Source organism: Trichomycterus rosablanca, chromosome 1, assembly GCF_030014385.1.
Source record: "Trichomycterus rosablanca isolate fTriRos1 chromosome 1, fTriRos1.hap1, whole genome shotgun sequence".
In the NCBI taxonomy this organism is placed as follows: domain Eukaryota; kingdom Metazoa; phylum Chordata; class Actinopteri; order Siluriformes; family Trichomycteridae; genus Trichomycterus; species Trichomycterus rosablanca.
Genome location: NC_085988.1, coordinates 49,482,510 through 49,584,039, shown reverse-complemented (window position 1 = coordinate 49,584,039; position 101,530 = coordinate 49,482,510). Strand labels below are relative to the sequence as shown.

The 101,530-nt window shown below is 39.9% G+C and overlaps 2 protein-coding genes across 6 annotated transcripts; one reads left to right on the top strand and one right to left on the bottom strand.

Moving 5' to 3' along the window:
• Positions 1–40,216: 40,216 nt before the first annotated feature.
• trim35-14 (tripartite motif containing 35-14) lies at positions 40,217–48,203 on the top strand. Its single transcript, XM_063003952.1, has 6 exons — positions 40,217–40,689; positions 42,603–42,698; positions 42,804–43,034; positions 43,973–43,995; positions 46,702–46,817; positions 46,905–48,203. Exons 1-6 carry the CDS (start codon positions 40,291–40,293, stop codon positions 47,411–47,413), a joined length of 1,374 nt encoding a protein of 457 aa, XP_062860022.1. The 5' UTR covers positions 40,217–40,290; the 3' UTR covers positions 47,414–48,203.
• A 6,327-nt stretch (positions 48,204–54,530) lies between these two features.
• tulp3 (TUB like protein 3) lies at positions 54,531–100,486 on the bottom strand. Of its 5 annotated transcripts, none has more exons than XM_063003918.1 (13): positions 100,405–100,457; positions 86,207–86,272; positions 83,324–83,365; positions 78,948–78,999; positions 63,757–63,919; positions 61,964–62,152; positions 60,301–60,446; positions 60,014–60,205; positions 58,788–58,900; positions 58,589–58,706; positions 58,293–58,391; positions 55,795–55,966; positions 54,531–55,700 (listed from the first exon to the last, which is right to left on the bottom strand). In XM_063003918.1, exons 1-13 carry the CDS (start codon positions 100,419–100,421, stop codon positions 55,567–55,569), a joined length of 1,503 nt encoding a protein of 500 aa, XP_062859988.1. In that variant the 5' UTR covers positions 100,422–100,457; the 3' UTR covers positions 54,531–55,566. The 5 variants fall into 5 exon arrangements, with proteins under 5 accessions (XP_062859988.1, XP_062859992.1, XP_062859998.1 ...); XM_063003922.1 differs by having other exon boundaries at positions 61,964–62,149; XM_063003928.1 differs by having other exon boundaries at positions 86,091–86,272; positions 100,405–100,436.
• Positions 100,487–101,530: the final 1,044 nt, after the last annotated feature.

Here is a 101,530-nt window from a genome sequence, read left to right as displayed (position 1 = left end):
TTTCCATACTGTCCCAACTTTTTCTGATTTGGGGTTGTAGAATTTACCCAAAAAATATATTTTTAAATTCAAACTTTGTCATGCAGGCATCTCTTTAATAGCTGACTGGCTTACTGCATTATGGGAGCTGTAGTTTCAAGTCTTTACCAAGAAATAAAAATCTGATTTTTTTTTGGTCTTTTTATAGATCACTGTAAATCATGATAGATTGTTATTTGAAAACCTAAATATTTGTACTGTAGTAAACATCGATGGTTCATTTAATAGGGCAGTGTTAGCTCGGTGGTTAAGGTATTGGACTAGTAATTAGAAGGTTGACAGTTCAAGTCTCATCACCACCAGGTTGCTACTGTTGAGCCCCTGAGCAAGGCTCTTAGCCCTCAACTACTCAAACTGTATTCAGTCATAACTGTAAATGGCTTTGTATAAAAACATCTGCTAAATGCTGCAAATGTTATCATTTTGCTTGTAATATTTACATTTTTCATTCTATCTTGAATTTATTATTAAGATTCAAAGTAATGATAGACAGACCCAGGCATAACATTATGACCACTGACAGGTGAAGTGAATAACACTAATTATCTCGTCATCATGGCACCTGTTAGTGGGTGGGATATATTAGGTGGCAAGTGAACATTTTATCCTCAAAGTTGATGTGTTAGAAGCAGGAAAAATGGGCAAGCGTAAGGATTTGAGCGAGTTTGACAAGGGACAAATTGTGATGGCTAGACGACTGGGTCAGAGCATCTCCAAAACTGCAGCTCTTGTGGGGTGTTCCCGGTCTGCAGTGGTTAGTATCTATCAAAAGTGTTTCAAAGAAGGAACAGTGGTAAACTGGCGACAGGGTCATGGGTGGCCAAGGCTCATTGATGCACGTGGGGAGCAAAGGCTGGTATGTGTGGTCCGATTCAACAGACGAGCTACTGTAGCTCGATTTGCTGAAGAAGTTAATGCTGGTTCTGATAGAAAGGTGTCAGAATACACAGTGCATCACAGTTGCAGGGCTTTTTTGGCTGCAAAAGGGGGACCAATGCAATATTAGGAAGGTGGTCATAATGTTATGCCTGATCGCTGTATCTGCTGTCTGAATTTAGCTTGCTCCTAAGTTAATGTGAATTACCGGAATCTGATTGCATGCAGAACAAACTATCTATACACAAACATGATATTTTCTCTGTAATCTACTTTATTATCATTTAACACACACTGTACCACTTTTAGTTTCTTAGGCTCAGCATCACTCACAAATCTAGACATAAATAGCAAAAAGAGATTGCAATGACTTATAGGGGACTGGGGGCATTAGGCCCCACAATGGATTGGCGTCCTGTCCAGGATGTGTTATTGCAAAATGCCTAGTGATTCCATGGAAACCAGACCTACTGTGATCCAGACCATAATAACTGACCAGTGGTAAAAAACTTAGATCTTAATCAGTGTATAATCCGCTTGAAAAGAGCAGCTGTGACAAGAATGATGCTGTAATAATCATAACCTTTTTAATTACAGTTTAGTCTTATCATAAAAAGTAGAGAAAATATTAAATTACAGCTTCGCTGGGTAGTTTGGGCCACATCTCTGAACTTAATCAATGATCTAAAAGGGCACTCATTAAGCAAATGTAGCACCAACTGTCACCCTTACTTTAGCTAGGTTTACTGTGAGCAATTTTATTGCTCTTTTCACTATTGTTAAACAATATAAGTTTATTAAAAAATATCTTGTCTGATTTTATATGGCAACTTGCAATATCATTTTTACTCAGTGTCAGACTTTACTGTAAGACTTGCAGATACATTATCACGTCAGCAGCAGATCCTTTAACTCCTGTAAGTTGTGAGGTGGGGCCTCCATGGATCGGACTTGTTTGTCCAGCACATCCCACAGATGCACGATTGGATTGAGATCTGGGGAATTTGGAGGCCAAGTCAACACCTTAAACTCGTTGTTTCAAACTCGTTGTTTCAAACCTCAAACCATTCCTGAACCATTTTTGCTTTGTGGCAGGGCGCATTATCCTGCTGAAAGAGGCCACAGCCATCAGGGAATACCGTTTCCATGAAAGGGTGTACATGGTCTGCAACAATGCTTAGGTAGGTGGTACGTGTCAAAGTAACATCCACATGGATGGCAGAACCCAAGGTTTCCCTGCAGAACACTGCCCAAAGCATCACACTGCCTCCGCTGGCTTGCCTTCTTTCCATAGTGGATCCTGGTGCCATGTGTTTCCCAGGTAATGACGCAAACGCACCCGGCCATCCACGTGATGTAAAAGAAAACATGATTCATCAGACCAGGTCACCTTCTTCCATTGCTCCGTGGTCCAGTTCCGATGCTCACATGCCCATTGTAACACTTTCGGCGGTGGACAGGGGTCAGCTTGGGCACCCTGACTGGTCTGTGGCTATGCAGCCCCATACGCAACAAGCTGTGATGCACAGTGTATGACACCTTTCTATCAGAACCAGCATTAAGTTCTTAAGCAATTTGAGCTACAGTAGCTCGTCTGTTGGATCGGACCATAAGGGCCAGCATTCGCTCCCCACGTGCGTCAATGAGCCTTGCCCGCCAATGACCCTGTTGCTGGTTTACCACTGTTCCTTCCTTGGACTACTATCATTTGCTGTTCTACTGTTGGTAAATTTTAGATATTAGCAGTCACACTGTGAGATTTTGTTCATCCGCTTTTTGTCTCGGATGCATTAAATCATCTACCACTGAGCCTACCACATTGTGCATTCTAAGACCACCAATCCTTGTTGATTTTGTCAACGACAGCATAATCGGGCTGAATATTATACATTGTAATGCCGGCTTTAGTTGCAGAAGTGTCTGCCTAAAGGAAATGTTCATGCATTAAACACATCCAAGGTGTTACACTAAAAGATCATTTATGAATAAATTGCTGGGAACCTACTGCAGTGAAACTTGAATTCTGAGCAGCAGGTGTGGCAGAGACACATAATCCAGCTGCTGTTGCATCATTTGGATTTTTAGCAAATCATTGCATGGTGCTCTGTACAGTGAAACATTTAATAAGAACAATGTTTCCTTCTGTCAGAAAGCTCAAGATAGGTGGTAAGTTATTGTTGTAGCACAGAACACTCAGCCAACCAGGCAGGATTTTATAAAGAGAAAATTTTCCTCCACGAAAATGATCCAAATATGGCTCACACCATGTACTAAACATTAATTAAACATTGAACAATAATTGTTCACCTGGGTGCTGGCAACTGAGACTCATCCTATACCTGTTTATCTGTTTAAAAATAGCTCCACATTCCATAAACTCCTTGCACAGCATTTATTTTTCCCATGTGTTCTCTTTTTGTGCATCCTTGCTGCATGTTTCCTAGTATTTTGTATGAAGAACCATTTCTAACCAAGTGTTAGCTTTAGTTTGGTTTATTTTTTGTCTTGCTCTTTGATGTCATGAACTTTGTTTATACACTGATCAGCCATAACATTAAAACCACCTCCTTGTTTCTACACTCACTGTCCATGTTATCAGCTTCACTTACCATATAGGAGCACTTTGTAGTTCTACAATTACTGACTGTAGTCCATCTGTGTCTCTGCATGCTTTGTTAGCCCCCTTTCATGCTGTTCTTCAATGGTCAGGACCATTGTGGGGGACAGGACCACCACAAAGTAGGTATTATTTGTATGGTGGATCATTGTCAGCACTGCAGTGACACTGATATGGTGGTGGTGTGTTAGTGTGTGTTGTGCTGGTATGAGTGGATCAGACACAGCAGCGCTGATGGAGTTTTTAAACACCTCACTGTTACTGCTGGAATGAGAATAGTCCACCAACCAAAGATATCCAGCCGACAGCGCCCCGTGGGCAGCGTCCTGTGACCACTGATGAAGGTCTAGATGATGACCAACTCAAACAGCAGCAATAGATGAGCGATCGTCTCTGACTTTACATCTACAAGGTGAACCAACTAGGTAGGAGTGTCTAGTAGAGTGGACAGTGAGTGGACACAATATTTAAAAACTCCAGCAGCGCTGCAGTGTCTGATCCACTCATACCAGCACAACACACACTAACACACCACCACCATGTCATTGTCACTGCAGTCCTGAGAATAACCCACCACCTAAATACTACAGTCTGTAATTGTAGAACTACAAAGTGCTTCTATATGGTAAGTGGAGCTGATAAATTGGACAGTGAGTGTAGAAACAAGGAGGTGGTTTTAATGTTATGGCTGATCGGTGTATATTAACATTCGCATCTGGCTGTTACTTTGTATTAGTGTTGGCTCAACACAATGTTTAGATAAATACCTGCACAAGTGTTCAATAACCAGTTTCCTTTTGTCTATCATTACATAATGCTAAGACAAAATGCCTCACAGGCCGAAATAGTCAGTTTGGAGACAATATTAACCAAACAGAACAACACATTGTTTCACAGAATGCACAAAAAATGCTGATGCTCACAAATGTTACTCACCAGCTAACCAACCCACAAGAGGATTCACTGGTAACCTCAGGTAAGGTGAGGTCAAGTTCCTGTTTTCCTACAAATGTTCAGGCTTTCTAAGTTAAAGAAGAAAGACAAAATAACATATCCTGTAGGGGGTTTCTGCTTCAAGTTTCAAGGCAGAAAGGTGATGGAACAATTACCAGGATATCAACTATGTAACCTATTACTAGGATATCAACTATGTAAAAGCTGAAAAATGTTAAATGTGCTCACATGGAGGAACAGAGAGTGTGGACAGTGTGGAGTGTTGTCATATTACATCTCACTGGAAGAGCATATGATTGAGCTTCTGTGAAAACCAGGGAGAGTAGACTTAGTCCTACAAGCAGTTTAAATTTGCTGTAAATACCATGTTTGACCATACATTAGAAGGAAGGGAGAAAGAAATCCTAAGGCAGAAACCAGGCAAAAACACCATGGTAGACTATACCCTCGCCTTCTGCATTCCTGCTGCACAAACCAGTTGCAATGAACAGATATTAATCATTGCTTATTGATGGAGACTCAGACCAAACAGAATTACCGTGCAGGAGCAACTCCCTATCCTTGGCTCGTTTAATCACTCTATCGATCAGATGTACTAAATCATCCTTTTGTAACGGGGTGGGTCGTGTCTCGCTTCTGATGCAAAAGAGGAGGCAAGAATGATATAGAATCCAAGTGGAAATGTTTAATCAAAGTAGAAAAATACTTTACCTAAAAGCCTCTAACAAAAAGGGAGGCACTTGCAAATCAAAGAGGTGACCAAATTAACAAAAACAAAGTAACAAATGAACACAAAAACATTCACAGCCCACAACAGAGAAAGTGGATAGAAGCAGTAAAGTGAATACAGGAATAGCGCAGTACCAAGAACTGGTTGAAACAGGCTGCTCTGGCCATCTGTGACAAGTTTTTGAAAGAAAGAAAAGATAGGGAAGCTTTAGAACCTGCAGGTCTTGGCAGTGCACAAGCATCACCCCAACCCCAACAACTGGCACTCACCGCACATAATATTGATTTATGAGGGAGTGTCCTCTACGGAAATTGGATATTATGCCAAATCTGGGCCAATCCTATCTCCAAAGGTGGTGCCAAGGTACAAAATGCCACAACACTGGGGTGAGTTCTTAGAAAGATACAGAATGCTTGCTGGCATTGCACGCCAGCAGAAAACAGAAAACTGGACCGAACCAAGCAACGCTGCAACAAGATTTCAGAGAAAATCAGGTTTGCCAGACAAGGGGGGAGATAGTATATAGAAGAACTTCAGCAGATGAGTCATGTTACACACTTTGTCTGTATTTATTGAATCCCAGCACTTTTATAGTCCCCTAGATACTTTGCTGACTGAGTCTTCCCTGGTTTAGAAAACACAACACCAACAAAAGCCAGTCAAGGAGCAACATTGTAAGAAGGCAAAAAAATGCTTGTACACCTGTCTCCAGTTCCAATGCGGGCCCTATAACTACTACAAATTCCAACAACAAACACTACAACTATTTCCAAGGCATCTTACTATATTTCTGAGGACCATGGGACTGTGCTTTGACCTCCTTTCTGAAGTGACTCTTCCTAGATCATAAGTCCATATCCCTTCAGTTAAAAAAAAACCTTGGCCATTAAATAACACATTCAGGAGGCCCTCATATCAGCTGGGATTTTCTTAATGGAAAAGAAGGATGGTGGACTTTGGCCATGTATAGACTAGAGGAAGTTCTACTACCTCAACCTAAGGAGAGCATACAACCTTATATGTATTTGAGAAGGAGATAAATGATTGTCTATTGGGTAATGCCCAATATTCTGACTAATGCCCCATAAATTTTTCAGTTATTTCTTAATAAAGCCCTCTGTGACCTGATTTGTGGTGATCTACATTGATGACGTTCTGGTGTACTCGTACAACATGAAGTAGAATGTGGGTCATGTGGAGAAGGTGCTGTCTGTGAGCTCCAGTGCTTCCTGACATTCCAAAGGTTCATTCAAAATGTTATAACTGTTGCCACACCTTCCACCTCAAAGGTGCTCCACACTGACTCTCCTGGTAATCTGCTGCTGAAAAGGCTTCTACCTCACTCAAATAATGCTTCACGACAGCACCCATTCTTCATCAACCTGACCCTTTACCTCTCACACCTTCCCATCATCCACCCATCTGCTTGGTTGCTCCAATTTTCTGTGACATCAAAAACAAGAGAGTAGCAGAAGCAGTATTTTGTTAGTACTGCCATATTCAACCCCTACATGATATTTCTTAAAATGGGTTAGAACATGATTAAACCATTGGGAACTCAGTAAGTGAGTTGGTTCAGCTGTGATCTATATAAACACCACCAAGACATTAAAATGTTTAAGGTTTATTGCAACCATGGTAAAAATAAAGAGCTGTCTCACAGTTGAAAGAAGAGATCATTTCTCTGCACTAAAAGAGCAATAGGTATGAGAAGATTTTTAAGACCTTGCACATTCTGAGAGACACCATTGGGAGTTTTGTCCAGAAGATTATATCTTATGGTGGAGCAGCAAGCCTGCTTGGAAGTGGGAGAAATCCATACTGTATGCATCAATAAATGCTTTTTCTCTGTTTACTGACTTTGATTAGTCCTGTAGTCCATCTGTTTCTCTGCATGCTTTGTTAGCCCCCTTTCATGCTGTTCTTCAATGGTAATGACCCCCACAGGACCACCACAGAGTAGGTATTATTTGGGTGGTGGATCATTCTCAGCACTGCAGTGACACTGACATGGTGGTGGTGTGTTAGTGTGTGTTGTGCTGGTATGAGTGGATCAGACACAGCAGTGCTGATGGAGTTTTTAAACACCTCACTGTCACTGCTGGACTGAGAATAGTCCACCAACCAACAGGGCCCATGGACAGCATCCTGTGACCACTGAAGAAGGTCTAGAAGATGACCAACTCAAACAGCAGCAATAGATGAGCGATCGTCTTAGACTTTACATCTACAAGGTGGACCCACTAGGTAGGAGTGTCTAATAGAGTGGACAGTGAGTGGACACGATATTTAAAAAATTCAGCAGCGCTGCTGTGTCTGATCCACTCATACCAGCACAACACACACTAACACACCACCACCATGTCAGTGTCACTGCAGTGCTGATGTAGCAGGATGGGGTTTTGGATTGATTTCACCTAAATTGCTCTCCAGCTGAGGATGAGGTGTAGTTACTTTAAATTGCTGGGTGGTCCTTTCCCATGGTATAAGTATGGATATTGGTTGGCTACCTGCTGGTGCACTTCCTGTTTCCTCTTCCGGGGCATCCGGCTCCAGTGCCGGCGGCGTTCAGCATGGCCGAATTTGGCTTTGGGTCTCCCGGTGAATCGCTTTTTAACGATTAAAAGCCATGTGGGCTTGTGTTTGTAGTACCGGTGCTATGTTGCGGGTTCTCTCTGCGTTTCTGTTAGCGTGTTTCGCTTTCATTGCAGTGATAATAGCGGCCACAATGCACTACTGCGACTGCGGTAGCTGCTGTGCCTGCTGGTCTGTACTCTGACTTTCACTGCGGGGGAAACTGCATTGCTGTATCCTGGTCTTTTAGCCCGCATCGTGCTGGCTCGGTTCCAGTTCCCTGAGTACTGCTGTTTTGCCTAAACTAGTGTTTTGCCTAAATTAGTGTTTTGCCTAAACTGCTGTTTTGCCTAAGCTGCTGTTTTGTCTAAACTACTGTTTTGCCTGCATTAGTGTTTTGTCTAAACTACTGTTTTGCTTGCATTAGTGTTTTGCCTGCATTAGTGTTTTGCCTAAACTACCTTTTTGCCTGCGGCTACTGTTTGGTCGAACTTTGCCATTTCTGTAGTGTTTTGTCTGAGTCATATTTGGAGTTATTGTTTTGTATAAATACATTTTGTTTATATTATTGATTGTTTCTATTTATTTTGATTTGTAGTTTATTTTATTGGAGTACTGTTGTATGTGTATTTTCTATTTTTGTCTTTTGTTTGTGTGGTGAAATAGGGCTCCAAGAGACTAGGGACCCTGTGCTTACCTCATTGAGTGAGAAACAAGAGCGATAAGTGTCCTTTGCCTCTTGAGTTATTAATTACTATTGGTTCCCCCCGCTCCACCACCTGTTGTGTTTATAATATTTGTTTCTCTTTTTCCTCTGGCTGGACAGGAGCTGTGGGCCGAAGCGGGAGGCAGACGGACTTTGGTGGTGGAACCCCATTCACTTGCCCTGCAGTCTAGAGCACGTTGGGTGTTATCGAGGTGTGTGGTGTGATCACGTGTGGTGTGTAGTGTAGGAGATTCCTTTACTTCCATATTTTCCGCTGCCGTGGTAAGCCCTCAGCCCTGTTCCTTCCTGCCTTGGTCTTGTTTTTAAATTGTAAATGGACCCATAGAGTATTAAATGTGATGTGGCTAATCATTTTATACTGATTGTGTCTGTCTCAGAACGTGGCTTGTCTCGTGTGGAAACTTTTGTAAACAATTGCTAATAAAATTGACTAAGTGTTGGAAGTACGTCTCTGGTCTCAAAGTGTGTTTGAACCTGGGTGTCTTTCTTTTGGGGCCTTAAGTGCCTGTTATATTTCCTAGGGGTGAAAATCCCCTAGGTGGCGTTGTCGAGCAACTTAAACAACAAAGGTCCACTCCGTTACACTGAGAATGATCCACCACCTACAGTATATAATAATTGCTATATTGAAGAACAGGGTGAAAGCAGGCTAAAAAAGTATGTAGAGAAACAGATGGACTACAGTCAGTAATTGTAGAACTACAAAGTGCTTCTATATGGTAAGTGGAGCTGATAAAATGGACTGTAGAAACAAGGAGGTGGTTTTAATGTTATGGCTGATAGATAGATAGATAGATAGATAGATAGATAGATAGATAGATAGATAGATAGATAGATAGATAGATAGATAGATAGATAGATAGATAGATAGATAGATAGATAGATAGATAGATAGATAGATAGATAGATAGATATTTTCATTCAATACTATACATATAATACCTTTAAAGGAGAGGAAGGTTGAATATTTTTATTTACTACTGTACTGTATATTGCCAGCATCTGTTATTTTCCACAGGAAAGTTTAAATTAAATTATTTTTTCTAAATTATTTTGTCTATGTTGTAAAACAGTTTACAAATACATATAACACTCCTTTCCATTTAGTCAGGTTTATACTGTCACAATTAACATTTCATTCTCTTTGTATGTGGTCGTGTCTAGGTTTGGGCCCTCAAAGGTTTAGAGCTCATTAAAGTCTGTGCAAGCCGTTAACCTCTCTCAGAGTTTAACAGCTTGTGTCACTGCAGAGACCTCATTTGTAGACATTTTAATGGGCTTTTTAAAAAAAAACGAGAGCCCACTGGCCTTAGCAAATGTTCTGGTGGAAGTGATTTAGGCTTTACAGCTCAAACACTCAAACAGAAAAGTGTCAGACTTTTGAGAGTTGTAAAGTCATTCTCATTTCTAAACTTCTGAGAAAAGCCTTCTTTGGTTTTTCTTAAGTAATCCCAATGCTGTTGCTGAACCAGAGTGAGAAATGATATTCTACCAGATTTGTTTGGGGTTTTTTCTTTTATAGTTCATGATTGAATGTTATGGCTGTAATTAGATAAGACATTTGCCAATAGACACAGAACTTGTACTACCTCTATTCTTAATGCAGTTTTTTTTCTAAGGTTCATTTAATATCCTGAAATGTTACAGGAAATATTAGAATTGGGGAAGTAATCTTTAATTTTACTGAACTACTTTCCACATTATCCTATTTAATCTGCAGAAATCACATACAATAAGGTTAAATCTAGATGAAGGTGAGTTTATACTTGATCAAACCGAACAGGGTTTATTGTAGATGACATGCAGTATTAATCAGAATATATTAGCCTATCTAAAACAGAATATATGGCAACACAGACTGAATTAATTTCCATGGAAACACTGACTGACATTAGATGAGATCAGTTCTTTTCTGCCAAATGTTGTCATAAGCCATAGGCAAATCATTTTAATCCTTTAGTTCATTAAAATGAACTGAGATTACTTTTCTAATTTTCCTAAATGTCCTACTTTGAACCAGTTCATCACAGTTAGTTGTAAAGTCATAGATTTCCACTGAATGCCTGCATGTGGAAAAAGAAAGAGAATTGTTAAAATGTAACAACATACATTTAAAAAGACCAAACTAAAGTATTATTAAACACATTTTAATTCAGCCGGAATATTAATGCAATAATCTTAAGTTCCTTTGTTTCTTTAGTTGGCTGCACTTATTACATTACTAGAAGACGATGGGCAAAATGTACCCTGAATAGAGTGGAAATTCATCCTAATGGACAATCAGATCAACAGCATGGGCACTTTATAGTAACTAATTTACCTTATTTATGTTACTTAAAGGAAATACTGGAAAAGCTGAATACAACCCCAAATCAGAAAAAGTTGGGACAGGATGGAAAATGCAAATAAATTTAAAAAAAAAACACAGAGTTTCTTACATTTACTTTGACTTTTATTTGATTGCAGACAGGTTGAACCCAAGATATTTCATGTTTTATCTGCTCAACTTCATTTCATTTATTAATAAACATCCATTCCTGCATTTCAGGCCTGCAACACATTCCAAAAAAACTTGGGACAGTAAAGCATTTACCACTTTGTTATGTTGCCATTCCTTTTCACCAGACATTTTGGCACTGAGGATACCAAGTGATTTAGTGTTTCAGCTTTTATTTTGTCCCATTCTTCCTGCACACACGTCTTAAGTACGGGGTCGTCGTTGTCGCATTTTTGGTGTCAAAATTCTCCACACATTCTCTATTGGAGACAGGTCAGGATTGCAGGCAGACCAGTCCAGTACCCTCACCCTCTTCTTCCGCAGCTATGCCTTTGTAATGTGTGCAGTATGTGGTTTTGCATTGTCTTGTTGAAAAATGCATGGACATCCCTGGAAAAGATGACATCTTGAAGGCAGCAAATGTTGCTCCAAGATCCCAATGTACTTTTCTGCATTAATGCTGCCATCATAAAGTGTAAATGACCTTTGCCAAGGGCACTGACACAGCCCTATACCATGACAGACTCTGGCTTTTGGACTTGTTGCTGATAACAGTCTGGATGGTCCTTTTCGTCTTTGGTCCGAAGCACACAATGTCCAATTTTGCCAAAAAGCCGAGCCGAGAGAAGTCGATACCGCTGGACATGGTTAACATAAGGCTTCTTTTTTGCACAGTAAAGTTTTAAGTGGTATTTGTGCATGTAACTGTATTGTAGTGCTTGACAAAGGTTTGCCAAAGTGACTTTTATTTATGTTGTTGATACATGGCTTCTGATTTGCGTAGCAGTGTCATAATTTGCATTTGTATATGCATTGGCTTTACAAGATTATAAATCACTGCTTTCAGTACTGATTTACATTTTACCTATAGTATCAGCATATTTGGAATTGGTTTTGTGTAATGTCATTTAACTCTGTGGCAAGTTCTCTGTGCCATATTTGTAAGTATAAGTAATAAAATATAGGTATGTTATTACTACATTTGTGTTTTACACATACACACTGTATTTTATGTCTGAAATCTAAACTTTATCAATTTTACTAAATTATACATACAGAAAACTCAAAAATAGATCATGAAACAGCTAAGTATAAGCATGTTATGCATGTTATTTGTGCAGACTACATTTAAGATGAGCTAAGTAGCACTGCAATAAAGGCAGAGAATTCCAGAACTCTGGTCATGGAGATGGTAATTTTGTGCAGTTGTGGTAGTAAAGGCCAAGCTGTGGGGAACGCGGATTCATGCTCAGAGATACAAAAGCATTATTACAAAACCAGCAGGACTAATACTATGGCGTTATTAAGTAAACAGTGGGACTAGTATTGAAGGGAGTGGGTAAAGAAAGGTCCTGAATGGGGCTGTTTTTGAAAGAGAACCAACTGCACTGCTTTTTGCTATGGCCAAGGCAGCACCATTCAGTCTTTTTTACTGGCTTACTGCCTTTACTCTTCTTTTACTGATGAATAGTGGAAGTCGTTGCTCAGGAAACTGGATGGTTGCTGTCCCCTTCAGCGGATGTAGAGGTAAAGAGGGAGACAGGCTGCCATGAGTCCTGACTGGAATGTCTCAGCTGCCAATTAGAGCTCACAGCATGAAGCCAGACATTACTGACACTATACGGGGACATGGATTTTAAAGACTTGCTTGAGTGAAAGAGCCATATTGTATATATTAAGGTTCTAGTTTAACCTTTTGCATCCTATAATCTTAATTATACAGTATGTAATCAAATGTATGTAATTAAGTGAGTGTTGTCATTCTAAGATACACAGTCTGAACATAATTTGACTCCACTGAACACCTTTGGGATAAGTTAAAATACAAGCCAGGCCTTCTCGTTCAAATGTATTTTATTATCTGATTAGGATCCCAAGAGTGCCATTATATACAAACCCCATTTTCAGAAAATGTTGGGACATTTTGGAAAACACAATAAAAATTTGTTAATTCTCTTGAATCTTTATTTAATTGATAAAAGTTGTAAGAAAAGATTTTCAATGTTTTCACAAAGCAAATTTTTTGTATTTCGTAAATAGAAACATTAGAATTCGATGCCTGCGCCACTCAGGTGGTGCAGCGGTAAAACACATGCTAGCACACCAGAGCTGACAGTTTGGTTCGAAACTCAGCTCTGCCATTCGGCTGGGCTGGGCGGCTACATGAACAACAGTTGGCTTGTTGTTCATAGGGTAGGATAAGCTGGATAGGGACTCCTCATAACTGAGCGAATTACGACTTCTGCTGGCTGGCTGATGGCGTCTGCACAGAGTCGAGAAACTAGACACTAGATGTTGCAGTTGTGCAGATTACTTTTTTGTTCATTCTTTCTTTATCCAAGACTTCAGCTGCTCAACAGTCGTCATCATCTTATTTCACATATTCAATAAGAGACAGATCTGGACAAACATTCTGTTTCTACAAAGCCACACTGTTGTTGCACATACAGATTGATGCCTGGCATCGTCTAGCTGAAATAATCATGGACTTTCCAGGAAAAGACGTGACCTTGATGGCAGCATGTATCTCACTATAATCCCAATATACGCTTCCACATCAATGCCACCTTCACACATATATACTGTAAGTCACCCGTGACATGAGCACTAATACACCCCCATACCATAACAGATGTTGACTTTTATACCTTTCACTAAAAACAGTATGGATGGTCCTTGTTATCTTTGGCATGGTGCTATTCCCCAAAACAAGCTGAATTGTGGACGCTTCTGAACACAGCACACGTTTCCACTGTCTTTTGGACCATCTAAGATGAACTTAGGCCCAGAAAACTCTGGGGAGTTTCTGCACAAAATTAATGCTTTCTCTTTGAGCAATAGATTTACAGCACTGTCGCCTCACATCAAGAAGGTCCTGGGTTCAATCCCCAGGTGGTCTGGGTCCTTTCTGTGTGGAGTTTGCATGTTCTCCCCGTGTCTGCGTGGGTTTCCTCCCACAGTCCAAAGACATGCAAGTGAGGTGAATTGGAGACACTAAATGGTCCATGACTGTGTTTGATATAACCTTGTGAACTGATGAACCTTGTGTAATGAGTAACTACCATTCCTGTCATGAATGTAACCAAAAGTGTAAAACATGACGTTAAAATCCTAATAAACAAACAAACAAACAAACAGATTTACTGGTAGCATTTCTCGATGCAATAGCAGACTGTGTTAAGTGACAATGGTTTTTGTAAATACTCCAGACCCCATGTGGCTATATTCATAACAGTTGCATGATGTTTCATGCAGTGCTGTCGCACACATTCATCAGTGGTTTCTGGATTTGCCTTACATGGACTGAGATATCCCCAGAGTACATAGTGGAAGACTAATTATTTGCAATGTTGCATGTGTACATCTTGTGTGAATGGTTCATGAATTAATTTTCCCTGGGGTAAATGGATTTGAAAGGAAATTGAGTTCTAATGTCAAATGTAAAGCTGTTCATTTATTCTTTCATGTACAGAAAGTGTTGGGGTATAATAGAAATTGAAGAGAGTCATTAGCAACATCCTAGATTCATTTCATCTGGTTTTGCTTAGTGGTCTAGGAAGTATGGTTCAAAAGTGTAGCAATCTTCAATTTATGGGGCCTTTTATACACATAGATTTGAGCCAAAAGTCATGTGATGCACCAGGCAGACATACTCACTGGCTGACAGCACTGTGTGACTAAGGAAATATTAAGTTGCCATTCTAATTAAATTAGATCGAGATCATTCAACCCAAAACACTCCTGGGTGACCTGGGTGTGACCCTAGGCTTTGAACTGGTCTGTAAAGATTCTGACATGACTCTTTTTGTGTACATATTACTGGGTAATCCAGTTTTTTTGTACTTATCAAAACATGCAGAACGTGGACTGTTAGTGTTAGATACGTTGATACTTTGAAGATAATTAGGACAATTAGAATGTTAAAACTCCAAAAATTGAAAGCCGTTTGTTGCAACTTAATAATTTATATAAGTGTGCTGTTGGTGAACGAGACCAAAAGTAAGGCTCAAGTCTCACTTGATGTCCACTTTGCTGGCACTACTTTCTTAAAAAGGGCAATTCACATTTAAAAGGGCAACCACACAATGGCTATATGCATGTGACATACTAATATTAAAAGCTGCCACAAGGTAATTGGGTCCAACCCATCATATCAGGAACTAAGAGTCGAGTCGGTAGTCATTAGGAATGAGTTGCAGTCTGAAGTTTATTTGTATGTGACTTAAGTCCTACTAGAACTTGAGTACTCAAGTACCCATCTCTGCACAATAGGGGCTGATCCATGCCATGTCACTTTTCTTTTCCACCATTGATAACTGTGGTTCAGTGAAGGTAATTAACACATATGATTGTGTTGCTGGTGTTGGTATTTGATATGGTGCTCAGTGTGTGCCGAGGTTCCTTGACAGGATTGGGTTGTAATAGATAACAGTACTATTAAAAAGTTCGAATTAAAGCACTTAATATATTTTTCTAAACATTGCATAATAAGAAGCATTATTATTATTCAATTGGACTGGCACACACACACTCATGAACACAAGCATCACATTAGTCTTTTTCAGACTGATGTGATGGTTTGTTTTCTTTAGTTGTGAAGGGTTCTTTCCTCAGGACTCACATTTGTCCTTTATTATTAAGTCAAATTGTAGACTAGAGAGCAATTTATCTCTCTAAACCCCTTTAATTTATTTCAAGCAAATACAGCTGTAATAGGCGTTGCACTAAACATACACTAAACATGCACTAAAACATAAAACAAAACTAAGTGCAATTATGTCATTTTAACAAAAGATGTAAAAAAGACCTTTTTAATCCTGACTAGAGACACCACTTATATGATGAAATTACTATTCTAATTAACAGTCATTAAAATGCATTGAAAGCAATATATAGAGTTCTGGTCAACATTATTGGCATCCTTGATTGTTTAGTATAATAGTTACTATCTTCAGAAATAAGTGGATATGTACCAACTTTGTATCATTAGAATATTGAATAGCATGTCTAAGTACATTCAAAAAAAGCTGTCAACAGCCATGCAGTCGTTTTACAAATCAGAAAAAGTTGGGACAGCATGAAAAATGCAAATAAAATAAAAACCCAGTGTTCCTTACATTTACTTTGATTTTTATTTGATTGCAGACAGTTTGAACCCAAGATATTTTATGTTGTATCTGCTCAACTTCATTCCATTTGTTAATTTACCTCCATTCCTACATTTCAGGCCTGCAACACATTCCAAAAAAGTTGGAACTGGGGCAACTTAGGGCTAGTAATGAGGTGAAAACTAAAAAATGATGTAATTCCAAACAGGTGATGTTAACAGGTGATTGTAATCATGGTTTGGTACAAAAGCAGCATCCAGAAAAGGCTGAGTCTTTGATGAGCAAAGATGGCCAGAGGATCTCCAGTTTGTCAACAAATGTGTGAGAAAATTATTAAAATGTTTAAAAACAATGAACCTCAAAGAAAGACTGGAAGGGATTTGCATATTTCTCCCTCTACAGTGCATAATATTATTAAACCATTCAAGAAATCAGGAGGAATTTCAGTGCGTAAAGGCCAAGGGCGCAAGCTTAAGCTGAAGGCCCGTGATCTTCTATCCCTCATACGGCACTGCATCAAGAACCGCCACTCAACAACAGCTGATATAACCACATGGGTGAGGGATTATTTTGGCAAACCTTTGTCAAGCACTACAATACAGAGTTACATGCACAAATGCCACTTAAAACTTAACTGTGCAAAAAAGAACCCTTATGTTAACCATGTCCAGACCTGGCGTCCACTCCTCTGGGATCGGATTCATAAAAGTCAAAGTAAATGTAAAAAACTTTTTCTAGTATATGACATGGACGTGTTTGCAGGGCTCCTTCTCCCAATAGCAAAATTCAGCTTTTCAGATTCCAAAAATTAAGATTTTTAATTGGATCGAGATCAGGACTGATGGGTGGCAATTTTTACCTCTCTTAGAGATTCTTGTGTACTTTTGGGTCATTATCCTCCTGCAGGACCTACTTTGTTTGACTCAAAGCTTTTTTACACAACACATTTCACCCTAAACTTATATGATAATACTTTGATTTCATTGTTCATCTAACCAGTCCCAGAGGCAGCAAATGAAAGCAGCCCCACAACAGTATGTATCCTTCACCATGTTTCACCCTCCTTTATATAGTCTATAAATATAACACTGGTTTGCCAAATGGTTCTAGTGTGTGTGTTTTGTTCTTTTCTTTATCAAACATATAAAGTTTATATAAATCCAAGCAGTTTTACAAAACACTTTATTTCAGGAGTTCAAGATGGAAAGCGAGCAGCTTATTTTGGTTAAACGCTGCTGGATTCATGTACTGGCCAGCACTTTTGGCAACGGGGCTGAACGCATCTCACTTCTGAAGCGCAAGGCAAATCCACACACACCTGCAAGAATGGAAATAGAACCCAGGTGTAAATGTTTCAACCAAGGGAAAGTAAGTTTGTGGCTGAAAAGACATTAAGAAAAAGGGGATACTCTCTGATAAAAGTGATGCCATGCCATGCATGAGTGAAATTCCTACCACACTAAATGGTGTTCTCTGAGCATAACATGGATTTATGAGTTTGTCTGCTTCGGGAAAAGGGATGTCGCGTCACCTTTGGGACAATTCATTCACCCAGGGCAGTTTCATCATGAGGCTCAAAATGCTGCAACACTAGGTGAGTTCTTAAAAAGCTAAAGAATGCTGACATTGCACACCAGCCCAGTATCAGCGCAATAGAAAAGCAAGTGTGCCAACAAAGGAGCTGTCAAGTGTGAAAGAGATAAACTGTGATACATAGAAAAACTTCCACCTGAAGTGAATTAAAGCTTAGAGGTGAAGCTAATTATCAATCAAGAGAGACTGACACATCAATCATCTGCGCCTCTGTGCCCTGTCTGTGCCCTGTAGAATGCTGATTTATCTGACCACAATACACGTTTCCACTCTGTGATGGTCCATCCTAGAGGCCTCAGAGCCCAGAGAGGTCGATGCCGCTTCTGGACATAGTAACTCCGTATTGTAGTGCTTGACAAAGGTTTGCCAAAGTAATCCCTTGCCTATGTGGTTATATCAGCTATTGTTGAGTGGCGGTTCTTGATGCAGTGCCGTCTGAGGGATCGAAGCTTGCGCCCTTGGCCTTTACGCACTGAAATTCCTCCCGATTCCTTGAATGGTTTAATGATATTATGCACTGTAGAGGGAGAAATATGAAAATCCCTTCCAATCTTTCTTTGAGGTTCATTGTTTTTAAACATTTCAATCATTTTCTCATGCATTTGTTGACAAACTGGAGATCCTCTGATCATCTTTGCTCATCAAAGATTCAGCCTTTCCTGGATGCTGCTTTTGTACCAAACCATGATTACAATCACCTGTTGACATCACCTGTTTGGAATCACATCATTATTTAGTTTTTCCACCTCATTAGTAGCTTTAAACTGCCCCTGTCCCAACTTTTTGGAATGTGTTGCAGGTCTGAAATGCAGGAATGGAGGTACATTAACAAATGAAATGAAGTTGAGCAGATAAAACATGAAATATCTTGGTTTCAAACTGTCTGCAAGAAAATAAAAGTCAAAGTAAATGTAAGGAACACTGCATTTTTATTTTATTTGCATTTTTCACACTGTCCCAACTTTTTCTGATTTGGGGTTGTAGTTGTATCCAATAACCCGACTGCATTACGCTTCCTCTTTATTGATGTTGACCTCCACTCTGATTGAGGAGAGCCGTGACTAACACACGCCCCCTCCAACATGCATGCAGTAGCCAGCTGTATCTTTTCACCTGCACAAGGCGACTTCATATGCGGATCAGCTTTGTGTATAGAGAGCCACACCCTGATCCTCATTATTCCTCGCCTTTGTGCAGATGCCATCAATCAGCCAGCAAAGGTTGTAATTGCATCAGTTATGAGGAATCCCTTTCCAGCACCCCCCTTTGTTTGTGTTTGCACTTAGTATGCTGGTTGTTGGTCATGTTTTAACAGAAAATAAACCCAGTGTCAAAAAGGTGCTTTTCCAGCCTAAAGTCTTTTGAAGTAGCCCTAAAAGTTGGCCACAAGATGACTAACCAGTATAAACGGTCAAATATTTAATACCAGATTCACATCCGTCACCTCTGACCAGTCAGTTCATTCTATTTACTGCATATGGTCAGCGAAGTGCAGGGAGAATAAATACAGATATAAATCGAATTGCTGTGGCAATGGTCTGTTACCCTGGCACAACTAGCAGACCACCCAAATATCCGCTCTCCCAAAATAACCGGTGCAGTTGAGTCATGTCACATTCAGTGCCCACTCACTCATTTGAAGCGTCTGCTCTTCTGTAAGAGCTTCCTGTGGACTAAAGCGGCAGTTTGTCTCTAATGGAGCTCGAGCTCACAGATCTTTTAAAGAGCACAGTCATCTTTATAACCTTACAAACAAACACACCTGCCGAGAGCATTCTGCCACAGTGGTGCAATACATGAGAGCCCGAACCCATTGAAAAATCACTTACTTAATATATTCTCAAAGTTCTGTGGATGATACAGACAGAAAGAAAATAGACAGAGGTTGCTGCTGGGCACAACACTAAAAAACAGAAATGCAGGAAAATGAATAGACAACTTGCACTCTCTCTGTAGGCACTGCTCACAAAATAAGTGGGTACTGTGAGGGTGTGAAAGGAATGACACCTAAAAAGAAAGATAAAAAAAAAAGAAAAATATGGCCATGACACTACAAAAGCAAGGCAAACTACAAAAGCAGGGGAAACTGAGTACAGATTGATATTCAACAAACAACCTAATGATTATTTTCTTTCTTTGCCTTTTTTACTGTTTTTTACACCATTTAAAGAGGGATGTGACTGCGGTAGTGAGTGGATGGGCTGAAGTGCTCTGCAGTCCCCATCAGTTTTAGCTTATTGAATTGATGTCACTCCTTTATATACCATTAGAAGTGTTGCAGAGAAAAGAAGTGGGCTGCGGTAATGGAGAGACTCTGGGAAAGAGAACCAAATAACACTGTGAGCAAGACTGAGCAGAAAAGGGTGGAGCTGGGTAACTCATCTACTTGGCACCTGTTTAGCAGCTTATGAGTGGTTTTAAAAAAAGATTTAACCCCTTACATCTAGTCAACTGTCTGTGAGTTTTACATTTGTCCCTCTGTCTCTATGGTTGCATCCAGGTACTCTGCTATACTCACATCACTCAAATATGCTTAGAAAATATATTTGTCCCTACATGTGAGTAAGTAGAAAAATTGTGTAGTACTCTACAATGGATTGCTGCCTTATCCAGGGTTTATTCCTCTTTGTGCTTAGTGTTTCCATGTGGTGCCCGGACCTGCTGCAACCCTAATCACAATGTTTGTTTGTTTGTTTATTAGGATTTTAATGTCATGTTTTACACTTTGGTTACATTCATGACAGTAACGGTAGTTACTCATTACACAAGATTCATCAGTTCACATGTTTCAACATCAAACACAGTCATGAACAATTTTGTATCTCTAATTCACTTCACTTGCATGTTTCTGGACTGTGGGAGGAAACCGGAGCTCCCAAAGGAAACCCATGTAGGCACAGGGAGTACATGCAAACTCCATACAGAAAGGACACGGACCGCCCACCTGGGGATCAAACCCAGGACCTTCTTGCTGTGAGGCGACAGTGCTACCCACTGAGCCACCGTGCCGCCCCCTAATCACAATGAAGTGGTTGATAAATGTGTAGCTTTATCAACAAAAAAATTATTGTGATTTAAAAAATTGATAGTCCATGGACTAGCTTTAATAAATCACTTAAATTAGTAGGTGCTGGAAGAGGGTTTGCCAGGACTGCAGTCCCTCCAAAACTTAAATGAGTAAGGAACAAAAAAATAAAAATGAAAAAAAATGAAGTGGATAAGAAGAATCACATAGGGTGGCACAGTGGTGCAGTGAGTAGCTGTCACCTCAAAGCAAGCTTGATTACACTGTTCGGGGATTGGACATACCCCAAAATTATGGTAAAATTAGCAATTCTCTGAAGTCATTTCAGTACCTCAGACACATGGCCTATGTGTTTCTCCAGGTTGTGAGAAAGCACAGAATATCGTTTATGGTAAACAAGACAAATGTGAAGCAGGTCATGGCCAACTTTATTAATTAAGGACTGAAACATGGTCAGGGCATTGGCGATACCATAGGACATGACCAGATTATTCATAATGTCCAGTGGTTTTGAGTTTGGTGAAAACTCTACTGGTACACAGTTGTTCCAGTTTAGCTTGTACAAAGGCAGGTGGTTCAGGGCTCTGCTGCCTATGCAGGAGCAGAGACTATCTTGCTCTTTGACCAGATGGTGTTTGAGTTTTGTCATAGAGGGACAAGGGAATGGTTTGGTACTTCACCTCTACTGACCCCAATGACCTTCCATTAAAAGTTTGAGTTTGGTGGGAAGATAGGGTGTTACTGGGATGTTGTATTGTCACTAACAAACCCAAAAAGTACAAAGAAAAGATTTTCACTGACCAATGTAACCACTGTATTACATCTCCTTTTCTATTAATTACACATTTTAAGTATTTGGGAGCTTAGAATAATAAAGCCCATTTTCCACTGCAAGGTACCCTATGGTAAAGTAAGGTTTTAGATCCGAGATCCCACATTTAGTGTTTGTTTCCATTTCCAAATGACCTGTATTGTACCTAAGTATCTGTGTTAAATTACCCTTCTTGACCATGAATCAAGCTTACTGAAGCAGGTCATATGGGTAGGGCAAGAAACCACTGCAGACCACTGATTGGTCAAAAAAATCGCCACTAGAGTGAGACAATACAAGAACCATATTTAAAACCAAACTGTATGAGATTTAATTAAAGCGGTGTCGTAAAACAGGTCCAGGGAAAATTAAACACCATGACAGCCCCAGTGAAGCAAACAGAAAATCATCCTGTTGTTCACAGTTACTCTGGGGTATTCTTCTACTTTCACCAGTACCCTTGGAAATGGAAACAGACAATAACTCATAAGGTACGGTACAAATGGTAGTGGATTTGTATGTGTGTATACCGTATTGTACTGTGAGACAGCGTGCTATGAAAAAGAGGCTTAATTGTTGCAGTGTACAAGTGGAATTCCTGCTTATTCTTGTTTGACAAGACTTCAGCTGCTTATCAGTCTGTGGTCATTGTTGTCTGATTCTTCTCTTCATGATACACCATACATTTTCAATAGGAGACACACACTGTGTCAACAAAGCAGCGCTGTTATACCATGTCTAGATAAAGACCTGGCATTGTCTTGCTGAAATAACCATGGACTTCTAGGAAAAGTCACAGCCATAATAGCAGCATATGTCTCTCAACATCAGTGGGCACTGATGGTCCCCTAGAGTATAACAAATGTAACAGCGAGTTCTTAAGATGTCCTCCCGTGTGAGCAGGGACTGACCAATTATTTTTGGCAATGTGTATGACCCTCTCGAGGGCTTTTCTGTCTTCTACTGTGCAGTTGGCATAACATGCATTAACACAGTATGTCAGTATGCTCTTTCTCAGAGCAGTGGTAGAACAACAATGGATGAGCCAATCATTGTCCATGTAGGCGCCCAGCCTGCTGGTAGCAGAGCTGAGATTCGAATTTACGAGTTCGAGATGTCAGCTCTGGTGTGCTAGTGTGTTTTACCACTGCTCTGCCTGAGCGCCCAAGCTAGAGGCAATTTTTAATAGCCAGTTCTTCATCTGGTATGTTTATTGTAAGGAAACAAGAGTACAAAGAAGAAACCCACTTGAACAAGTGAAACACTCTCCTGTGATTCTACATTAAGTAGAGTTTTATACCAGAGTGTATTTTTGGGCAACTTTAATTATTTTCTCATGTATTAAATATAGCAAATAAACAGTATTCGAACACAAACTAGGCAACATTTGGTTTATGTAGAGCAGCGGTTCCAACCTTTTTTGCAGCACAGACCGGTTTCATATAAGATATCATTTCACGGACCAGAGGGGCGAGAGGATTTAAAATAGAAGAACTATAGAATGGAAAATCAGTGTGAATCCTAAGCTTTTCTCAATGCAACGAGATGCTGCTCCCATCTAGTGGTGATTGGAACACTTTTGGTGTTATTGTCTCCAAAGTGTTTTGGAAATTTAATTGCTCTTGTAGCAACCTTTATTTATTTATTCTTTCTGTGCAGCCTGGTAATAAATGACCCACAGACCTGTACCGGATGGTTGGGGACCACTGATGTAGAGGATGTTTTAATGAAGTTGATTTATCAACTAATGCAGCTATTAAATTCAATTATTATTGACTTTCATTATTGACACACAAACACATACTTTACCTCTCGTCGCCAGTGCCTAGAGGCAGGGTTTAGTGGGGTTTTGTGTAGCTCACATCACCAGCTAGGTTCCTGTGCTGCCTTCAAATTCATATGTTATTTACATTTTTGAATTACAGATTAAATACATATATTTATTTATCATTTATCTTCAGAAACCCTTATATACCTCACCAGGTTATAATGGAGCCAAGGGCTGTCATGGAAACACTGGGTGCAAGTTGTAACAGGTCCAGCTGGGCCCAGTTGGATGATTTTGCTTCATCTACCATATCAGTTATGGTAGGTGGAGTGGGCAAAGAGGTGCAGATGATTGATGTGTCTCTTAACTGACAATTCACCTGTGCCTTGTAAGCATTAATTCACTCTTGTTGGGAGTGTTCCTATAAATCACAGTTTCTCTCTTACAGACTTAACAGCTCCTCCGGGCTTGCTCCGGTCCGGTTTTCCATTGCCATGGGATGCCAGCATGCATTTTTCTCTGAAATTCAGCTGGTGTTGTGGCACTTTTTTTTTTTCATCATGATGGACGCCCTGCCATGATGGTCCTTTTCTATAGCGGATCCTACAAGCAAATCGACATTGCTCAGTGGGATTAAGGTGCCGCTTGTCCCTGGCTTGTTTTTATGGTTTTTATATAGTTATATAGTAGATAGTTTTCCATCTACTTTCTCTGCTATGCGCTGTGAATGTTTTTGTGTCTTTCACTTATTACTTTAATTCTGTTATTTAAGCCACTGTTGTTTTGTCTTGTCCCCTTTTTGGTTGTGGCCTTTTAGACACAGTATTGTTCTACCTTGGTCAAACATCCTGCACCTGGGGTCATTTTCAGTTCTAGCGGGTGTGAGTCTGATCCACTCCATTACACAAGTAGGGAACATTATATGGAAATGCGGGTGGCACGGTGGCTAAGTGGGTAGCACTGTTGCCTCACAGCAAGAAGGTCCTGGGTTCGATCCCCAGGTGGGGCGGTCCGGGTCCTTTCTGTGTGGAGTTTGCATGTTCTCCCCGTGTCTGTGTGGGTTTACTTAGTGCTCCAGTTTCCTCCCACAGTCCAAAGACATGCAAGGGAGGTGAATTGGAGACACTAAATTGTCCATTACTGTGTCCGATATAACCTTGTTAACTGATAAACCTTGTGTGTAATGATTACCTACCGTTCCTGTCATGTAAAACATGATGTTAAGATCCTAATAAACAAACAAACAAACAATATGGAAATGCACTTTATAAAATGTTTTTGAAAGGAAACTTCATTCAAGTGAAAGTGTTAAGTTTGTGGGTTTCCATATACCAAAAACATGCCAATATGTGAGGTTAAACCTTACCTACAGTAAAAAGGAGTAACCAATTTATACCCACCTCTCATAAACATGTAAAATTACTCCCAGCAACCCTCAGGAGGCACAGTGGTTCAATGCACTAGCACACCACCGCTGACTTTAAATCTCAACTGTGCTATCAACTGGCTGGGCACCTACACAGATACTGTTGGCTGTGTTTGTAGGGGAAGAAATAGTCAAGCAGAGGTTCCTCATTACTGATGCAATTATATCCTCTGATGGCTGGTTGAGGCACATGCACAAGAGGTGGTTGATTGTGGATGCCAGTGCATGGCTCTCCAAGTTTTGGCTCTCCTTAATCAGGGGTGGGGGTCTGCAATTTGCAATTGGGAAAAATTGGATACAATTAAAGTAGAGAGAAAGAGGGGAAATTAGGAAATTAAACATGTGTAAGTGAATGGGTGAGTGTGTAGTAACTGGTATATTATCATTCTGTTCAGGGTGTATTCCAGGGTATGCACACTGTTGTTGTGTAGGCTTAGAAGGCACCACAATCCTTATTAGGATAAAGCAATTATTAACACTAATTGAGTGATGGCAGAAGGTAAATAATCTACTTTTAAGTTACAGTTTGATGTATAGCACCTGATGTATTGCTGAAAATGGGACTAAATAATAATGAAAAATTTCTCAATATTGGATTGAGAGAGGTTACATTTATTCATCTCAAGATTGCTATTACACGTACCCCTTCAACTACAAGTTATTCATGTTGAGAACTCACAGTCATACACTGTTTTTAGAATAAGTTCATACTTTGTCATTAGATGAGTTTTGTATTTTCTCTCTACGTGTTGTTTTCCTCTGGGTTTTTTGGTTTCCTCACCAAAAGCTTGATTGGCTCACTAGAGGTCAGTAAGTAAATCTATATGTGATGCCCTGCAATAGATTTTTGTGTCTTGTCCATGGTTTATTCTATACTTATTCTTTGGGTGGCACTGGACAGGGACCATTAACTGTGAAAATAAAGGCAAGAACATTTTAAATGGCCAAATGTGTTAGGGTACAAAACTTGATCACATACCACCTTCAGACGCCTGAAAAAAGCGTTTGTCATGGATACACACTGACATCTAGTGGAGGTACAAGGATTAGCTTCTGCATAAGTAATATTGCAAGACAAATATAACACACTATAACACAGAAATATAACACAGAGCAAGGGAACAACTATATATTTGGACACCAGTATCCTCGGAACACTACAAACCTTCCTCGCCACAACTCCAACCAGCACATCAACAAGAATGGAAAAGCCCTACTACAGCTCTGTCAAAGCCTGGGTCTGTACATCGTAAATGGTAGGTTACGGGGGGACACGTTGGGTAGGCACACTTTTTGTTCACCTCTTGGCAACAGCACCGTAGACTATACAATTACAGACCTAGATCCATACCTGTCAAGTCTCCCGTTTTGGCCGGGAAACTACCGTATTTTACCCCTCTTTCCCGCCGTCCTCCCGTATTAGTATTTTCCTGTAAATTTCCAGTATTATACTATAATTTCAAAAAACATTCCTGTGCCTCTCCAAACTGAAACGTCATTGTGATGTTCTGTTATTTACATTGGGCAAAGGGAGACCCTGGCGTTCATTTGTGCCTTTGCTGTTCCAGTGGGTAGTTTGGACTGTATGAGGTAACTAATCAGTTGCGGTTTTCTTACTCGGCATTATATGGCCAGGAAAACATTTGCCTGTGAGTATTTTTATGTTTAGTTACTGTATAACTTTATTTTTAGACTATCTCTGATGTAAACCTTGGTTAATGTATGAAAATAAGTTCTAAATCTCTTTGAGTAATTTGTAAATGCTAACCGCTAGCATCTATATGGTTTTTTCTATAGAAGTTAGCTTTAAGCTAATGATTCGGTTCTATTTATTTTAATGTACAGCACATTTTGTATGTCTGTTTTACAGTTTACAGTTTTTTTTCTTGGGAAACTGTTATCTATCTGTCGAACTTGTAGCCACACACACGAGCAGGGGCAGAATAGTCACTAGTTAGTGCGGACAGCGGGAACAAACCTGGAACAGGGAGAGATGGATGGATGCAAGGAGAGAGAGGGCATTCCTGCCAAAAAAGTAAAGACTGCATGTAAATATCTAGAGAAATGGGACATCGAATTTACCTTTCTAAAGAGGAGCAGGATGGGGCAGAGTTATGCAAAGGTAGGCCTATCAGATTCTGATCATCTAATTGTAGTTTGTAAGTGGTTCACAGGTGGTTATTTTAGATTTCTTGTAAACCTGTCTTAAAATGTAAGGGATACTGAACCTCGGTTGGGCTGGTGGGACGACTCAAAGCGCGCGGCGGAAAATGTCCCTTATTTTTAAATCCAAAACTTGACAGGTATGCCTAGATCCTTCATATATCGATGCATTTACGGTAAAACCACTCACACCTATATCCGACCACAGTCAAATTACGGTATTTATCAAAAAGTCAAAAACTAATTTTACTATACAAGCACAGCCCAGTAGGTTGTACAGCGTTAAAGCGTACAGATGGGCCCAAAACAGCACGGAAAATTTCCAAAAGGCAATCAGCAGCACTAAAATACAAACATTACTAAATACTTTTCTTGACTCCACATACCCTTACAGTAATGATGGCATTAACCTTGCAGTAAAACATCTTAATCAAATTTTCATTGAAACCGCCCAAATTTGCCAGCTTAAACAAAAAAGAAATAAACCAAAACAATTAAAAGATGAAAAGTGGTTTGACATAGAATGCCAAAATATTAGAAAAAAACTAAGGACCCTTTCCAATCAAAAGCACAGGGACCCAAAAAATGTCGATTTACTCCTCCAATATTGTAATATATTAAAATCATATAAAAGCATACTCAAAACCAAAAAAGCTCTATATACACAGGATCAGCTAACTCGAATAGAAGAATCCATAAACACAAATAGCTTCTGGGAGCACTGGAACACTTTAAAGAAAAACAATGCAAAAGAATTAGCCATTCAAGATAGTGACACGTGGATCAATCATTTTAACTCACTTTACAAAAATATTCAACCCGATAAAAGACTAGAACAAAACAATATAGTCGAGAAACTTACCAACCTTGAATTTGCAATAAAAGACTCACAGAACCCACTCGACTTTCCAATTACTGAGCAGGAACTAAATGACAAAATAAAGTCCCTTAAACCAAACAAAGCTAGCGGACCTGATGGCATCCTAAACGAAATGATAAAACACTCTAGCAAAAAATTCCAATTAGCTATTCTTAAATTATTCAACATGATCCTGACTGTCGGATACTTCCCTGACGTATGGACTCAAGGCCTAATAACACCTATTTTTTAAAAATGGTGATAAATTAGATCCTAACAACTATAGAGGAATCTGTGTGAACAGTAACCTGGGGAAGGTTTTCTGCAGTATCATTAACTCAAGAATGATCGACTTCCTTATGAAACACAGTATCCTGAGCAAAAGTCAGATTGGATTCCTACCAAATTATCGTACCTCAGACCATATCTACACTCTACACACTCTAATAGACTTACACGTTAACCAAAACAAAAATAAAAATTTACGCATGTTTCAAAGATTTTCAAAAAGCATTTGACTCGATTTGGCACAAAGGTCTATTTTACAAAATCCTGGAAAGTGGTGTAGGGGGTAAAACATATGACATTATTAAATCCATGTATGCTAACAACAAATGCTCTGTAAAAATTGGCAACAAAAGGACCGAATTCTTTTATCAGGAGCGTGGAGTGAGACAGGGATGCAGCTTAAGCCCAACACTATTCAACATATATATTAACGAATTAGCTAATATTCTAGAAAGCTCCACAGCACCCGGTCTCACCCTCAATGACACAGAGGTCAAATTCCTGCTATATGCAGATGACCTGGTCCTACTATCGCCCACTGCACAGGGTTTACAACATAACCTGGACCTGTTGCAGCAGTACTGTCAGACCTGGGCCCTGACAGTCAACATTAAAAAGACAAAATTGCTTATATTTCAAAAAAGAGCCAGACATCAGAGACACACACCAATATTCACATTAGGAACACACAAAATAGAAACATGTGCAGAATACAACTACCTAGGGCTAAAAATTGTCTCAACCGGAAACTTCACCCCTCCAGTCAATGAACTAACAGAAAAAGCACGTCGGGCCTTCTACGCAATCAAGCGACAAATTCCCGTTAAAATCCCCATCCGAATTTGGCTTAAAATATTCGACTCAGTCATAGAACCCATTATCCTATATGGCAGTGAGGTATGGGGCCCACTCACCAACCAAAACTTTAATCAATGGGACAAACACCCAGCCAAAATTATACACACTGAATTCTGTAAAAGTATTCTTCAAGTGCACAGAAACACGACGCACAACGGCTGCAGAGCAGAACTGGGCCGATACCCGCTAATAATCAAAATCCAAAAAAGAGCCGTTAAATACTGGTTCCATTTAAAGAGCAGCGACCCCCAAACGTACCACAGCAAAGCCCTACAATGTCAAGAGGTGAACACAGAGAAGAGTCTTCTCATCAAACTGGTCCTGAACCTCACTACACACACACACTCTACACACACACACACACTACACAAATACACACTACACAAACACACACATACTCTACACAAACACACACAGACACTGCACAAACACACATTACACAAACACACACAGACTCTACACAAACACACACAGACCCTACACACACAGACACTGCACAAACACACAGTACACAAACACACACAGACACTGCACACACACACATAGACTCTACACAAACACACATTACACAAACTCTACACAAACACACACAGACACTACACAAACACATACACAAACACACACCGATACCACACAAACACACACAGACTCTACACACACACACTACACACACAGACCCCACACACACACACATTACACACACAGACGCTACACACACACACACTACACACACAGATGCCACACAAACACACACAGACCCTACACAAGCACACACAGACTCTACACAAACACACACTACACAAACACACACAGATACCACACAAACACACACAGACTCTACACACACACACACACAGACTCTACACAAACACACACAGACTCTACACAAACACACACAGACTATACACAAACATACGCAGACTATACACACAGACTCTACACAAACACACACAGACTCTACACAAACACACACAGATACCACACAAACACACACCACACAAACACACACCACACAAACACACACAGACTCTACACACACACTACCCACACAGACCCCACACACACACACATTACACACACAGACGCTACACACACACACTACACACACAGATGCCACGCAAACACACACAGACCCTACACAAGCACACACAGACTCTACACAAACACACACTACACAAACACACACAGATACCACACAAACACACACAGACTCTTCACACACACAGACTCTACACAAACACACACAGACTCTACACAAACACACACAGACTATACACAAACATACGCAGACTATACACACAGACTCTACACAAACACACACAGATACCACACAAACACACACCACACAAACACACACCACACAAACACACACAGACTCTACACAAACACACACAGACACTAGACAAACACACAGACTACACAAACACACACAGACTCTACACAAACACACAGAGACTCTACACAAACACACACAGACTCTACACAAACACACACAGATACCACACAAACACACACAGACTCTACACACACAGACACTACACAAACACACACAGACTCTACACAAACACACAAAGACTCTACACAAACACACATCACACAGACACACACAGACTCTACACGAACACACACAGACTCTACAAAAACACACACAGACTCTACACAAACACACACAGATACCACACAAACACACACCACACAAACACACACAGACTACACAAACACACACAGAAACTAGACAAACACACACAGACTCTACACAAACACACACAGACTCTACACAAACACACAGAGACTCTACACAAACACACACAGACTCTACACAAACACACACAGATACCACACAAACACACACAGACTCTACACACACAGACACTACACAAACACACACAGACTCTACACAAACACACAAAGACTCTACACAAACACACATCACACAGACACACACAGACTCTACACGAACACACACAGACTCTACAAAAACACACACAAACTCTACACAGACACACACAGACTCTACAAAAACACACATCACACAGACACACACAGACTCTAAACAAACACACACAGTCACCGCACCGCATCAGGACCAGCCTCCCCTGAAATCAATCAACATTAGTAAAATTGTAGCATTTCAAAAAGAAAAGTACCTGAGTTATTGGAGAAGCCAAACACAAGCACAGAGTAAAATGCGATGCTATTCGACCCTAAATCGACAGTACACTGTAGCTGATTACCTGAGTACAGTGACTGACACCAAACTCAGAACCACACTGACAAAGTACAGACTCAGTGCTCACAAGCTGGCCATCGAGACCGGACGCTACAAGAACTCCTGGCTCCCCACAGAACAAAGAGTGTGTACACAGTGCAACACCAACACCACAGAGACTGAGCTGCACTTCCTAACTGAGTGTCCAAAATACACTCACATACGGGAGGTGTACTACCAAAAATTCCAAAAACTTCACCCTGAATTCTGCTCCCTCACCAACACCCAGAAACTCTTCATCATGTTGGGAGAGGAGAAGAAGAGCAGCACAGTAGCAGCTCAGTATGTATCTGCCTGCCACAATCTGAGAGACACGGACTGATACAACCAAACACAGGAACAACCCTGATGGACCCACACAGAGACAATGTTTAATCTTTATTCTTCTACATCTGCCTTTATTCTAATTTCCTTTTTATGTGTCTGTTTTATTATTATCTAAAATTTAATATTTTTCCTAAAGTTATTTAGTTTTGTATAATTATATAAACATCTTTCCAATGCTTTAGCAATACTGTAACCTCTTCAACAGTCATGCTAATAAAGCTCTTTGAATTGAATTGAATATAACCAAAGGTTAGTCGAGCTGCTGTTGTGGTCAGTATTAATATTAAATAATGGAAGTACATGCCAACCAGCAAATTTTCCAAATGACAGATGTATTTTCACTTCTTGTGGATTTTACAACCCCAAATCAGAAAAAGTTGGGACAGTATGGAAAATGCAAATAAAATAAAAATGCAGTGTTCCTTACATTTACTTTGACTTTTATTTGATTGCAAACAGTTTGCACCTGAGATATTTCATGTTTTATCTGCTCAACTTTGTTTCATTTGTTAATATACCTCCATTCCTGCATTTCAGGCCTGCAACACATTCCAAAAAAAGTTGGGACGGGGGCAATTTAGGGCTAGTAATGAGGTGAAAAAACTAAATAATGATGCAACAGGTGATGCCAACAAGTGATTGTAATCATGGTTTGGTACAAAAGCAGCATCCAGGAAAGGCTGAGTCTTCGATGAGCAAAGATGATTAGAGGATCTCCAGTTTGTCCACAAATGTGTGAGAAAATGATTGAAATGTTTAAAAACAATGTACCTCAAAGAAACATTGGAAGCGATTTGCATATTTCTCCCTCTACAGTGCATAATATTATTATCATTAAACGAAAGGAATCGGGAGGAATTTCAGTGTGGAAAGGCCAAGGGCGCAAGCTTAAGCTGAACGCCCGTGATCTTCCATCCCTCAGAAGATACTGCATCAAGAACCGCCAAGCAACAATAGCTGATATAACCACATGGGTGAGGGATTACTTTGGCAAACTACAATATGGAGTTACATGCACAAATGCCATTTAAAACTTTACTGTGCAAAAAAGAAGCCTTATGTTAACCATGTCCAGAAGCAATGTATACTTCTCTGGGCTTGGAGGCATCTAAGACAGACCATCACACAGTGGAATCAGCATTCCAGGTCTTTTTTGGAAAAAATGAATGCCATGTGCTCTGGACCCAAGACGAAACGGACCATCCAGACTGTTATCAGCACCAAAAGCCAGGGTCTGTTATGGTATGGGGCTGTGTCAGTGCCCTTGGCAAAGGTCATTTACACTTCTGTGATGGCAGCATTAATGCAGAAAAGTACATTGAGATCTTAGAGCAACATATGCTGCCTTCAAGACATCATCTTTTCCATGAATGTCCATGCATTTTTCAACAAGACAATGCAAAACCACATTTCAAAAACACATTACAAAGGCATGGCTGCGGAAGAAGAGGGTATGGGTACTGGACTGGCCTGCCTGCAGTCCTGATCTGTCCCCAATAGAGAATGTGTGGAGAATTTTGAAAGGAAAATGCGACAACGACGGCCCCGTACTGTTGTACATCTTAACATGTATTTGCAGGAAGAATGGAACAAAATAAAAGCTGAAACACTAAATCACTTGGTCTCCTCGGTGCCAAAACGTCTTTTAAGTGTTGTGAAAAGGAATGGCAACATAACAAAGTGGTAAATGCTTTACTGTCCCAACTTTTTTTGAAATGTGTTGCAGGCCTGAAATGCAGGAATGGATGTTTATTAATAAATGAAATGAAGTTGAGCAGATAAAACATGAAATATCTCAGGTTCATCCTGTCTGCAATCAAATAAAGGCAAAGTAAATGTAAATGTAAGAAAAGTGTTTGTTTGTTTTTGTTTTTTTTGCATTTTCCATACTGTCCCAACTTTTTCTGATTTGGGGTTGTACCTGTCCGATCAGCTATGATGTCTGTACAGATCTTTAGCCCTGAGTACACTCACAGTATGCATTGATCATTGCTTGAAGAAATACTGAAGCACTCCGGAAACACAGCAATATCTTGTCTGTAGTAAACACTGCTGCTCAACTGATGAACCAACTAAGAGTCTGGGTTTCACAAGCCTCTGTGAGAACTTTAATGTTCATACAATCATTGCAAAGGCATACAAGGCCACCCCCTACCACACGCAGTGGACTGCAACCTTATCACACTCTTCACAGCTAAAGAGTTTTCAGTCCTGAGCAGTAGAGGTGGGCGGATCGATCCAAATATCGATAATATCGATACCAACGCTGGTATTGATATTGAGCAATACTCGTGTAAAAAGATCGATACTCAAGCTTTTTTTCTCTCCCGCACACACTGACTGCTGCGCACGCGGATTCATCAAAGTCTCTCTGTCTGTAAGAGTAGCGCTGCGCTGTGTCACACAGCACGGAGCAGCGCACCCCCCCCCTCCCTCCCCCCCCTAGAAAAGATGTCTAGTGAGGGGAGAATTTTTATTTAATTTTTGTATTGTGGTTTCTCCTTTTCTACCTCAAAAAAGATTTATTTTCCTAATGTTAAGGCAAACTTTGTTTTGTTACTGTTCCATTGTTTCTAAACAAAAATGTTGATTGTGATAATAAAGTATTTTGTTGTCACGTACAATGTTTGGCGAAATTGTATCCTGGGTCTTTTGGATCCTTTGGATCTATGAAGCTTAAATATTAAAAAGTATCGGTATCGGTATCGATATCGGCGATACTGGCCCTGCATTTACTTGGTATCGGATCGATACCAAAATTCCCGGTATCGCCCACCTCTACTGAGCAGAGTAAATGCACTTAAAGCTGCCTGGGTCTGGGTCTTGGACTTCTTCACAAACATTCTCCAGTCTGTCAAGTCAAGTCAAATTTATTTATATAGCGCTTTTTACAATGGACATCGTCTCAAAGCAACTTTACAGAATCCAAGACCGACAGACCAAAAACCCCTGTTGAGCAAGCCGAGGGCGACAGTGGCAAGAATAAACTTCCTTAAAAATTACAGGAAGAAACCTTGAGAGGAACCAGACTTAGCAGGGACCCATCCTTCTTGGGTGGCCTGGAGAATAATTTAAATGATTAGGATATACACAAATCATACATACACAAAATTAAATTTAACTAAAAGTTATAACTAGCAATAAATATTAACTGGACATTTTTGGCTCAAACACGCCAGGTTCCCGTCAGATTTAGCAGGAGCAGCATTGTTGACACAGCAGTCTTGTCTCGCAAGCTTCAAACTCAGGTGGGTAAACAGGTTTCCGTCAGAACCACCTCAGGGTAAAAACAGAAAATGTAGTTAAAATGTGAAATCAGTAAGGGTAAAATATCATGTTTTACAGAGAGACCCCGGCACCCCTAATTATTACAGCATAACTAAAAGGGAGAGCTAGCAGGTAACACAGTCATGAAGGCTTATGCAGGATGTCAGCGCCCACCTCCCCCACCGTCATCAAACCTGAGTGATTGGACGAGAGGCAGAACGACAGCAATTCAACATTTCTGATCATCACAAGTTTCTATGACCTAGAACCCCTAAGCTCTGTAGAAGCAGAAGTAAGGTCCACACCTCTTCTCCCTGTTCACCCACGATTGTGCGCCGCTGCATACAATACCACAGACGATACCACAGTGGTCTGCAACATCAGTGCAACGATAAATCAGCCTAAAAAGGTAGAGATCCAGCACTCGGTGGCAAAGTGTTCCTCTAAAACAGAGAAGACCAAAGAACGCACTCTTGACGTCTGGGAAATCAAGAACTGGACACACTCTCCTGTCCATATCAATGGTGCCAAGGTAGAATGTGCTTTCACTTTCAAGTTTTTGGGTATCCATCTTTGAGGATCTTTCCTGAAACCTCCTCCTGCCTGGTTAAGACGGCGCAGCAGCTTCTTGACTTTTTGAGGAGAGTGAGGAAGCACCAGCTATCTCATTCAAATCATCACAAACTTTTACCACTGCACCATCAAAAGTGTACTGACCAACTGTGTGACTTTGCTAAACTAAGATATAAGATAAGGTAAAAGTGTGGATTTTCTCTTCAAACTTGGCAAGAGATCCTTAATCCTTGTACTTTTATTAGATGCAGTCAAAATAGCCTTTTTATATGTGCACGCAGAAGTCATCAACCATTGTCAATCAAAATCACTAACAAAGACTTTGCAGGCCACACCACTGTACTGTACAGGCCACAATATTCTGTATGATTTTGCTCCATCACGTTTTCAAAAGAACTCACAATAAAATTGTTGAGGGTTTTTTTTTAACAACAAAGTATGTTTACCAGCCTTCTTTTACACCAGCATTGCTTTAAAACTCTGGATTTTAATTAAGATAAGCAATAATAGAGTATAAACGAAAAAGATTATTGTGGACTTCAGAAGAACAGGAAATCAGGCACACACCCCTATCTGTATCAACGGTGCTGTAGTAGAACGGGTGCCCAGCTTCAAATTCCTTGGCGTCCACATCTCCGACAATCTCTCTTGGTCCCTCAACACATCAGTCCTGGTCAGAAAGGCACAACAGACTCAAGAAAGCCCACTTGTGCTCCAGAATACTCATGGACTTTTACCGCTGTACCATTGAGAGCATTCTTACAAGCTGCATCTCTGTGTGGTGCGGCAATTGCTCCGCAGCTGACCGGAAAGCTCTCCAGTGGGTGGTTAAAACTGCCCAACACATCACTGGCACCCAGTTACCCACCATACAGGACATTTATTACAAATGGTGCGTGGGCAAAGCAAGGAACATTATCAAGGACGTTTCTCATCCCAACCTTGGACTTTTCACCTTACTTCCATCTGGCAGGCGTTACAGGAGCCTCCGCTCTCATACCAGCAGACTCAGGAAGAGCTTTTTCCCAGAGGCTTTAACCCTACTAAACTCTACCACACCACTTTTGTGTACATATCATCAGTATTTGCAAATTTGCACATGGCACTACTGCACTAATCACACCAGCACAACAATAATGTATATATTGTATATTATCTGCTATACTTATATACTCTATTTATTCTCATTCATTTAGCCACTGTAGTTAATTCATTTAGCCACTGTAGTCACCTTTCATAACTTTGTTATTATATACTAGTCTATACACTGGACAATCCTTATCTGTTTACTGTTCTTAATATACACTATATTGCCAAAAGTATTCACTCACCCATCCAAGTGATTGAATTCAGGTGTTCCAATCACTTCCATGGCCACAGGTGTATAAAACCAAGCACCTAGGCATGCAGACTGCTTCTACAAACATTAGTGAAAGAATGGGTCGCTCTCAGGAGCTCAGTGAATTCCAGTGTGGTACCATGATAGGATGCCACTTGTGCAACAAATCCAGTCGTGAAATTTCCTCACTGCTAAATATTCCACAGTCGACTGTCAGTGGTATTATAACAAAGTGGAAGCGATTGGGAACGACAGCAACTCAGCCACCCAGTGGTAAAATGACAGAGCGGGGTCAGCAGATGCTGATGTGCATAGTGCGCAGAGGTCGCCAACTTTCTGCAGAGTCAATCGCTACAGACCTCCAAACTTCATGTGGCCTTCAGATGAGCTCAAGAACAGTGAGTAAAGAGCTTCATGGAATGGTTTCCATGGCCAAGCAGCTGCATCCAAGCCTTACATCACCAAGCGCAATGCAAAGCGTCGGATGCAGTGGTGTAAAGCACGCCGCCACTGGACCCTAGAGCAGTGGAGACGTGTTCTCTGGAGTGACGAATCACGCTTCTCCATCTGGCAATCCGGTGGACGGGATTATGGTGTGGGGTTGTGTTTCAGGAGTTGGGCTTGGCCCCTTAGTTCCAGTGAAAGGAACTCTTAATGCTTCAGCATACCAAGAGATTTTGGACAATTTCATGCTCCCAACTTTGTGGGAACAGTTTGGGGATGGCCCCTTCCTCTTCCAACATGACTGCACACCAGTGCACAAAGCAAGGTCCATAAAGACATGGATGAGCCAGTTTGGTGTGGAAGAACTCGACTGGCCTGCACAGAGTTCTGACCTCAACCCGACAGAACACCTTTGGGATGAATTGTGAGCCAGGCCTTCTCGTCCAACATCAGTGTCTGACCTTACAAATGCGCTTCTGGAGGAATGGTAAAAAATTCCCATAAACACACTCCTAAACCTTGTGGAAAGCCTTCCCAGAAGAGTTGAAGCTGTTATAGCTGCAAAGGGTGGGCCAACATCATATTAAACCCTATGGATTAAGAATGGAATGTCACTCAAGTTCATATGCGTGTGAAGACAGACGAGCGAATACTTTTGGCAATATACTGTATGTCTCTTCATTTTTACTTATCTGGTCACTACTGCACTTTAACTGTATTATATGTAAATAATATCTATCTTGCACTTCTGGTTAGATGCTACTGCATTTCGTTGACTCTGTACTTGTACTCTGCACAATGACTAAAGTTGAATCTAATCTAATAAAAGATGTAATATCATCTGAGATATCATTAGGTTACACAATTAAAGAGTACTTAATGCACACTTTATTAGGTATACATTCATTGATTATTTTATGACTTACACCTATATACAGATGAACGTTGTTGGTATGCAATTAATAACTGTAGCCCATTTGTTGCTCCTGTACCTCTTGTAAGGGATCTCCATAGGGCCCACACTGACAAGATGTTATTTGGGACCATCCTCAGCCTTTCACTGACTCACATGATAATGGCATGGTAGTGTGTGTTGTATAAATGTAAAAGGTGCAGCAATGCTGTTGGGTTACTTAAACATTGAAAACAAATTTGGTATGAGTTGGTAAGTTGGTATGAAAACAAAGTGAGTTTTAACCTGGACAAGAGACTTGGCTGAAAGTCAGCTTGTGGTTGAAACATCATAAGTCACAGAGCTACTGTGTACATACAACAATATGTAGCAGTGTGGGTGTCACAGGGTAATGAGCACCCTGTAATAAAGGTGCCAGTTGTAACCCAGCACCTTATATAGAGTTTTCACCCTTTTTCTTTTATCCTATTGTTTCCTATTTTTCTCTATGGTTATGTGTTTCACTGGGAGAATGTTGCAGATGTCCCTGTGTGTGAAGTGTGATAGCCCCCACTCCACTAATGCACTCATCTATCTGTTCTATTACCTCTCCTCTTTAGGCTGCAAATTTAATTTTGTCGTTTTGTTTCCTTTATTTATTTCAGTTATTTGATTCACCATTTTTTTACTTTTTGTCTGTGGCCACAGTGTTATTTTGCCTTGGTTAAACACCCTGTTTCGAGAAAAGGAACATTTTGTAAAATTTGTGTTGCAGGCATCAAATTCTAAACATTACAAAATTATTTTAAAAAAGCTTAAAAATAAAGGTTAACAATATCATCACTTTTTTTGAAAATGGTGATAGCTGATTAATGACTTAGGCATGGTAATTTAAGGTTGGTAATAACATTCTACATATTTATGTAGTTATTTAATTATTGAGACTATTTAGAAAAAACTGTTCTTTTAGTCCGTTCTTGACTTGTCTGATAGAATATTACAGGTCACCAAATTAGCATGAATATTAATGAGACTGCAACATTAGGACAAAGCTGTTAGAATGGTTACTATACACTGATCAGCCATAACATTAAAACCACCTCCTTGTTTCTACACTCACTGTCCATTTTATCAGCTCCACTTACCATATAGAAGCACTTTGTAGTTCTACAATTACTGACTGTAGTCCATCTGTTTCTCTACATACTTTTTTAGCCTGCTTTAACTTTGTTCATCAATGGTCAGGACCACCACAGAGCAGGTATTATATAGATGGTGGATCATTCTCAGCACTGCAGTGACAATGACATGGTGGTGGTGTGATAATGTGTGTTGTGCTGGTATTAGTGGATCAGACCGTGTCCACTCACTGTCCACTCTATTAGACACTCCTACCTAGTTGGTCCACCTTGTAGATGTAAAGTCAGAGACGATCGCTCATCTATTGCTGCTGTTTGAGTTGGTCATCTTCTAGACCTTCATCAGTGGTCACAGGACGCTGCTCATGGGACGCTGTTGGCTGGATATTTTTGCTTGGTGGACTATTCTCAGTCCAGCAGTGATAGTGAGGTGTTTAAAAACTCCAGTGGCATTGCAACACACACTAACACACCACCACCACGTCAGTGTCACTGCAGTGCTGGGAATTACCCACCACCCAAATAATACCTGCTCTGTAGTGGTCCTGGGAGAGTCCTGCATGACTATTGAAGAACAGCATGAAAGGGGGCTAACAAAGCATGCAGAGAAACAGATGGACTACAGTCAGTAATTGTAGTACTACAAAATGCTTCTATATGGTAAGCTGATAAAATGGACAGTGAGTGTAGAAACAAGGAGGTGGTTTCAATGTTATGGCTAATCGGTGTAAACCGTCGCAGAAAATCATTGTTACTATTAAATGATAAAATTGTTTTAATTTCGTCTTTTATTTACATTAACGCGACGTTATAAATACAACGTCGTGACTTCGTAGCTGTGTTTGCTGGACTGTGGCCTTTTTTCTCCACTAGGTGGCACAACTACGATGCTCTTACCCTCCAGTCCAGTCGGGGACAGCAACGGACCAAAAGCAGATTCACTATACGCTGTTGGGCGTGTTGAAGCGAGTTAACACGGAATAAATACCACGTTTGACACTTGTAACAATACTTCCTGCTTAACGGGGTGTTTTCCAAATGTTCATAAACGATTTCAGCTGTGCAGTTTGATTCTCAGAGCTTGTAGAAACAGTAAGGTTGGAACGATTACAGTTGAACCGCGATAAATGGCTACCAATCAGCAGTGTGATTTAGAACAGACGGTGATCTGTCCGATTTGCTGTGATGTGTTTAGAGATCCTGTATCCCTGAAGTGTTCTCACAGTCTGTGTGATCAATGCCTCCAGGAATACTGGAGCACTCAGGAAACACTGCAATGTCCTGTCTGTAGGAAACACTGTTCTCGTGATGAACCCACCATGAGTCTGGCCTTCACAAGCCTCTGTGAGAACTTTCAGAGTAGAAAAAGTGCACCTCCGTCCAGTGACATCTGCCCAGAACATGATGAGAAGCTCAAACTCTTCTGCTTTGAGGATAAACAGCCCATCTGTGTAGTCTGTTTTACTTCAAAGAAGCATAAAAACCATCAGTGTGCCCCTATTGTGGAGGCTGTGGAAGACTTGAAGGTGAATCTCTTGGAGTTAGAGAATAGCCTCTGTAATGTCTCATTATAATTGTCTCTGATTGCTACCTGTCATGTTCTATGTGTGTCTGTCTGGCTTCACACTGGTTGCTCCAGTTTTCTCTTTTCTTCCATAACATGCAGAAGTTATTTGGCCCTTTTAAATAGCCCATAATGAGTGAGTGAATGTGTATTTTCTTGCATGTATTAGTGTCCTCTTTTCCATTCTTGTGCTTAATATTTCAGAGTGGGGGCGCCCAGGTGGCGCAGCGGGATATTCCGCTAGCACACCAGCAATGAGTTTCTGAACTCCTCGGCGTTGCCACCGGTCGGCTGGGCGCCATCTGGCAGGCATGGTTGCCAGTGCCTGCAGCAGATACTAATTGGCCACCGTATCTGCAGGGTGGGGGCCGGACTATGTGTGTGCGAGTGGGTCTTCATGCGCTGTGTGGGGACCCTGATTGGCGGAAGAGACGCCTGTGCAGAATGCAGGGGCGAGAAGAGGAGGGCTGTGCGCGTGTCGGAAGAGGCGTGAACAGCGACGTGCTCTCCTCGAATGCAATCTGGTATCTCTCGGCAGCGGAAGACAAAAATTGAGGAGGAAAATGGGGAGAAAATGCATTAAAAAATATATATATTTCAGAGTGGTACCAAACCGAACTTGACCCTGACCAGGATGAAGTGGTTAGAAAAATTTTGCATAATAATTTTCATAGATTAGCATTTTTTATCAGTGGGTACACACTAGTTTTGTTCAGATTGTATAATTGTATGGACACATTTTAGGGCAATGATGGCGATCACCAGTTTTCTTAATAGCTGAAATAATTTTCATTAAACTGGAAGTATTAATCATTAGCCAATTATTATTTAAAACAGAAGAAACCTGAAAAGTTATTTATATTTGATGCATGGTGCAACAGGACAAGCATAATTTATAAAATACTGCATATTTAAAACATTACAATAAATATTGGGGTGGCACGGTGGCTCAGTGGGTGGCCCTGTCGCCTCACATCAAGAAGGTCCTGGGTTTGATTACCAGGTAGAGTGATCCGGGTCCATTTTGTGTGGGGTTTGCATGTTCTCCCTGTGTCTGCGCACGTTTCTTCCGGGAGCTCTGGTTTTCTCCCACAGTCCAAAGACATGCAAGTGAGGTGAATTAGAGATACAAAATTGTCCATGACTGTGTTTGACATTAAAAAGACTTGAACTGATGAATCATGTGTACCCAGTAATTACCGTTTCTGTCATGAATTTAACCAGAGGATGTAAAACATGACGTTAAAATCCTAATAAATAAATAAAAATAAATATTGCATTTAGGACAGTGTAGGTGTACCAAGGTTCTGGGGCCCTTGGTTGAAACCTCCCTTTTGTTACTGTAAAGAGTTTGGTAGGTGTTTTTCTCTGCCCATCCAACAACATGCAGGAGGTAGTTGAATGAATGAATGAAGTGAATGGATGAGTGTCTCCTTTACTTCAGTTACTGTTGTCAAACAAACCACAACAACTGCTAATACTTTTTAACCATAGTTGTCATAATTAGTAATGTCACACTGTATTTTACATTATTTCTGGGCCCCAAGGCCTTGCTGACTTCTCCTGACCAGCGGAAGCATGCCTCCTGGAGAGGGCTTGGTTTTTATTACTGTTGTCGAAAACCAACTAAGAAGCAGCAAGCCAGCATGGTGAAATTTAACAGACCTAGTGGTTTTCAATTTAAGGTCACAAACATTGTAGTGTAATCCTCAACCTGTGAGTGTGGTGTTCTGCAATGGATTGGTACCGTGTCCAGTGTGTGTTCTTGCCCTGCACTCTGGGATAAGTTCTAGATCCACTGTAAGCCTGACTAGCATAAAGTGGTTACTTAAGTAACCAGTAGTTTATTAATAAACATTTTATGTTTTTTTACAGGCTGAAGTAAAGTCTGAAGTCTCACGTTTGCTACAGAGCCTTAAAGTTCTAAATAAATCTAAAGAAGATTATGAAATGCTGTCAGACACTATCAGGGTAAACACAATAAAGCATTTATTTAATACAATTACACACCCACATACAGGGGCATGTGCTTAAAGCAGTCGTGTTAATGTCGAGTTAACAACTACTGTGTTTTAGGATGAGAGGCAGAGTGTGGAGAAAATGCTCAGGCTGGAGTTTGAAAGCCTTCACCAGTTTCTCAAAGAGGAAGAGGAAGCCCGGATTGATGCCCTGAGAGAAGAAGAGATGCGAGAATGTGAGAAGACCACAAGGAAGATCGCAAAGTTGTCGGATGAAATCTCAAACGTCTCTACGATTATAAATATCATTAACCAGGAGATGGAGATGGATGAGATAACTTTTCTTCGGGTAGGATTGTGTCTCTGATGAATAAGACTGTATGTCTATGACAGTGTTACACTTTTGTTTACTTGTGAACTGTAAAGGTTTAATAGTGTATCCAGGGAATACCGTGTGCTTTTAAACACTGTCAGTACAGTGGGTAGCTTTTATATTTTAAACATTGTTAGTTCTTTCAGTTTGGGAGATGATTCATGAGCATTACGTTGGATTGCACTGGATTCAGAAAGTATTCAGCCCCCTTGATTTTCTTTGTGCACTTTACTGTGTTGTGGATATGATTTTGAGTTGATATAACTGCTACTTTTAGCAATTAGTGTACACTTAATCACCAATAATGACAAAGTGAAAACATTCTTTTAGACTATTTAGGTCCGGTGAGGCGGCACGGGTATTTTCTGTGTGGAGTTTGAATGTTCTCCCTGTGTCTGCGCAGGTTTTCTCTGGTAGTCCAGTCCAAAGACATGCACGTGAGGTAAAATTGAAGATACAAAATTGTCCATGACTGTGTTTGACATTAAACTTGTGAACTGATGAATCTTGTGTAATGAGTAACTACCGTTTCTGTCATAAGTGTAACCAAAGTGTAAAACATGACGTTAAAATCCTAATAAATAAATAAAAACAATGTATGGACAAGTGTTTGGGAGTTTGAGCAGGACAAATCAGATTAGTTTCCTTATATTTTCTAAAGCTGTTATTAAGCTGTACTCTACTCTTTTGTCTGCCTGTTAGTTATTAGCAAATGCATGCTAGAATCTTTAACACAGCAACCTATCTAAAAACCTAAGCAAATGCAACTAGTGTGAATGGACAGTTTTATAAATATTAGATTTGGCCTGTAATCTGAACATAGCTATGGATTCTCTAAGTCCTAAATGTTAGCAGCAACTCTTTTCAGCTGTTGTTTTAATGCTGCTTACCTTTTTCTTTTACTATGCTTACAGAACTATTCCAACAACCACTACAAGTAAGTAACCACTATTCTTCTTTGATATCTTCTTTACTTTTTTTATACAACACCATTGTTATACCTGTGTCTATGGCAGTCAAGCCTTTTCGCCAGCTCTTTAATAAAGATAATAAGGGTGGCACGGTGGCTCAGTGGCTAGCACTGTCGCCTCACAGCAAGAAGGTCCTGGGTTCCAGGTGGGGCGGTCCGGGTCCTTTCTGTGTGGAGTTGAGCATGCTCTCTGTGTCTGCGTGGGTTTCCTCCGGGAGCTTCGGTTTACTCCCACAGTCCAAACACATGCAAGTGAGGTAAATTGGAGATACAAAATTGTCCATGACTGTGTTTGACATTAAACTTCTGAACTGATGAATCTTCTGTCATGAATGTAACCACAATGTGTAAAACATGACGTTAAAAATCCTAATAAATAAATAAAGATAATAAAGAATACCATAGGCCACCCATCATATTTCTCTTCCCCTAAATCGCTTACCAACAATACACAATATAATCAACTAAACAAATACATTAAACAACATGTAATTGACAACCTTATGCATTGTCACACATTAATTTTAATTCAAAGTTCCATTAATGGACAAAATCTTATATAAACGATATTAGATTTGAACCAGTCTATACCAACCTGTCTTCTTCAGCACATCCCAAACACTTGGTTAAATGTTAGGGCACTGTGGTGGCCAGTTTATGTGAAAATTATCAATTGCTTCAACCTGATCAATTGAAGCAACCCCAGATTGTAACACTGCCTTCAGAGGCTTGTACAGTGTGCACTATGCATGATAGGGGCATCACTTCATGTGCTTCCTTTCTTACTCAGATGTACCTATGGCACTGAAATAGGGTAGTCCATCTGTTTCTCTACATACTTTCTTAGCCTGCTTTCACATTGTTCGTCAATGGTCAGGACCCCCACAGAGCAGGTATTATTTAGGTGGTGGATCATTCTCAGCACTGAAGTGACACTGACATGGTGGTGGTGTGTTAGTGTGTGTTGTGCTGGTATGAGTGGATAAGACACAGCAATGCTGATGAAGTTTTTAAACACCTTACTGTCACTGCTGCACTGAGAATAGTCCACCAACCAAAAATATCCAGCCAACAGCGCCCCGTTGGCAGCATCCTGTGACCACTGATGAAGGTCTAGAAGATGACCAACTAAAACAGCAGTAATAAATGAGCGACCGTCCAGAACTTCACATCTACAAGGTGGACCAACTAGGTAGGAGTGTCTAATAGAGTGGACCATGAGTGGACACAGTATTTTAAAAACTCCAGCAGCGCTGCTGTATTTGATCCACTCATACCAGCACAACACACACTAACACACCACCACATGTCATTGTCACTGCAGTGCTAAGTATGATCCACCACCCAAATAATACCTACTATTTTTTTATTATTTAATAATACCTAAGTGCTCCTATATGGTAAGTGGAGCTGATAAAATGGACAGTAAGTGTAGAAACAAGGAGGTGGATCAGTGTATGAGAGTACATGGCTGTTTTCCATTGCTCTAGTGTTCAATGTTTATGACTTTTTTCTGATTAACCTCACTAACAAGTAGTTTACTTATGGCCATAGAGCTGTTTAGTCCCAATCCTTTGAGTTCTCGATGTTCTTGAAATTCTGTGGAATGCTTTTGCTTTCACTGTTAAACTCCATTAAGCGCTCAAGTGATCTGCATTGTTTCAGACCACACTTTTTCTGCAAAGCCGGCAGTATACTACTATCCATCAATGGTTTAATAATGCGTGGGTCAGTTTTTTAATCAGTTGTAGTTTTTTAGCCTCCTGTCCTAAGTTATTTTCTTTGCTTGATGTTTTGTTATTTCATTTTATTTTATTTAATAGATTTTATACACTTAGAAATGGGTGTGACTAAACACCTGATTAGTTAGGAATAGGGTGGCCAGCCGTCCGGCTTTAGGTCGGACAGTCCGAGTTTTCAGCTGCCAGTCCGCCGCCCATGCAACGCTAGGACGGACACTTAAAATCCTCCTTTTGGAGTGAACTGGTTACATTTTAGATCAGTATTATCTGTCATTGGCTCAGGTACATGTCAAAACAAATGCTTTGTATTTCATTGGTTTAACAGCCTCATTTGACTGCCTATCGTGGCTCGCCCACCACTGGCCAATCGCAGAAGGTCCGCCTTCTAAATGCTAGTCTGTTATAGAATTCTTGCTTAAATTGGTCAAAAACTCTGTTATATGGGTTATGGTTTCATTCTGTGTTGCAGTATCATGTCCCCCTGTTCCTGGTATGACGTCCTCCTTTTGGGGTGTAATGTCCTCCTTTTTGTGACTATGAATGTGGCCACCCTAGTTAGAATGGTAGAATGGTATCCACATGGTTCAATTAAGTGTGGAGGCATAAATTCTTGTTTGCTGCTAAACAAATGCTATTTTTTTCTAAATCGGCACATTCTTACAGACACACTTAACATTTTTGACTTCAGAAGTTGTGTGACTTGAAGTTGTGTGTGTGGGGGGGGGGGGTCGGTCATATTAGTTCTCATGTTTTTGGAATGTGATGTGCAACAAGCTCAAAGCATCTACATACATTTGGCTGTATAGTGTATAGGAATTATCAAAAGCAGTTTTAAATGTTTAAAAGTATTTTTTGTGTGTTTTGTGTAAGCATGACTAGCAGAGCATCTTTTCTGTTTGTTGTTTCTGCTTCTGTTCACCTTTTGTTTCAGTCCAGACAGGTATAACCTTCCTGAACCTGATGTTGTCTCAGGAATAGATTCAGCAAAACATCTCTCTATCGTAAATGTCAATTTAAGGGCAAAGATGTGTGAACTGCTCCACAAATGTGAGTCCCAGTATTATCATCTTACGTTCCAATTGCTAGTACCTATGATCAAGAATCCACCTGTAATGCATGTGATCTCTTTAACAGCAACCATGTCTGTGACTCTGGACCCGAACACATCCTGCAACAAGCTAGTGTTATCAGAGGACCTGAGCAGTTTGCACTTCGTGGAACAGAAACAGGAGGTACCTGACAACCCAGAGCGGCTGTATGTGGGAGTGTTGGGCTCTCACGGCTTTAGCTCAGGCGTTCACTGCTGGGACGTGGAAGTTGGAGACAACGGCCACTGGATAATAGGGGTAGTCAAGCAGTCTGTGGAGAGGAAGAAACTGCTAAAGTTGGATCCCTCCAGTGGAATATGGAGCATTCGATACACCAATGGTAAATACAGGGTTGGTATAAAGTCTCGCAGGGAGCTCAGTCTGCCAGAAAAGCCGCAGGTCATCAGGGTTCAAGTGGATTACGATAATGGACTCGTTACATTTTTGGATCCATCTAAAGGCCCGGTTCTGTATACCTTTACTGAGAAATTTACAGAAGTGCTGTTCCCTTATTTTAATACTGCCTGCACTGTCTGCCCTCTGCACATATCCTAAGTTTCCTTTACCTGTTGTGCAGTGATTCTTTAGCATAAAGCAGCACCCCACATTGGGTCGCCTGAGATGCATATGGAGTCGCAGCAGATTTTTATAAACAGTCAAGACAGACAAATCCACATTGTAAAATATTTCAAACTAATGAATGTTTTCTGCCTAAATTTCCTTACTGTAGGGTGTTGGTAATAAAATATCAGCTACATGAACGGTACTAATGAATCACTTTGATCACTTTGTTGAAAAAATTAACAATCTGTGATAACTGGCACTTATTTTCAATACTACAGTAGTAAATACCCTGTAAGGTGAGAAGTGAGGTTCTAATGTTGAGCTCTGAAACTGGCCAAAAAGGTTTAGAACCCCTACTGGGAGGCTGCTCAGGTGGCGCAGCGGTAAAAACACACGCTAGAACCAGATCTGGGATCTCGAATACATCGTATCGAATCTCAGCTCTGCCTACCGGCTAGGCTGAGCAGCCACATGAACAACAATTGGCCTGTTCTTCAGATATGGGCGGGACTAAGCCAGATGGGGTCTCGCTCTCATGACTGGTGCAATTACGACCTCTGCTGACTGATTGATGGTGCCTGCACAGAGATGAGAAAAGAGTGCTCTCAGGGTGTGTCTCTCCATACAGGGCGTGGGTTAGCTTCGTTCTTAATCAGAGCAGGGATCGGCATTGGTGGAGAGGAAGCATGACGCAATCGGGCAATTGGACACGCTAAAAAAAGGGGAGAAATTGCATAAACAATCAAATGTATATTTGTATGTATATATATACAGTATATATACAGTGTATCACAAAAGTGAGTACACCCCTCACATTTCTGCAAATATTTTATTATATCTTTTCATGGGACAACACTATAGACATGAAACTTGGATATAACTTAGAGTAGTCAGTGTACAACTTGTATAGCAGTGTAGATTTACTGTCTTCTGAAAATAACTCAACACACAGCCATTAATGTCTAAATGGCTGGCAACATAAGTGAGTACACCCCACAGTGAACATGTCCAAATTGTGCCCAAAGTGTCAATATTTTGTGTGACCACCATTATTATCCAGCACTGCCTTAACCCTCCTGGGCATGGAATTCACCAGAGCTGCACAGGTTGCTACTGGAATCCTCTTCCACTCCTCCATGATGACATCACGGAGCTGGTGGATGTTAGACACCTTGAACTCCTCCACCTTCCACTTGAGGATGCGCCACAGGTGCTCAATTGGGTTTAGTCCATCACCTTTACCTTCAGCTTCCTCAGCAAGGCAGTTGTCATCTTGGAGGTTGTGTTTGGGGTCGTTATCCTGTTGGAAAACTGCCATGAGGCCCAGTTTTTGAAGGGAGGGGATCATGCTCTGTTTCAGAATGTCACAGTACATGTTGGAATTCAGAGTCAGAGAGTCAGAGAGGTTTTATTGTCATTTCAGCTACATACAAGTACATATTGAAACGAAACAGCGTTCCTCTAGGATCACGGTGTAACACGGTACAAAAAGTGCAAGACAATACAAAACAGTGCAAATACAACAATAATACAAAAAATCCTATAATAAATAACTACAAAAGATATTCCTTATTATCCCTAATCTAAACAAGTAATTAGAACACAGGACTAAAGACAAGTGTTAGTACATGATGGTGAATAGATGGTACAATGGTTCCTGAGGTAGGTGATTCATGTTTCCCTCAATGAACTGCAGCTCCCCAGTGCCAGCAACACTCATGCAGCCCAAGACCATGATGCTACCACCACCATGCTTGACTGTAGGCAAGATACAGTTGTCTTGGTACTTCTCACCAGGGCGCCGCCACACATGCTGGACACCATCTGAGCCAAACAAGTTTATCTTGGTCTCGTCAGACCACAGGGCATTCCAGTAATCCATGTTCTTGGACTGCTTGTCTTCAGCAAACTGTTTGCTGGCTTTCTTGTGCGTCAGCTTCCTTCTGGGATGACGACCATGCAGACCGAGTTGATGCAGTGTGCGACCTATGGTCTGAGCACTGACAGGCTGACCTCCCACGTCTTCAACCTCTGCAGCAATGCTGGCAGCACTCATGTGTCTATTTTTTAAAGCCAACCTCTGGATATGACGCCGAACACGTGGACTCAACTTCTTTGGTTGACCCTGGCGAAGCCTGTTCCGAGTGGAACCTGTCCTGGAAAACCGCTGTATGACCTTGGCCACCATGCTGTAGCTCAGTTTCAGGGTGTTAGCAATCTTCTTATAGCCCAGGCCATCTTTGTGGAGAGCAACAATTCTATTTCTCACATCCTCAGAGAGTTCTTTGCCATGAGGTGCCATGTTGAATATCCAGTGGCCAGTATGAGAGAATTGTACCCAAAACACCAAATTTAACAGCCCTGCTCCCCATTTACACCTGGGACCTGGACACATGACACCAGGGAGGGACAACGACACATTTGGGCACAATTTGGACATGTTCACTGTGGGGTGTACTTACTTATGTTGCCAGCTATTTAGACATTAATGGCTGTGTGTTGAGTTATTTTCAGAAGACAGTAAATCTACACTGCTATACAAGCTGTACACTGACTACTATAAGTTATATCCAAGTTTCATTTCTATAGTGTTGTCCCATGAAAAGATATAATGAAATATTTGCAGAAATGTGAGGGGTGTACTCACTTTTGTGATACACTGTATACAGCACAGTGGCTTAGTGGGTTGTATAGTTTTCTCACAGCAAGAAGGCCCTGGGTTCATTTTACAGTTCGAGCAGTCTGGTCTTTTCTTTATGGAGATTGCATGTTCTCCACATGTCTGTTTGGGTTTTCTTTAAGAGCTTTGGTTTTCTCCCACAGTCCAAAGATATAATTTGTAAAACATGACATTAAAAATCCTAATAAACAAACAAAAAATCATGCTGTAATGTGTCTGCTTTGCAAAATACAAAACTTGCTTTATACCAGAGATGGGGACTCGAGTCCGAAGTAAGTCGCACACACAGCTCGTTTCAAATGACTCTGACTCGTTTCAAACAAATTCATACAACATTCATACAACATTCATACAACAAAAGTCAGCATGTGTTAACATTAGTTACATGTGACAATTATATATATATATATATAGGTTAATAGGTTAATGTTCCAGCCAGCTTCCGGTATAGTGATGAAGCGTCGCTCACTACTCCCTCTTTTGAATTAGATTCTCACTTAAAGTGGTGGAATACCCTGTGTAGTGCACTTCACTGGAACAGCTGGTGTGAATGAAACGCTCCTACAGAATTGGCGGTAATGGTTGGAGAAAACGCTTTCTGAACCAATCAGACCTTCTGATTTAAATTTTTAGTAAGAAATGCTGTTATTTGTATTAATTTAGTTTGCAGTGTCACACAAATGATTGTCAATGAAATGCTTGACTGGCTTTCTAACGAGTTTGTGTTTACCTCACAACCGGAAAAAGCTTGGAGGTTTTTAATTATAAGCACATTTACAAAATAACGGATTATATTTCTAATGGGACAACACATGGTTATAAATGTAATAGCATCTGGAAGAACAGAGGTTAAGGTAAGCAGTGGTTATGATTTTTTTTTTGCTGTGTTTTGGATTTTGGCCGCTGTGCTGTGATTTATTACACGCTTTTGTTTTGCAATGAAAACAAAACGTATCCGTTTAAGCTAGTAAAGTAAATCGGCAAAATACAGTTGCTAATCTGTTGTTTTTATCTGAACTTACATATTATTTGTTTATTTCTACTCTACATTTCCAATATATGTTTTGTGTATATCATATTGACTTGTGACTTGACTCGGACTCGTATTTTGTGACTTGTGAACATCTCTGCTTTACACACATAAAAGACCCTTTAAACAGCGTGACAGAACAATCACAGTGATTTCAAAGTATCTGTTACTTTAAAATACTGTAGTTTTTGTCAGCTGCCTAACTATTTCGGCCTGAAACAGCATGTTGACCTTCTCACCGATTCACACGGTCACACACTGGATTTAATATGTTCTACTGGTTTGCTTGTCACCTCTGCTTCTGGTTCTCTTGTTGGTGTTTTTGACCACAAGTTTATTAGGGCCACTGATAACTCTTGTGTTAAATCCTCAGTGTCTTTTCGTAATAATAAGGCGGTTGATTATCACACCTTTATGCTCTTCTTCAGTCTTCTTCCCTCTTCTTTACGTTTACATTTTACATTTTCGGCATTTAGCAGATGCTCTTATCCAGAATGACTTACAGAAGTGCTTCCATAGTAGACGTTAACTTACTCTAGTTTAAGTAGACAGCAGTCCAAGAATATAAACCTGCTGAAACCCTATTAGACAGCTGTACATGTCAGCTTTTGTGCTTAGTAAAGAGCTGGGTTTTTAATCGTCTTTTGAAGGCAGTGAAAGACTCAGATGTTCGGACAGACAGAGGAAGTTCGTTCCACAACTTGTGTGCCAGTACAGAAAAGAGGCTTGATGCGTGTCTTCCTCGAGTCCTGGGTGGAGGATCAAGTTGAGCGAGACTAGTGGCTCGGAGGTTGCATGGTACAGAGCGGGGTTTGATTAGACCTCGAAGGTAGCTTGGTGCTGGTCCATTTTTGGCTTTGTAGGTGAGCATCAGTGTTTTAAACTGAATGCAGGCAGCTACAGGAGGCCAGTAAAGAGAACACAGCAGTGGGGTGATGTGGCAGTGTTTAGGTTAGTTAAAAACCAGCCGAGCAGCTGCAATTTAAATGAGTTGCAAAAGTTTGATAGTGGACATGGGGGCACCTGCCAGGAGGGAGTTGCAGTAGTCCAGCTGAGAGATTACAAGTGAAATGACAAGAATCTGAGTAGCTTCCATGGAAAGAAATGGCCGAATCTTCTTGATGTGGTAGAGGAGGAACCTGCACGATCTTATCATGTTGGCTACATGCGGAGAGAAGGTCAGCTGGTTATCCAGGACAACACCAAGGCTTCTCATCTTATTAGATGGTCTGATCTTGGAGTCATCAAGAGAGATGACTAGATCCTGGGTTGGAGATTGATCTCGTCAGCTGTCCAGTTGTGCTGCCATTCAGTTTCTGATATATTTGACCAGCTGGCATCTCTGAAAACTAGACTGTTCCATCTGGTCATTTCTCCCCATGTTTTATTCCTGAACTCTGTGCTTTGAAAACCACAGGCAGGCTGTTAATGCACCTTTATATGAAAACTGGTCTTACTTTTTATTGATTAGCAGACTAAGATCACATGCTTAGATATAGAGCTGTGTTAACTGCAGTCTAGTCACTGTATATGTCATCTGTCATTAATGGTACTAGATATAAGCCCAAGATATTTTTCACTACTATTAACACACTTGTTTGCCCATTTTCTACTACCCCTTCTTGCACTGTTGACCAGTGGTCTTTTTGACTCTGTAAAGTGACCCTGGGAATGTGCACTACATAGATTATTATTATTATTACAGGGACTCCATTCCTTTCAGGTCATGTCTAAATAGGACACGGTTGATATAGATATTTTTGTACCTATTTCAGCATTTTTACCTTTTAGTCAGATCCAACTTCACAGATATATTAACATTTGCAGCATTTAGCAGATGCTTTTATTCAATTGAGCAATTAAGGGTTAAGAACCTTGCTCAGGGCCCAACAGTAGCAACTTGCCAACGATGGGGCTTGAACCTATAACCTTCTGATTACTAGTACAGTACCTTAACCGCTGAGCTACCAGATACATTACTTCCCACTGCTACAGACTCCTACCCTGTTCGGGTAGGACAATACCTAACACACCTCCAACCCCCTCCCACACTTCACTAGTAGCCAGCTGCTTCTTTTCACCTGCACAAGGTGGGTTCACTCGGAGAGCAGTATCATGTACGGAGTTCATGCGCTGATCTCTATTATTCATCATCTCTGTGCAGACAATATCAACCAGCCAGCAAAAGCCGCGATTGCAGCAGCAATGAGAAATCCTATCTGCCCTTCTATCCTCAGACATAGCCAATCATGTCTGTGTGGACACCCAGCTGACAATAGCACCATTGACATTCGAACCCAGATCTCAGTTGTGGCGGATCTCATACTGTGCCACCAAGTGCCCCTGGACAAAGAGGTACGTGTTCTAATTATTTAGTCACAAAATAAAAACTGCCATGACGTGCATGTAAACCTTTGACTTCAGTAGTTTATTTAGAAAACAGGATGTTTCTACACTCATCAGCCATAACATTAAAACCACCTCCTTGTTTCTACACTCACTGTTCATTTTATCAGCTCCACTTACCATATAGAAACACTTTGTAGTTCTACAGTTACTGACTGTAGTCCATCTGTTTCTCTACATACTTTTTTAGCCTGCTTTCACTCTGTTCTTCAATGGTCAGGACCCCTACAGGACCACCACAGAGTAGGTATTATTTGGGTGGTGGGTCATTCTCAGCACTGCAGTGACTGACATGGTGGTGGTGTGTTAGTGTGTGTTGTGCTGGTATGAGTGGATCAGACACAGCAGCGCTGCTGGAGTTTTTAAATACCGTGTCCACTCACTGTCCACTCTATTAGACACTCCTACCTTGTATATGTAAAGTCAGAGACAATCGGTCATCCATTGCTGCTGTTTGAGTTGGGTATCTTTGAGATCTGCATCAGTGGTCACGGGGTGCTGTTGGCTGGATGTTTTTGGTTGGTGGACTATTCTCAGTCCAGCGGTGACAGTAAGATGTTTAAAAACTGCAGCAGTGCTGCTGTGTCTGATCCGCTCATACCAGCACAACACACAATAACACACCACCACCATGTCAGTGTCACTGCAGTGCTGAGAATGATCCACCACCTATAATAATACTTCTGTAGTGGTTCTGGGAGAGTCCTGACCATTGAAGAACAGCATGAAAGGGGGCTAACAAAGCATGCAGAGAAACAGATGGACTACAGTCAGTAATTGTAGAACTACAAAGTGCTTCTATATGGTAAGTGGAGCTGATAAAATGGGCAGTGTGTGTAGAAACAAGTAGGTGTTTTTTATGTTATTGCTGATCAGTGTGTATCAGGTATGATACTTCAATGTTTATGCAATTTTATAGAAATAAGTTTAGACACCCTAATCAAAGACCATGTTTTGTTGATTTTCTAAATAAAAAAATGAAATATGGAGTGTGCAAACATTAGCATTTATTTGTAAGACATGCCTGGCTTGCAGAGGGTGAAAAAAAAGTACTGTAGCATTGCTAAACATTTAAAAACAGACAATAAAGAACACGCTGAAGCACAGAATACATTAACACACAAACATACAGCTGTGAAAAAGGAATACATTTAAAAGCAAAAAAGCAAAACACCAATTCAAATAACACCAAAGCACTAATCTGACCAGCATTGCCCTTCTGTCATTTGTTACTGTAAACCAAAACATGAACCTGTGTTGTCTTGAGTTGCCCTTTTATTCTTCCCTTCTATACCCCAAAAAACTGCTGGTGTAAAATAGTGTTCACATGATACAACACATTAATTCCGTCACAGTTTACGTTGACTGAAAGACATGGTTTGATAAGTTCTTTCTTATTTTCCACAATTAACCAACACTGTTGTTTAGGCATTTTATGGCTTTGCTTTTTACTAAAAGAATCGCCTCCATAGCAGCTTTAATTCTAGTTATCCAAGTCCTGAAAGGTTTGTACTTCAGTGTCAGAGCATTCTTCAAAAACAAACAAGTAAGAAAGAAACAAGAAGGACTTTTCAAGTTCTTTGATGGATGAAGAAAGTTGAGATCGATGGCACAGTCTGTGTGACTTCCCTGCTTGCCAATGAGGGCTGTGAGAGCCTTACAGAGAGAGCTGTACTATGTACAGAGGATCATGCTATTCTCTCTGTATACCAGACAGTATGTAACACATAAGACCTTTCCTTCCATGGATACAGACAACTCTTGGGCACAGTGGACTTGTACAAAACCAAATCAGATTCTCTAATATACAATGCTGGTACTTAGTTAATAAAACCTCTGAAGTGTTGTACAGTCTTTATTTAGTATTTATCGTAATTGGGGCTGAAAAATAAATAATTACGCATGTAGTACCGGGAAAGGATGATGATGATTACTTGAAAAGCAGTGCTGACAGCAGCACGAATGTTAGATGGCCTGAATAAAGAAGTGTATTTGTGCTGATACAAGGGAAAATTGCAACATTATGAATCACTCGCACGCCAGTTTACTGTCAAAACTAGACAGGCCAATGGCGAAGGCTTGCAGAGCACACATGGGGTAATTATAGTCCAATGTAAACACGTCTTCAGCAACACGGCCAAACTGCATTACAATGTAGTCCGCTGCAAAAAAGGAAAAAGAAAACACTTTTCACAAAGCTCTATAAAGTCCAGGAAGAATATAAATGTACAAAAAAATAAATGTAAGTGAACTCACGATCATTGTCATGGACAATCTGAAAGTTTTTGACTGAGGCCTGTGTGACCCTTCCGTGGAAGTTCAGCACATAGGACTGAGTGTCGTCGTTCCACACTGGAGCTTTATTGTGCAACTCGATCAGATTCTCCAATGCACGGTTTTGCCATTTACTCAGTAAAGACTCTTGATCCTGTACACAGTCAACACACAACTGTCATTATATAATTGACAATTATAGGAGAATATACAGTATTTTTGGTTATAGAATAAGTAAAATAATATATATATAATATACATTAAAACCACCTCCTTGTTTCTACAAACACTGTCCGTTTTATCAGCTCCATTTACCATATAGGAGCACTTTGTAGTAATTACTGACTCTGCATGCTTTGTTAGCCCCCTTTCATGCTGTTCTTCAATGATCAGGACTCTCCCAGGACCACCACAGAGCAGGTATTATTTAGGTGGTGGATCATTCTCAGCACTGAAGTGACACTGACATGGTGGTGGTGTGTTAGTGTGTGTTGTGCTGGTATGAGTGGATAAGACACAGCAGCGCTGATGGAGTTTTTAAACACCTTACTGTCTCTGCCGGACTGAAATTAGTCCACCAACCAAAAATATCCAGCCCCATGGGCAGCGTCCTGTGACCACTAATTAAGGTCTAGAAGATGACCAACTCAAACAGCAGCAATAGATAAGTGATTGCCTCTGACTTTTCATCTACAAGGTGAACCAACTAGGTAGGAGTGTCTAATAGAGTGGACAGTGAGTGTACACAGTATTTAAAAACTCTAGCAGCGCTGCTGTGTCTGATCCACTCATACCAGCACAACACACACTAACACACCACCATGTTATTGTCACTGCAGTGCTGAGAATGATCCACCACCCAAATAATACCTGCTCTGTGGTGGTCCTGACCATTGAAGAACAGGGTAAAGGCAGGCTAAAAGGTATGTAGAGAAATAGATGGACTACAGTCAGTAATTGTAGAACTACAAAGTGCTTCTATATGGTAAGTGGAGCAGATAAAATGGACAGTGAGTGTAGAAACTAGGAGGTGGTTTTAATGTTATGGCTGGTCAGTGTAGAATAGATATAGAATGGGTAAAATCACTGTGAAAAATGAAAACACTTGTATAATTGTATACCCTGGCCAAAGCACCAAACCATTAAAACACAAGAATGGTTGACTTGAAATGGTCGACCTGCAGGGTTCTGGGAGTGATGAATCTGTTTACCAATATGGATTAACTTTTTGAAGAAAGGCAAGGCTTATAACCACAAGAATACTATTCCTACAGTCAAGCTTGGAGGTGGGTCAGTAATAATGTGGGCATGTTTTTTCTGCTGCAGGAACTGGCAGTCTTGATGGTGTGACTGGCATCATGAATTCTTAGAAATAACAAGGCATTTTAAGGGGAAATGTTATGCCTTCTGTGGTGAAATTAAACCTTGCTGATGAATGGACTTTGCAGCAAGACAGTGATCCCAAGCACACTTCCAAGTCAACCAAAGTCCTGGAATATGGAAGTGACTATATCGTTCTCCAGATTTAAATGCCATAGAAAATGGTTAGGATTTAAAGAAAGCAGTTGCAGCATGAAAGTCATCAAATCTCAATGAGCTGGAAGCTTTTGCAGAAGAAAATAAGCAAAGATTCCACAAAAGAGGTGTCAAAAGCTTGTTAACACTTACAGAAATCGCTTATTAGAGGTTATCAGAGCTAAAGGATGTTTACATTTACATTTTCAGTATTTAGCAGACGCTTTTATCCAAAGCGACTTACAGTACTGTGACAATATACTGTCCAAGCAATTGAGGGTTAAGGGCCTTGCTTAAGGGCCCAACAGTGGCAACCTGGCAGTGGTGGGGCTTGAACCAACTCAACATAACTAGATGTTTTTAATTTAAACAGTTATTTCAGATACCATAGACAACAGATTTCAACAGTGCTGGACTTGTGCATTGGAGATCTTGTACCCTTTTGACCGCTTGTACTTGGTGATATTAGTATTTCTGGTCTGCTTAGACAGCAACCTTTTCTTTGCCATTTTAAACAAGATGCAGGGAATTAAACTGGCCTTTAAAGCATCAAAGCCACCATTTATTGGCTAATTAAAATCATGTATGCACTGACAAGGTGGAAACAGGTGAGTCTAATTTCTAATTAATCACAGACTGGTCTGAATTTGTCCTAATTTTTAAAGTAAACAAAGTGAGCCATTAAGCATGTCATGGCATTGTTTTTAATTTTGTAGCATCTTTTTCCTGCTAAGTTTTTATTTTGTTATGTTTGTGTCTTGTGCTATAAGTTTGTACAAATCCAAGCAGTTTCACTAAACACTTCATTTCTGGAGATATTTACATGATGTACTTAATATTCACGGGTGCCAATAATGTTATTTAAATGGCCATAAACAGCAACAGAAAGAGTGACGATGCCAAACTGGTTGATTTGTGCTCATGACACCAGATAGAATAGAACCTTACATTAAAATATAACTTACATTTGTGGGGCGCACAGGAACACGCTCAAAGTTCATGTTCATGCCTGGAATGATGACAGTCATTTTGCGTGGGCCTTTAAATCCCAGTACATTGGTCTCCTATAGAAAGAACAAACAACATATTTTATTTATTTATATTATATTTTAATAAATACATTTATACAGCAATGAGCATAAACATTATGACTTGAATTCCACAGGACATTTGAAAAAGTCCTGTGGTATCTGGTACCAGGACATTACCAGCAGGTCCTATAACTTCTGTACGTTGTTAAGTAGTCAAGCTATATACTCACATAGCAGATAGCTGCTAGCTCTTGCCGTGTATTGCTCTCCTCCAGGAGAGCTCCCGAGTTCTTGCTAGGATTTGTGCCATTGTCATACACCGTAAACCTAGTCCCCATCATATTCGACCTACAATAGACATCAGAGAATATAGTAACTTCATGATGAAGGCATTTAAAAAAAAGTATGAAAAGTGAATTTTGGTCGCACCTCAGTTTTCCCACGAAGCTTTCAGCTTCACGAGACAGGTCTGTAGCATCTACTGATATAAGATAATTTGAGGTCTTGCTTTTTTTTCTCTTTCTACCAGCCAACAGGAACACCTAAAAGAGAAAGAACAAGAATAAGGATGAACTAGAATCATTCATTTATTCAGTTATTCAGTTTTTTTTAGCATTTTACCCTGGTGGATCTTACCAGGATTTAATGCCAATGACACAATCAATGCAGGATCGTTCAATATGCCGTTTAATACAGGTCATTGCAAATAATCACGTTTATATCAATTGTGATTAGGCAAAACATAATCTGATATTATTGTCTTTTTTCCAAGATGATGTTAATTTACAGGCTTGACCACTTTGTACTACAACAAACCATTTTACAGGCTGTTAAAAGAGTAACTTGTTCTAAATCTGGTCGTCTAGTACCAATGAGATACCGTTACAGCAGGTTCTGGTCCAGGTCTAGGTTTCTAGTTAGTGCTGTTCTAAGCAGTTCTTTTTAATATGCAATTTGTTGGGGCTTATGCCCAAACAGTAAAATGTAAAAAGACAGAGACAGTGTAATGAGTCCCAGCACAGCCCTGTTGCAGAATCTTGCTTCATCTGCCATGCCACTTTTGGCCAGCAGAGGGGCCAAGGAGAGTGCAACGGTTACTATGGTTCCTTCTTTAAGAGCTTCTTTCTTGGCAACCTGCTTTCTCTGGAATTGTGATTTCATGCTCAGTCTGGTCTGGTTTTCTGTTCGTGTGGCATGCCAGCACACTCACTCGGGGACATCACAGTGGAACCATCCTGGATAAGAGAGCTACCTAAGTGGCAGCCCATTTCCAGAATGGACCCACTGCTTATGGCCGGAGTAGGCTGTCATATTGTGACAACCAGTTCCCAGTAATACAGTATCCCTGCTCTATCCACTTTCTCCATTAAGGGTTGCAGATGTTTTTGTGTCTTTGTTTCCATTATTTTGGCCACCTTATTTGTTTGCATTTATCTTTTTAGTGGCTTTTTAACCACAGTATTGTTCTACCTTGGTCAAGCATCCTGCACTTGCGTTTATTTTAAATTCTTGGCTTTACCTTGCAAATAAAATCCTCTTTTCTATAAATTTTAAGAATCTATTAATAAGACATGTACTGTACATGTTCTATGTAATTTAATACAGTAAATATTATCTGAAAGGATTAAGCAGTTGCCTAAGTGCATGACTCTCACCCTTTTGCCATCCTCTCTCTCCAGGTGCATAAAGTAAGTTGGGTAGAGGCCACGGTCCATTCCCTTCTTATCCCGGGTGATCCGGCACTTCACTGTTACGCCGCGAGGGGCCGGCCGCAGCACAAATTCCTCAAGATTATCCACCTCGATGGAGGGCCCCTCTGCTGTTGGCGAGGTCACAGACTCGCACTCCTGATTGGGACAGAAACACAGTGTAAAAAATACAAAGTGGATTAACAAAAAGCAGTTACATAAAAGAGCATAAAGGTAAGTGCCAAAGGTCTTACTGTGCTGGACTTGATGCTGGAGGCCGAATCAGGACGGGTGGACTCTGTATTGGGGGAAAGGGAGCGGGCTCTGTCTTCTGATTTATCATCTTCATCATCATCATCATCATCACTAATTTCATCATAGTTCATGCTACCTGAAAGTCCTGGATAGCACATGAATTAAAATAATTACATTTATACAATTATTCTAGGTTGGATTACCAACAGTTGATGGCCCAGAATTGTTAAAAGAGCCAATAACTGCCTTGCAACCACTTTACAATTAGAGCCATCTACAGAGTAAAACAAATACGATTGATCAAAATCAGCTATATGCAGTATACTTATACACTATATGGCCAAAAGTATTTGGACACCTGACTGTGAGCTTGTTGGACATCCTATTTTAAAAACGAATGGTACAAAAACAAGTGACCTATATGTAATCTTAACTTTAACAACAGCCGCTTTCTGAGAAGGCCTCTCACAAGACATTGTGGGAATTTGTGCCAAACATTTGTATGGCTGGGCACTGATGTTGGTCAAGAAAGCCTCAGTTGATGTTCCTATTCATTCCAAAGCTGTTCAGTGGGCTTAAGGTCAGGGATCTGTGCAGGCCACTGGAGTTTCTTTAAACCAAGCTTTTCTTTGTCTTTATAAACCTTGAATCTGGGATTTCATAATTCTCTTGAAACTTTACTTAACCGATTTCCATTGTTTTCACAGATCAACTTCATTGTAGTTAAAGGTACAGTGTTTCATTCCACAATAAGCAGGTGAATTGTGTAACAGGTGAGGACCAGATTTATCTCATAAAAAATATGTACGGTGCATCATGAAGTAGAGAATCAGACACCTGTGACCACAAACTGTTCAGCAGTTGAAGACTTGTAAGTCTCGTAAGAATGAAGAAAGTAAATTTGCCAGTTCCCAATACATTAAAAAGTCTAATTAATAGGAGAGCTGATGGAACACTACTAAAATGCCTGCCCTAACTTTTGAAGTGTGTTGCAGGCATTACATTCTATTACATTCTATTCTACAAAATACATTAAGTTAATTAGAGATCAAATGGTCTTTTAAGTGTTGTAAGAAGGAATAGCAACATTACAAAGTGGTAAATGCTTTACAGTTCCAACTTTTAAACGTGTTGCAGGCCTAAAATGCAGGAATGGATGTATAGTAATAAATGAATTGAAGGTGTCCAGATTTTTTTTTTTAATTGTATTTTCAAACTGGTCCAACTTTTTCTGATTTGGGGTTTCAAAAAACTTCCAAACCCAATAGGGAAAATAGGGTTTGTACGGTTTATTATTTTAAAATAGTACAGTGACAACACAACTGTTGCTGTTGATCCAATCCACTTGTCAATCATACAGTTTCGTTTTTGAGAAGTTAAAAAGCTTTTCTGGGAAGAACTATGATCTTGGACTTCATGGCGCTGATTCTCATTCCATCATAGCTGTTAGCTGTATGTTTTGAATAACTGACAGGTATTGTTTTCAGCAGAAACATTTGATTTACAAACAGTGCTGGGTAATTCAAGATTCAGCTATTCTCTTATGCAGTATTCTCAGAGGAGCTGTGTGTAAATGCCAGAGAGCAGAATATACTGACTCTAAAGCAAACACCAGAGTGCAGGCGGTAGATGACTCACTGGCTTCAAATACAAACCACTCACCACGTTTTTGTAGCAATGTGTGGATGTCTGTTTTGGGTTCCAGCAGTGTTTCAGTGTCCCCGTCTCTCTCTGGCTCCTCGGGTGGAGGGGAAGAAGGCTTCTGCGACTGGCTCGATGAAAGCACTTGAGTTTTTGTACCCAGATCAGGTGCCTCAGAGCCCAAAAAGGCTGCAGGTCCGTCAATACCTGCTAAAAAAACAAAAAGACCTCAACACCACATCTTGGGCTTATCATGATGCTGGGATAAAATGTGCCTTATTTGCCTGCCTTATTCTCTAAAACAATATATGTGGATGTCAACAATTCACATACACTTGTAGAGAATATGTTTGCCATGTTTTAGGATAGCAATTCCTTTGTTAACTGTTTTAACTAGCAATGTTATTATCAGTTTAGTGATAGAAAGTTAGAAAGTTCCATTATCTCTCGTGGCATGACCTCATAATTTCTTCATGGCTATTTCATAACAATTGTGCATGTGATGGTCTTTTATATTTTCAATGTTAGGCTGATGGTAGTTTTCTGATAGTTAAATGCAAAGGATATAATCAGCATAACAATCTGAGTGACTTTAATCATGGCCAAATCCTTTTGGCCAGAGGACTGAAGTAATTCTGAAACATATAGTGCATCAAGATCCTCTGTGTATGGAGCTTCAACATCATAGGTCAGTCTTAGTGTTCACTGTCAAAAGTGCCTACAATGGTCACACAGGCATCAGAACTGGATGCCAGAACAACAGAAGCAGGTCAATTTGTCCCACAAACCCTTGTTTTCTCCAAGTTAAGGTATATGACGCACGTGCATAGTTTACCCGCAGATGAAATGACACTAGGATGCACTAAAGAACCTACTGGTAATGTACTGCTAGCAGAGTCCTTTAGAGGTCTTGGCAAGTCTGAGCTGTAATGACAGTGTATTAGGCGAGTGGTCTTAATATTTTAGTTCAGTAGTGTAGTGATAAAGATAAAGACAGCAGCTGATGACTTCTTTGTGCTCATAGATGTGGGGCTTGACTGGAGCCAGCTCAGGTCCTTTAATGTGTGCAGCAAGATGTTGGCTATCTTTTACCAGTCGGTTGTTGCGGGGGTAGCAGTGTGTTGGGGAGGCAGCATTAGAACCTTCACTGGAAGGTTTTGAGTTAGTGGTCCAAAGGAGGTCCCTTAGCAAACTCATTTCTATGTTGGATAATGCATCACACCCACTCCATAACCTCCTATTCAGACAGTGGAGCACTTTCAGTCACAGACTCTAAGAAGGAACGATACAGGAAATCGTTTGTACCAACAGCGATCTTACTGTATAATTCGTCACTACCAGGACTACCAGGACAGACTCATGATCTGTCACTCTGTTAATGGAACCTACAATGCACATCTGTCTCTATTTACAAAGTACACAGAACAGTGGTCTCTTGCCAGGTTTGGGAGGAAAACTCAAACTGTCATCTAACGCTGAAAGAAAATTTGTCAGGATGGTCAGATATACTCCAAGAACCACCAAATAAACAGATCTGTCATAAATAAGTAGCTGTTGAAACAGAGGTGACACTATAAACAGTCAAGCAAGCATTCACTCTGGACTATACGTCAAGAAATGAGTTTCCTGTCATAATTATTTGTTATTGATTATGATTGACTGTTAGATAAAACCCATAATCTTATGTTATCCTAACAGAGCTTTATAGATTTTTCCAGTCAAATTAGTCCTATTTATATTGACACAAAGGCACACATATCAATTAATCAGATGACACACATATCAATCAATATACTGCGCAGGCACTCACTCACCATCCATAATGACATCGCTGGTGATGCTGAAGCGGGATTCAACAAGTGGTGCTTGTTCCTCATTGCGGCGTGGCCGTGATCGGCGTGGACGTGCCTCTGGGTTGGGCTGCACCATCAGCAACTCCTGTCGTTTCCGTCGCTGCTTCTGTTCCAGCAGCGCCCTCTGTGTAGCAAAAGACATTGGACATTTTAAATACAATGCTGATGCTTTAAAAAGGGATTTACTGGAATCAAGCTGCAACATTTCTAAATGTATGGCAATTTAGGGTACCTGAGTGGTGGCATAGTTTCATTAAAATTCACCTAATCTCTAATGCATTACAAAATTAAAAAACAAAATGGAACGATAAAAAACATTTCAGAAAGCAGAAATGCGGCTTTAATGTTTGGATTTAATTTTGGCTTAATGAACCAAAACAGCAGAGTTACACATGTTATAACCAGGCTATGTCAACTTGGGATATTAAGCTACATTAAGCTTTTTATATTAGTGGTTACTTGTTGAGAATTAGTTGTTCCCAAACTTTTACATCAAGTACCACCATCTAAGATGTTCTCAGGACTTTTTCCCCCAGTTTTCCTCCCAATCTAGTCATATCCAATTACCCAATTGCATTATGCCTTCTCTCTACTGTTGTTGATCTCCGCCCTGGTTGAGGAGAGCCGAGACGGTTTAAGGTTGTGCCAAACTATTTCTTAATTATAAAGACCACTGTTGTCCTCCAAACTATTTCTTAATGATAGAGACCACTGTTGTCCTCCAAACTATTTCTTAATTATAAAGACTACTGTTGTCCTCCAAACTATTTCTTAATTATAAAGACCACTGTTGTCCTCCAAACTATTTCTTAATTATAAAGACCACTGTTGTCCTCCAAACTATTTCTTAATTATAAAGACCACTGTTGTCCTCCAAACTATTTCTTAATTATAAAGACTACTGTTGTCCTCCAAACTATTTCTTAATTATAAAGACCACTGTTGTCCTCCAAACTATTTCTTAATTATAAAGACCACTGTTGTCCTCCAAACTATTTCTTAATGATAGAGACCACTGTTGTCCTCCAAACTATTTCTTAATTATAAAGACCACTGTTGTCCTCCAAACTATTTCTTAATTATAACGACCACTGTTGTCCTCCAAACTATTTCTTAATTATAAAGACCACTGTTGTCCTCCAAACTATTTCTTAATTATAAAGACCACTGTTGTCCTCCAAACTATTTCTTAATTATAAAGACCACTGTTGTCCTCCAAACTATTTCTTAATTATAAAGACCACTGTTGTCCTCCAAACTATTTCTTAATTATAAAGACCACTGTTGTCCTCCAAACTATTTCTTAATTATAACGACCACTGTTGTCCTCCAAACTATTTCTTAATTATAACGACCACTGTTGTCCTCCAAACTATTTCTTAATTATAAAGACCACTGTTGTCCTCCAAACTATTTCTTAATTATAAAGACCACTGTTGTCCTCCAAACTATTTCTTAATTATAAAGACCACTGTTGTCCTCCAAACTATTTCTTAATTATAAAGACCACTGTTGTCCTCCAAACTATTTCTTAATTATAAAGACCACTGTTGTCCTCCAAACTATTTCTTAATTATAAAGACCACTGTTGTCCTCCAAACTATTTCTTAATTATAAAGACCACTGTTGTCCTCCAAACTATTTCTTAATTATAACGACCACTGTTGTCCTCCAAACTATTTCTTAATTATAAAGACCACTGTTGTCCTCCAAACTATTTCTTAATGATAGAGACCACTGTTGTCCTCCAAACTATTTCTTAATTATAAAGACCACTGTTGTTCTCCAAACTATTTCTTAATGATAGAGACCACTGTTGTCCTCCAAACTATTTCTTAATGATAGAGACCACTGTTGTCCTCCAAACTATTTCTTAATTATAAAGACCACTGTTGTTCTCCAAACTATTTCTTAATGATAGAGACCACTGTTGTTCTCCAAACTATTTCTTAATTATAAAGACTACTGTTGTCCTCCAAACTATTTCTTAATTATAAAGACCACTGTTGTCCTCCAAACTATTTCTTAATTATAAAGACCACTGTTGTTCTCCAAACTATTTCTTAATGATAGAGACCACTGTTGTCCTCCAAACTATTTCTTAATGATAGAGACCACTGTTGTCCTCCAAACTATTTCTTAATTATAAAGACCACTGTTGTTCTCCAAACTATTTCTTAATGATAGAGACCACTGTTGTTCTCCAAACTATTTCTTAATTATAAAGACTACTGTTGTCCTCCAAACTATTTCTTAATTATAAAGACCACTGTTGTTCTCCAAACTATTTCTTAATGATAGAGACCACTGTTGTCCTCCAAACTATTTCTTAATTATAAAGACCACTGTTGTTCTCCAAACTATTTCTTAATGATAGAGACCACTGTTGTTCTCCAAACTATTTCTTAATTATAAAGACTACTGTTGTCCTCCAAACTATTTCTTAATTATAAAGACCACTGTTGTCCTCCAAACTATTTCTTAATTATAAAGACCACTGTTGTTCTCCAAACTATTTCTTAATTATAAAGACCACTGTTGTTCTCCAAACTATTTCTTAATGATAGAGACCACTGTTGTCCTCCAAACTATTTCTTAATTATAAAGACCACTGTTGTTCTCCAAACTATTTCTTAATTATAAAGACTACTGTTGTCCTCCAAACTATTTCTTAATTATAAAGACCACTGTTGTCCTCCAAACTATTTCTTAATTATAAAGACCACTGTTGTTCTCCAAACTATTTCTTAATGATAGAGACCACTGTTGTCCTCCAAACTATTTCTTAATTATAAAGACCACTGTTGTTCTCCAAACTATTTCTTAATGATAGAGACCACTGTTGTTCTCCAAACTATTTCTTAATTATAAAGACCACTGTTGTCCTCCAAACTATTTCTTAATTATAAAGGCCACTGTTGTCCTCCAAACTATTTCTTAATTATAAAGACCACTGTTGTCCTCCAAACTATTTCTTAATTATAAAGACTACTGTTGTCCTCCAAACTATTTCTTAATTATAAAGACCACTGTTGTCCTCCAAACTATTTCTTAATTATAAAGACCACTGTTGTTCTCCAAACTATTTCTTAATGATAGAGACCACTGTTGTCCTCCAAACTATTTCTTAATGATAGAGACCACTGTTGTTCTCCAAACTATTTCTTAATGATAGAGACCACTGTTGTTCTCCAAACTATTTCTTAATTATAAAGACTACTGTTGTCCTCCAAACTATTTCTTAATTATAAAGACTACTGTTGTCCTCCAAACTATTTCTTAATTATAAAGACCACTGTTGTCCTTCAAACTATTTCTTAATGATAGAGACCACTGTTGTCCTCCAAACTATTTCTTAATTATAAAGACCACTGTTGTCCTCCAAACTATTTCTTAATTATAAAGACCACTGTTGTCCTCCAAACTATTTCTTAATTATAAAGACCACTGTTGTTCTCCAAACTATTTCTTAATTATAGAGACCACTGTTGTCCTCCAAACTATTTCTTAATGATAGAGACCACTGTTGTCCTCCAAACTATTTCTTAATGATAGAGACCACTGTTGTTCTCCAAACTATTTCTTAATGATAGAGACCACTGTTGTTCTCCAAACTATTTCTTAATTATAAAGACTACTGTTGTCCTCCAAACTATTTCTTAATTATAAAGACTACTGTTGTCCTCCAAACTATTTCTTAATTATAAAGACCACTGTTGTCCTTCAAACTATTTCTTAATGATAGAGACCACTGTTGTCCTCCAAACTATTTCTTAATTATAAAGACCACTGTTGTCCTCCAAACTATTTCTTAATTATAAAGACCACTGTTGTCCTCCAAACTATTTCTTAATTATAAAGACCACTGTTGTTCTCCAAACTATTTCTTAATTATAAAGACCACTGTTGTCCTCCAAACTATTTCTTAATGATAGAGACCACTGTTGTCCTCCAAACTATTTCTTAATTATAACGACCACTGTTGTTCTCCAAACTATTTCTTAATTATAAAGACCACTGTTGTTCTCCAAACTATTTCTTAATTATAAAGGCCACTGTTGTCCTCCAAACTATTTCTTAATTATAAAGACTACTGTTGTCCTCCAAACTATTTCTTAATTATAAAGACCACTGTTGTCCTCCAAACTATTTCTTAATTATAAAGACTACTGTTGTCCTCCAAACTATTTCTTAATTATAAAGACCACTGTTGTCCTCCAAACTATTTCTTAATTATAAAGACTACTGTTGTCCTCCAAACTATTTCTTAATTATAAAGACCACTGTTGTTCTCCAAACTATTTCTTAATGATAGAGACTACTGTTGTCCTCCAAACTATTTCTTAATTATAAAGACTACTGTTGTCCTCCAAACTATTTCTTAATTATAAAGACCACTGTTGTCCTCCAAACTATTTCTTAATTATAAAGACTACTGTTGTCCTCCAAACTATTTCTTAATTATAAAGACCACTGTTGTTCTCCAAACTATTTCTTAATTATAAAGGCCACTGTTGTCCTCCAAACTATTTCTTAATTATAAAGACCACTGTTGTCCTCCAAACTATTTCTTAATTATAAAGACTACTGTTGTCCTCCAAACTATTTCTTAATTATAAAGACCACTGTTGTCCTTCAAACTATTTCTTAATGATAGAGACCACTGTTGTCCTCCAAACTATTTCTTAATTATAAAGACCACTGTTGTCCACCAAACTATTTCTTAATTATAGAGACCACTGTTGTCCTCCAAACTATTTCTTAATTATAGAGACCACTGTTGTCCTCCAAACTATTTCTTAATTATAGAGACTACTGTTGTCCTGCACAGTCCCCATCTATGCCTTGCCAAAATTCAATCATGGAGATGCACAGACAGTTCTGTGATTTCATGGCTTGGTTTTTGTCCAGACAATGCAGTGTAAATTGTGGAACCTCACAGACCCAGATGTGTCTTTTTTAATCTAAGTGGACTTTAGTGAAGTTCCAGGCACATCTCAAGGAAAATTAAAGCAAACAGTATGTACAGTGGATATAAAAAGTGTACACACCCCTGTTAAAATGCCAGGTTTAGTTATGTAAAAAAAATGAGACAGAGATAAATCATTTCAGAACTTTTTCCACCTTTAATGTGACCTATAACCTGTACATCTCAATTGAAAAACAAACTGAAATCTCTAGGGGGAAGAAGTGAAAAATAAAAAACGAAAATAGTGTGGTTGCATAAGTGTGCACAGCCTTAAACTAATACTTTGTTGAAGCACCTTTTGATGTTATTACAGCACTCAGTCTTTTTGGGTAGGAGCCTATCAGCATGGCACATCTTGACTTGGCAATATTTGCCCACTCTTCTTTGCAAAAACGCTCCAAATCTGTCAGATTGCGGGAGCATCTCCTGTGTACAGCCCTCTTCAGATCACCCCACAGATTTTCAGTTGGATTCAGATCTGGGCTCTGGCTGGGCCATTCCAAAACTTTAATCTTCTTCTGGTGAAGCAATTCTTTGGTTGATTTGGATGTATGCTTTGGGTTGTTGTCGTGCTGAAAGATGAAGTTCCTCTTCATCTTCAGCTTTCTAGCAGAAACCTGAAGGTTTTGTGCCAACATCGACTGGTATTTGGAACTGTTCATAATTCCCTCCACCTTGACTAAGGCCCCTGTACCAGCTGAAGAAAAACAGCCCCACAGCATGATGCTGCCACCACCATGCTTCACTGTGGGTATGGTGTTCTTTTGGTGATGTGCAGTGTTGTTTTTGCGCCAAACATACCTTTTGGAATTATGGCCGAAAAGTTCAACCTTGGTTTCAGCAGACCATAACACATTTTCCCACATGCTTTTAGGAGAGTTCAAATGCATTTTTGCTAAATTTAGCCGGGCTTGGATGTTTTTCTTCGTAAGAAGAGGCTTCCGTCTTGCCACCCTACCCCATAGCCCAGACATATGAAGAATACGGGATATTGTTGTCACATGTAGTACACAGCCAGTACGTGCCAGAAATTCCTGCAACTCCTTTAATGTTGCTGTAGGCCTCTTGGTAGCCTCCCTGACCAGTTTTCTTCTTGTCTTTTCATCAATTTTGAAGGGACGTCCTGTTCTTGGCAATGTCACCGTTGTCCTATATTTTCTCCACTTGATGATGACTGTCTTCACTGTGTTCCATGGTATAACTAATGCCTTGGAAATTCTTTTGTACCCTTCTCCAGACTGATGCCTTTTGACAATGAGATCCCTCTGATGCTTTGGGAGCTCTCTGTGGACCATGGCTTTTGCTGTAAGACACGACTAAGAAAATGTCAGGAAAAGCCTACTAGAACAACTGAACTTATTTGGGGTTAATCAGAGGCACTTTAAATGATGGCAGGTGTCTACTGATTCCTATTTAACATAAATTTGAATGTGATTGGTTCATTCTGAACACAGCCACACCCCCAGTTATAAGAGGGTGTGCACACTTATGCAACCACATTATTTTATTTTTTTATTTTTTACTTCTTCCCCCTAAAGATTTCAGTTTGTTTTTCAATTGAGATGTACAGGTTATAGGTCACATTAAAGGTGGAAAAAGTTCTGAAGTGATTTATCTCGGTCTCATTTTTTTACATCACTAAACCTGGCATTTTAACAGGGGTGTGTACACTTTTTATATCCACTGTACCTGACGATTCTGTCTGTTGAAGAACATACTCAGATGACGTTCAGTTGGATTTGATCTATTAATTAGCAGCTTGTTTTAGTAAATATATTTGCAGTCACTGTTTACCTCTTATATACACCGAACAGGCATAACATTATGATCACCTTCCTAATATTGTGTTGGTCCCCCTTTGCTGCCAAAACAGCCCTGCAACTGTGATGCACTGTGTATTCTGACACCTTTCTATCAGAACCAGCATCAACTTCTTCAGCAATTTGAGCTACAGTAGCTTGTCTGTTGCGGACCACACAGTCCAGCCTTTGCTCCCCACGTGCATCACTGAGCCTTGGCGGCCCATGACCCTGTCGCCGGTTTACCACTGTTCCTTCCTTGGACCACTTTTGATAGATACTGACCACTGCAGACCGGGAACACCCCACAAGAGCTGCAGTTTTGGAGATGCTTTGACCCAGTCGTCTAGCCATCACAATTTGGCCCTTGTCAAACTCGCTCAAATCCTTAAACTTGCCCATTTTTCCTGCTTCTAGCACATCAACTTTGAGGATAAAATGTTCACTTGCTGCCTAATATATCCCACCCACTAACAGGTGCTGTGATGAAGAGATAATCAGTGTTATTCACTTCACCTGTCAGTGGTCATAATGTTATGGTCGGTGTATAAGGTCATACCAAACATTCATTTACAATATTATGAACAGCAGATGATGAAAGACGCAATCTTGCAATCTGGAAATGTTCTTTTTGAACTAAGTGGCAATTCTTTCCTGCAGTTTGGCACAAAGTGGTGAGCCACAACCCATCATTGCTTGTAAAGACTGTTCCTTTGGTGGATCCTTCTTTTATACCCAATCATGATTCCCTCACCCTCACCTGTTACCAATTTACCTGCTTATTGTGGAACCCTGTAACTATTCTATACAATTTTCACTCTTAGTTTGCCTCTGTGCCAAATTTTTTGGAGTGTGTTGCAGGCATCAAATTCTAAATGTGTTTATATTTAAAACTGCAGTAAGGTTCATCAGTGAAAATATAAGACATCTTATCCTTCTACTCTAAAGATTTATTGTAATACACAAAATGACCCAACCTCTAGGTTTTCAGCATGATGAGGTTGTCAGCATGCTAGTGTTACAGAAAAGAGCCATCACAGAATTGCCAATCAATCAGACAGCCTAAAGATGTTTTCTCATGTACAAGCAATCACTAATGCTGATAACCATCATAACTATAAAACTATAACTATCATCAGTATCCAAAACTCAGCAGAGCCTCCTAAAAACCCTGCTGATTCACCTTATGCTGTAAGAGATGTGTGACGAACTATGTGATGTGTGGAAGAAATATAAAAAAGAAAAAACAAGATTTTGTGCACTTTCCTTTAGAGCTGAGTTCAAAGAAGTACATGTTTCTATGGAAACAGAATTGGCTCAGTCTAAAAAGAAAAAAAACCCACTCCCATCCCTAAATCACCCAACACTTTCTTATTCTCTCTCTCACTCACAAGCTTTAGTTTTTGGTCAAGGACAACAAATCACAGCATCTAATTTCTTTACTAAAAGCACACCTTGTTACTAATGATTGTTTAGTAGTTTCCATGAACACAACCTTGTCTAGTAGACTTCTGTGAAAAAGTATTTGTCCCCTTCGCTTCCCAGATTTTTTTTGTGTATCTGTCACACGTACATGTTCCAGATCATCAAACTTTTTTATGTTAGACTAAGATAACCCAAGTTACACAAATAGTTTTGTTTGAATTATTTCATTTATTGAAGTCCTGGCCCTATGTACAGTGGGGTCAAAAAGTATTTAGTCAGCCACTGATTGTGCAAGTTCTCCTACTTAGAAAGATGAGAGAGGTCTGTAATTTTCATCATAGGTACACTTCAACTATGAGAGACAAAATAAGAAAAAAAAAAATCCAGGAAATCACATTGTAGGATTTTTTAAGAATTTATTTGTAAATTATGGTGGAAAATAAGTATTTGGTCAATAACAAAAGTTCAACTCAATACTTTGTAACATAACCTTTGTTGGCAATGACAGAGGTCAAACGTTTCCTGTAAGTCTTCACCAGGTTTGCACACACTGTAGCTGGTATTTTCATTGCCCGAGCGGTGTGTTTGGGATCATTGTCATGCTGGAAAACCCAGCCACGTTCCATCTTCAATGCTCTCACTGATGGAAGGAGGTTTTGGCTTAAAATCTCACGATACATGGCCCCGTTCATTCTTCCCTTAACATGGATCAGTCGTCCTGTCCCCTTTGCAGAAAAACAGCCCCAAAGCATGATGTTTCCACCCCCATGCTTCACAGTAGGTATGGTGTTCTTGGGATGCAACTCAGCATTCTTCTTCCTCCAAACACGACGAGTTGAGTTTTTACCAAAAAGTTCCATTTTGGTTTCATCTGACCACATGATATTCTCCCAATCCTCTTCTGGATCATCCATATGCTCTCTGGCAAACTTCAGACGGGCCTGGACATGTACTGGCTTAAGCAGGGGGACACGCCTGGCACTGCAGGATTTGAGTCCCTCTCGGCGTAGTGTGTTACTGATGGTAGCCTTTGTTACTTTGGTCCCAGCTCTCTGCAGGTCATTCATCAGGTCCCTCCGTGTAGTTCTGGGATTTTTGCTCATCGTTCTCATGATCATTTTGACCCCACGGGATGAGATCTTGACCCCAAGGGAGATTATCAATGGTCTTGTATGTCTTCCATTTTCTTACAATTGTTCCCACAGTTGATTTATTCACACCAACCTGCTTGCCTATTGTAGATTCTTCCCAGCCTGGTGCAGGTCTACAATTTTCTTCCTGGTGTCCTTCGACAGCTCTTTGGTCTTGGCCATGGTTGAGTTTGGAGTCTGACTGTTTGAGGCTGTGGACAGGTGTCTTTTATACAGATAACAAGGTCAAACAGGTGCCATTAATACAGGTAACGAGTGGAGGACAGAAGAGCTTCTCAAAGAAGAAGTTACAGGTCTGTGAGAGCCAGAAATCTTGCTTGTTTGTGGGTGACCAAATACTTATTTTCCACCATAATTTACAAATGAATTCTTTAAAAAATCCTACAATGTGATTTCCTGGATTTTTTTTTCTCATTTTGTCTCTCATAGTTGAAGTGTACCTATGATGAAAATTACAGACCTCTCTCATCTTTCTAAGTAGGAGAACCTGCACAATCAGTGGCTGACTAAATACTTTTTGACCCCACTGTAAATAAGCAACTGGCCCCTATACCAGATTGCTACTAAATCAACCATTTAACCAAATTCAGTTGACAACTGGGTTCAATTTCACTGGGCACAGCCCACACATGGATCGTAAATCAGCTCTGAAAAAGGGATGTCACATTGACCCTGGGGAAATCCGCTCTCCCAGGACAGCTCCCAGAAAGATAGAAAACCGGACTAGATCGAACCCAGTATCACAGTGTCATAAAAATGCAAGTGTGCCAACAAAGGAGCTGTCAAGTGTGTGAAAGAGAGAAACCATGATACACTATATTGCCAAAAGTATTCGCTCGTCTGCCTTCACACGCATATGAACTTGAGTGACGTCCCATTCTTAATCCATAGGGTTTAATATGATGTTGGCCCACCCTTTGCAGCTATAACAGCTTCAACTCTTCTGGGAAGGCTTTTCACAAGGTTTAGGAGTGTGTTGATGGGAATTTTTGACCATTCTTCCAGAAGCACATTTGTGAGGTCAGACACTGATGTTGAACGAGAAGGCCTGGCTCACAGTCTCCGCTCCAATTCATCCCAAAGGTGTTCTATCAGGACTCTGTGCAGGCCAGTCAAGTTCTTCCACACCAAACTCGCTCATCCATGTCTTTATGGACCTTGCTTTGTGCACTGGTGTGCAGTCATGTTGGAATAGGAAAGGGCCATCCCCAAACTGTTTCCACAGTTCCCACAAGTTAGGAGCACGAAATCTCCAAAATCTCTTGGTATGCTGAAGCATTAAAAGTTCCTTTCACTGGAACTAGGGGGCCGAGCCCAACTCCTGAAAAACACCATACTCCACACCATGATCCCCCCTCCACCAAACCCAGACTCGTCCATCGGATTGCCAGACAGAGAAGCGTGATTCGTCACTCCAGAGAACACGTCTCCACTGCTCTAGTCCAGTGGCGGCGTGCATTGCGCTTGGTGATGTAAGGCTTGGATGCAGCTGCTCGGCCATGGAAACCCATTCCATGAAGCTCTCTACACACTGTTCTTGAGCTCATCTGAAGGCCACATGAAGTTTGGAGGTCTGTAGCGATTGACTCTGCAGAAAGTTGGCGACCTCTGCGCACTAAGCGCCTCAGCATCCGCTGACCCAGCTCTGTCATTTTACGTGGCTACCACTTCATGGCTGAGTCGCTGTCGTACCCAATTGCTTCCACTTTGTTATAATATCACTGACAGTTGACTGTGGAATATTTAGTAGCGAGAAAATTTCACGACTGGACTTGTTGCACAGGTGGCATCCTATCACGGTACCACGCTGGAATTCACTGAGCTCCTGAGAGCGACCCATTCTTTCACTAATGTTTGTAGAAGCAGTCTGCATGTCTAGGTGCTTGGTTTTATACACCTGTGGCCATGGAAGTGATTGGAACACCTGAATTCAATTATTTGGATGGGTGAGTGAATACTTTTGGCAATAGAGTGTATATAGATAAACTTCCACCTAAAGTTAATTAACACTTACAAGGCACAGGTGATTATCAATGAAGAAATACTGACACATCAATCATCAGCCCCTCCGTGCCCCCTCTTCCAGTTAAAATGACTCACTGCAACTCTGCTGACTCAGAGTCAAGAAAGAAGCTGAGAAAAAGAGTGAAGAACTGAGAGGAATCCAAATGTAGACCAGGCAAACTCAGTGTCAGTGCAATCAGTTTAGGTTGTGCTGCTCAACACACACAGGGAAAAACTAAAGCCATTTCCTTTAAGGAAATAGGATGTTTACATCATTCTGTTATTTATTTAGAACTGTATTTATATTTAGTTCGGGTTTTTTAAGTCGTGTCGTAAAGGTTTTCTAGAATTAAAAAATCTATAAAATGAAAACCACTGGTTTACAATAATGATTGCAATTTGGGGAAATTCATTTCTCTTGCCTAGATAAATTACACCAAGAAAGAAAGCAAAAATGAGCAGAACAATTACAAAATAGGCAGGAAAGCATGCAGGCCTTTTAGTACATTGTGTAAGCCTTTGCTTATCCACTTTATCAGGCAAGTATTTTACTTCTGTGCACATGCTAAATTACTGAGGAGAAGAAGATAATTGTGTCCTTGCAGGGAACAAAGAACAAAGACAATTTTGTTCCCAAATCATCAGCTTTAGTGATAACTGCCCAGATGTATAAACACACATTTTAACTAACTAAAGGTTGTGTTCTGTGTCCTATTTGGCACATAAATACAGACAGAATTACCTTTTACCAAAGAGTATGCACAAAATGGCACCAGGCTGCCTTTACACTGCCTAAGAGAAGGCCTAAGATATTCTAAAATAAATATAACATTTAATAATATCATATAATAAGTGTTCAGTTCTGATTTTGTCTACTCATAATTTTAAAATCTAAGCAAATAAATCATTCATACCTGCCTATTAAATTTGTGTTGAAATGTGAAAGGTTAGATTAAAGAAGTGCAACCTCTGCTGTTGCTGGTTGGTGATTAGTGGTCCAGCTACACTGAGATACCAATTTCACACAACAGTAAAATTGACCAATCGAATTGTTCTTCTAAATGGGTGGTTTACGTCATTGCTAACTTTATGACAAGTTTTGCTCACTGTGCTAACTGCAGTGATATTTCTCTGCAGAGCCTTGTGGGTGTGACTGTCATGTGTTTTAAATCCAAGCCTGTTGTCTTTATATTCCTTTGAATGGCACATCTTGTGTAGCGGTGCACTGTTTTCATGTTGCATTTCTTTTTTTTTCTTTTTTTGTATGCTACCAGAGATACCAGATTGCATCCGAGGAGAGCACGTCGCTGTACACGCCTCTTTCGACAAGTGCACAGCCCTCCTCTTCTCACCCCTGCATTCTGCACAGGCGTCTCTTCCGCCAATCAGGGTCATTACACAGCGTATGAAGACCCACCCACCCACACATAGTCCGGCTCCCACCCTGCATATAGGGTGGGCAATTAGTATCTGCTGCAGGCACAGCCAAATATGCCTGCTAGATGGCGCCCAGCCGACCGGAGGCTACACCGAGTTTCGAACCGAGGAGTTTAGTAACTCGGTGCTGGTGTGCAAGCGGAATATCCCGCTGCGCCACCTGGGCGCCCCATGTTGCATTTCTAAAGCTGAACTATTGTCTTAATTTTCTTTTCTTTACATTCCTAATGGAACATTACACTGATATAAATATTGAAGAACACAAGCTTTTTCCATGTGTCATTGCTTTTGTATTTCTATTCCTTGTATTTTGGTGCCGCGGCTGACCCAGAGTTCTGACCCCAGCTTCCAAACAAGCTGGGATATGCAAAAATGAATTTCATTGTACTGTACACCCGTATATGTACAGTGTATCACAAAAGTGAGTACACCCCTCACATTTCTGCAGATATTTAAGTATATCTTTTCATGGGACAACACTGACAAAATGACACTTTGACACAATGAAAAGTAGTCTGTGTGCAGCTTATATAACAGTGTAAATTTATTCTTCCCTCAAAATAACTCAATATACAGCCATTAATGTCTAAACCACTGGCAACAAAAGTGAGTACACCCCTAAGAGACTACACCCCTAAATGTCCAAATTGAGCACTGCTTGTCATTTTCCCTCCAAAATGTCATGTGACTTGTTAGTGTTACTAGGTCTCAGGTGTGCATAGGGAGCAGGTGTGTTCAATTTAGTAGTACAGCTCTCACACTCTCTCATACTGGTCACTGAAAGATCCAACATGGCACGTCATGGCAAAGAACTCTCTGAGGATCTTAAAAGACGAATTGTTGCGCTACATGAAGATGGCCAAGGCTACAAGAAGATTGCCAACACCCTGAAACTGAGCTGAAGCACAGTGGCCAAGATCATCCAGCGTTTTAAAAGAGCAGGGTCCACTCAGAACAGACCTCGCGTTGGTCGTCCAAAGAAGCTGAGTGCACGTGCTCAGCGTCACATCCAACTGCTGTCTTTGAAAGATAGGCGCAGGAGTGCTGTCAGCATTGCTGCAGAGATTGAAAAGGTGGGGGGTCAGCCTGTCAGTGCTCAGACCATACGCCGCACACTACATCAAATTGGTCTGCATGGCTGTCACCCCAGAAGGAAGCCTCTTCTGAAGTCTCTACACAAGAAAGCCCGCAAACAGTTTGCTGAAGACATGTCAACAAAGGACATGGATTACTGGAACCATGTCCTATGGTCTGATGAGACCAAGATTAATTTGTTTGGTTCAGATGGTCTCAAGCATGTGTGGCGGCAATCAGGTAAGGAATACAAAGATAAGTGTGTCATGCCTACAGTCAAGCATGGTGGTGGGAATGCCATGGTCTGGGGCTGCATGAGTGCAGCAGGTGTTGGGGAGTTACATTTCATTGAGGGACACATGAACTCCAATATGTACTGTGAAATACTGAAGCAGAGCATGATCCCCTCCCTCCGGAAACTGGGTCGCAGGGCAGTGTTCCAGCATGATAATGACCCCAAACACACCTCTAAGACGACCACTGCTTTATTGAAGAGGCTGAGGGTAAAGGTGATGGACTGGCCAAGCATGTCTCCAGACCTAAACCCAATAGAACATCTTTGGGGCATCCTCAAGCGGAAGGTGGAGGAGCGCAAAGTCTCGAATATCCGCCAGCTCCGTGATGTCGTCATGGAGGAGTGGAAAAGCATTCAAGTGGCAACCTGTGAAGCTCTGGTAAACTCCATGCCCAGGAGAGTTAAGGCAGTTCTGGGAAATAATGGTGGCCACACAAAATATTGACACTTCAGGAACTTTCACTAAGGGGTGTACTCACTTTTGTTGCCGGTGGTTTAGACATTAATGGCTGTATATTGAGTTATTTTGAGGGAAGAATAAATTTACACTGTTATATAAGCTGCACACAGACTACTTTTCATTGTGTCAAAGTGTCATTTTGTCAGTGTTGTCCCGTGAAAAGATATACTTAAATATCTGCAGAAATGTGAGGGGTGTACAATTATTTTCACTGCTGAAAAGTAAGCTATCTAGGCTTTCAAACGGTACCTCATTTAACCAGACTCTATACATTAATTATACAGTCAATGGAGAGGGAGGGGAGCTGAATCAGGAAGGCCTAATTAAATAAAAAGTGGCTGGTAAATGCATGCCATTACTGACAAATTGCTACCTATTAAACAAATAGAACTGGAATAACATGGTTTTACTTAAAAACATCAGTTAATCAAGTTACAAGCTGACAAAAAAAATACATTAAAATGTGCAAACACATACAGACCATACACTGATGTCAGACTAAGAGTGAGCCTAATATTTACAGAAATGTATATTTTACCTGCTTCTCCAGCTTCTGCTGTCTGAGGCTGTTGTTGTCATCATGTAGGGAGCTGCAAATACAAAACCATTATTGAATACTTGGTCACAGAACTTAATTAGAAATATGAATGTACCTTAAGTTTTTTTTATTACTTTACTTTAGCATCTAAAGTACACCGACTAGGCATAACATTATGACCGCTAACAGGTGAAGTAAATAACACTGATTATCTCTTCATCACGGCACCTGTTAGTGGGTGGGATATATTAGGCAGCAAGTGAACATTCTATCCTCAAAGTTGGTGTGTTAGAAGCAGGAAAAATGGGCGAGCGTAAGGATTTGAGCGGGTTTGACAAGTGACAAATTGTGATGGCTAGACGACTGGGTCAGAGCATCTCCAAAACTGCAGCTCTTGTGGGGTGTTCCCGGTCTGCAGTGGTCAGTATCTATCAAAAGTGGTCCAAGGAAGGAACAGTGGTAAACCAGCGACAGGGTCATGGGCGGCCAAGGCTCATTGATGCACATGGGGAGCGAAGGTGGTTTGATCCAACAGACGAGCTACTGTAGCTCAAATTGCTGAAGTATTTAATGCTGGTTCTGATAGAAAGGTGTCAGAATACACAGTGCATCGCATGTTATGCCTGATCCGTGTATACTGATGCTAAGCAGCATTCATTAAATAGCTTTACAGCTGGACCAAACAGCATTCCTAAAAATATCAGGGATGTTTGCAAAATCAGTGAATGAATGAATGTGTGCACGCTTTATAATTACATATCTTAGTGCAGGGGTCCTCAAACTTTTTAACCAAAGGGCCAGATTACTGTTCTTCAGTGTTTCGGGGGGCCGGACCGCAGGTGAAATAGTAAACACACCCAAAAAAGCTATTTACTATGTATACTGGATGTATTGTCTGTGCTTTGTATAATTGTAGTTCATAATGATAATGCAGAAATTGTATTTATTTTAATAATTTTCATTATCCTACCTCATACAGTGTTTCCTTAAAAAATCAGTGTGAACTGTGAGCCTGCTTTTGCCTGACGAGAGTAAGCGTCAGGTTCCATATTTGTTACTGCCAGTCATAATAGCTAATAAATGTTGATCAGTGAGTCTGGATCTGGTTGGAGATTTAAGGTGTTTCAACTTCGAAAAAGTTTGCTCACAGATGTACCGTAGATGCTGCCGAAAATGGTAGTTACTTTGAGTGCATGTTTTATTGAGATCGGGGAGCAATGGAAAGAGAAGCATAAAAATTAAACAATGTGCTTGAGTTTTGATTTTGGACCGATTTTGATTTTGCGGTGATCTCCGGGAGCAGGACGTTAAAACATTTCAAAACTCGCCCCGACTCAGCCAGCGGATCTCAGTAAAGCACATCTTCAGCTCAGACAAGAATTCCTGAAACTGCCTGTAGTTAAGAGCATTAGCTTTAATGAAATTAACACAGGACACGAGGATTTTCATAACGAAATCCCACTTAACTGCTTTGCAACACAGTTCAGTGGCTGCGGTCACTCATCTCTCTATTGATGCGCCAATCACTCCCCTCATGCTTGGAGCGCCACCTGATGGATCGCTGCCGTATAATCTACTAAGACTCCGTGTGGCCAATTTTTGTTTCCTCTGTTATTTTTTTCCCCGTTATAATACTGTGAGTTCGAAGATGAACAGTGGCCAGACAACATGTATTGCTGCTGTGGTTAAAGGGACCGGTCAAATGAAAGCATCGGGCCGTAGTTTGATGACCCCTGTCTTAGTGGAACTGTTGAGGGGGAAGAGTTGGTTACAAAATTTGAATTTCCCATCCATTCACAGCAGAATGCTAAGTAATAGTAGTCATCAACAGATAACAGTGACAGCATTTTAGCTATGAATTTCACAGCAAAATTATTATGTTGCAAAAACATTGGTCAGCTTTTTATTTCTGTAACAGGCCCATCTGCCAACTGACAGTGCCGGTTTCATTAACTGGTACTCTCTACACCTCATTAAATAGTCATTTGTTTCAACTACAGAAATCCCTCTAAATTTCAGCCTCATTTACAGCTTTTTGCTGGCGCCTCTCTTTTCCTGCTTCTTCCTTCTTTGATGCTGCTGGGCTTAATCCAGCCCAGGTTCTTTTGCCTGTGCTTATGTCAGCAAAAAAAGCCTGAGCTTTTTTTTCATGTGACCTATAGCAACCCTACAGGCGGACCCCAAACCAAATTCCATGATGGACACAAAATCTATCAGTTGGTGGAGTGGTTGTTTTACTTTATCTCTTCGCTTCTATAGTCTCTGATGGATTTTTTTCTATACAGATTTGCCCTCTATCTCTCGGCTTCAGGCTGTAAATTTTGATTTGCTTTTCTTCTGATACTTTTATAGTTTGGGTCATTTCGTATTTTTGGCTCTTTAGCCCCAGTACTGTTCTACTTTAGCAAATCATTCTGACAAACTGTTCAATAACATTAAAAAACACACATTTTTCAGCACCCAAATTGGCAAGGCAATGGTTTACCCCCATTTGTGTGTATTTATAACCATAAATTAACCAGTACACCAGATTACAGGGCACAAAATATCTTGAAATACTCACTGATGATACACTGTATTTGAAAGACTACATTACCTATATTTTAACAAAATTATTGGTGTACTCTTTTGGGGTTTTTCAAAGTAAAATTCTTTACAGGAAATAAACCTAAATACGGCTTTTCTACATATTTTATATTTTACAAAATTCTACAGAAGCCCATTTCATTTTGGACAAGTAAAACATTCACATAACTGTACTTTTTCATATGATACATTTTGTGTTTTACTTTTTTTTCCAATATGTTACATTTAGCAAATAAAAAGTAACTGAGCAGTTCTGCAGTAAGTTGTATAAATGTTTACCTTTAGAGAGCGTGAACAAATTGTTACTTATTAAAAATAAATGAACTAGCTGATATATACACCAATACCACTAGACCCCTGAAGGTGTGCTGTGGTATCTGGCACCAAGATGTTAGCAGCAGATCCTTTAACTCCTGTAAGTTGTGAGGTGGGGCCTCCATGGATCGGACTTGTTTGTTCAGCACATCCCACAGATGCTCGATTGGATTGAGATCTGGGGAATTTGGAGGCCAAGTCAACACCTCAAACTCGTTGTTGTGCTCCTCAAACTCATTCCTGAACCATGTTTGCTTTGTGGCAGGGAGCATTATCTCGCTGAAAGAGGCCACAGCCATCAGGGAATACCGTTTCCATGAAAGGGTGTACATGGTCTGCAACAATGCTTAGGTAGGTGGTACGTGTCAAAGTAACATCCACATAGATGGCAGGAGCCAAGGTTTCCCAGCAGAACACTGCCCAAAGGACCACACTGCCTCCGCCGGCTTGCCTTCTTCCCATAGTGCATCCTGGTGCCATGTGTTCCCCAGGTAAACGACGCACACGCACCCGGTCATTCATGTTATGTAAAAAAAAACGGGATTTATCACACTAGGCCACCTTCTTCCATTGCTCCGTGGTCCAGTTCCAATGCTCACGTGCCCATTGTTGGCGCTTTCGGCGGTGGATGAGGTAAGCATGGGCACCCCGACTGGTCTGTGGCTATGCAGCCCCACACGCAACAAACTGCAATGCACTGTGTATTCTGACACCTTTTTATCAAAACCAGCATTAATTTCTTCAGCAATTTGAGCTACAGTAGCTCGTCTGTTGGATCGGACCACACAGTCCAGCCTTGGCTCCCCACGTGCATCCATGAGCCTCGGCCACGCATGACCCTGTTGCCGGTTTACCACTGTTCCTTCCTTGGACCACTTTTGATAGATACTGACCACTGCAGACTGGGAACACCCCACAAGAGCTGCAGTTTTGGAGATGCTCTGACCCAGTCGTCTAGCCATCACAATTTGGCCCTTGTCAAACTCGCTCAAATCTTTACGCTTGTTCATTTTTCCTGCTTCTAACACATCAACTTTGAGGATAAAATGTTCACTTGTTGCCTAATATATCCCACCCACTAACAGGTGCCATGATGAAGAGATAATCAGTGTTATTCATTTCACCTGTCAGTGGTCATAATGTTATGCCTTGTCAGTGTATAATCCTGTGTTGTATAACGTTGTATTGTACATCATATATATTTAATATCGTAATGTCCTCTGGGCCAGTACATTTAAAAGTAATATTGTTGTTGACACCTTGTAAGTGTTGAACCCAAAACAAAAATTACTGCTAAAAAAATGTCACACAAACAAAACAAAGAAAAACAACTAAATAAACAAACAAAAAAAATAGTCCATATACACTTATTATAACTGTAGAGATCAGTTTACATAAACACATAAACACTCATATTCCTTTTTCTTATGCATTTTACAGATTAGTGGAGCGCAGTGAATAAATGTCTGTCTTACCTGGCAGTGGTGGTAGAACAGAAGCTGCTTGAGCTTGAGGGTCTTTATTCCCAACAGACACAACATGGACAAAGACAAAACGAAAAGAGGTTATTGAGAAAGCCGAGCTGATTATATGAGATTTCTTCTTGTGTAATTAATGCAGAATGGAGATCCTGCAGTACCTCTCTGTTTGCTTTGAGCACAACATGCCATCTCCCACCTGGGATTCTCATCTAACACTAACTAGTAAGCTGCTCCTTGAAAGCTCCAGTGGATGAATGTTTAATGTTTGTGTGTGTCTGACGAGTCAGTGTGCCAGGACACTAGCTTCACTGATATAACACATACTCTGTTAACATGGTCACCTACCTAAAAACACACCAAGGCAACCCAACAGCCCTTGGCCTCAAACACAATGCTACTACGATATGTCCACCCACACACTACTAGACCAGTGTTTGTTTGATCACTGAAAAAATATCCCTTTAACTATGACTTACATGTACTTAACCAATATTTCATCAGAGCAAAAGGAACAAAAGTACCTCTTTTGCCACAGACTTAGATGACATACATTTACATTTTTAACACTTTTGTGAGCAGGATGATTGTACTAGTGCATGGATAACCATGGTGACTGTGACTGCCCTTTATTTGTTAAATTTCAAACTACCAGCATTTTTGCCATTTTTCCTAATTTTTAATTACCCTTTCATTCTCTTGCTTTGAAAAATAAGCCATTTTTTAAAGCCCTTGTTAGGTTATTTTAAAGATTATAATAATAATCCACAAAATATAAATACAACATAACTTATATATATTGTCCTTCGCTCTATCTGCCACAATCTGCCACAATCTGGCAACAATATGTTTGGATTCATGACCACTCTACTGGTAGGATTAAACCAAATTGTAGTCAGACAGGACAAACTAGAATTGACACTCTTTTAAAAACACTGTCTGGAAAGCAGCATATGTCACTCCAAACAGTGTAATTATCATAAATGGTACCCTCACAGACACACAAGTTAACAAAGTCATAGACATTAATACACCCCACACCAAGAAAAACACTGGCTTTTAAATGCTACTATATTTTTTAGGCCTGGAAAACACAACCTTAATAATGCATCGTTCTATTGCCAGTGACTGTGAGCGTAAAGAAGTTAATGGCAGTTCTGGATGTTGTTGGCATATGGCTTTTGCTGTTCATAGTAGAAACAGTGTTTATTGCAGAAGCGAACCAAGACTCTTAAAGCTCCGCCCTCTAACATGCCCACTGTATCATAATAGCCTCAGAATGCCTCAGAACTTATATTATTTAAGACATAAAAGTACATTCTGATATATTATAGTATGTATTGTATTTTATAATATTACAAATACTGTTAAGGGACAATATGTTTAGAAAATTTTACTGTCAAATGAAATTGGTATTTCTTTAAATTCCTATTGCTTTGTATCACTATTGCCAATTTCTATATCAAACAAATTGCAATCACATTAATACTGGCCATTTTGCTTCAAATAAATACATATTAAAAAACAAAACATTTGATTATAAGGGATTTGGCCTTTACTAGATTCTCTATTTAGGTTTAATTAGTTATATATAATTCAATCATGTTTGTGTTTTTGATGTTTCTAGTCTTAATAATAATAATAATACATTTTATTTATATAGCGCTTTTCAAGATACTCAAAGACGCTTTACATAAAAGTCTTAGACCCGTCCCTAGTTTTTCGGGGAATAACTTGCTTCAATTTTAGAATAAGCATATGTTTTTAGAAAATAATACATTTGACAGGAAAAAATATTGTTTGACATGTACAGATTAAAGTACATTTACAAATGATTGCTTTTTGATTTTATTATTTCACATCCATATATTTACATATATCTTCTACACATTCAAGATTTTTAACAATATAGTGTGTTCCAACTCTTCAGTCACACAAAATGCACATTTGCAAAAATCAATACAATCCTGAGACTACCATGACATACAGGTCCCATAGGTACACTTTGACTTTAACTGTATATGCAAAAAATCATTGAACATCCAGAACCTTTAACTGTCTGGGTGAAAATGTACTCTACTGCATAGCAGGTACAATAAAATCAAATTAAACCATCATGAAAGGCTTCATCTACAGCAAATTTCTGCAAAATCTACAAAAATGCAGCAGTCAGTTTCCATTCCCACTAAGATAAAACACAATTCAGTACTGGATGATTGTGTGCATAGATCTGAAAGTGAACGACCAGTTAAAAGCTGCTATAAAACATTAAATGCCCCGTCAGTACCGATTAGGCAGTGTCATTGCTATTGGATTTGTGGCTCAGGTAATGACACACAGCTTTTCTGTTTAAATACCCAGATCTTTTTAAATAACGATCTGCTTTTATTCTACTTTTTTACTGTAGTATGAAGGCAAGGCGACTAAAAACATGCACAGCACAAGACCAAACTGTTGCCATGACAGAGATAAAGACCTCGCAGAGATCCCACACCTAAATGTTTAGTGATACTCTGACTCCAGCTTCATCATCACTAGTTAGGTAAGAAAAAAATATTACATACGCATCATGCAGTCAAATTATTTGCAATCTACTGTATATCTTCAGACTTTAAAAAAAATTTGAATATTTCTGCTAGCAGAACAAAGCCCAGAAGACATCTAAGACCTACGTTATCTACGATATCTAAAGATACTATAATTACCAAGACTAACCCAACAAAAAGTCTCAGCTGGATCACTCTGTACTTTGATCTATGTGTACCTGTAAGAAAAGCGGCTGTAGACGGGCTGAGAAGGCGTCCTCACTGGGTCCATGTCATGTGTTAGTAAACAGTAGTGTGTGTGGAGTGCTGATGGGACTAGATGTGGCAGTTGTACCTGAACTCAGGATGTCGCCTCCACCCCTCACTACCAACTTCCAACTCCCCTGTGGCCTGCCATTCTCTATGGTAACAACACATGTGAAACATCCTTTAGACACCCAGGTTTCTATGAAATCATAAATTTAATAAAGAAATTAAGTTCAGATGGGGAAAATCATTATAATTGTCTTAGATTATATTTTTGTTTAGAGTTCACGTTACTCAAATAGCACTTCAGAAGATCTCTACTTTACTCTTTGTGTTAGTCTTGCAGGCACAGAACTAAATTAAAATTTACAATTGTCATCGGAAGTATTTAATCCTCCCCTCACCTTAGCTTAAACAAACAGAGAAAACAGAGAAAGAATACTTAATGATAAATACAAGCTATTACAATGCTATTCAACCCCCTAGCCTTCATTTGTATATTAACAAGTAAAATAGAGTTGACAAGACAAAACATGACATATTTTTGGCTCATACTGTCTGCAAACACTGCATTTTTTAAACCTGCATTTTCCATACTGTCCCAGCTGGTCAAGATATTTAGAATGCTAGCAATTGTCAGGACTCTGAGAGTGATCGTCAAACCTCTCAGATCATATCTTTGAACAAGTCACACATAGCGATATAGAGTAGAGATGTACCGATCGGGGTTTTTGGCTCCGATCTCCGATCTCCTTTCAGGGACATCGGCCGATAGCCGATTCCGATCGGGGGGGGGGGGGGGGGGGGGGGTTTGGGGTTAAGCAGTAAATTAAATAAATAAACTTAAAAAGAGCCTCACAGCGAAGATAAACAGGAGCAGCGCGCGCGTGTGTGTGTGTGTTTGTGCATTTAGAAGAGACGCTTTGTTCACAGTATCGCTATAAGTGATTCATTGATTCGTGAGTTGATTCGTTTTATGTGAAGCATAAGTTTCTCTTCTCAGTTATCTCTCCGTGTTTACTGTTATTAATTAAATGTCGTGGTTTTAAATAAACACCAGCTAATACAGAACATTCTGTGTGACTCTCTTACATTAAAAAGCTTCATTAAAAAGCTTAATTAAACTGTTATTACCACAGATCTGTAACCGAGTCAGACTCGTCTAAGTAGCTAAAAGTTTTCTGATCCTAAAAGTTCAGCAGATGATCCTGAACTAACGAATTTGCTAATGAATAAACTTTTGCCTCTGATTGGCTCTGTAACGTTTTCTGTTCTCATCTACATCACAAGTAAGAACCGCTTACGATTTACCAAAGTGAACCAGGAGTTTATATAACGTGCTGATAGAATCGACTCAGATGTGACCGGGTTGAATTATCTTTTTAAAGTAAATATTACAATCAGCAAAATTACATCGTATGTATGATGCACAACGTTAATGATGTTATTTTAGGTCATGAAGAGCTTTCACGATGGTTTCTGTACGATGGTTGATGAATGGTGATGTGATGGTTGGCGCTTCGTAGCTCAAAGTCTGGATCAATCCACTGAGCTGTTAACTTAACGTGATCTTTTATATATCACACGATCGGATCGGCTACTTTTAGGAAATACCGATTCGTAGCAGATCGATCGTCCCATCTCTAATATAGAGTCAATTTTTCGAGACCCGAGCAAATGATGATTTGCCTTAGAGCTGGACCTTCTCTCAGCAACCACCAAAACTTGACAGTGAGCAAAAAATCAAGGCTAAAATCATGTAGTGTGAACTAAGCTGTTGCTAGACAGTTGGGGACTATTACATTTCAAATTCTGTTTAAAACAGTTTTATGGCATCAAACTAAGGGTTAGTGAGTTCCTCAACTGAGTTCCTCGAAAAGAAGATCAAATAAGGCTGACGTTTGAATTGACAGAAGCAAAAGTACAGGCCTCGCAGAGCGTGCAGATCTTGAAAAGGCATAGACACCATGCAGCACAATGCCAATGTGTATTTAAATGGATCATACAGCTGCAGCAAATTAATCCTGCAGGTCTGTCGGAAACACCCCTGACAGTCCACCATGCCTCCGTGCCCCCTTGCTGGCTAAAATGGTATAGCAGGTGGGCGAGATTCTGCAACCTGTGCCCCCTGCCAATCTCCATGACCAGTTGACCTCTTACAGTCAACAGTCTTTTTATTATAATTAATCAGTAAGGTGGGGGTGTGCAGCAGCAAAGAAGGCTACATACGAATTTGCTACCACTAGATTTGGAGAAATGGGAAAATTTGAAAAGTAGAATTTTTAAAAAATATTCAAAATTTTTTGTATTGCAGAGCAGTTGTAGCCTAGTGGTTAAGGTACTGGACTAGTAATCTAAAGGTCGCTGGTTCAAGCCCCACCACTGCCAGGTTGCCACTGTTGGGCCCTTGAGCAAGGTCCTTAACCCTCAATTGCTTAGACAGTATACTGTCACAGTACTGTAAGTCGCTTTGGATAAAAGCATCTGCTAAATGCTGAAAATGTAAAATGTAAATGTAAATTGTTTAGAATAGCCCTTGTGGATGGCACTGTATTCTTCATTTACTTCCAATGTGGCAAAGCAGCAATAACATAAGTGTAACCAACACTCATCATCACTAATTATATTAGTGCCCTACTTTATATGTATTTCATACACAGTTGTCTAATATCTTTCTAGTAATGGCAATACTGTATTTCATTTCCTTTAATTTTCCAGCTTTTTCTTGGTCAGTGTTGTAGTGGGCCTGGTGTCAGTGGGAAACACTGGATGCAAAACAGGATTACCCTAGACAGGACGCCAAGCCATCGTAGTGCTTCAGTCATTAACTCCTCCAGAGACATAGCCAATCATGTCTGTAGACGCAATACAATTCAAGCTAGAGTGTCCAGGCCTGACACCTGTCTACCACACAGAGAAAGGAAAGGAGCAAAACTGTTGCTTTGGAGACACAGACCTTTGGGTATTGCTTTTTGTGTGTGAGGGTGTATGCAAACCACTTTTCTGTAACAGCTAGACAACAGCTCCCCTTTGGGTGTAATTAGCTAAATCTACCCAAACAAAACAGAACAAAATGGAAAAATAAAAGCAGCAACAGTCCCAACAGAATCCAGGCTCTATTCAGACTGTTGTAGGATCAGTTCCAAACCAGGAAAAAACCATAATCATAGATTTTTAAAAAAAAAACACGCCCACACACACAGTGTATGTCAACTTACTGAGCATTTTATTAGGTACACCTATCTGGTACCTACATTGATTAATTTATCAGACTATACCGATAATACAGATAAACGTTGTGGGTATACAGATAGTGTATCTGGATTTTAAATACTATTTAAACATACTGGTCTCTTTATTATGAATACATACCTTGTAAGCAGGTTGTAAGTGTACAGTTAGAGACTAGAGCTGTTTTAGTTTTCAAGCACAATGTATATTAATTTGTAATATACATAATAATAACCATGCTGCACCTGCTACATTCCAACCAGTACAACACCTAATACTGTGTTATTACCATGTTAGTGTCATTGCAGTCCTAAGAATATTCCACACATCAAATAACACATGGTCAGTGGGGGTCACTTCGAATGATAAATGGAGACAATGGCGTGACAAAGTGCACAGACCAAGAAATAGGCTTCAGTCAGTAATTGTATATGTACAAAGTTCATTTGTACCATAGAAGTAGCTTATCCAATAATCATGAATGTACCTACCAGATAGGCGCATCTAATAAAGTCCTCGCTGAGTGTTTGACACAGACAGCACTGCTAGTTGTAGTCAGTGCCAAAAATTAACTGGCTACAAAATAATACAAAACAATTGTGCTTTTTAGCATTTACTTAATAGGAGGAAGGGGGTAAAAGAGCCCAGAAAGCCGTGTAGGTGCACCACTCGCTGTACAGTGGGCTACTGTGTTTAACTATCTAGACTATCTGACTGGAGTTGTCGGTTAAAAACTCCATTCAAATTACAAACCCATTTTTTGTGAGATGCAATAAAAATCTGTGATTTATTAATTCTCTTGAAACCTTTATTTCATTTACATTTTACTTTATCAACAACTTTACCCAGTCAGGGCTGCAGTTCCACCAGGAAACATTGGTTGCAGGAATATCCTGGACAGGGTGCCAAACCATCACATGGCTTCAACCTTTCCTCCATAACCCCTCAGATTGTATTCTTTAAACATGAACAAATGTAGAATTTGATGCTTACAACACACTCAAAAAAATATGAACAGAGGCATGTTTAGCACTGTGTAACCACACATAATTATAGTCTTATGAAGTGTGTACAGCAATTGTAGCATAGTGATTTAGGTATTGGATTAGTCATCGAAAGGTCACTGGTTCAAGCCCCACCACTGCCAGGTTGGCACTGTTGGGCCATTGAGCAATGCCCTTAACCCTCGATTGCTTAGACTGTATAATGTCACAGTACTGTAAGTCGCTTTGGATAAAAAGCATCTGCTTAATGCTAAAAATGTAAATGGTACTTTTTTATATGATTGCCAATTTTATCATGGTGTTTGGCACAAAGTGGTGAGCCACAGCCCATATTTGCTAGCAAAGGTTGAGCCTTTAGTGGCTCCTTCTTTGGGTGTGTTGCAGACATCAAAATCTAATGTGTAGGTCAAGATGGTAAAGCAAAACTTTCAAAGTCTTTTATTTGTACTTTTGTCAGTTAAATAAAGACTGAAGAAAATTGAACAAAACACAGTTTCTTCTTTGTACTGCATTTTACAATATCCCCAACTACCGGTTTATAGAAACACTGTTCTAAATTAGTGCCACATAAGGCGACACAGTGGCTCGGCGGGTAGCACTGTCACCTCACAGCAAGAAGGTCCTGGGTTTGATTCCCAAGTAGAGTGGTCCAGGTCCTTTCTGCGTGGGTTTCCTCCGGGAAAGTGAGGTGAATTAGAGATACGAAATTGTCCATGACTGTGTTTGACATCAAACTTGTGAACTGATGAATCTTGTGTAGCCAGTAATTACCTGTACTGTCATTAATGTAACCAAAGTGTGAAAAACATGACATTAAAATGCTAATAAAATAAAATACTGCCACATAACTTACGCTGTTTGTATTCAAAGTCTAAAGAAACAGAGATTTAGGGTGTGTTCGAAAACCTAGTGAGCTGCCTTGCTGTCTTACTGCCTACATAGGCAGCTGCCTAAGTAGAGAGGATTCTAATAAGTCATCGACTTATAAGGCAGGTTATTCGACCGCGCTACTTAATCAGCGATTCCATCAGTTTTTGCTAACTAAGCTAGCACAGTTAGCCTCATGCCATTCAAACCAATGAAATGACACAACGGGCTAGCATGTCAACTGTGTACCGAAAACGATTAAATTAGCTGACAAGCCCGAATTTGCAGATAAACGACAATTGTGCACATTGATACAAATTAAAAATCAATATAAATTTATTTACGTTTAAAAATAACTCCGTTCGCCATATCTTTTATTTTTCTGTGAGAAAAGTTGTGCCGCACTGAATGCTGGGATTGCCTTCACCGCTAAGGCAGCATCGGATGCTCACTCGTTCTTGAGTCAAAATACCGCTGAAATTTTAAGATACCTTACTAGTGAGGGTATTAAGGCATCTAGGATTTCGAACAGCCTACTTCTTGGGAGTGTGCGAAGGATGACGTAAAATGCTGTCTATGTAGAGAGCTCCCTGGGTTTTCACACACCCTTTGTCTCCTATCTGCACCTTGTTGGGGGTTAATCTACTCCAGGTGAAAGTGTTTCTATTTATCATGATTCTTCTTCAGAGTTGCTGTGTTGGCAACCTGCTTTCTCTAAAACCAGGCTCATCTTTTATTTCTTACTTTGTTTGTTTACACTATTTTGGCCACTGCTTTCATTTTCCTTTTACCATTTTTGGTTGTGGCTTTTAGCCACAGTATTGTTCTACCTTGGTTAATCATCCTGCAAATTGGGTTTGTTTTCGTTTTTGCAAGTGTGGGGCTTAGCTTTTAATAATAATTGTAATTTTTCAGCTTTTAATAATCTTGTATTTGTCTTTGGTCTAATTAACAGTCAATCAGTCACTTGTATTACCCTCAGCTACTTTAACAGCTCTGTGCTTACAGTGTTTTTGCCTTCCTTGTAAATCACTTTGAATTAAAGTGTCCTCTTCGTGTATGAACAACTTTACGTATAACAAAATTTTTTTTACTAACAATGCTCATATTGTCAAATGCCGTCATAAAAAGATCTATATCGCTCAGTTAAAAGCAATCACCTAGCAACTGAGACGCCAGCAATTACAACATAATTACACCCTATTTGTTACACCAGAATGCAGATATTCTTACACTGTCATCCTTTCTATCATCTTGTTGCAAACAATAGGTAGTTAAACAGTGCAGCAAGCAACAAAAAATAGTTCTTCAAAGCAAGTCATGAAACCAGAATGATTAAGTGCATATTGGGCTCTAAGTGCATACTGGGTTCTAAGACATATACCACAGAATTTCCACCAAGCTGTGCAGTTTGAAGCAGAAGTACCACCATTTCGGCTCTAAACACGCCTGATACTGGTACTGCAGCAATGTGAGTCACCACACCAGTATTAAAGATTCTGCTGGAGCAGGAAAAGAGAAACAAAAAACTTCTTGCCCATGCAGATGCAGCTGTGCCTTCTTAAATAAGCCCTATTAGAACTAATGTTCAGAAGGTTTGTAAGATTCTGTCCTCCTCCGCAGCTTCTCTAGACCATGCCATAATAGATTTTTTGTCTTTGTTTGTTGCTGTTCAGGGCCAAATAAAATATGCTTTTCTAATGCTTAAAACAGATCATACATTTCTTGTCTAGCTTACAAGTACAATACAGAACATTTAACACACATCTCTGACATAGATTATATGGAAGACCTGCTAAATCTGCAGAAACTGTGTCAAATATTCATCAGTGTTTAAAAATGTAAATTATGCAAGACCAAAAGCAGCCAACAAATCCAAACCAAATCTCTTAAATCATAAACAGTCATGTGAAAAAGTTAGGACACCCCTTGAGAACCTTTTTATGAACATATTTAAACATATGGACATTTGAGCTTTATTTGAACAGTAATAAATGAACAGATATGGAGCTTATATTTGCCATGGTGATGGTGGACGCTGGCGCATTTGGCTGCCGCTACCGTTACCGTATTTTACCGTATTTTATTGTATTTTTATCGTTTTTCGTTTTCATCTTTTTACACACCTTGTGGATCTATTTCTTTTATGTTACTTTTGATACTTTTATTTGTGCTTTTGATACTTTTTGTTCTTTCTACTGTACATCGCGTCTGCGGCCGGTGGTGAACGGTGGATGAGTTTTCCTGGGATCGGCACGATGTTGAACTATTCCGTTGACCAGCTGAGGAAGTTCAACAACTGCACTACTCCATCGTGTATTTCAGTCATCAAACAGCTTGGACTCCTTCGCCGGCCTCGTTATATTCACAGGGGCTCCCGGAGAAAGCTTGTTTATCTTCGAAACGGTAACGCTATTCCGTCCTTCTGGTCAGCCGTGCGCACTGTCGCTGCGCAAACACGTCATCAGAGCGCTGCTGCCTTGCACACCAGTAGCGGTGTAGTCTCCATGACAACGCTGTCCACGGAGTGGGATGGGAAACGCGGAGTGGACTTAGCAAATCTCCGTTCTCTTCCTCGTTCCTCACAGCCAACTACACAACAATACCACTTGAAAATGGCATTGCTTAATGTTCGTTCACTCAACACAAAAAGTACTGTACTCAGTGAATTTATATCTGACAGTGAACTAGACTTTTTCTGTCTCACTGAAACTTGGCATAAACCCTTGGATTATTTTACGTTAAATCAGACCACGCCAATGGGATACTCGTATATTGATGAACCTCGTATGGAAGGGCGAGGTGGTGGTGTTGCTGCAGTCTATAGGGATGATATTAAAATAACCACTTTGTCTTTTCCTGCTGCTCTTTCTTTTGAACACCTGGCTTTCAAGTTGTCAGGGCCTACTCCTCTGGTCACTGCTGTAGTTTATCGTCCGCCAAAGCCAAACGCTTCCTTTCTCTCTGATTTTTCAGATTTTTTAACCCAGCTTAGTGCCCTCTCATCCTCTGTACTGCTTATGGGTGATTTTAACATCCATATTGATGACAACAACTGTAAATTTGCCAGGGAATTTTTGGAATTGTTACAGTGTTTTAATTTCACACAACATATACATTTTCCAACTCATAAAAAAGGTCATACTCTTGACCTTGTCTGCTCTACTGGTGTCCTAGTTCATCAGCCGTCCAGCCATGACCTTACTGTCTCTGATCATTTGACAATCATCATGGACATTGAGGTCACTAGGCCCATCACTAGAGCTAAACGTAAAATATCCTTCAGGAATCTTCAATATATCTCTCCCTCTGCTTTCTCAGATTCTCTTGTTAAAAAGATGTCTGTCTGTCCTGTACTGTCTAGTAATTCATCTGACCTTGTCGATTACTATAATGACATACTCGCCTCATGTCTTGATGAGCTGGCTCCTTTGAGAACCAAATTTGTTTCATTTAGTCATTCCGCACCATGGTACACAATTGAGCTTCACCAAATGAAATCCCGTAAACGCCAGCTTGAAAGACTTTATAAGAAAACCGGTCTAACAGTACATTATCAGATTTATTCTGATTATCTTCAACATTACAAAGACGCTCTTACGGCAGCCCGATCCACTTACTATTCCGAACTCATACATGCTGGATCAACAAATCCTAAGACTCTCTTTTCCACAATAAATAAACTTCTCAAACCAGTTGACAATACTACCAATTCCTTTACAGTTGACAAGTGTAACTCTTACCTCTCATTTTTTCAAACAAAAGTTGAGAATATCCACAATTTTCTGACAGTTTCCCCTGTCATCTCTGTTTCTCCGCCTATCTCATCTCAATTTATTACTCAGCCTCTGTCTCAGTTCTCACCTGTGTCTCTTTTGGACCTATCTGAGATCTTAACAGGGATGCGAAGCTCCACTTGTGTTTTGGATCCTGCTCCATCAAAACTTGTTAAGGGTTGTTTTCCAGTTATCTCATCACTTATCACAGAGATAATCAATTCCTCTCTTAGTTCTGGCTCAGTCCCTCAATCACTCAAATTGGCTGCTGTTACTCCCATACTTAAAAAACCTGGACTTGACTCTAACATTATGAGTAACTTTCGGCCCATTTCCAATCTTCCATTTCTGTCGAAAATACTGGAACGTGTTGTTGCCTCACAGCTCAAAGATCACCTAAATTCCAATAATCTATTTGAATCATTTCAGTCTGGTTTCCGCCCCCAGCACAGCACTGAGTCAGCCCTCCTCAAAGTCACAAATGACCTTCTTCTTTCCTCAGACTCTGGACAAATTAATATTCTCGTCCTCCTTGATCTTACTGCAGCTTTTGACACCATTAATCACTCCATTCTTCTGTCCCGCCTTGAATCCTCTGTCAACATCACTGGTACTGCCCTTTTGTGGTTAAGGTCATATCTCATAAACAGACAACAGTTTGTTAATATCAACAATTGTAGTTCTGCCATTGCTCCACTGTCCCAAGGCGTTCCCCAAGGCTCAGTGTTAGGTCCCCTTTTGTTTATTCTTTATATGCTCCCCCTTGGTGACATCATACGTCGGCATGGTTTACATTTCCACTGCTATGCTGATGATATTCAGCTTTACATCTCCTCCAAATCCATTAATACTGAACTTCACTCCACTCTGACAAATTGCATCACTGAAATGAAATTGTGGATGAAAGCTAATTTCCTCAAATTAAACTGTGAAAAATCAGATATGATCATCGTAGGTCCTACAACCCTGGCAAAAACCACAAAAAATTTTCAAATTACCATTGATAATGACACTTTGTCTCCGTCTTCTAACATCCGAAATCTTGGTGTAATTTTTGATAGCAACCTCTCTTTTGACCGCCATGTAAATCACATCACCAAAACTGCTTTCTTTCATCTAAAAAACATAGCACGTCTACGTCCATCACTCTCCTTTTCTGCCGCCGAAACCTTGATTCATGCTTTTATTACATCCAGAATTGATTATTGCAATAGCATCCTTTATGGTACATCTAACAAAATCCTAAAAAAACTTCAGTATATCCAGAATTCAGCTGCTCGCCTCCTTACTCATACTCGCTCCCGTGATCATATTACACCTGTTCTACAAAAACTTCATTGGCTTCCCGTTGCTCAACGCATTCAATTCAAAATTCTTCTATTCACTCACAAAGCTCTCCATAATCAGGCCCCATCCTACCTCACCGACCTGCTCCATCAGCACATTCCCTCCCGTAGCCTTCGCTCTTCTGAGGCTAACCTACTGTCCATACCCTCTAGGACCAAGCACCGGACCTGGGGTGACAGGGCCTTTTCCATAGCTGCTCCATCTTTATGGAATGCTCTCCCCAAACACCTACGAGATTGTCCTGACCTGTCCAAATTCAAGTCACTTCTCAAAACTCATCTATTCAGAGTGGCATTTAACTTGTAACAACACAAAATAAATGCTTTTATTTTTGCTATTCTTTTTAATAGTTTTTATACTTAGATCACGACAGAAATGTGAAGTCCTAGATCCTAAAACTTGTAAAGTTTTCAGTTTCCTGATTGCATGTAAATCTGTCCTGTTTCTGTCTAATTTTAAGAAATTGTTCTATATTTGTTGTTCTCTCTCATAATTTAGCTAATTTTTAATGAACTGTCTTATGCTGCTCTCTTTGTTTTTATCTTAATTATTCTTGATGTTGATGTACTATTTTGATTTTGTACTATGATTTGTATGGTGTATGTACGTATTTGTTTTGATTATTTGTCTTATGTAAAGCGTCTTTGAGTATCTTGAAAAGCGCTATATAAATAAAATGTATTATTATTATTATTATTATTATATAACTAAACAAAAAAAATGTAATTACTTTTAAACACAAGTTGTAACATGTAATGAACAAAAATGGAAATTTATTGTGAGGAAAAAGTTAGGACACCCCCACATTTATTATTACTTAAAATGTCTAAAATTAGAATCAGGAGCACCACATCAGGTGCAACGATTAGACCATCGTTAGAGGACATTGGAGTTTTAGAAATCCCTCAGAAAGAGACTGCACAAGTTTGATTTTCATGGGAGGTGTGCAAGGAGGAAACCCAAAAAAACATCAGGGCAAGAATAAAGTTCACCAGAGAACACCTAGACAAAGACCAGGACTTCTGGAACAATGTGCTTAGGACAGATGAATCCAAAGTTGAATTATTTGAGCACAGTAGCAGAAGACATGTTTAGCGCAAACCAAACACACTGTGAAGCATGGAGGTGGAAATGTCATGGTTTGGGGCTGCTTTGCAGCAGCAGGGCCTGGCAAGCACTCCATTATAGAATCCACAATAAATTCTTCACTGTATCAGAGGGTGCTTGAGGAAAATGTAAGACCATCTGTCCAAAAACTGAACCTGAAGCAGAGGTGTCCCATGCAGCATGACAACAACCCAAAACATCCCAGTAAATCCACCAAGGAATGGCTCAAAAGAAAGAAATGGAGAATTCTGGAATGGCCAAGTCAAAGCCCGGATCTTAATCCTATTGAGATGCTGTGGGGTGATTTGAAACGGGCTGTGCACGCAAGAAACCCCTCAAACCTCACACAGCTGAAGAAATTCTGCATGGAGGAGTGTGAAAAACTTTCTCCCAGTCGATGTCAGAGACGGTAGATGGTTATAGGAAAAGTCTAATTGAGGTTATTTCAGCCAAAGGGGGAAACACCAGCTATTAGGACATAGGGTGTCCTAACCTTTTCCTCACAATCAATTTCCATTTTTGTTCATTACATTTTACAACTTGTGTTTAAAAGTAATGTTGGTTTAGTTATATAAGCTCTGCCTCTCAGTACTGTTCAAATGAAGCTCAAATGTTCATATGTTTAAATATGTTCAAAAAGACAAAGGTTCTCATGGGGTGTTCTAACTTTTCACATGACTGTAAATTCTAACTATTTTACTGTACTTCCAGTCTCCCAGTAATTATATCAAATAAACATTACTACAAAGAAAGAAGTCTTAGATGAAATGGGTTATAAAATAATATTTCATGCCACTCACAGCATTAACCAAATGTGGTATAGTGAGATGCTATTAAACAATGCCAATGTATATAAGTAGAAAATCAATAGCTTGTCAGTTGCATATTACCACATAATGAATTACATACACAGCAAAAAAAATGCATGTTTACTGGTAGTAATTACCTAGCTATTATCAATTTACTACAAATTAATTATCTAGTAATAGCTCTACAAAGAAATGCATTTGAATAAATGCAGATTCCAGATGTTAAAATGCCATTCATCAATACAACAGAAAGTACACTAAGGCCATAAGTGAATGACAATGCAGCAGCTAGATTAAGAATGGTAATCAATGGTGTAATGGTCTGTTATTTCCATATAACTGGACAGCTCTGAGGTCGTTGTCTTGTTATTTTTACCTGCTGTACTTTTTAGTCATGCATTTTTTTGCAAAGTGGCAATCCTCTAAATTCACAGGAAATTGTGCTTAATTTCACAACTTTCTCAAATATGAAAAAACTCGTCCGTGGTTTGACACACACACCCCTGGTTGGTTGGGAGTTTTCCAAGTAGTGTTTTTAGCTGCATTAGATTTCGACATCTTGGGCATTCTGACTAACTAAATTGCCTCAGGATTGCTAGTGTAACAGATTTTTCTGTGATGTAGTGTGCTGACAATGTGTGATGTATGTGTTCCAGTATTGAGTGCATTTTGTCTCTTTGGGGATTCCACAACCAATGGTTTGATGTTTGTTTATTATGATTTTAACGTCATGTTTTACACTTTGGTTACATTCATGACAGAAATGGTAGTTACTCATTACACAAGATTCATCAGTTCACAAGGTTATATCCAACACAGTCATGGACAATTTAGTGTCTCCAATTCACCTCACATGCATGTCTTTGGACTGTGGGAGGAAATTGGAGCGCCCGGAGGAAACCTACGCAGACACGGGGAGAACATGCAAACTCCATACAGAAAGGACCCGGACCGCCCCACCTGGGTATTTAACCCAGGATCTTTTGCTGTGAGGCGACAGTGCTACCCACTTAGCCACCGTGCCGTCCCCATAACCAATGGGAAAGTGTGCTTTATTACACACGTGATCGTCTCTCTGTCGTCTGTGCTGCTCTGTGTATGATGCTCCCAATAGTTTGTATATGTACAGTTTATTTCTGGGGGGGGGGGTGCTGGAGCCTATCCCAGCTTTTCACTGTGACACAGTAACACCCTGGACGGGGCGCCAGTCCATCACAGGGCAGACACACACACACTCATTTACCTATAGGGCAATTCAGTGTCTCCAATTAACCTGACTGCATGTTTTTGGACTGTGGGAGCAAACCGAAGCACCCAGAGGAAACCCATGCAGACACGGGGAGAACATGCAAACTCCACACAGAAAGGACCTTCTTGCTGTGCGGCGACAGTGCTACCCACTTACCCACCGTGCCACCCTTACTGAGAGTAAATATAGAAGTAGCATCTATGAGCAGTAAGAACAGCAGTAGGGAAGGTCATGGTAGGGTAAAATGATTCTGTACTGTATGGATATCTCTTAATAACACTAATGTGCCCAAAAAAGAGACAGTTAGACTATAATGGCTCCTAGTTTTAAATAGACTGGTCGAAACTAAACGAATTAGGACCTAAAATAGAGGTAAGACATTTCCCTGTCGAATAAAAGCATTAGTGGAGCTGCTGCGTTGTCACACTGACCAGCAGGAATCGTTTAATAAAACATGTACGGAATACTGTGACAGTAGACTGTGGCTAAATACAGTCAGTTTTAGAATAAGGTAATTTGTTAACTGTACTTACACTGGTTTTCAGTCTCATTTGTTGTCATGTACAACAGCCCTGTGTTATTACATTGTTGTGTAACGTTAGTACAGCTGTATGAAACGTTGTAGTTTGAACTCGCAACTCTATTACTTATTTAAAGCTGGAAAGTCGTTGTGCTACTTAACATTATTGTGGTTAGCGCAGAAGCTAACGCATCCAGCTAGCGGAACGGTAACGTTAGCTGACCAGCCGCAGCTTGTTGAATCACTATGAGAACTCGCTTCAGGAAAGTTCGAAATTGAATCATGTAACATGTGATCCCGCCGTAATTTCATATCACGCCACATTGTTTTAAATGTATTGAAATCAGATTTCTCTGTGTAATCCGGTATGTTTTACCTGCTGTAGGAACTCATGTTTTCGGTGGTTGCTATGGATCCCGCAGCTGTGCTCTCTCGCTCCCTCTCTCTCTCACTCACTCTCCTTCCCACATCGACTAACAGTTCACAGAGAAATAAAACACCCGCCTCCTCCTCCTGTACGATCCTACTACACACCTCACTATTGGCTAGTTCCACTGCGGGAAGATTTCAGCTCCAACACGATTGGTTGCGAGGATCAGTTAAAAAGTCCACATACATTAGGCACGTTTTTCTCTTCTGAAGAAATACAAGAATGAATGCAGACGTCCCAAGTCTCCCGGAAGTCCCGGGAGTCTCCCGCATATAAATAGCGGCTTCCTGATGCCCACAAGTCAGATAAAATCTCCCGGAATCTAGAACGAGCGGCCAAGAGCGCGCGCGCACACACACACACAGGCGACACAGACTTTTTTCCCCCATCGCGTATTAAATCCGTTATCTGATATACAATCTAGTGCACTATTTAAGGAACATAAATCAGTTATCTGATATACAATTTAGTGCACTATGTAGGGAACATCATTATGTAATACACTATCTAGTGCACTATGTAGGGAACATAAATCAGTTATCTGATATACAATCTAGCGCACTGTGTAGGGAACATAAATCAATTGTCTAATATACTGTACTGTCTAGTGCACTATGTAGGGAACATAAATCCGTTATCTGATATACAATCTAGCGCACTGTGTAGGGAACATAAATCAATTGTCTACTATACTGTCTAGTGCACTATGTAGGGAACATAAATCCATTATCTGATATACAATTTAGTGCACTATGTAGGGCACATAGTTATGTAATACACTATCTAGTGCACTATGTAGGGAACATAAATCCGTTATCTGATATACAATTTAGTGCACTATGTAGGGAACATAATTATGTAATACACTATCTAGTGCACTATTTAGGGAACATAAATCAGTCATCTGATATACAATTTAGTGCACTATGTAGGGAACATCATTATGTAATACACCATCTAGTGCACTATTTAGGGAACATAAATCAGTTATCTGATATACAATCTAGCGCACTGTGTAGGGAACATAAATCAATTGTCTACTATACTGTCTAGTGCACTATGTAGGGAACAT

Excerpts from the sequence above, each read along its gene's own strand:
- trim35-14 (XM_063003952.1), top strand. The coding sequence starts at position 40,291 with ATGGCTACCAATCAGCAGTGTGATTTAGAACAGACGGTGATCTGTCCG. Across the intron at positions 43,035-43,972 it reads ATGAGATAACTTTTCTTCGG|AACTATTCCAACAACCACTA; the intron begins GTAGGATTGTGT and ends CTATGCTTACAG. Across the intron at positions 46,818-46,904 it reads GTGTGAACTGCTCCACAAAT|CAACCATGTCTGTGACTCTG; the intron begins GTGAGTCCCAGT and ends TCTCTTTAACAG.
- tulp3 (XM_063003918.1), bottom strand. Across the intron at positions 63,920-78,947 it reads AGCAGAAGCTGGAGAAGCAG|AGGGCGCTGCTGGAACAGAA; the intron begins GTAAAATATACA and ends TTTGCTACACAG. Across the intron at positions 58,707-58,787 it reads AGCTTCGTGGGAAAACTGAG|GTCGAATATGATGGGGACTA; the intron begins GTGCGACCAAAA and ends TGTCTATTGTAG.